The 121,283-nt window shown below is 41.2% G+C and overlaps 2 protein-coding genes across 55 annotated transcripts; both read right to left on the reverse strand.

Annotated features, from left to right (window-relative positions):
• Positions 1 to 5,423: 5,423 nt before the first annotated feature.
• On the reverse strand, positions 5,424 to 85,229 carry MADD (MAP kinase activating death domain). 49 transcript variants are annotated; one of them, XM_082223392.1, is made up of 37 exons: positions 85,087 to 85,229; positions 67,495 to 67,667; positions 66,080 to 66,694; positions 64,263 to 64,566; positions 63,808 to 63,939; positions 62,646 to 62,759; positions 61,735 to 61,815; positions 58,669 to 58,725; positions 57,065 to 57,243; positions 55,277 to 55,512; positions 54,482 to 54,638; positions 53,754 to 53,857; positions 51,987 to 52,180; positions 50,513 to 50,793; positions 49,447 to 49,586; positions 43,872 to 43,973; positions 41,606 to 41,665; positions 41,060 to 41,162; positions 39,997 to 40,183; positions 38,228 to 38,378; positions 36,251 to 36,457; positions 34,071 to 34,124; positions 28,723 to 28,823; positions 28,318 to 28,389; positions 27,428 to 27,586; positions 26,840 to 26,948; positions 25,814 to 25,876; positions 25,258 to 25,378; positions 24,515 to 24,620; positions 24,043 to 24,153; positions 22,203 to 22,310; positions 21,952 to 22,116; positions 20,875 to 20,947; positions 19,412 to 19,518; positions 15,463 to 15,532; positions 9,626 to 9,672; positions 5,424 to 6,974 (listed from the first exon to the last, which is right to left on the reverse strand). In XM_082223392.1, the coding sequence occupies exons 2-37, from the start codon at positions 67,554 to 67,556 to the stop codon at positions 6,867 to 6,869; spliced, it is 5,040 nt and encodes a 1,679-aa protein (XP_082079518.1). In that variant the 5' UTR covers positions 67,557 to 67,667; positions 85,087 to 85,229; the 3' UTR covers positions 5,424 to 6,866. The 49 variants fall into 49 exon arrangements, with proteins under 49 accessions (XP_082079518.1, XP_082079496.1, XP_082079529.1 ...); XM_082223370.1 differs by having other exon boundaries at positions 28,306 to 28,389; XM_082223403.1 differs by lacking the exon at positions 41,606 to 41,665 and adding an exon at positions 42,967 to 43,005 and having other exon boundaries at positions 28,306 to 28,389.
• Positions 85,230 to 85,602: 373 nt separating this feature from the next.
• NR1H3 (nuclear receptor subfamily 1 group H member 3) lies at positions 85,603 to 119,684 on the reverse strand. 6 transcript variants are annotated; one of them, XM_082226070.1, is made up of 10 exons: positions 119,371 to 119,684; positions 102,905 to 103,000; positions 97,596 to 97,824; positions 95,584 to 95,850; positions 94,601 to 94,809; positions 93,528 to 93,707; positions 92,567 to 92,666; positions 91,628 to 91,741; positions 90,034 to 90,128; positions 85,603 to 88,114 (listed from the first exon to the last, which is right to left on the reverse strand). In XM_082226070.1, the coding sequence occupies exons 3-10, from the start codon at positions 97,735 to 97,737 to the stop codon at positions 88,064 to 88,066; spliced, it is 1,158 nt and encodes a 385-aa protein (XP_082082196.1). In that variant the 5' UTR covers positions 97,738 to 97,824; positions 102,905 to 103,000; positions 119,371 to 119,684; the 3' UTR covers positions 85,603 to 88,063. The 6 variants fall into 6 exon arrangements, with proteins under 6 accessions (XP_082082196.1, XP_082082192.1, XP_082082195.1 ...); XM_082226066.1 differs by having other exon boundaries at positions 85,603 to 88,210; positions 119,371 to 119,682; XM_082226069.1 differs by lacking the exon at positions 119,371 to 119,684 and adding an exon at positions 109,004 to 109,595 and having other exon boundaries at positions 85,603 to 88,210.
• Positions 119,685 to 121,283: the final 1,599 nt, after the last annotated feature.

The raw sequence follows: 121,283 nt of genomic DNA on the forward strand, positions 1-121,283 counted from the left end.
TAAATAAAAATTTATTATTATTATTATTATTATTAAACATTAAAACAAGAGCTTTTGATGATATAGGTGTGTATCCCGCTATACCTCATTAGTTTCTACCAGAGTAAATCATAACATTGCAACAAAATGTTTAAGGTTGCAATCCAACATTAGTAGAGTGCTGTTCAATGAGAGCAAGAATTTCCACTTGTACGATGGGACTTCCTGTCCTCCTCCTCCTCTGCTCCAGAGGGTTTGGGGAACCCAACCAAAACAGACTGGGGGGAATATATGGAGGAGGAGAACATTCCATTGAGCAAGCAGAAATCTTGTGCTGATAAAACATTCACCTTTGTGCTTATATTATACATTATTTATTCTAATTTAGGTCAATAACCCTTCATGTAAGTTGTATGAATGGTCTTGATTGATTACATTCATATAAAATTTATATTGCATGATGCCGCCTCCCCAGGGTATCTTTTTGGAGATTATGAAGAAAACAGTGTTGCTACATGTTTAACTGTACAAAAAGTTATGGAAAGGAATGCAAATCTATTTAGTACTTTAGCATCTAACCTATGATTCTAACCTATGATTTGATTTGATACTCAGCTCTTCAATGCCAAGGATTCTCAGAGCAACTTAAAATAGAATTTGAAAACATAATAAATACCAATTGAACAGCACAGCCACAGCACAAACAGTAAAAGTTAGCATTAAACCAACAAATCTAAAATGCCTGCAAAAATAAAAAGTTTTCCAGGCAAGACTATCTACTCACTACGAGAAGTGAGGTTACAGGGAACCAGGCAGAAGGCCTTCTAAGTGGCACCCGATCTGTGGAACGCCCTCCCATCAGATGTCAAGGAAATAAACAACTATCTGACTTTTAGAAGACATCGGAAAGCAGTCCTGTTTAGGGAAGTTTTTAATAGACAGGGTATAAATAATAAAATTATTATTATTTATTATTAATATTATTGGGTGGGAATTCCAAAATCTGGGACATCACCACAAAGTAAACCCTATCTAGTCACAACTTGTCCCATTTTTGAGATGGGGACCTGAGTAAGGAAGGACCTCTGAGGCTCCATTGGTGCAACACAGACAGAATCAGCCCTATATTATGGGCATTATATATGCCATTAAATAAATCATGGCACTACGGAATTGGGAGTGTATGTGATACCGACATGGAGACATTGTTACTAGGGAGGTGGGCAAAGCCTATTGCATTAAACAGCCCCTGCAGATGCCTAATGGAAAAGTACAGAAAACTCATCCTTGGCCAGTTCTCTTTTGTACCCACACAGCTGTAGGTGTAAACATGTTGCATAACTTAAAGGACCTGTGAGAAACTCCTCTAGGTTTATTTTTTCTCCTCTCCTCTTTGGCTGGTGTTAGTGATGCCTACAAAATGTTGATATACAGAAAACCGCTCTTGGCAGAACTCAAAAGCTTTTTCTCGGCTCGGCACTTAACATGCCATTTTGCTGTGGCCATAGCACAGTGATAAGGCAATCATTTTGCATCTCAGCCAATTCCTGCACCAGTTTTAGCTCACTTTACATGCACAAGCGAAATAGCCATTGGTTAACAGCTTCCCTACATGGACACTCTTTAAACAACTGTACAGAGAAGCTGCTGTATTACCCTAACCAAATGTTGCACTTCTGTTTCTTAAATACATAATCACTTAAACCAAAAGAATTGTAAAAAAAGTATTAATTACAACTGATAAAGTTTTATATAGCCTTAGGAAATTTTAAACACAGAAGCCTTTCAATTGTAGAATTGGATAGCTATTTATTTACAGTCATTGTCATTTTGATGATAGAAGGGAAACTTTGAAGCATACCAGTTCATTCATATTATGTAGATAGATTGGTTAGATAATCTCCAGGATCCATAAAGTATTTTAAATTCTATATAATAATGTTAATAATTTATGAAATGGCTTAGTCATACTGGCCACATGACCTGGAAGCTGTCTGCAGACAAATGCTGGCTCCCTCTGCCTATAGAGCGAGATGAGCGCGCAACCCCAGAGTCGTCCATGACTGGACCTAATGGTCAGGTGTACCTTTACCTTCACCTTACCCCACCCATCTGGCTGGATTCCCCAGCCACTCATATATATACAAAGGGCTAAGAATTTTATCGGGGGGACATTTAGCTGCTCTACTCAACTGTGAACAGAAAAAATCAGGGCTGTATATATTACATGGAGGATAAGGAACTTCTCCTCCCCAGTCTTCTCCTCCCCAGTCTAAATCTTTTCCCCACTCCAAGCTGTTGTTAGTGCCACTAACATAGTCGTTAGTCACCAAACAAGTGAGATAATTCCTTTTATTACAACCCACATATATTAAAATATAGCTTTTGCAAGCTATTTAGCATGAGTAGGCAAACTAAGGCCCGGGAGCTGGATCCGGCCCAATCGCCTTCTAAATCCGGCCCATGGACGGTCCAGAAATCAGCCTGTTTTTACATGAGTATAATGTGTCCTTTTATTTAAAATGCATCTCTGGGTTATTTGTGGGGCATAGGAATTCGTTCATCCCCCCCCCAAAAAAAATCATAGTCTGGCTCCCCCCACAAGGTCTGAGGGACAGCGGACATGCCCCCTGCAGAAAAGTTTGCTGACCCCTGATACTGAGTAACAGAACCTTCCCAGGGTAGGAGTATGTTCATGAAATGGGGGAAAATAGATACTTCTGAACCTAGATGTGCTCCAGCCTGGCTTACCCTTGGCTGTAGATCATTTTTTCCCACTCCTGAAACTGAAGAAAATACTAACAGACTTCATTATGTTAAGGTCTGGACACTTTTTGAACCACCAAACAGTGCCCTGTACCTATATTTCGATTTAGACTAAAGTAACACTACTTTTCAATAGTTAACTGTGCCCAAAGTGGTCATCAACCAGCAACTTGTCATGAAAATGCGTAACAATTTGTTACAAAACGTATCAATAAACTCAAATAAGACAACAATTCAAAAAACACAGGACAAGGTCAACATTATAGTAAAATAGTCTAGACATGCAATTAGTAGGAGGGCTGTCCACTTGCCTCTAACCCAGGAGTTGGAGCTGCACAGTTCTACCCAGTATTTATCATCTATACAAGAACCAAAGGGTGTTTATTGTGATATCAGTGCTCCTCTGGCATGCAGTGTTTTTTGGACCATCCGTCCCCATCATTCACATGACTTTGTTGGCATAAAAAATGCCAGCCCATATTTTCCCTATTTAATCTGAATTTTCCAGGGAAAATTTGTAATCAATGACCTGTTTGCAGATTAAAGCCCAGCCTGGAAGCACCCTTTATCTCCTCAATCAAGCCTTCAAACTGGTAATGCTCCCACCCACCCACCCTTTTCAAATGTGAGAACAGAACAGAGAAGGAAAATGACAATATTATTTAGAGACAAGGGCTGTTTTGAATGCCACAATTCTGAGGTCTGTAATGTTCCTGGACCAAGAGTGTATTGCTTTTACACGATTTAGCTTTCAAAATACATCACAGATTTTCAAGTCACACAAAGGCTCTGAAACAAAGTATAAAGGAATGTGTGTTCCTTTTATTTATTTCTAAATAGTTCTCACACATTATCCTGAATACACTCCCCCCCCCTTATGGTTTGTATATTTTTTTGAAATCTTCCATTACTGCTTTATCCCTGCAGCCTTGGTGTAAATTGAAACCCTGGTTAGATGGTTTGACTGTAATTGGATTAAGGCTAAAATCCAAATCCTTCTCAGAAAATATCACACTGCCCCCATCTGCTACTTTGTACCAGCATAAGACTTTTTTAAAAGTCTGCAGACAAGAAGGGCCAGGCTAATGCTGTACCTTGCACAGAAGCATCTCTCATTCATCCTTTTTGCTTTTACTTTTCTTGAACACTCAGCCTGAGGAAGAGTTTTGTTGCCCAAACTCTCAAGTCAGTTCTAGCAGGCATCATCTCACTTGTTTTTGCAACACCAACATGGACTCCATATTATGTTTCTTAGAGGAAACTCAGATGCATTTAAGCCCTGCTGATATAGTTGAAGTGCCACTCAAAGCAGAGACATCTATTTTAGGACAGCAAAGCAGTCGAGTAAGTGGATCCCATTTCTGAAGACCATACATTGTGTGACATAAGGACCACATCCTAAAATGACTTGAAGTGGTGAAAGATTGAAAGTGCTAACTATTGCAGCCTCCATCTGTTATCCCTGAGCTTGAATTGGCATGCCCAAGCAAAGAGGCGGACAATAGAGAAAGTCTTAAAATAACCCTTACTTAAGATACTCAGCCAGCAAATAAGCAACAAACCTTACTGAGAATAATGTACTTCAGGAGGGTAGGAAGGGAAATAGAGACAACTAGTGTCCAAGAAAGTAAACTAACCCAGGCTTAATAAAAGACAGAAAATGTAACAGTCCAAAGAAAAAGAGCAAGCCAGAAATCAGCTTTCCTTTCCTATGATCAAAGACAACCAGAGATTCACAACAATACAATTCAGAACATGGCCATAAGTTTTAAGTCCTTTGTGGATACCCTGTTTTGAAGAGAATGGGATAGAATCCAGACAAAATATGGAGGATTTGCAGCCTAGTTGCTGCTAGAACATTCCAAAACCCCAGAAGACCTAGAATGACATATTCTGTATAAATTTCAGATAAAAGAGCAACATTTCAGGGAAAATAGTATTTTTTTAGGAGAAGGTCAAACTAACAAACTGCTAGTACTGTACTATTTAATTCACAATAGACCAAAACTAGAATCTGAAACAAAATTCTGCTTCATAGCTATTTCAAGTTTTATTTTAAGAAAAATCAAGCTTGCAACCTTCACAGTTATAGATAAAAAAATGTTTGAAAGTATGTAGACAGAGTTAACTCCAAAGCAGGAGCAATATCTCAACTTTCTACATAGACTCTCTTTATGTATGCTATGGCTTTTATTCCCTGAATCCATCTTGACAATCCATGGGTGAAGCCAGCGGGGGAGGCATCTGTAAAACTCAATAAAAATCAATACAAATCTGAAGTTCTCTCTCTCTCTCTCTCTCTCTCTCTCTCTCTGAAGCTCCCAAACTGCCAATGGAATACATAATACAAACTGTTACAGAAAATTAAAAATTATACAAAATTATGCTGAGAGTATCATATGGAATGTATGCAGGTATAAAATATTTGCCAGCTTTGCTTATATTGTTAGCTATTGAATTAACAACGAAATCATTTCATATGGCTGATTTCTCTCAAGCCTGCTTATTCCTCCCACTTGTGCAAGGAGAGTGCTCTTTTGGCTAGATAATGAGAACTATTAGTATATAAATATATAGGGCCTCCTCTGTCACATGTTTTGGCTTTATTTGAAACTTAAATCACTAAATTTTAAACAGTAAGCAAAACTAATGCAGTTCAAACCACAAGAGTCAAGGTCGTTTAATGGTAGTTTATTTTCACATTCACACAACTGTACACTTTTCTATAAATAGATGTGGGGCTGAAATATGTACATCTTCCCTCCCTCCCTGGCAACTCATTCATAATACACAGTCCATTCAACAGCCACACAGACCAAGCTGAATGGAACAATCCCAATGATTTCTGGAGGCAGATTGCCAATAAACCCTGTGAACTCATATGGTACTCCAATATGAGTCAGAGAAGTTAGTCAGATGTTCTACAGTTTGTTATATACTGCAGATCCTCTCCTTCAAGTACCCTGGTGCATGTTTGCATTAGAGTCCAGTACAGTCCATGAAAAAATAAAAGGCATATTAAATATTCATTTTCCAGCTTACTTAGAAATAAAAAAATCAAATGATACTTTACCTGGGAGGGAGGCTTCATTGCACAGTAGCACGGTGTTTGCAAAATTATTTAATATACATGTACAATTTGACAGAAGCAATGGCTAAAAGGAGACTTGGAATGAGGATATACAGTGCTATGGACAAACATTTGCATCCTCACAACCGTTTTATGATTTGATGTGTTTCCAACAATATACAACAGAATTAGAGGGTGCTCTAAATACTGAAGCTTTATGTGAGTATGTAATGATTTAACCAATAGCACTGTGTTGATTTTGGTGGTGATGGTGGAGATTTGCCTTTCTTCACTTAATTCTAGACGTTTACCATGAAGAAGTCTATCACTATGAGCATGTACCACAGAACTGAACTGGAATGTCAGCAAAATGTTAGTCTCCTGTTTAAAAGAATATGTACAGTACATGCATACTGGACTGCATCATCCTTCCTGTGCCTTGATTTCCACCCATTCCTCTGAAGACACAATGACCAGACATGTGTGTAGTTTTGCTTCCACTCTCAAACAACCATGCCTTTCTGTGGAATGGGTTGGAGCAGCTTGCAGACAAAAAAGGGCCGCGTGAAAGGAATTCCATGCTGACAAAGTTAAGTCTGGAGAGCAAGGAACAAAATAATGTACAGTAAAGCACATTAGCAGCAGCAGCAACAACAACGGGTGAGCCAGGCAACACTGAGTTGCTTTCATTGCATACATAACAGAAAATATGAAAACAGAGGCTTGATTCTATAAATAAATAAAAAGTCAAACAATGGTATCACTGTAAAATAAAGAGAGCCGAACCTCATGTGAGCAAATCGTCTGGGACAGCTAATTCCAAGAGCGTGGCCAGAGCAGACCACACTCAGTTCTAGAAAGGATGCCAAGAAGTGCTGGAGAAGAACAGCTTCAGCACACAAATGAATAGTTAAGTCTGACTTTTGTAAAGGGGACTTGCAGGGCCATAGATAAACAAACAAGTTTTCATAAGAGATGGTTATGTGAGCTCCAATAACAGCCATAGAAAAGGGAGTATTACAGGCCAATGAATTTCCAGTGGTGGTGTTGATCAGCTGGAGACTGGGCGAGGTGGCTTGCTTTTGCTTTCTGCTTCTTTCCCACGAACTGCAGCCACATAAGAGAAGAGACACAATACCGAGTAGCAGATCTCATGAGCCTAGAAGACATTAGGAAAGACAACAGTGAAGGTTTGAGTAATTAAAGGTCTCCGGACTGTATTTATTGTATACCTTAGAGTTCCTTTACTTCGAGAACAATCATAGAAAGCTCCAATAGATGCCTTGAAATTGGTGATTCATCTATCTCATCCACACATATAAGGCTAAAGAATCCCCACTGTTTCAGCCTGAAATAAATTAAGGCAATAACAGGTGTAATTTTTTTCCACCTGTGGAACCTATCTGCAGTGCCCTTACTTGCATTTAAAATGGAGCACTCAAGTGAGTGGCCCAAGGGCCATATGTGGCCCTCAATGCATCTTTTAGCACGCCCACCCAGCCCTGGTGCTGTGTTCCCAGAGCCGGGTGAGGCTGGGCTTTGGGAAGGAGGCGTGAGGGCTCTGATAGAGTCCTAGAGTCCTCCTTCCTCATTCCCAAATCCTAGTTTGGGCTTTCCCAGTTTTGGGGAGGCAGTGTGAGGGCTGTGCCGGGGGGGAGGGCATGATATTATAGCCTTGCTCCCTTCGCCCCATCCAATGAGGAAGTGTGCAGCCTGAGAGTTCTGTGTCAAAGTATTCTTGTGGCCCAGCAGATATGAAAAGTTGGACTGCCCTGATTTAAAACATACCTTTGCTCTTCAAGGTTGAATTCTATAAAGACTGGCTCTGCGTAAACGGTTTATGCATGGAGCTTATTAAATTCTATGATAGGAAGGACGTCTAATTTGGAAGCCCTTTACGAGCGTTCCTGAGGGATCCTGCCTTATGCTACTGAGATAAGGTTCGTCTGGAAATAACAGAAGCTCCGCCTCCTAGTTGACAGAATTGGATGTCAGACCTTGTCTGCTGCCAAAAGGAGGTGCATTCTCAGAAGTCAGACTGCCCTACTGTTACTATGGAGGCAAAGCAAAATCAAGAGATGAATCAGTGCTTAAATGAACAACCATGCAGTACTTTACAAAAGATAAAGGCAGGGAGGGAGCAGCTTGCTTGAAGCATTATGGAGGGGCAAGGTTGGCATTCCATTCACTGATATGCGCATATATCATTTCAGCTGCAAAACTAGTGCATAATTATTGTTGGTTGTTTGTGGTAAAAATTGCTTTTGTTTTTCCATCTTTCATGTACACATCTTTAAGATCACAGTTGAGTAGGTATGATGCCCTCCTGAATTTCTCATGCCTTTTGTGGTCACTTGTCTCAAAAATACCTATTAACTGTAAACTCAGTAAAAATATTGGAAGGGGCACTGCAAAACTAGGAGGAAGCTGGGTTTGCACTGCAATTGAGGTGACTGACAAACATCATGTTTCAATATTAAATCTGTCTTCATCCTGAGTAGAGGACTTCACAAAGTGAAAGTAGAAGTTACACAAGTGTGCAACCATTTTATGTGCCATCCAAACTCTGGCTGGCTGCAAAAGACTTTTATGCAATAATTAAAAAAACTCGTTTGAGTTTGCAGCAAAGCATCAGGAGATCTATGGAGGTAATGTTTAAAGGAAATGATACCAAAATTCCACCTACAGGTTCAATATTATACACAGAGTGAAAATGGTATGTGGAAGGTCTATTTCTTATTCTAGGTCATAGCCCAAACATATTGTTAACCACTAGACTTTGTCATCTACACAAACATACTTATACAGTGTCTAAATATTTTTTTAATCCTCTGTTAACTGGAAGCATCAAATGTACCCCAAAAGGGGGGGGGGACTTTTCTGCCAGTCTTCTGTAACTGTCTATTAGATCCCACACACCATTCTTGTGGGTTTATATCCTATACAATGTATGATGTTATTGATCCCAATGATTTATTTGCAACTATATTGTTTTACTAAAAAAAAAGGTGACGTTTTCAATGAAGGTGTAATTTTGTAGATATGCACTTGCTCTCATGCTTAATACAATTTCAGAGTTTTTTGTTTTAGTTTTCTCAGGGAAAAGTTGACCTCATTTGGATATAATAATTTTTTGTTGTTGTTGGAGGGTCAAATCAAACAGTTTTAAAACTCTTAAGATATCTGCTTCAATATACACCTGACAATTATTAAAAATTTGTTTTCAGATTAATTCAAAAGATCTCAAGTGGTAATCATTAATATAGTTATGTTCTCAGTGATCGTAAGCCAGTATGTGTAGCATCTTAAATACAAGACTTTTAAGTTAATTATAGAATTAAAGATTCCCATGTTTTATTAGCTCAAACCACAAGTCCTCCTAGTTTCTGGAAAATGGGATGGAAAAGTAAACATTAATTAGTAGTTGTCCCATTTTCTAGATGCTGACCAAGGTCTTTAAAAAATCAATTATTTTATACTTTATATTTGAAGTAATCAGATAAAATGCAAACCATCAAATTTTGCTAGTCTAGTTTGCTTTCTGAAGTTCAACACAAAAATAAGCTGAAACCCATCATCAGAATACACACAAAAGCCTGCAGGCTTATACATTCCTTCAGTCCTTATTTTTATTCTCTTCATTTTGAAACTGATCATAACCATACTTCTCCAGAAGCTTCCATTGAAGTGACGTTGTCTAACTTGGGAAAATTAGCAAGATGGAGAGCAGTCTGAATGCTGAAATACCACAAGGTGGACATGATAAGAAAACCTTTGAGAAATAACCACAAGACATAGCAGATGACTCACCATTGGCGTCTTGTACTTGTGGCTCACCACTTCTTTAGTTTCAGGAACTAAAACCGGACGGGCAAGAGACAAAACAAAGAGTTCAAAAAACGACAAGAAAAATTGAGGGGTATAGTACAATGTTCCCAAAGGCAAGAGGAAAGGAAATGTGCAATGAGCTGCAGGGGGGAAAAGCACTCAGAATCACAGAATTGTAGAGCTGGAAGGGACCCAAGGGTCATCTAGTCCAACCCCCTGCAATGTAGGAATCTCAACTAAACAATCCTTTTTTACTAATGCTAAACTTTACTCATTCTTTTTTCTTTCTACCGTTAAACATTGACCTATACCTGTGCTGGTGCCATTAGTTCTTGCTTTAGATAACGTTCCAAAGGAAGATTTGGCAGGCGCCATCTTAAGAGCCTAAATACTTCTGTTAAATCATTTGTCAACGTGACAGGCTTAGTTTCAGATTTCACCTGTACATCAGCAACAGCAGATACATATTCCACTCTTATATAAACTAGCAGAAATTTACTTATGGATATTAAAAATTAAATGCCAGGAAGTCCAACTTCTATTCCCTCTGCAATAAGGAAGCAGAAGTAACAACGAAGGAAATACTGCTCTTCTTTTATCGCATTCAAATTGACCACATCAAAAGCTTGTGCATTAGTACAATTTCTGATCTGAATAACGTAATCAAACAACTACAGGCGTCCCTCCAACTTACGCACGATTGACCACATATGCGAGCAGCACTGGGAAAGAAATAGACTCAAACCAGGAAATGGCAGGATTGCGCTAGAAAGTCCTCGTAACTCACGAGGAGACACTTCCCAGAGTCTGAAGAGGACTTCAGTGAGGGCAGAGGAAGCCCCAAAGAGACCAGAGGCACAGCAGGGCTTTGCTTTGGCTGCTCAGCCTCCCCGCCTAGCAACTGACATACATGGGAGCAAGTCACCACCGATTTTCTGTGCATCCTCTAGCCTCCAAGTGGCCCCAGAGCTTCAACTCTAGTTTCAGAGAGAGCTATATGCAGAGAGAGCTGGAGAGCATGTAAAAATGGGCATTCAGAGGCTTTTTAGAGAGTATTCCCCACTTATGTGATTTTTGCTTATGCGAACGGGGGCCCCAAAATGTAACCCAAACATAAGTGGGGGGGAGGACGCCTGTATATTCTAAAGTCAAATGATTATGGAATGATTTTGAATCTTTTCTTTGCAAAACATCTCAGATTTTCTAGGTTAACATAAAACAACTGAAGAAAAGAACCACTCTCCCCACTCCCCAAAAGGAATCCATGCATTTATCATGGGGAAAGATAGAGTAAGTATCTTATCATATAAACCCTGATATCACCTACTAAGACAGAATAAATGAATAGTCAATCTATGAACAAATGAATTCAGTGGTGAAACAATATAACTCAAACAAACCCTTTCATACACGAGAACAAATGCTATCCAGGAGGTCAATACAAAACGATAAAAAACTAACCAATATTACAATGAGTCATAACTCTAATACAAAACTATGTGCCAGCAGCTAGAACACAGGGCATTGCGGCATCAACATTTCTGGAAAGTTCTTAGGAAAATCCCACATATTTAACATATGTACATGCCCAAAAGACACTATTCCATGCCACCAGGAACTAGATGAAGAGCAAGGTCTCACTCTAAACTACTTTAGTATCAAATAATTCTGGTACCAACTCTGTATCCCCATAAAAATGATTTAAACAACTAAAACCTGCTATATCATCACAAAAGGAATAAAAAATGATTAACACATTTCTGAGCTTGGAGTTAGTATGATCATTTGAAAGGCAAGTATATTGGACAGAAGAAACTGAAGTCAAGAAGTCTGGACCAAACAGAAGAGGAGTTGCAAAGTTCCTGACCCTTGAGAACTGGTTTTAGGAAGGGGACCATCACGCTCACTAAATCCCCCTGTTCCCCAACTCCAAAAATGAAAATAGGTTTTTAGAAAGGAAACTGGAAGAGAACCGGGGGGGGGGGGTGTTACAAAGACCCAAGAAAGTTTGGTGGGGGAAGGGGGATAAAACATTACTACTGCATAGTATTAACAAACAAACCAAAAACGAGCTAAAAGGGGAGCATCTGATTTCTGAAGCTTTTACAGTTAGAAGGATGAAAGAAATAAGTACACAAGTGCCATCCTGCTTCCTCTTGCCCTGTGAATAAGAATACAGGTACAAAGTACTAACAAAGGATTGGGACGAGGGGCAACACTTTACCTGCTGGAGAATGAAGGTTTTCATAGCAGCAACAGTGAAGGGGTCACCAAAAAGTTAAGCACAAATACATAGCAGTAACTCAAATCTCAGAGCCAAGGCCTGGTGCTTCCTACTTTCTCTAAGCAATTCTTTCCAGGAACACTTCCTTCCAGCTATACGCCCTAAGATCTCATCTCCAACTTCCACATTGTCCTTTGTAAAGTGGTCTTGGATAACATGAGAAACATAAAAACAACCAAGCTGACAAAATGAAAATCAAGCAATGTGAAGTATAATCAGTAAGACCTACAGAACAACCTTATTACTCATTGATTAGCTAGTTATTTTGGATGGCGATTAAAAACTACAATTCTTCCTATTAGGAAAAAGCAGGAAAATCTGCTTTAGCAATTGTGGATTCCATGCACTACCACTTTCATACTTTCATATGCAGCTGATAATGTCTTCTTTTGAAATTATCAAAACATGAGATAATTATATATTATATACAAGGCTTGGGCCTATTGTCTATAGTCATTGAAATTTCGGTTTCAAGGTCTGTCAGACACAAACTGACTGAAACAAAGATGGAGACAAAGTGGCTCTTTGCTGGACCATAACTCTTAATAGTCTCTCACCCTTGGCCGCACTTATCAGGTTCTTCCTCGCAGGCTAAATTTGACAGGTGGGCAAAGCTGCCCGTCTGCTGATCACCTGATGTCACAAATGATATCAGGTGATTGGGTGCTTTGAAATCAGCCAAGTCCCACCCCTCCTTGCCCTGCAATTGACATCAGGTGTAGGCCGGGTGGGCATGGTGTGCACAAAGCAGTTTGCAGGCCAAATAGGGAAGCCTGATGGGATGCATCTGGCCCATGGACCAGAGGCTTCCCACCCTGTTCTAACTTAGTAAACTTAGTAAACAATCACATAGCACAGGGGTGCCTGATCCAGATCAGGGCCATATCAAAAGGAAGAAGGGATGAACCTTTCTTTGGACAGGCCAAGACTGCAACAACTTATTTCTTTCCAGGGGAGTTTCTAGATGGGAAGTTTATTGTGGAACTGGTGCTGATCACTAACACAAGTTTTTTAGAGTGTCCTCATGGCATTGTCATCAAACCGTCAGCCCATTTTTTTATATTTAATACAGATTTCCCCTTAACCTAGAAAATATACATAAAATTAACCTCCAAATACATCTTCAGCCACTTCTGGTCTGAAAGCTCATTAGCTTTTGGTGGGTGGTTTATTATGTGATGGCATTTTAGTAGATAGTCTCTGTCACATCTCTAGACATTTCACTTGCAGTGGTCCCCGGTACCACTGGAATATTGATCATTTCATGCTGAAGGCTTGCCTGTTTTGGAGAATCTAGTCTCTCAGTACCTTCACACCATGTAGGGAGATTGCCTTTGAGACTAATTGGAGTACATACACCAGGGTTTTAAAAAATGTTTAATATGGAGGTCTTACAGAAGACCTCTTATCATTCTTGCCCAAGCCTTATGGTAAATCTCACTCTTGCACAAGACCTCAGTGCTAAAAATTAAAAATCAAGTGAACAAATGAAAATGAATATGGCCCTCACTATAGCAAAAAAGCACACTCCTCCATTTTACTCATTGTGAAACCAGATAAATGGCTGGATAAGACTGGTAATGTGTTCTCCTGGGATTTTTTGATTTTTTTAAAGATACACACATCGGTTCAGAAATACCTGTATACATGTATATTCAGACTAGAAAAAGGAGATTGGGGAGGGTGGGAGGAGTGGCATAAAACTCAGCTCAGATACATTCTGTCAAGCTCTGCCCATGGTGGATGGCAAGCGGCAATCATCCCTTGATTGAACATTGATGACTGCAAATGGAAATGTGTGGCTAATGTGTCAAATGGACAACCAACCAAATCAGATCTGAAGGACCTATTCTGTGGTATAAGGCCACTCTCTGGAAGCACCCAAACAGTACTTTCACAGTACTTTCACAGCAGAAAGGGTCTCCCAAAGCGAAGTGAACTGGAATATTGACTAGCAATTGCTCTGATCAGTCAGTCTGAGTATCAGTTGAGCATTTATGTGAACCCCATGCAATGCCCTATGGTGCAGTGCAGATGGCATGGACTGCTTACAAACTGCTATAGAGCTTTGGCGTAACTGACCTGCTGATTTGTACCAGTGTACATACTCTCAAAAGATGTCTTGGAGAACCATCTACAGAAGATGGAATTCACTTTTACATTACATACCCCCACATTTCAATGAATTTGGAACATCCATAAATATGGAAGTTTAAATTGCCCTGAGTTAAATTCTACACTCACTTCATTTAGCAGAAGTTCTTTACCTAGCTATCCCTTTCCCAGCTCTTCTTTTCCCATCAGAATAAGTTCCTTGTCAAAACAAAACAAATCACTATGCTGAATTTACTCCATTCAACGAAGTTTTCTTAAGCAGCAAAAAAGAAGTTAAGTTGTTAGCCTCATTTCACCTCAGATCAAATACAAATCAAAGAAGTGTAGACATTGTAGTCTGTTGCAGAACATACAACAAGAATCCTCTAACACATTGAAGTAGCAAATTATTGTGGCCTAAAATTCATGATCCAGAGCCCATTTCATCGAAACCAATGCAATGCATCAATACTATATCTAGTAACAGCCTAACTACTATAGAAAGATAGCCTAGTTAAAAAAACAAACAAACACAAAGTACACTAATTGCTGGTCGCCATCCCCATCTGCACTGGACAACCTCAGAAAAGTCAGCTATGTCCTGCTGGTCTCTCTCTCTCTCTCTCTGACACCCACCCACATGTTTCTTCCTGATAGCAACAGGGAGCATTCCTCAGTAACAGGAAAAATATACAAGGCAGTCACACCTCACTCATTCCACATACACTCACCACACACATACAAACCGCAGATGCACATGCAACACTCACTCTCTCTCTCGCTCGCTCACTCATACACAACACACTTCATACCTGCATTTCTCCCTGTCTCTCTGTCCAAGTCACAGACATGGGTGTCCACAGGAATTTTTCCATTGGGGGAGGCAAAATAAAGCACTGAAAGGATGAAGCAGCCAATGTCTCCCCCAAAATGGGAAGAATATGCCTATAAGTTTTGCCTTATATCTCAGGTTCTAAAATTGTTAGAAATGTACTTTAAAAAAGAAAGGAATCTGGGGATTATAGTTCATCCTGGGGACACTAAAAAGGCTTTCGCATATGCCATGGTGATGTATTATACTCAGACTCTTGGGCAAGTAACTTGTTCTTTTTGACCAGGCAGATCCCCATAGTAGCTGCTTTGTGGTGGTGCCCATAAGAGTTGCTCAAATTCCTAAATATGCCCACAGACCCAAAAGGTTGGTGACTCCAGCTCTAAAATCTTGTTATCTAAGCTTAACAATGCCTCAAGTTCACTCATGTCTTCTCCAGTTCTAATAACCTGTTTAGACACAATTTATGCTGCTTCCTTTGACCTTTCCCTGCCACCCCCCAAAAAAGAAAAATCTATCAAGACGATACAGTTCTGCCTCATGGAGAGGATCAGAAATTTGAGTTACTGCCATGTGAGTACAAACCTAATATCAAAATAATGTAATTACCAAATTCTTCCAGGACAAAGACTCCTCGCACTGTATTGCACTTTTTAATGTGATTCAGCTCTATGAAAACCTGAAAGAAAAGAGGAGGAAGACACATGATTAGAATAAAGAATGCAATGTCAAAATAAAACAAGAACAAAAAGCACACCACAGCAGTTATAACTTGGGATGTTGTAGCATATACTACCAGTTCAACTATAGTTTACTACTTAAATCAAAAGAAAGAGAAATTGGAAAATAAAAATCAAAAAATTGCCACAATGCTAGAAATCAAGAAACAACTTAAAAGGCTAAGAAGCTAAGACAGCAGAAGATGGAGTACCTTCCGCTCCTTGCAGGAGGAGAAAGCATGGAAGAGAAACGAAAGAGTTAGTAACTCTTGACATATCCAACATTGCTACCCCCTTCAGGCACTCAACTGATTTACAGCAAAAATAAAAACCAACACACTTTGAAATGAAACAAAAGGAGGGACACAGACTGCTTCCAGATTTGGTCTGTCATTTGTGGTCTTGCCCCATCCCATTAAATGTCTGCCTCTCCATGCATCCTCCTCCGGCACAGAGGGCAGGCAAGAGGTGCCATGCTTCCCACCCAAACCAAGGGTTTTTCTTCTATATTTCCACACGTGATGATGCTCAAGATTTGCAGACTGCAGATTACACTAAGTGCTAAAACAAAGGGAGGTTGAGGAAAAAATGAAGCAGCAGGTTTTCACTTCTCTGACTCAGAAACAGAAAGTGTGCGAAAATAAATAAGCTATCTTATTGTAGTAGTCCATTCAACACCCAAAGTAGCTTCTCAAACATCCATGCGCATCTTGGAAAGTGCAATCACACTGTTTCATTCAGGACGAGGGGTAATATATGGCCTATGTGGAAAAGTACAGGAGGGAAATCAGAATATCTCTATACTAAGATCTCTCCAAACAATGGCAAAATCCCAGGTGTTTTTCTATTAGCAATATACTTACACTAGCATACATAAAATGTCAATATTATGATATGCCATCCCCAAAGAATGGGAGGATAGTCTGTTTACAGGGATATGATGGGAGAGATAAGTAGGAGACTGCTTTATTAAAGGAAGATAGCCTGGTTTGTTTCTTTAAAAATGCACTTAAAAATCTAGCAATTTCTCATTTAAAAAAGTATAGTACTAAGTCCTAGGAAAAGTTGCAACATCCCTGAAAAAGAAATGCTTCTGGAGGGAAAGATGTTCCCCAACTAACTGAATAACAACATGTTTATTATGTTGTATATTGCGTAACTGACAAAGTCCTTAGAATCAATCATTTATAAAAATAAATAAAAAGCTTACAAGGGATGATTACACCTATCTCTATCCTTTTCTGTTTTACCAGAATCTACAATCTCAGTGTTTACCCAGTGCATGGCTGCAAAAAATAGGTTGTCAGTCTTTGAGCAATAAGTTTCCAAATCCGGACAATGCCACAACAAAGGGCTTGTTATTTGGGCAAAATACAGCAATACCTATCATGCTAGAGTCTATTTGGGTTTACAGTTTCGGGGTGCTTTGGGAATCTACTGCTGCATCTGGGACTACAGATTGCAACAGTGGACAAAATTATAGCCCCAGAGCATGGTTTAAGGATACTGTACATGATTCTGCTACTTCGTTGGCAAACCATTGGGAACCCTGTGTAAGTTATCTTGTTTCCATGATGGAATAAAGGCATGAAAGGTATGTACAATTCAGTTGACACAGTCCCCCAAACAGCTTAAATACACAGAGAAGTGTGAATTAGAATAAATGGTGAATTAGAATACACTTGGAAATTTATAAAGAATTGACTTGCTTTATTCCAAGGTTCAAATGGCAAGTTATGAGGCAACTATAGGATTCCAAACTCTGTTGTTATAACATGGGTGTAGCCAAGGGGAAGGCAGGGGGGCAGCTGCCCACCTAAATCAACACCAACCAATACAAATTTGAGGTTCTGCCCCATAGCAAAAGCCTGCCCCTCCTAACAAAAACCCTGGCTACGCTCATGCATTATTGTGCTTGAACAGGGTGCTAGGGAGATTTGCAAGGGAGAACCAACATGTAAGATTGAGATGTTAAATCCTTCCACTGCCCCTGTATTATCTCCTGAAAATTCCTGCCTTACTGTTGTTAACCAATTTTCCCCATATTGATTCCAAGACCAGAAGCCAGACCAACTGGGGGGAACAGCTAGTGGAGGGAGGCATTTGCAGGGGGAATCAATAGGTGCCAGAAGGTTCACACACGCCACTTCTGCCCACTGATTCTCCTCAAGAAAAGTCCCAATTCATGCAGTCATGTTACCCTGGCAAACACAGGTTTGGGTAGACACATTTGATGAGATAGCCCAAATGGTTAGAAATTCAAGGAAATCAGGTTTATACACAATGACTTCTGATCACCGCTTTCTGTGCTTCATTAGCTACACTCCCCCCGCCCATGTATTCAAAGTAGCAAATGCTCAATCATTGTTGAAAAGTGAGTATGTAATCCCACAGAGCCATTTCTGCTGAAAAGCATCTTGCTTCTTGAGCAGTGCAAGTGGCTATACTGGAAAGTTAAAACGAAAACAAAAAACCTCCACCTGTATGTATATTTCTCCCCAGCATATGTGAACAGCTTCGCTGAATCTCAGCCTAGGGCTCCTAGGGACACCAGTAGAACTTAGAAAAAAACTTAGAAAAACAACAACAGAACACTGCACAAAAGACTGACTGACAAATTTAACTCTCTCCCCATCTCTCTCTCTCTCTCTCTCTCTCTCACACACACACACACACACACACACAAACCCAACCCTAAAATTGATTCCACAGCATATGCAAAACAAACATGAACACCAAGCAAAAGAAAAACAATGATCAAGAGAAGCAAAAAAGAAAACACATCCAGAGAAAAGAACAGAGTGGCACACAAATCCATTTGTGTTTCCTCTATACCTAGAGATAATGACAGATTCAAAAGGGAATAAATAATTACGTCTGTATCTTTATGAGAAAAATTGTTTCTGTCTGATTTATTGAACAGCCTCCGCTTTCAACCACAGATGAACAAGAGCACTGCCCTGCCCTGCCCCACCCATTTAGGGGGCGCAGCCATGTGACGCGTTTTGTGACACCAGGGGCAGGACTCATGGAGGGTGGCAATCTTTGCGCTTGCTCGTCACAGCCCCCACCCGGCTCCTGGGCAAAGGCTGGCCAGTGGCAGCCCCCTCAATATTGGGGGGGCACAGCACCTTTCCCCTGAATATTAGGGGGCAGGAGCCCCTTGTGCCCCATATACCTGGCGCCCCTGCAGATGAATTACACATGATGCAGGAGCGGCTACCTATCTTTTAAAAAAAAGTTTGCTAATGCCAATTTTAGTTATTTTAGTTTATTTTTCCATACAACAATAGTTGTCATGAATTCACCAAAGTTAAATGGTGAGCAAATTGTTCCATAAGGCTGGAAAGTTATTTTTTTTAATAATAAAAAACCAGTGTTTTTTGCTACGTCCATACAATATACCTAAGTGTTCCAAGACTAAATGTTGTTGGAAATTGTTTTGGAAATCCAATGTAAGCAAACCTTACCATCACCTGAATTGCATTTTTTTCTTCAACTTGAAAGAACAAAATACATCTATAGCATCATTAAGAAGATTGAATGAACAACCCCATATGCTGGTTGCAGAAAAACTAAAGCTCATTTAAAGAATTATTTGGATTAGGGCCATTATTTTTGTTGGTAGTATGTGAATTCTGCGTACTAGTATATAGAGCTAATATTTCATTCTAAGACAGATACTACATAATTTAAATACTAACACTGAGATTCTCTTAAGTGTGGAGGAAAAGAATTGTCTTTCTCCTTCACCTCCCCAAGGGAAGAGGAAACACGTTTATTGGTGCACTTTAAGAAGCTCCATGCTCAAATACTCTTGTTCAAGGGTTCTTTCCTACCTGACTGTGCATGAATTTCAGGTTAATCCCTTCCAGGGTGACTTGGAGAAGCCCCCCTTCACCAGTTTTCATATCCTGCACTGGGAATTCCCCACCCAGTTCAGGGCCTGCAATGTAAAAAGAAAACAGAAAAAAGGAGGAAAATGCTTCCCAATACAAAGTGATTTACGTACACAGAAAAACATAGGACACTGCATTTAAAGGAGGATCCCAGAAGCAAACCCTTTCCTCAAAATGGTGCCATAGCACATCTTATTTCTATAGGCTGGATAACAATAAGCAATATAGAGATGCTAACTAGATATCTGCAAAGACTGGGACTTTAGAGATCATGGTATGTTTTGTCATTTATGCCTGTTAAATTCTTATGAAGGATAACCAAAGAGCTCTAGCCCTAAGCAGTAGCCTAGCATTTCATTATGTTACTATAATGCATGGGTAGGCAAACCAAGGCCCGGGGGCCGTATCCGGCCCAATCGCCTTCTAAATCTGGCCCGTGGACGGGCGGGAATCAGTGTGTTTTTACATTAGTAGAATGTGCCCTTTTATTTAAAATGCATCTTTGGGTTATTTGCGGGGCCTGCCTGGAGTTTTTACATGAGTAGAATGTGTGCTTTTATATAAAAGTGGGGCATAGGAATTCGTTCATATTTTTTTTCAAAATATAGTCTGGCCCCCCAAAAGGTCTGAGGGACAGTGGACCAGCCCCCTGCTGAAAAAGTTTGCTGACCCCTGCTATAATGCCTCACTGACTCACAAACCTCACAACACAAGGGCCAATCTGTTGGTGTTCCTGCAACTTTGTACTGTTTTGATCTGGCCTGATGGGCGACAATCTTGCTGTCTCTTAACTGTTATTTTCAGCGTGGACAAATGATGTGCTAATGTCACACATTAAATTGGGAGTGGTTTTAGCCTGCAGAATCATTTTGGCAATCTTTCTGAGCAAAAGAAAGGCTCTGTGAGGAGGAAATAAGTGACATTTCCTCCATTTCCTTATAGGCTATCTGCACACCTACGAGTTGTTGAACATATATGGATTTTTTTAAAAAAATCTGCAAATGTCTACATGTGTAGCTGTGTACAATTTTGCTAATGGCGCTTAAGACTTCTGCAAAGGATCAGGTGTGTATCTTGGAGGTGCTGGGAGATTTTGGGTCTTTAGGACATTTGTGGGGCTTGGTGGAAGAAAAGATTTAAGAGCAACCATGTCCTTGTCATCTGGCTGCTAAGCTCAGTATCCCATTATTATTGCAGTATCAGGGGAAATAAATAATGTTTATTTCTCCCCCGGCAATTCCTTGGAGGAAAGTCAAATTCCTTTCTGGCATCAGCATTTCCAGAGTGAAAAGGAGGGGCAGTATTTTCAGCCCCTTAAATATAAAGGACAACACACTCCCAAAAACTCTTTTAGAAAGTTGTGGCACTTGCCAAAGTTCATCTATGCCCGTTAAGGCTCTTACCAGGTTTTGTGCTTTGTTGTCTTGCCGCTGCTCTCTCCATACTGTCTTTTACACAATAATATAATTCCCGGCACTACAACGGATTAAAATAAAATAAATAAATAAATAGGTTTTCTGCAGATACATAATGGAGATTCATAAAACACAGAGCTAATACAGTGGCGAGAACTTAATAGCGCAAAGAATAATAAAGCATACAAACATTTCTGAGTACTTATTAATTATCTGCCACATTTCCTCCAAGCAGCTCAACTTCTTGAAGGAAAGTTGGGATACAATGCACAGGAAATAACAGTAGTATTTTAGACCATACTTTTTAAATATTTGCTAAAAATAATAAAATACGGTTATCTCAAAATACGCCATTATTTTGAAATACGTTTGGGATGAAAGGATGGGGAACTTTAAAGGCAGGACATTTTTATGATTATTCTGTTTTAATGGCATTTTATGCTTCTTGCATTTGTAAATTTTCTTGAACTGATATCTTATATGAGGGACAATCTATATGTATTTTTTTAAACAAACAAACAGTGGTGTTTGGTCCACATATATAGCTCTATTTTTTCTTTATTTTATTAAATTTATATCGCATCTTTCTTTAGTCATAGAATCTCATGTCATAACTGTTTCCCTTACAAACAATTTGCATCAGCTGAGTCTGAAATTCTCTATATGTGTGTAATTGAATGCTATCCAAATGTGTTATTTTATTAAAACAATGCACTATAATTTCCTCATGTTACAGGCAAAAATGTTACATAGGTCTCCAGATCCAAGATGCATCTATCCCATCATAAACCCAAGATTAGGATGTGAGCATTTCAATAGCAATGTTCTACCCACATCTCTCCATTGGAAACTATGCTTAAAATTGCTGTTATGGGTGGAGAGTGATGCAACTCAAACCATGGAAACAATATCTGGTGACACCACTTAAGAAAAGCTTCTCGCATTGTATGTCAGCTGCTGATCATCTCAGCATCAAAACTCTGAAGCAGATTCAAAGACAGATAAAATATAAATGGTCCAGTAAAATACTAAGTCATTGTAAACAGAACATTGTAGAAAATGTACCTTTTTGGTGTAGAACTTATTCAGTTGTGTCTCCTGGCCATTCCTCCTCCAGAGACAAAGCACTTTTGTTTTGGGACAGTATGTCATGTTGATGAGCTTCTCATACCACCAGCGTTCGTACACCGTGCCAATGTTACTCCTCAGCACAATACAATCATCGCATACCTGGAGACGTATATATTATTAGAGAGGAATCGCCATACAACCCAATTAACAGCAATCATTTTGTTAACTTTTAACCTGGTCTCTACCTCCATGAAGAAGATATCCCCGGTTGTGTCTGTGCCAGCATGTACAACAAATGTTTGCTTCTTGATATGTCTGCTGCCACTGGGTCGGATTTGGAGCTCTCTGCCATTCTAAATAGAAGGAAAAATCCTATTAAAAACCTTCCACTTTAATCTTTACTTCAGCTTCAGCAAGTCAGATCTCACCCATCTCCTGTACAAAAGTAAAATTGGATTAAAACACTGAAAAGCACCAAGTATTTTTTCAGTACTAGGGAGCAGTTTTCAGCCCCGTAAGGGGGAGGAATGGGGCAGGTTTATGAGTTTGTACATGCTCCACCAATGTGCACAATGACCCAGAACAAGACCCCTGTGCAAATGGGGAGTTGTCTATAACTCTGCACCCAAAGTTTTCAGAGTCAGAGGAGAATCTGGCTAGCTTGCACCCAATTATGTTTTTATAGCATACACTTAACACAATGTATCTACACACCGATAAAAAAAATGTAGCATGCACATGCAGCAACTATGCTTTCTAAAAACATGTGTATGGTGGGGGAGGCACAGCAAGCAAAAAGAACATGGGAAACCCATCAACTAATTTCTCTTTTAGTAGCACTATCAGAGAAGTAAAGATGGAATTCAGTGCTGTGCTCTTACAATTGTTCTGTCTGCACAAGCATTGCAGCTTGTCAGGTGGAATGATTCCCCCCTCTCCCCCACAGCTGTTCTGAGGGTTCTCACTGAATCTCAGGATATAGCATCTTCAAAAAGCCCCAAAGACACCCACCCTGGAGAAGCAGCCAGCAGCTACAGCAATAAAAAGAGCTGGTTTTCCCCAGAAGCAGCTGGTTCAGTTCCTTACCCAGGATTGTAACAAAACGACAAGAGATTATGTTGGATAAAAGCAGCAATGCAAAAGCCAGCTCCAGATGGCTGGAATGCAAAACAGGATGTTGTGGTTTGCAACTGTACTGTTGGCAAAAAGGAGGAGTCTATTCTCTGTACTGAGCACCGGATGTTAGCTCAGAGTGTCATGTGACCTGTGCTGGAAGTGCAGGGGCGGAGTTGTGACTCTTCTGATGGAGTCTGAAGGGTGCAGTCACGTTTTCTATGTACTGCTGAATGACAGGAATAAAACATGTAAATAGGTCTCCTGTCTGTCTCATTTCCCCTCCCTGGGGGAAAGCTGGGAGAGTGAAGCAGAGGGTGTGTTCTCTTCACATCTAAGGGAGGAGAATCGACCTAGCCCGCCAGGAGTAGCAGACGGAAGGTAAACAAGTATCTAGCTCAATTGCCCGGGGGAGGCCAGTTTACCTCTGACTGTGAGCTGAGATACTGACAGATTAAGCCTAGAGAAGCTGCTTACCCATTCAGCTACTAAGGAGGAATTTAGGAAGCAGCAGTTAGTGCCTCTAGTCCAGCAGGAAACTGGCAGACCCCAGCCCGGGCAACAGAGTGAGAAGGCAGCTTGTAGCAAGAATTTCATTCTACAGCTCTTGAGAGCAACACTATAAAAAGTTCAGAAAGATCTGACCTCTGTGTCTACTGTCTTGAATAAAACAGGTGAGGAGTCTGATTCTCTGTCAAGCAAGGTATTGCTGAGTAAATCTATACCATCCAAAGATCTGGGTCCCACTAGCCCTTGCCATTAAAAAGTACATGAAGAAGGCAAGATATCAGAATGTTTCTATCTGCAGTATTTTAATCTTGTACACAATTTGTGAAATACATTATAAAAGAGGAACATAACTCTTTTCAGATTTGTAGCAATCAACACTGCCATCTGAACTGCAGTGAAAGATAATCCTCCTCTCCTATCGAAGGAACAGAGATATAGATACAGAGGTGGTCAAAGACTTACTATATTGGCAAGTTTGTCGAGTATTTCATTTATTTCTTGACTATGCACTAGGCCAATGTGAGATTTCCCCATCAAACGGCGCACTTTCTTCCTAATATCATTCTTGGACACCTACACAGCAAAATACAGCATTTGGTTACTGACATCTCCCTAGGCACTTGCATATATATTTATATTTCAGTACATAGACAAGAACTCATTTGCTGTGTTCCAAAGAGTTTAAACTACCATAGAAACAGGTCAACCAAGAGAAGAAACTGTGTAATAACAAGTAACTGCAGAAATCAAGTAACTGGGAAGAAAGAAGTGATCAAATACATCCCATTGACCTAAAAACAAAGCAAAAACAAAGTATGACATGGCATTATTTCTGCAATTAATATGGGTTTGCTCTTGCATATTTCTCCCATACCCTACCACAAATCTCACAAAAAATGTGCAAAAATTAAATTAAAATAAGAAAAAATGGCACCTTCAACATAAGCATGTAGGCTATCATATTGTGAAGAAGCGTAGCCAATAAGCGGTCTTCATCATCTTCTAAACGCTTCCGGTCATGTTCTCCTAGAGACAAATACCTACAAAAGGAACACACATGTACTTGAGTCTCCGATGGACTTTTAGCCACTAACTGCAAAGAAAGATGCAAAATGTTCTGCATCCTCTTCCTTCTTTTATCTTTTTTAACGGAATTAAATCTCTCCACCGACCCAGTACCAGATGACCAGAAATTAAACTTAGCCTTAAGTTACATTTCCTTTTATAGGCCCAACATTAAAAGACAAGCAAAGGTTCAGGGAGGTCCAAGGTGGTGGGAGGGTTTTTTATTAGTTTTTAGTTTTTGTTCTTGCTTTTATCATGTATTTTGCACTTTTATATTGCATTTTATGTTGATATTCATCCAGAGATGTACGGATGAAGGGTGGCATACAAATTTAACTAACCAACTAAATATTTCAAAAGACAGACTTTGTGTATAAAGAAAATTAAATTTGGAACAAAGTCTGAAATGTTTTATTTATAAAAAAAAGTTAGAAAAAATTGTAATCTGCTTAATAAAAAAACTCTAAGCAGTATACAGTACATAAATTAATATAAAGTAATTATTTATTTCAACAAATTTACTCAGAATAAAATCACATCCTGAATTCCCAGAAAGTTGCTAAACTAAATAATGCAGAGGGAGAGAAAAATTGCAGAGAATTTGTAATTTACCTGTCAATCATCTCTTGAGGCCCCTGATCCATCCCCATTCCTTCTCTTTCCAACATCACAGCATCTAGGTAAGCATCTTCCCAGAACTGCATATGGTCCCACAGGGTTGATCGCTCTTTGCCTAGATAGCAGAGAATAAATTAATCCAGAAGACCAATAATTTTGCAAGGAAAAAACAGGAAAAAACCTTTTTCACCACAAGATGTGCCGAGTAATCAACACCATCATCATCATCATCATCATCATCATCATCATCATCATAGTACCGCCACAGCAAAATCAGTTCTGTTAAAAACACAACTGAGATCACAACAAGCCAGGAGATGCAAGGTTCCCTGTCTTAACTCGCTGTATATATTGCAAACATTAATGGTCCCATCTTGCTACCTTGCCTAAAGCAGTGCACCAACTTTATTGCGTTCTGTGTTATTGTTTTCCTCTATCAGTATTCACCAAATGAAGAATGCAGGAACAAGAAAATAACAGTGGAGTGTATAGGAATACATGTGAGAAATCTTTTTAATACACACAGAAAAGCAAAAAGAAGAATTATTACTCATAGAGAAGGTTTCCATGGCAGCATCCTCTAATTGGTCCCAGACAGATCCTTTATCCCTCCCTTTATAGTTCCAAGCAAGCAGCAACATGGCAGCAAAGAGGAGAAATGAGACATATAACAAGACTGAGCAACCTTTCTGGAATAATGAGACTCAGGAGAAAAAGTGCAGTGAAAAATATGCTACATATTGCAATTGTGGTCGAAGGCCATGCCTCTTCTTATCCACCAATATAATCTGATCTTTAGCATACTGTGTTACGAAACAACTTCCCTGCTCAGGATACCATTTTAAATATATACTTGATTTGACAGCATGTACCTAATATGATAAATCTGTAGCCCACTGATTGAATGTGGCCCACACGGCCTTCCCATGCAGGCTTCTGGCCTGAACCCCATCCCCATCCTTGACCACATTTTCTTTGCTGCTGAGCTATAATCTCTTAGCAGCTAAGCAGGTGGCAGGAGGGAGAAATTCCTGCCACGCAGCATAGAAGCATAGTGAGCTCCTTCTTCCCTGCTCCCGGGCTGTAACCTTTTATCAACTGGGCAACGAGGGGTCGGGACAGAACCACCATGGACTACATGTACCTCATGCTGGAAACTTTGAGGGTGATCGCACCCCCCACAAATCAACAACTTTCCACCGCCGCCACCGAATGTCTGGATTTTCATTTCTATTTTAGAGTTTTGTTTTCTTAATTTGGGGTTCAAAAAAATAGGGGTCGTCTTATACACGGGGGCGTCTTATACACAGAAAAATGTGGTATACTAATGACAAGCACTTCTTATGAAATGTTTTGAAGAAAACCATGAGTTTTTAGCTGATGATTTGTCTATGGTATGTTAGAGAATTCAAAACTCATCTATGGAGGTTTCACTTTAGTAGATCAGATTGTTGTTCTTTAATTTCTTTTTGTTTAGAAAATACTACGAAGAAGATTAGCATGTTAAGTGCTATTTCACTAAAATGCCTATGCTTTGAACAAATTTGCTTCAAACAAAATAAATGCCAACACGTACCCAGAAGACCCTCATAGAGATAAACTCGTAGGCTTGCATCTTCTGGTGCTCTCCCAGGACTGCTGCATTTATTGTCTTTCATGGTCTGCTTCAAGCTATGAGATTTACCCTTTAAAAAAAAAATTTAAATTCCAGTTTAATCAGGCATGCTCTATTGCTCTGTATTATGTATTCGACTACCAAGATTATTCTGCAAGCAATATATATTCCTTGTAAACAGAAAGATAATTCAGAAGGTAAAAAGTGGACAGCAGAAAAAGCTTAAGCCTCCTCTCAAATTCAACTCAGTTCAAAGATACTTCATTCTCATGATATAACATTTGAGGCCTTTAAGATTTCCAAAGGTCTTTAAGAGGTCTATCACTCTAAGCCAATTTACACTTACAAGGTCAGTGTGCTTGCCACATATATAATTGAGTTTACAGTGCATGCACACCCTGGAATATATATGCTGGCTCAGAATTGCTGGTACTTCTTCACTAAGGATGGACCGTTTCTAATGTGATTGCTTTCCATAAAGTAATAGGTCTTTTACACTACCCACCATCACTACAATAATTCCTAAGCAAAACCAAAGCATGTTCTTACAAAGATAGTGCTAGTTGCTGAATTTGTCTCAATCTCACTGTCTGACACGGTGCCTCGTGATCCTGTCAGATTTCCACCGCTTTCTCCACCAAGGCCATCACCAGCATTGCTGCTCAAATCACTATCTGCTCCTAATGTCTCCCCAGAGCTGTTGCTCACCTGAAGAGGAAAACAAACTGTTTAAATGGTCAGTCCTTTATTCAATATGAGTAGTTAATGTGGAGACAAAGATTTATTAAGAGTGCCACTCCAGAGAAAGCTAAATCTCAATAATTCCTGCATCCCAACCAAACGTAAAGGGGCAGGTTTCTGCTAACTCACGTTACATTGGGACCCAGCACAGTATACTTTAGAATGCAAAGTGACTATTTGCAGGGCACTGTGTTTAATGTTTTAATGCTTTTTTTTTCTTTTTTAGAGCTTCAGTCATTAAAAATAAAAGGCTGGGCCTCAACTTTTAAATTAACATTAGGAAGAAGTCAGATTCACTTTTTTTAAAGAAAAAGAACACTAATAAATGTCTATTCTTTGGCCCAACAGGACAATTTAAGATAACTGTAGACATTGCCACAATCATTAATTTACAACAACTATTTTCCGAAAACAAATGTCACAATTTAACAATATAAACACAAAATATGTAAGATTACAAAACAGGAGCAGTGGATAGGATCCCCATACCTACCAGAGCATTTTATGTACAATTGGGGGACATGATTAAATGTAAAACTGGAGAAGGATGGAGAGTGTATGCCCTAGAGATGCACTCAGCGCTTCCAATTTACACAGGTGTAGAGTAAGAAAGTGCATGCAAATGATCAAGCCTGAAAAACACCACTAAAACAAAGCACAAACATTCCACTTCAGCCATGCCCTACCACTGTGCTAACTTCAGAGTCTTGGCTGGTGCTTCGGATCATAACAGCAGGTCCCACACTTGCCACAGAATCCAAATCACTCTTCTGAAATCATGAACAAAGAAGAAGAAAAATAATGCACATTAGTCATTACTATTTCTGCTTGGAGACTTGGACCACACATTTTATTTGGGCCCAGACTACTAAGGAACTGCAAATCTCATGCCTCATGTTTCTAGCTTCCCAGAATCAACAACACTGGAACATGTGTTGCTTTCACATAATTATCAATGCTTCCCCAAAGTGAGTACATGCCCCCCCCCCATGAAAACCAGAATCTATGGACAAAGACACAAGGAATTCTCACTACCTTCTACCCCCATGTCAATCTCCTTGAGGCATTTCTCAAATAATAAATAAAATGTTCAAGACACTCACATGAGAGCTGGAAGTTAAGCTCAACCCGCTATCTGCACTGATCTGGGATTTCTTCTCATCTGTCTCCCCGAGATCATGAGAGTGTTTTTTACCTTCTGACCCTAAAGAGAGGGAAAGTGATATTTCATTACTGTGAACAAGAAAATGAAAGAACCAGAAGGCAAATGATCGCTTTGGTGCATGAGAAGTACCAAGAGGGGGAACCAGAGGATCTTCTCCTGTACTCTTGAAATAGCATCAACCAGAAATATAGCCTGGCCTGGCTGGTTGCAGCCACCATTCTGTCCAATACATAAATGCACCTGAGAAGCAGACCAACTGCCTTAAACAGTCACCCACTGGAGAAAGGAAAAGGGGGAAAGAGACAAAGCAGGCACCAGACAGATTCCAGTTAATACAAGGCATGCCAAACGGTCGACACATGACTCTGGAAAGCCACTTCCTTATGTCACAGATACAAGATTGCTTTTGTTGCTGTTTGTTTTTTGGAGAGGGGTAGATCTTATTGTTGGACACTTGGTACTTAATCTAATATGCTACCATCTACAGCCGAAGTTATTATTTTTCTCATGTTCACCAAGTGACTCATGGTGTGACCATCCAAACAGTCAGCAATAATAATCTGCATACCAGAAATGAGAGCTTCAAATGGGACATTTTGGGGCAAAATAGCAATATTATACAGTCACTGTAGGGATGTATTACATGGCTCTCCAGAGTTTGTAACAACAAAGGTGAAGCAGTGAGTTTCAGCTGCTACGAAGACATGCATTCATCATCCCACCCTATCCATCTAGAAAACAAATGGTGAAGGGGTTTATGCCATGATCATGCAGCTTAATGTTTTTTTACCCTCCCGTGATGAGATGAAAGACAGAAAGAAAATGGATGAGAGGAGAGACAGAATTGAGAAGGGTTTGGAAGCTGTGTGCAATGGAAGTAAGGAGGCAGGAGAAGAATACACTGCAGACTACACAGTTCACCATTAAGAGCTCGAAGGGAGAAGAGACTGAATACAACCCTTCTGCCATAGCCATATCTGCCAACCGTTCCTTAACAGGGACACATGACCAGCAGCTGGAGGATTTTATTTTATTTTATTGCAGATCTAGGATGTGTACAAATAATGGTGTGTGGCAACTCTATGTACACAATACAGCAGTACCTTACATACCACTAAATATGATGAACTAAGAGTTAGGAGTGCAAGTGGGATGTATGATGTCTATCACTAGATACTGCCAACATCAGAAAAAGTGAAACAATGTGCAAGAAAGAAAGAAAAATTATATATATGGTGTGCGTGAAAAAAAGACTATTGGTGTGCATTTTTGAGATGACCATATTATTCATGAAGGTAGAATTGTCAAAAAGATGGGCAGCTTATCCCAAAGGTTGTATGTACTAGCCATGGAGTATATTTAAAGAGAGAGTATCATATATAGAACATTCAAAAAAATCAACTGGCATTGGTTTATAAACCTGTCTTTAACATACATTTCTAGACTATGTTGGTACTTAGATGCCTCTAACTATGATGCTAGAAGTAAACAGAAAGTGGAATCATAAAATTCATTGGACTTGTTTTCAGATTCTGTTCACAACTTAGGTACATTAACAACAGATTCTTTTTTTAATAAATACCTTTAATCAGTCAAAAGCATGATTTAAAAAGGTGTTATGAAAACACTGGGTAAAACCTCAGCGCCTAGAGCTTGCCCATCGCATGGTCGGCGGTTCGAATCCCCGCGGCGGGGTGAGCTCCAGTCTTTCAGTCCCAGCTCCTGCCCACCTAGCAGTTCGAAAGCACCCCTAAGTGCAAGTAGATAAATAGGTACCGCTTTATAGCGGGAAGGTAAACGGCGTTTCCGTGTGCTGTGCTGGTGCCAGCTCGCCAGAGCAGCTTCGTCACGCTGGCCACGTGACCCGGAAGTGTCTCCGGACAGCGCTGGCCCCCGGCCTCTTAAGTGAGATGGGCGCACAACCCTAGAGTCGGACACGACTGGCCCGTATGGGCAGGGGTACCTTTACCTTTATGAAAACACTAACTGGTTAATTTACGTATTATTCCAATCAATTTAATAAGCACAGAATTTAACTGTGGATTTTTAATCATACTAAAGATTATGACTGACTGTTATTCACAGTTAAGGACTGTGAATGAATATTCACGGTTCAGGGCACTACTGGAAACAAAGTTATACATACAGAGAAGGCAATTCCTTCAAGATGACTTATCTGTAGGGATTGGCCAAAAATATACCTTTGTCAATCATACTCAGAAGTTCCTTTGTATTTCAGTTAATTGATCACACAACAGAGAGAGTTAGTTAAGTGAGGAGGGGGGGAAACAAACCTTTAATACTTGGTCAGTCTAAGTCAAAAGTCCATAAAGATGGAAAATAGCTATTTCTTTAAATAAAAAACCCTACACAAAGTTATATTTGACTTGAATGACTGCATTTCAAAGATTAAGTGACTAAAAGGACATAAGGACCATATTCTGGAGAACAGGGAACACTTAAATTTCACAGAAATCAAGGGGAGTTAAAGTTCAATTCTATACACATTTGTCTGGAAGTAACTCCTGTGAGACTAATGCCCGAGTTGATATGCATTGGATTACACCGCACAGCAGTCAAATAACACGATTAAATTATTTGACTTCTCAGCAATCACTGGCCCAATTAATACGTTATTTTTGCTGAGCAAGGGTCACTTTTACAGAGTCTAGTTTTAAAACATTCTGCTGTCAGAATGAGGCAAAGGCTTCTCCAAGTCTCTTCTACTTCTTCAGTTAAGTATGCAAGTAACTTTTCCACCTAAATACGGAAGATCTCGAAAAACATGGGCACAGACTTCAGAGATCCCCAGTCTATTAGAATAATTGTCTATTACTTATAAGATGGGATACAGCCTAATAAAAGCATCCTTGAAAGTTTCCCTACTAGCCTGTCTTTTAAAAGGAATACTAAAGAACCAATGACTAAATCTGGCCAGCTTACTTTATGAAGCAAACAGGCGTCTTGGTTACATACTTCTATAATGTGAATTAATATCTTCTCTATACAATCCAACGAACTTTATATTCACAGTATTTAAGTAGTGATACTCTTTTTTGCGTATTCTCAGTGTGTTCTCTAAAGCATTGTAGAATAAGATTTCTATAGATGCTATAAAATAAGCTACTATAGTGGACATTGGGGTTGCGAACATGATCCGTGTGGGAGGCACGTTCACAACCTGCAACACCGCGTCTGCGCACGCGCGGATCGTGATTTGGTGCTTCTGCACATGCGCCGAAATCCAGAAGTAACCCGTTCCGGTACTTCCGGGTTTGGTGCGGTGCGCAACCCGAAAACGAGCAACCTGAAGCGTCTGTAACCCAAGGTATGACTGTGTACATAAGTTCTTAACCCGAGGTACCACTGTATAGAAACAGATAGAAATACTATACAATGTTGCTTCTGTAGTTAAGTCAGCAATATTTTTTTCAAATATTCAATAAGCGGCATACTATAGGATAAACTAATGGGACGCGGGTGGCGCTGTGGGTTAAAGCCTCAGCGCCTAGGGCTTGCCGATCGAAAGGTCGGCAGTTCGAATCCCCGCGGCGGGGTGCGCTCCCGTCGTTCGGTCCCAGCGCCTGCCAACCTAGCAGTTCGAAAGCACCCCCGGGTGCAAGTAGATAAATAGGTACCGCTTACCAGCGGGAAGGTAAACGGCGTTCCGTGTGCTGCGCTGGCTCGCCAGATGCAGCTTTGTCACGCTGGCCACGTGACCCGGAAGTGTCTCCGGACAGGGCTGGCCCCCGGCCAATAGATGTGAGATGGGCGCACAAACCCCAGAGTCTGTCAAGACTGGCCCGTTCGGGCAGGGGTACCTTTACCTTTACCTTTATAGGATAAACTATATGTTACACTGCAGAAATTCAACTGCCTCTCCTTCTTTACAAAGAGCCTGTAGGCACTTTAAATTGGAGAAGGAACATGGGAAGGCTGGTGGTAGAGTTTCAACCCTTCCCCAACAGCCTATTTTCACCCAAAACTGCAGGGAGCAATCTACTATCACTTTCTACTTTATTCAGGTGCTACTGAAAAGGAATCGGACATATATAGCAATATATTTTTTTAAAATCACACACTGTATATTGAAGATACAGTCTGTAAATTTAAGAAGTTGCAATTTAAGAATGTAAGAAAATTTGAGAAGGATATTGACAAGCTGAAATGTGTGCAGAGGAGAGGGGCCAAGATGATCAAGGGTCTGGAAATCAAAGCTTATGAGGAACTGTTGAGGGAGTTGGGTATGTTTAGCCTTGAAAAGAGAAGACTGAGGGGATACAATAGCCATCTTCAAATATTTAAAGGACTGTCACACAGAAGCTGGAGCAAGCTTGTTTATGCCTGCTCTGGGGAGTAGAACCTGAACCAATGGGTTCAAGTTAGAAGAAAGAAGATGCCAACTAAACATCAGGAAGAACTTTCCAGCAGTAAGAGATGTTCAACAATGGAACGGTCTCTCTTGTTGGAGGTTTTTAACCAGTGGCTGGATGGCCATCTCTCATGCATGCTTTAGCTGAGATTCCTTCACTGCAGGGGTGGAAACAGATGATCCTTGGGGTCACTTCCAAGTCTACAATTCTATGACTCTGTTATTCTAACTATGTGCATTATTAAGCACTATCAGTTTTATGCACTTGACGAGAACAACAACAAAAGCAGAATGTTGAAGTGGGGCTTAGCTGGACATTCCACTCTTTCGTCCCAAGGGTGGGAATCAAAGAACAACAACCTAGAAAACAATACATCATCCCTGTGGATGGAGAACTTCACATTCCATTTCCCGTCAACCACCATTCTTCATATTATTCCTCAAGGTTACTCCCAACCTCATACAAAATAATTAATCATCAAACAATAATTGTGGACCTTTCACATTGGACTTGAACTTTACACTTTATATCTGCTATTGGTTAAGAATTCAGGACGAACATTTCTTTACACAGAACACTCCATGATGCATATATTGCAGAAAACGTTGGTTTACCACCAAAGAGGGATTACAATTTCATGGGGGAAAGACTGTCCAAAATTTAATTTATAATTCAGTGGTAAGGAAGGATTTGAAACTTGGCTGGAAGAGACTGTATTTTCCCCCTCTCCTCTCCTGATACAAAAAGGGCTATTCAGTGAACCCCAACACTAGATTTCTTTAAGAAATAGTGACCTCCTTTGTCTGCCCTATGGCTCATGTGGCATGGGTGTTCAATCAAAGGCTTAGAGAGTTGGCAGTTATGGGGAGGCTTGGAGGAGTGTCAAGTTTCTGTCCTTTTATCATATTCTTACTCAGTTTTTCCAAAGCTTTTTGCTTTGACACTTCGTTGTGCTTGTTCCACAATTCTACTCAAGATGCAATGTAAGCAGGAGAGAAAGACAGAAAAAATGTCAGATGCTGATCAGAGGCGGAAATGGAAAATAAAAATAAAAAATAAGCCACCCAATCCTGCACTATCAAAGCAGAAATTAATGATAACTGGCATGTGAATAAATTAATCACATCTTCAGTCAGATCAGGGTAGAGACTTCCATCGCTTTCATTCACAAAATTTCAAAAATAATACCTACATATAATTAACTGGCTGAGTAGAACAGCTAAGTGAGACTCACCTACCTGATCTCATTTGCCTTCACAGAAATGACAGATTAAAAAGAGACAGTGTCAGGTTCTTTATGTCCAACATTTAAAGTTTCTTATCAGTGGGTTACACAAAGAATACAGTATGTATTTTATGTATCAATGCGTCCCAAACCACCAAATATATTTCAATTCAAAGTGTAATAAGCGATAAGAAAAACTATTTCTATAAACACTAAAAAAGAACCTATGTAAAAAAACAATTAGTTTGGGTCTGAATATGCCTGTAATAACCACTAGGCTTCTTCTAGCTTTACGTATGTTAACTATATCAGACTCCAAATCATTTTCATCAGGGCAAAAAGAATAGCAAAAAATGGGGAGGGGATCTAAAAAAGAAATACACACCATTCTATTCAAATGATACCCTAAATTTTCATCCCTGTGGCAGAAAACTTCAGATAATTCCAGATGCTGGCCCAATGGGCCAGTGGCAGAATCATAATAGGCTTAATGGAAATTCAAGTTGGAAATGCATTACTGTATTTTAATATTTTGTTGAAAGCCACCCAGAGTGGCTGGGGAAGCCCAGCCGGATGGGCGGGGTATAAATAAATAAATTATTATTATCATCATCATCATCATCATCAAGTACTAGTAGTGCACTTCATTTCCCCTCCCCAAAAAGGAAGGAAGAAGCTGGGAATGCTACAATGTAAGAAGCAAACTCAGCTCTTACAAGAGCAGAGAAAGATAAGTGCAGAAAGTTTCTTCTGCTATGGAAACAGGGCATGGGAAAGCACAGATAGAAATGGGAGAGGAAACAGGCTCAGAACACTTGAGAGCAATTCAGGATTTGTCTGCAGTAGGAGAAAGACAGCTAATTATAATTTATCCAGAAAACCTAATCAATTTCCCCATGCTTTATTTGATGGAACAACACCAAATAAACAAACAGCGATAAGCACATTCAAACTGAAAATGAGATTTCTGGAGGCTCCCTCGATTCCCTGGTGCTATTATTTATTAAAGGTATACACACCATGGCTGCCCTTCTTTCCCCATCCATCACAATTCTGCTTGCTCCCTATGCACATTGGTACAGAAGGTTACTGTATCCATTAAAGGGAATTCATCTCAAACTATGGGAGGGGAGTCATGCTTCAGAAACCCATCTGACAAATATGTTTGCAATTATATAGTTGTCTTTGCACAATCTCTTGAGACTGGGTAGGCTCTTTTTTTCTACATATGCATGGCATTGTCTGCTAGAAACCCTCAAAACTATATTTCCTTCTGTCCTTTGGATGGTGAGTGAACGTAGCAAAAAGTATTATATTTGTTCTTGTAGGTTTTGCTTTGGTGGAAAATATAAGATTATATATTATACAGAAACACCCACAGCACAAGGGCTAGAATTGAAGATGAATGAACATGAAGTCCAAAGCTGCAATCCTGCACACTTGTACTTGGGAGCAGATCCCCAGAAATCAATGGCATAGTACTGGGCCATTTTCCTCTCAATAGTAATTTGTTTTTGTGGCAACTAGTCCCTGGTGCACACACTCCCAAGAAACTGTTTCCATTACAGACCAGACTATTCTGCCTGTAAGACTATGTGAACAATGATTAAAGTTCCCTATGCCAGCATCATACGGCTATCTCCACTAGCCTAGCCATAAAATTCCAAAAAGCATAGAAACACCAGAAATGCTTAGCCAATATTTCTCCAAGCTGTGAGAAGAGCATATATGAATAGTCTTTGCAGTCCGAGTGAGAGTGAAGCACATTACTGCAGCAATGATAAGGCAAATGTTTGAATGGGAAAGATGCAATCAGATTCTAATGCAGTGCACACTTTCCTGCATTCCATATACACATAAATACACACCAATAGAAGCTACAAAATTTTCCTCCTTTAGACTCCTTGTGTCAAACTCCCTCGGCCCTTTCCCTGCAGGGCTTGGGGCCCTTGGCATGAGCTGGGGTACTGGCAGTTGCACCTTGGGTTTCGGTTCAACCCTCGTGGCTAACATAGGGTCCTTGCCAACCGGAGTGCTTGCTCCATCTGTTGGGCTTCGTTTTCTTTTTTCTGGCTCTTTAAAAGAAAGGAGGAGAGAGAAATCAGCAGCCAAAAAAGAAAAAGAAAAAAGGAAAACACATACCAGCAATGGTAAAAATAGAAGGATTAAGAAAAAAATGGGAGAAGAGTACAGAAGAAAAAGATTGTTCAGATGGCGTTTACAGATAATGAAAAAACAGCTCTCACATTTAGATCTCAAAATCAATATTCAAAAGCAGTACTCAAAACACAGAGTCTAAAGTCTTCGTACCCAGTATCTCAAAGTACATTTCTCACATGAGATTGACTGGCTAAAATTTGCTTCAGAAGACTTTCTGCAGGAAAGTCTAAGATCCAGTAAGTAGTACTATGTTATGGATTTAAACAAATTTAATACTGGGCAATATCAAACTACATCTCATAAGGGAATCCCTTTGCTCTGTCCCAGCTTCTGCCAACGTAGCAGTTTGAAAGCATACCAGTGCAAGTAGATAAATAGGTACCGCTGCTGTGGGAAGGTAAATGGCGTTTCCATGCGCTCTGGTTTCCGTCATGGTGTTCTGTTGTGCCAGAAGCGGTTTAGTCATGCTGGCCACATGGCCCGGAAAGCTGTCTGTGGACAAATACCAACTCCCACGGCCTGAAGCGCAATGAGCACCACACCCCATAGTTGCCTTTGACTGGACTTAACTGTCCAGGGGTCCTTTATCTTTAGCTTACTAATAATTATTAATAATTCCAGCTCCCCATCTTTCTAGTTCTCATGGCAAGTTTCAAAATGTAAAGAAAAACCAATTGTGCTGGGGTACAACATGGATACTAGATTTAGATAATTTAGATTTAGATAATACTGCTCTTTGCAACCCTCTCACCTCCCACACTCCACCAACAGGATGTACTCTTTTAAATTTCTCAGCCTCTAGTAAAATTTGAATGGGTGCCAGAAGCTCCCTGTATATAATGTTTCCTCTCCCCCCCCCCCCATCATAAGCTTGGTAAGGCAAGATGCTGGGTAACAGGAGCGGGGAATGGCTGGCCCTCCATATGTTGCTGAATTACAACTCCCAGCAAGCCTGATCAGTGATGATGGGAGCTGTAGTTCTCATCAAGCACAAGCTCTGTATGCAAAATGAAAGTATATTATACACTAGATATCTCAATGCAAAGCATAATATAACACAAAATAATACAGACTCAAAGAATATATGTACAGTCTCGAATCAATCTTGGAGATATATATGCAGTCTTACAAATTACTATTCAATGTCTCTGAGTTCAAGAGTTCAACTGTAATGTACTGAAGGGAGGTGTAGTTCAGCAATATCTGGAGGGCCAATGGTTCCCCACACCTGCTATTTATATACACACCATTGCCCTTATATACAACTGTATCATCCCCACTGTGCTTAATAAATAAGTGCTATTGGGGCATGGGCCTTTTCCTTAAGCAGCTAAATATTTGCACTTTTTCTCATGGCTGAACTGCTGAAATGACAGACATTTGGATGTGCCAATGAAAACAAAGTAACGGCATTCTGTACTGGAGTTGACTGAAAATACATTGATCATTTTCGCCATGAAACTATTTGTACTTATAGAATTATAGATGCAATTCAAAATACTTATTCCAATAAATTTCTTTTACATGGTTCAGTAATTACTCAAAATCTAAAGCTGTGATAAAATAAATGTGATTATTGGTTATGCCAGAAAGTCAGACTAGCTCAGCTCTACAACAAGTAGGGCATTTCACAGATTTACGTTCATTTATTTTATATATTTCATTAGTTTATCTTATTCTCTTACCTTTGTTATAGTAGTGAGTATGAGCTATTTCCAGTAGACCAAAGACGCTTGCCATTCCCCCAAGTCCAGCATTTGCATATGACTGCTCAAGGCTTGACACAGTACATTTCAGCAAATCCAACATCCCTTTATAAACCTTGCGGCTGATCTCCTACAATGGAAACATTCATAAGGGTAAGGATGCGTCATTTATTAGGAACCTGGTTCAGCTCATTAACTTCCACTAAAGTAAGCCATAATTCCCTTGCATTCTAATTAACTTTCTGTAGCTTAACTACGCCTCCTTCAGCTTAGGACCATAGGAAGCTGCTTTGTAGCAAGTCAGGCCAATAGTTCCTCTAGCTTAGTATTCTCTATGCAACTCACCAATGTTTCAGACACCACACCTCAAGATACCAGAGACTGAACCTGGGACCTTTTGCATACAAACATGTGCTCTACTACAGATCTATTTCTGTACCTAAAAGAGAATTTATCTTTATAGAATTACCTCTGTTAACTAACTGTGCAAATGCTCTTTCTAGTAGGTGGAGGTTCTGACAGCACTTAAGCAAACTGTTGTGAAGCCTCCCTAGAAAAACCATTACTCAAACTCACTCAATCCCACTGATCTCAGTAGCTTTCATCAGTTTTTAATTGGCTTTTTTCAGTAAGTTACTTCAGTGTAATCAGTTCTAGGTCTTCATGGTTTCCCTCAACCCTCCACAGCAGATCTAGGGGTCACACAGGTGCATGGGGAGAAGAGAGAAAAGGAAGTTCCATTACACAGCCAAAAGTGCTTGTGCTACTAGAACTGTTTGGTTGGATACCCTTCTGATTGTTAGGATCCTTTCTAATCTGGTTTCTGACCTGGTATTTGGAACAAAAATGGCCTTAGTCACTTTGGTAGATGATCTGTACCAAAAGATGGGCATGAGGCATCTGACCCAGTTGATTCTCCTAGAGATCTCAGCAGCTTTTAGTATTGTCAGCCATGGCACCCATCTGGGCCACTGAGAAAGGATGGAGTTGGGAGGCACAGCTCTGTAGTGGTTCTGGTCTCCCTCACCAGCACCAGCACCCCACCTCTCAAGGGTCTCAGAAGGTCTACTACTCAGCCCCATGACCTCTGGCTTATGGAGTGCTTCAATGGCCCATCTTGTCCTCCATGCTACTTAACATGTCTGGTTGAAGTCACCCTGAGCTTTTGGCTTGGGTATCATCAGTATCCAGATGACACTAAGCTCTACCTCTTGTCTGCATTTCCTGATCACAATGAGGCAGTATAATCACTCCCATTAAGGGAGACGAGAATGATATCACCCTGGTCTTTCATCAACTGCCCTGATTATCAATTGGTTTCCTGGCTCAATTCTCTGCCTTGCTCTAAAGCCCTATATGGCAAGGTAACAAGACTGTTTCAGAATTACTTCTTCCCATTTTACCCAGGAACTCTGCTGCACTTCAAAGGCCCTCTCCACGTTCCCTTCCCATCCTTTGTATGGGCATGAGAGAAATAGGTTTCTCTATTGTGACACCTAGATTTAGAAACAGCTTGCCTAGGGGGATGCACCTTTCCCATTGTAGCATGCTTGCCTTTTGGGAGGTGATGAAGGTATGTTTATTCTAGACACCATTCGTCTAACTCGGCCTCTGATATTCTAAGTACTGGGTTTTTAACTTATTGTTGTTTTGTAATCTATGATTTATTAGTTATGGTTTTACTGTGAGCACTGCAGCAGAAAGACGAAATAAAACCATTTAAAAGAAAAGAGGAACAGAGAACTGACCACATCCTGGACAACATCCTGCCGTGCATCTTCCTCCGATTGGATGGTGCGATTAAGCTTGCTTAATACAAAGACACGGAGCTGCTCACTCTCCAGGAGACGGCGGACTCTCTTCATGTGAAACCAACCAACTCCTTGTCCATCTAGGACATTGTGCACCACCTCTTTCAAGAACTGCTGGTTCTCACTATATTATATGGATACACAAGCGATAGGGGGCATAACCCTCCAGGACACTTCCATAGGTATATTAGACTTTACAATAGGAGGATACTGACACAACATAAATCTACCTGTATTTAGCCATGCTGACTTCAACTCTAACCATAATATGCTAGGTATCCTTGATGCAACCTGCATCGGATCCTGCTATATATCTCTATCACTGACTCAAGTGGAGCAGGTGGAATAACTAGGCTGGGGTAAGAATTGTGGCTATCACACTTCCCCAGCCCTTTCTGCCATGTGGAGCGCCATTGCAGAAAGGAAGAGATGGGGCTGTGCCTAGATCTGTGGCTCAGCAAAGCAGAAACAGCCTGTAACTATCATTTTGGGTCAAAGTGTCCTGCTGCCCATCTAAACTAGACTCTTGTAACCTAGCATCACACTGTTGATTTGTTATGAATTACAATCTCTATACTTTTCTCAGTAATATGTCTAACCATTAATACCTCCTTTTATTTCTGCATTTGGCTGTTTCTTATTTGTGCAAACAGAAGACGTTTTGTGAAAGTGGGTTTCCTAGTCTCTCCTCACCATATTGTCCCTCCTACCCTCCCTAAAAAGCAGCTTTCAAGAGTCACAAGATATACTGGAATAGGGTTGGATGTGGTGTAAGATCTACAGGGACAGAAACAGCCAAAACTAAGTGGAGACAACTTGCATGAGCTGATCAATTGTGTAATCCATTACAGTGATTCAAAGATAAAGTATAGGTCACCTTCTTTAATTTTTCCTTTTAGAAGTATCACCAGATCTTCTTATACTCAGAGCAGACGTGCCCAGGGCATGCCACATAAAGCTCATTTTGCAATGTACAGCAACTCTAAGCAAATGCTTTTACCTGGAATTACTGCTTCGTCCCTGTGGTGAAGGAGACTCTCTTTTCACTGTCGGGCTGTGCTTTATAACAGAAGACTTTTGATCCACAAGTGCTCGTCTATTTCCTGAATAAGAGAGGAAGCAGAACAAGAAAACAGTTACTGAAAAGGATGCCCAAGTCCAAGAACAGTACCAATGAGACACACAAAAGTCAGCTAACACTTAATTAAATGGACATACAAAGAAACTTGGAAAAGCAGCAGCATATTTTGTATTATTGCATCATACATCGGCAGAAAACAGTAATGGGAATGAGACAGAGACAAAAGAGAAGATGGTAACAAGAGCAGAAGGTGAAAGGCAGGAGTTTGGCTGCTCTGCATGCATTTCTGCCACAAGAACCATCTTCTGATTAGGCAACATATGGAAAAGCAATGTGTTACGGGAGTGTGACTAGTAGAAATCACATGATACTGGCTTCCAGTGGAAAAATTGCCCAAAAGACAGGCACAAGAATGCTTGCTGGGAGTTGGTATGTCATGCACAGTTCATAATGCAAGGAACCCACCTTCATTGCTTACTGGCCCAGCTTCAGTAATAATCTCCATTATAGTATTTAGCCCAAATACTGGGACACAAAATAAACAATTAGTAGTGCACTGCAAAATCACCACCATTTTTATATTTGATTAGTTAATTGATTAATCCCCTCTCTTTCAGAAACAGCCCTAGATTAATGTTGGGGAACATCTACATTGGGGTGGTCCAGATAACAGCTTCCCCCATGGCTAAATAGGAATAAACTAAACATGGAAGGAAAACTTACGGAAGAGGTATTAACTAGCCAGTGTAGCAGGGGAGGTTTCCTACATTCCCTGTTCTATCGGCCCACCTGTAATGGTGCTTGTTCTTGATTTGGTCCTGGGATTAGCACTGCCCTTGTATGCCTTGTGAGCATTAGCTGTGCTCATTCAGTATGGTAGAGAGACTCAAAACAATCATCTCTGTAGAAGCACATTTTGAAACAAATTTCCCAACCCTAATGGCTTCGAAACACAAAATCACAAGCTCTCATTTCTACTGTAAGGTCACTTGAAGGCTCAAAAGTTACTCTGAACCCCATTCAATTCAGGAATAATGCTTCTATTTTAGGAATTATTGTCATCTTTTATTTCACAGGAACTGCAAAAAATAAAGCTTATCTCCCTTCAGAACATGAAGGTAAATAAAACTAAACATTAATGAATAGTTGAAAAGGGTAATGAAACAATGGCAATGAATGACATGAAAAAATATCTAGCCATCTTGTATCTCAAAGAATTCAAACATTAAGAAAATTGTTATTTACCTGGCATACACAAATCATTAAATTGTAGAGTTGGAATGGTCCCCCAAGGGTCATCTCGCCTAAATATCTACTATCATGCCATCCCCACCACTCAACCAGTATGATACCTGTCAGGTCAGTCAGGTTATAATTTTTTCTTTATATATGAAACTGACTAAATTACTGACAATTTTATCCTATAGAAAATTGGAGATGCCACATGGAACAAGAGTCATCAAGAAATGGCAATAAACTGCAGAAGATGAGACACAAAGCATGGAAAGACACGGAAAAACCCATCACTGTTTTCTTCCAATGTGTGTTATCAATAATAGGTTTAGCTAACAGAAGATCTCTGCACAAACAAATATAGGAATATGACTAAATGGAAATATCCCCAGAGACCATGCAGAGTCTTCACCAAACTACTCACAGTCCTTCTGCGTTGGTTTCTGGTTTTTCTACACACACACACACACACACACACACACACACACCCCTAAGAAAATGTTAACTCTTATCCAAAGTCCAATGCAGCAACACAAAACTAACTTTTGGCCTTTATTACTAAAAGGTCAAAGGTCAGCAAACATCATACCAACCTTCATCCACATCCCTTCCCACTTCCAGATTAAAGTAATCTTTACCGATGAAAATGGAGAGGGGGAAGAAATAAATAAAATCAACTTATTAAAAACAACTTATTAAAAATAAAGCATTCTTCCAGCTGAGCAACCAAAAAAATTCAAAGCAATGGTAAATTAGATTATCTTTCCTTTAACAACAGCAATGACAAAAACCAACTGTAGTACAGATAACATGGAGTAATTTCTACAGATTCTACTCCATATTTTTCAAGATTTAAGAAGTCTACCTTAGGCTAAGTCCTATTGCTCCAAATGAATGGCTTTCAATAATTTTCCTCTTAAGGTAAGTTTTAGCCCTTTAGATAAGGGACAATTAAAATGTGATAGCCTTTCCCATGAAAGTGTTTCACGTAACTGGTGAAAAGTTGAAAAGGTTGGTCTCCCTCTATCTGGGCTGACAGTGTCCATGTGCCAGGAGAGCCAACAGCAGTGATATGCAGCTGTATACATCTGAGGCAACACACATACACTAAGGATATGCTTGCCACATAGACTGTTGCCAGGGAAAGGGCTTTTAAGCTGCCTCCATGTGGGGTCTGTGAAATTAAATCAGTCCAGAGGATTAAGACTTTGCATTCACTTTATGCAAAATCTCTTTCCACCAAATTGCATCTCATACAGCCGGTGCATTAAAATAAAGACAGACCAAAAATAATACTCCCTTCCATACAAAAAAGTGTAATTAATAGTCACTTAAAGAATTCTGCTTAAGAAATCTGAAGCATCACCCAAAATGAATTCCTAATTCTAGAATGCCTGGTTTCCCAAAATGATTTTTTTTAAGGGTTGGGTGTAATTCTGTGACTGCTTGGCAATCAAAGGGATTCTGAGAGCAGTAAAAGGCAAGGAAAAGTGATTACCTTTCAGGCTAGGAAATGGAGTGTTTTTGTCTCTCCCAGCTTTGGTTGGAAGGGCTAAATTGGACAGACTAAAGCTTGTGCTGTGGTTCTTGTATAGGCTACCTATAACAAAAATAAAATAAATCAAGTGATCTAATCATCCCCTTATCTCATTCAGAAATTTACTGTGCAGTTTACATCTGAACAGCTTTCTGCACTCTGGGATAAACTAGACATGACCTTAAATGCAGCATAAAGGTTTTTAAACATGAAGGTAGCATCAGCTGGTGGGCACTAACGGGAAATTCCCCCACCCCAAGAACTTCCAGTTTCAGAAGTGGGATTTCATCAGGACCACAGCAGAAAAGATAGGCCTGACGGGCTGCCCTTCATGGCCCCTTCAGCACTTATTGGGCCCTTCCCAGTGCCTGTCATCACTTGGGTCTTCCAATGGCATTGCTACTGCAATGGCATTGTCATCCTCCTTACGCTTTTCCATGGGCATATTCTTAGTGGAAGCAGCCCTGTAACAGGCCACAGGTTGGGCAGCTACTTGGCGTCCAGGTCACTATGTACTTTTGGCTATAAAGTAAGCTTTCACGTGAAGGGCAGAGGAAGTTGCTAGTAGCCTCCTCCTTCCTCTTATGTATGGCACCACAAACACCCAAAGGAAAGGGATGGAACAGCCTGCCAGCCTCCCCTTCCCTTGTGAAAATAACAACAACAACAACAACAACAACAACATTTATACCCCACCCATCTAGCTGGGCTTCCCCAGCCACTCTGGGCAGCTCCCAACAGAATATTAAAAACACGATAAAACATCAAACATTAAAAACATCCCTAAACAGGGATGCCTTTAGATGTCTTCAAAAAGTCAGATAGTTGTTTATTTCCTTGACATCTGATGGAAGGGCATTCCTCAGGGCGGGCGCCACCACTTTGCAAGAGCTCCAGGGGAAGGCTGTGGCCATAGAAGCACCACTACCAGGTAGGCAAAGGATGGCAGGTACAGGGGTGGAACCAGGGCATGAGTCCCAGTGAGCTTTGCTGGGGCATGTGGGTCCCAGCAAATGACAGGTCTGAGGAGGAGGAAGGAGGTTTGATCCCCAAAATTAGCAGCCCCCCATCAACTGGTACCATTTCAATTTCAAAAATCTGCATGTTACCACATTTAGCATCATGTGTAGTTTTGCCCTCAACAGCAGGCTCTCTCTCCCTCTATGAGAAATGGAATAGTTCCTTACTTCTGCTACAACTCATGAAGATATTTTTGAAATGAGACAAGGGGAGGAGGAGGCAGAATAAACACTTTACTTGTTTATCCTGTCCCTCTACTTCTCCATTTAATTTATTCAATGAAATGAATGTATTTAATTCAAAATCTTGACATTCCATCATTTACATTCCACTATCTCATTCTTAAAATGTGCAAGGCAGTTAACATTCAAATCATTTAAAACATCAAATCGACACAGCAGATAAAATTCAGCTTTAAAAAAGACTGGGAACTAACACAATGGTTAGGTAAGGATCAAGAGCATGTGAGACCACAGACCTGCTGGAACAAAAATTATTTTGCTGATGTCTAAATGTCACTAGAGAGGCAGCCACCCAGATCACCCCAGCCTGGGTGCTATTGTGGGAAAAATGACAACTGGTAACCAGAGTAGCACATTCAAGTTTATTGGCCCAAGGCTTTAGGTAACCAGCTCTTTAAACTGGGCTCTGAAACAGACCAGAAGCCAGTTAAACTGATAGAGTAAGAGCTCATCCAGACTTCCTTTGTGCCATATTTCTAGGCAGAGCTTTGCACTTCAAGGCACTGTGTCCAAGCACTCTCTTTTTTTTTATCCCAGCCTTTTCCCACTCTTTATCGTTGAATTGGAGCAAATGGCAAATCGGAATTGCCGTTTGTTCAAATTCAGTATTAAAGAGTGGGTTTTCCTGGGGAAAGCTCTGGGGGGGGGGGGAAGTGTTCAGACATGGAGCTTTAAAGCACACACCTGTGATTAGAAAGTGTGGAGCCAAAGGCAAGTGTGGATGAGCTCTCACTCTCCTCCAAAATCTGAGTCATGCCTAAATTTTGTTTGCTGGTTTTTGCACTAGTTGTAGCTTCTGTACATTTTCCCCAGGCAATCCACTTAAGGCACATTATGATAGTTCAAACTTGATGTAACCAGTGCATACACAACTTCGGCTATTATCTGCCTTCTCCAGGAACAGGTACAATTGGTGCACTACCTGATTGTTCAAAGGGAGCGGGACCCCACACAAAACACAGGTGAACCACTATTTTTGAGACAGCAGTACTATTGAACAGGAGAATTAGTAGCCCTATGACAATGTTGCTCACCTGACGTGATTGGAAACAAATGAAGGAAGACCTGAGCTAGCTCTCTCCCTTCCACTGCATTCTCATCTCCTGCCCCTCCATTGTTGGTGTTTTGGAGGGCAAATATCTGCAAGCAGGGAACTTTAAGTGCATGGAGATCTAGGACAAATACAGTAGGCTGCACACTGCAGTTGTTTGCCATACAAGGAAAACAGTGGGGCTGTGAAAAGTTAACTAGCACATCCCAGCTACAGTGATTCCTCCATTGCATGAGGACACCACCTGAATAGGGTTTGTGCCCTATCTGAACTAATTTCAAAAAGGAGCTAGCAACACCAACCTTGTAGAAAAGAGCACTACATAACTAGGGCCCATCACCAAACATGTCTTGTTGCTAGTTTCTGTCAACCTCACTCACCCTAGTTGGAGAAAGGTCATGGAACAGGTCCCACCAGAAGATCTCAACGCCCAAAGCTGATTCCAAAGCTATGAAGGGCTTAACTTTTCAGGATGTCATGAAATGAGTGTGGGGCTTCTGCTCAATTCCATGGCACTATGTCCTGTGGAATCCAGAAAAGTTCCATCTCCACCCACCCCCTTGCTGTTTAATGTCTATATGAAACCACTGGAACAACTCGTCCTGGAATTTAGGGCTCAGTGCCATCAATGTGCTTAAGACACTCAGCTCTCTCAATCTCTATTCCATCTGAATCAGGAGAGGCTGTGCAGGACTGGTGCCTAGGGGCAGTGACGGACTCAGTGAGAGCCATTAATCTGAAGGTGATTAATGTAAAATGTATGATGGAAGTGCTATAGGTGGGTGGTCCAAGTCCAGGAATTAGGGAGACTCCCTATGAAGGAACAAGCACATAGCATGGGTGTTCTTGATTCAAACCTGCCATTGGAGACACAGGTGGCCTCAGGGATCAACTATGACTGGTTAACCATCTAAAGACGCTGTTTGACCAGGATAGCCTGAAATCAATAATTCATGTACAAATAACCTCACAAATGTAGGGGAGGGATAAGGGAGCAATTTGATTCAATTCACATTTAAAGCTGAAAATATCAAATCTGCACTTTTCAAAACAATATGGGAAACGGTCTTCCCTCAAAATTTGCGCTTATCTGAATTTTGTGATGCAGTTCTCCAACCAACATTTACAAAAATGCATACCGTATTTTTCGCTCTATAACACGCACCAGACCATAACACACACGTAGTTTTTAGAGGAAAACAAGAAAAAAAATTCTAAACGAAACAGTGGATGTATGATTTTTGTGGTTCATGCTGTGGCCACAGACATGTGATCTGACAGTGAGTTTGGAGTAGCCCAATGCAAAAATCCTTGAGGATCCATGTGGATCCATGCTTTGTAACCACGTTTTTGCACCACTGCAACCCCAGGCAACAGTGGGTGCGTGATTTTTTTGGTGCAAGATGTAGCCATGGACATGCTATGTGATCTGATGGTGAATTTGGGTTGACCCAGTGCAAAAATTCTGAGGATCCATGTGGATCCGTGCTTTGTAACCACGTTTTAAGTGGGGAGGGAAGGAAAAGCACCCAAGGGACAAGGAGCACGCATGGGGTGTGTGGAGAAGGATGCTGCTAATAATGCTATTTAGCGAGCTGAGTGGGGAGGAGAGAGGGACAGAGAGCCTGCTTGCTTTAAAGGAGCCAACCGGACAGTGGATGTATGATTTTTGTGGTTCATGCTGTGGCCACTCTCCCACTTTGCTCCTTTAAAGCAAGCAGGCTCTTTGTCCCTCTCTCCTCCCCACTCAGCGGCTCTTCTCCCACTTTGCTGTTTCAAAGCGAGCCACGGAGGAGGGAAGGAAGGGGAACCATGGATCCTCTGCTCACGACTGCAGCAGATCCCTCCCGCCACCCGTAGGCATTTGCTCCATAACACGCACAGACATTTCCCCTTACTTTCTAGGAGGAAAAAAGTGAGTGCTATGGTGCAAAAAATACGGTATATGAAATTGCATAGAAATGACTATATTGGTGAAAATAACATACAAAATGCATCATATTAGGAGAATTTGCTTGCAGAAATGTGGGCATCAATCAAAAGTATATACAAATATGTGTTTATGAGGAGAAATTCAGGCTAAAATCGTGAAGCATTTTCACAAGGCTTTTTTCTTAATTTATTGCAAATTGCTTCAGAAATGTGGGGAAGTGAAGAGAAGATTGGTAAAATGAACAACTGAGAGAACCAAAACTGATAGATTCTTCCATACCTAACCTGGGGTTACCCTTGAAGACAGCCCAGAAGCAGCAGCAACTGAAGAATGTAACAGCAAGGCTGTTAAATAGGGGAAGTAGATGGGATCATTTTACAGCAATCATCAGAGCTCTGCACTGACTGCCTGTGAGCTACTAGGGCAAATTCCAGGTGTTTGTACTGATGTAATTAAGCCCCAAATAGCTTGAGGCCAAAGCAAATTGAAAAGCCCCTCCCTCATAGAGCCATCTCGGTGGCAGATCCACAACTGACAAACTCCCTCCCCATGGAATTTGTGTTGTTTCCCACATAGCTACTATTCAGACAATAATAAAACATATTTTGCCACTTTGTCATTTTGGCCATAAATTGGTCCTGAGATTGAACAGTACAATGTTATCATGCTGCTTTGTTATACTATTTTTAATTATCAACTGTATTTTTTATGTTGTGCACCACCCTGAGCTCCTTTAGAAGGAAGGGCAAGATGTAAATAAAAATCATCATCATCATCTTCACACCAGTTCCTGCTATAGCCTTTGCATATGGTTTATTATACCTGCAAACCTCAGCAATTGTGAAAGAGGAAGCAAAATGTAAATATTAAGGGTCACAGAGGACATAGCATACTATTAGTACTGAGTAAGTGACTATTAGTACTGATTAGTACTCTTCCTTCATTCAATTTGGCACCAAGCACACCAACGTTGCTCTCTGAGCTACCCAGACTAATTTCCAGCTCCCAATTCCAAGGTCTGCTCCCTAGTGCTAAAATTTAACCAAACCCAGTTCCGATTCTTCTCTGCTAAGCCAAGACTCCTGTTGCTTCCCTTTCCTTCTGCTTTTGCAAAAGATGCAAGCAGTAGATGAATGTCATGTATTAAGCAATAGCCAATGACTTTCACAGGGCTGGTGCCTTTGGGTCAAATACTTTATTTCCATTAAGTATTCTTCTTTCTGTGGGTCTCTTCCCCACTTTCTTCCCACCTGCTGTTCAAATCTGCAAATAAGAAACAATTATACATACTGGCAAAGGACATAATGCCCCCAAAACCTTCACTGCTGTTGTTGGATATTGTAGAATTTGGGGAACTGGCATGGGAATCCGATTCAGCATCAGACTCGTTGCCTAGCTTTAAGCTGTTGGGGCGCAGAGGCTGCAGAGGCCTATAAAAGAAAAGACAACGGTTACATTGTTGGCATCGTTATGTATCCTGCAACTCAAAGTTTGTTGGGACCCATCTCATATCAGTAACACAAACAGCTGATGTAGCTGTGGTGTCAGTTTGGCAGTTGCCATGTCAACTGATGCCTATTTTAGAATAGAGCAAGTATGAAAACAAAGGCAACAGAGAAGTAATCTTCTGCAGATTCCAAGTACCAGCCATCTACCAAAACAGAAAACATATTGGAATACTTCCAGGAGAATAATTACAGGCCTCTTCCCCAAGTAATTATATGTCCCACTCAATACAGGGACTCATCAAAGTGCTGTGGTCCCAAGCTGCTACATATGTGGTTGTGAATACTGTAACTATAATAATAATAATAATAATAAATTTTATTTATATCCCACCCTCCCCAGCCGAAGCTGGGCTCAGGGCGGCTAACAACAATCAAAATAGTTCAACATTCTAAAACATTCATTATAAAATTAATTAAATCAAATTAAAATCAAATTAATGGCAACCATCAAGCAAAATTTTGTGCAGATTGCCAGAGGAAGGGGTCAGGCTGCGCCCTGACAAAAGGCCTGGTGGAACAGCTCTGTCTTGCAGGCCTTTTCCCTCCAGCTGGCTGTCACATGGGGAAAACCCACACAGATCCTTCCTTCATGTGTTCCCCCAAGTGGTGCAGGACTGCACCAGAGAAAAGATGCTTCCTTGATACTGTGGGTCCTGAAATGCTGATGTGTTTAATATATATCCCTCTAGGTCTGAGGGAATACGATAAAGACCTAAGAAAATCATTAGAAGATATCTGAACTGCAGGGGGATTTTCGGAGGATAACGCATGGTACTAAGCACAAAGTAACAAGATTAGTAAAATTCCAGTGTGGCCTTCATGGAGTCCTGAATTTAGTAATATCTCACCGATTGCCATTGAGGTTCTGATTGAACTTCGGTGTATAGCTTTCTTCCTGTTCATCCTCTTCTTCCTCTGCTGGGAACCCATACTGTGGTTCAAAGTATGGGTTATCATACTCTCTTTTCTTCACCATTCCATCCACGGAACTCAAACTGTTTGCTGGATTCTCACTATCACGTCGTTCAAGACTCATTTTGGGAAAACTTGGTTGTAAAGGCAAACTGGGGAGGTGATTTGAAAATCCAGCTACCATCTTCTCCTCCATCTCTGCTGAATCAGCAGACTCCTTTGTAAAACAAACAAAAATCCAATTTGTCTACAAATACATATCCACCTAACACCTGGTGTCAGGCCCAAGAGGGCCCTAAGATTCTGAAGGCCAATTGTTATCTTTATTTCTAACATTGCCTATACTAAATGAGCTTACATCATCTCCCTGCAATTTTGTCTCCCATGTCTAACATTTCACAATTTATTTGCCGCATTAGACCAACTGTTTTCTATATAATAAATTGTATTAATATTAAATGTTCATCCATTTTCTAACACTTCTTAAATTGTCTCAAATATTGTCTCATGATTTCATCACTGTACTAGCTCATCACTACCTCTAAAGAAACATGGCTGCTCACTTGAAAAAATCCATCCAAGGTACAGTGTTGTTCACAGGGCTTCCATACAGATCTATGTATAATACTTATTTCACAAAAAATCCAATAATTATATATCATAACCAGTTTACTTCCCCACTCTCAGATTTTAATTGTTTTAAGCATTCCTATTGGCTTGGAGAATATGAATATGTGAGCACCTGTCTTTTATTGGTGAGGAATGAACCATATGACTGCAGTTCACCATAGTTTTATATCAAATACGTAATTGTGACATATCTCAAATACATAATAGTGACATAAATTCACTGTCATCTACTTTTCTCTAGTCACATTGGCCATGTTTTCACATCACGGTAAGTCATAAACTATGGCTTCCCATACATGAGCCAATCATGCCCAGTTTGCTTCTCCCCACAAGAGCTAAGAAGGGGGGAAAGCACAACCCTTGGCTTAGTGTTATGGATCATAGTTTGTTTCCTCCATGTACTACCAGGGAGAACAAAAGAGCCCAGAGAGGTCCATTCATTGTAAACTAATAACCATGGTTTACTGTGATGTGCATATCAGACCAATATTAAGAACACAAAATGACAAGAGTTTTTTAAATTATTCATTCTCCATCTATCTTCCAAAAAGAAGTCCAAAGCAGCTAAGAAATCCTTTCCATCTCAAAGCTTCAAGGAGCTTTATGCCTCAGTCTTTGCCTCAGGCTGATAAGAAGTGGTTCATGAGGGAACAAATGCCCCAAACAAATCCAGCCTTTGATGAAGACCAAAGTAGTAAAACTCCAATCATCTTCAGGGTCCTTCCTATCATTCCTGTATCTCTTGCCTCCCTTACTTATACAATAAGCCCCATTACACACATGATTCACTCCATGGATGACAGTGCTGGGGCTGCTGCTGGCTGTAGTGCTTGAACTTGACCGAGGCTGATTGTTGTCTTGGGAGTTTTCACTATCAGGGGCTTGTTCATCCATATCACCCGAGTACTCCTGGAAGTCATCAAATTCCACTTCACTTGCATCACCCAGAGCTGCATGGGTTAGAGGATCCACATCTGTAAATAGATATTATACACATAAGTTCATAGGGTCAACAAAGATCACAAAGGCCCAGTCTGCATGTAACACTAAGGCAAACCATGGCTTAGCATGTCCTCCTCCCTGATCCTGCTGCCGCCATGCTGCCTAGGCTAAGTGATGGTACGGCTTAACATTACATCTGAATCTCGGCTTATGGTTCGTCTCCTTCAGACAAACCATGAGCAGTAGACCAATACCAAACTTTAGTTACAGGTTGTGGTTTGTCTGGAGCAAGAAAAGCCATGGTCCCAGATAAGGCGTAACTCTATGCCAAACCATGACTTAGCCTACAAAGCAAGGTGGCAGTAGGACCAGTGGTGGGGAGCAGCTGGGAACTTTCATATTTGCGAATTTGCCATTTGAAAACTGGATCAAAATCTAACTCTAAACAGCAAAACATGCAAGCTATTCAAAATGTAGCTTTATAATTCTTTACTATAGGGGTAGCTAACAATTTTTTTTGCCTGTAGGCAGCATTCACCCTTGTCCAACTCTCTAGGGGCCATATGCCAATGGTGAAAGCGGCCAGATGTGGATGTGGCCACCTACACTCTCATACACAGGCCCTCCTTGCTTATCATATGATTGATCTGATGAGTGCGAAGGGAGCTATTTGCATCCACATTAAGGCAGTGGCCACAGGGCATCCCAGCACTATGTTCTACTTTTTTTGCCACCCTTGCAAAAAACTAGTGGGGTCTGAGTTGGGGGACAGGAAAAAATGCTCGGGGACCACATCATCATGTGCCTGGGTCATGAGTCAACCACTCCAGCTTTAAAATGTAAAAAATAAAGGGAAGTAGTGTCCACGTCCATTTACTTGATGAGAAAATATGAAATTTACAATGTAAGTACTGACCAGAAACCTCAATAAAACAAAAGCCAGATTTTCTCCAGTATGGCTTTTTAAAAATATTTCTATACTGCCCTTCACACTGCCTGTCACAAAGCTGTTTACAATATAAAAATACAAAAATGCATAACATAGTAAAAAACAATACCACCAGCACCCCACTGTTTAAAAGGCCATAGATTGTACAATTAGCCAAAAGCCTGGGAGAAGAGGAATGTTTTTGCCTGGTGCCTAAAGATATGCAATGAAGATGCCAGAGGAGCCTACGTGAAGAGATCATACCAAAAGCAGAGAGCCACCACTGAAAAAGCCCATTCTAGCTGCAGATGACATTCTAGTCACAACGCTGCTGGTCTATGACTGTAATAAACTGATTGAAATTCTAGTCACAACTGAAGATCCCTGACCAGGCAAGAATATGTATCTTTAACCAAAAAAGCAGCCAATCAGCTTTTACCTATACTGTACTGAATACTCTCTTCTACAGTCTTCAAGAGTGATATGATTATAGTAAACAGTAAAACTTTTGGCTGGGTGGCACAAGATGTGAAAAGTAAATATACCTGTTTACCTAAACACAACATATCTTCCCAAGTCATTCACAATTATCTTAGGTTCTTTCTCTCCCAAAGCAATTAAATCAGACCTAAGCATGCACGTGGAGCTAATTAAATTATTAACTCAAAGTTACTCACTTGGAGTGTCACCGTTGATGTCACACTTCATCATTTCACTAACAAAATCACCAAGGGATGAATATGAAGAGCTGGAGTCATCATAATCCACACTGTCACTGCCACTATTTTAAGGGGGAAAGGGTGAGAAAGAATTAGAAGCGGCAAAAAAGGAAAGAAAAATATAAAGCAATAGAGAATGAGAACAGACCAGCAATAGAAAGAGAAGCAACTAAATGGAATACTGCAAGGCTATGGTGGCATAGGTTTTGTTAAATGAACAGCTTCTCTTAAGTAGTAGGTCATCATATATACTGTATAACTCTGTGTTTGGAAATATAATTTTTAAAAAGAAAGGGGACAACTGATTTTTACTCTACCAGAAGCATTTTTAAAGGGTGCAGAAGATGGAAGGTTAATAAGGAGGTGTTACGAGTAGCATACTGCAGCAACAGAGACTGGCGCCTACATGTTATATTTTCAACACTAGCCAAAACCCTTTTTCTTCTGCCAGTCTTTTAAAAATGCTTTTCAGAACCTTTACATTTGGATTATATGATACCCTGAACCTCTGATTTGACTGTATTTTTTTTATCTTGCATTGTTAATGTTTTGTCAGATTATCTGTTAAACTGCTTTGGAAATGAGTGCTGGAAGCAGCATTGAAATTTTTCAGGGGGAAATGGAAAAAAACCAGAAAGACAAAGGCCACTTAGAACCAGCTACATAAAGTTGCTCTACCCACTAACCTATCATCAGTCGGTTCAGAATCTGTTTCTCTCTCTATTGGGGCACTCAGTGCTTCAGCTAGTTGAGAATTGCTGTCATAGACACGGTAATGAATTGGCTGCAACTGATGAGCATACCACTTTGGCTTATCACCAATCAGAGCAGGGTCAAACATGTCTGTAGAAATAGTAAGAAAAATGAAGTTATTTCCATGATGTCATCCCCCAAAGTCTCAATCAAGTGGGGCTGCAGCTGCCCTACAGAAATTATATTGTAAATGGTAGGCAAAACATCAGTCCATAGAAAGATATTTGCTTAATGGGGTTTGAAATTAAACTGAATGTAGAACTGTCCCTCCATAGAACAGATACATGCATAATTTTATTTGTATGCCAACTTTCCACAGTTCAAACCATGCTCAAGGTGGCTTACAGCATGAAAAAATACATAACTACAACACAACAAAAGCAGTCATGAGCAATAAATAAAACAATAAAAAATACACAACCAAATATAAACCACAACAATTCTACACATCTGAATTAAGATACAAAAAACAGCAACAGTCCCCAACCCAAACACACCAGCCCAAGAATCAGTTCAGCAGCCTCAGCTTTTTGTAGCTGGAGTCAGTTAGGGCCCTACCCTTCTAGGTCAGGTGAAAAAAGGCCTGCAAGGCAAGGGGTAAGTCTTCCAGGTCTCACAGCCAAGATGGTCAGATAGGATGCAGGAGACACTATTTCCTGACACTACTTTTGTATTAGAAGATTCAGCATTAATCAAGAGGTAGCAGTAAACACAAGGCCAAAACTTACTGTTGTGGATTCTTTGGAAAGCATAATTAGTTGGGTTGAGTGACCATTCCCCAAAGTATTCCACTGCCTGTGTCTTCGACAATTTATCTGCAAAAGGTGTCTGTTTTGGTCTTGAGGCTAAGAACGAATTGGCCTGAAATGCAACCACAGGCCGGGGGAAGAGGCGAAGTGTGCGGGTATGCATCTGGAATCCTTGTAAAACATTTGGTGAATTGAAGAATCTCACCATGGCAACCCTAAAAAAATCCAAAAGGTTGGTAATATATTCATATATTCATATATATATTCATTCATATATTCATGACAAGTCTGAAGGACACAGTACATTCACATATCATGAAAATTCTACATTTGCCTCTAGTAAGGGAAGGACAGCGGAATAAGTTCACCCATTCATAGCTAATATCAACTGCGGCCTCAAGACAAAATATGCCCTATGGAAATAAAAGAAACACCAGTGCCCCTATTGCGCTGTGACCAAAGAAAAATATATTTGGCTTCTATTCTCACTTTCTTTCCAGCAAGCCTAGGATACAAAGATGATATTGAGTTCCATTATCAACTCTGAAGGCAAATAATCTCTTTTACAGTAGTTGGGCCAAACAGCCTAAGCCAATAGAAGGCACTCCACACCACCGAAGTCTCAAGTGGCAGAAGTAATGGAACCAGGAGAAGTCCCAAACTATGATCCCACTCTTTCAGAGGTAGTGCGACCCCTTCTAGAGAAGGCTGGACATTGAAGCTGGATAGAAGAACCATCCACTAACCGTATCTCAGTCTTGTTGGATTATGTTTCAACTTCACACAGTTGAAATCTGGCTGGTTGAAATCCCGCAAATTGATTGCTCACAAGGCAGAGAGCTTCGAAGTTCCTTTTGCTTTGGGTTTTCCCAACATGAAAAGAACTTTTAAGCTCTCAGACCTGCTAACTGTGCTCTGGAACACTCTTGAGAGATCTTGTGGAAACTTGGATAGTCCCGCAATATGTCACGGGAGCATCCCAGAGCCCAGTAAGCAAGTCTGAGAGCTTAAAAGCTCTCTGCCTTCCTTGAAAAGAAAGACAACCACACAGGTGTGATTCCAAGGGTATATGCATTTTTCCATGTACATGTCATTTCTGGAACGTAACCCCCCACAAAAGATTCAATCATACAATACTACAATCTAACAGTGACTCGGTACATTCACTGTCTTGCCTGCAGAAGAAGAAAAGGAGAAATGAAGCTGCTTGTCATCAGCATAAAGAGGACAATGAGCTATAAAACTCTGTATGAACCTACTCAATGGTTACCTCTACATTTTTTTTTCTATTTTAAATTTTTAATTAGAAAACATAGTCAGATTTAACAGAATATATATCTCAAAACAAAAGACTAGGAATGGCCAACAGGATGCTCTCCAAATGGCGTAAACCACAACTTTCATAATCCATGACCCACTGATCGTGCTGGGCTTGGGCCAATGTTAGTCGTTGTCCAAAATATATCTGGAGGGCATCACACTGGCTGACCGCTGTAATGGACTGTGTGGAATCCGTATATACACAAGAGAATCTCATCCTCTAGTCTTATGCAGCCTAAGCAGTAGAAAATATTGTTAAAAACTGATGGTAGCTCACATAGAGTGTGTTCTAGTTTATAACAATAAATGTTCATGAAAAAGTCAATGAAAAAGCATTTGCTTTTTTACTGGAAAGCCACAGCATTTCAGCTAACATTTTCTGCAGGACAGAGCAGAGACCTTCCACTGTATTTGGAAATTTAACAAAAATACATTGCTCAGACTCACCGAGTGGCCACATCCACAGAGTCTACATCATTGCCATAGATCAGGGGGTTGAACTCTGTAGAAGGTGTGGACTGCATGTCATTCTGAGATTTCCCCGTAAGCAGTGGGATCTCCTGGCTTTCATGAAACTTCTCTAGGTTAAGAATAGGCTGGGTATTCAAGCTCATGCTAGCCAAAGCCTGAAGGGCAATAGGTCACAAGGGTAATAAATAAGAACGGCATTGTCAAAACTGCTTAAACTCATGGACAAACACAACCCAAGTGCAATGTTCTAGTTCCCCAGAATCAAAATACACCTCTTTCAGCAGATCAGTAAACTTTTAAGCACTCTTTGACTAACCTTTGGCTGCTCCAAGCAGAGAAAAAGAGAGGACATTACAACCATTTTACATAACAAATTTAGAATGCTGAATGGTAAATCTAATGACTTATTGGTTGACTAATTTAGTCACTTTATCTTGCCCAAAGCAACCCAAAGCAACTTAAAATCCCCCAGGCTAACTAGTATTAGGAGGAGGGCAGGTGAGTAAAACAAGATTTATAAATATATCCCCCCCCCAAATATACTGGAAACTAACACGAGGAAGGTGAAATCCACCCTTTCAGTAGCTCAACTGTATAAAACCAGAGGATGGGTGTGTTAAAAATTAATAAACTGAGGCACTCCACAGAGTACCCCAAACACCAGAGATAAGGCAGATAGTGGCACAAAAAAAGGACTTTTTCCACCTGTAGTATTCCAGTTGTAAAACACCTTTCCTGAAAGAAGGCACCTGGAGTTCACTTTGTTATCCTGTAGGCACAGGGTTATGCCCCAAGGTATATTTCACATTTGTTAAGTACTGGTTGTTTTACAAATATCCACTGCTGTTTTTTAATGATTAATGCCTTCGTGCATATTTTATTCCTTTTTTTATTTTTAATTGCATTGTAAACCACCCTGTGATAATTTTATTTATTTAAGATATTTGTATGCCACCCTTCATAACAATCCACTCAGTATTATTCTCTGCACTGAGATCCCAACTCCATCAATTTAAAAACTATCTTTTCAATCCAAATAAAGGTGTAGGGTCACTGTCCCCTTTCTCATAACTGCTAGTCAGGGAAGCTCAGATTTCTAGGACAGCGCACTGTTTTAAACCCTACAGTCTTCTGCAGCTCACATGGCAAAGCTAGTATTTTCACAGAACTAACATCTCATGGTCTGACAACATCACCCAGAACATGAAGCATATAAGAGTTAAAGTTTTCACTTCCGCACGTAGTACACAATCTCATCAATCTAATTTTGCCTCGTCCTCCACTTCTTAACAGTTGTGGCCATCCTACAAACCTTGTGCCTTTCCCCTCGGCCCGAAAAGTGAGATGAGTGCCACATCCCATAGTTGCCTTTGACTGGACTTAACTATCCAGGGGTCCTTTACCTTACCTCTTTTTTTTAACCTAATCATCCCCGTTTTTCTCAATGTCTGCCTCTCTCTCTCAACCTCCTTGTCCTTCCGTAAAGTTCATTTCCCCACCCCCCCAAAGCAAATAAATCAAAACAGGTTAAAAAATAATCCAATGGAAACTTGAGGCAGAAAAGAGTAAAATAAAGACACCTTTTTGTCAGGCGTGAGCAGCTGTTTCTGAGTGATTGCAGTCATGCTAACCAGACACTGGAGGCAAGATGGAAGATCACATGACAACACCAGCGGACAATCAGAGGCAAGACGAACACATGATCACAGAGAGACAGATGGAGAAAAAACTATTACTACTAATACCACAGATGAGAAAGGAAATAAAAAGGGATCATAAACAGTCACAGTTCCTTAGCAAGGCCAGACTGCTTTCACCCCACACATCTGCTTGCATACACTTTTTTTAAACGGACTACTAGCCAGCTGTTTTCAATATAAATATTTATAATGACACTGATCTGAAAGGGCAATAATAAGCCCGTATATATTTGTTAAGTATTTATGCATGCATAATACTGTTGCGCCAATATTTCCCACTACCATAACTATGTTTTGTCACAAGGCAGCCACCTTCACAATGTCACCCACATTTCCTTTGTTTTACCCTGTGGATAGTAAGGTTTTGTGTCTTGCATCATAGAATGAAAGGAATGGTTATTATTCTTTTGTTAATTCACTTCACACTGCTCAAATGTGTGGGAGTTTTGCTGAATAGCCCCTAAACTGTGGAGAGAGAAAAGCAAACAGATTCTGAACGAGCGGCTGGGGATTCTACTGTAAGGGTCAATGGCTGTTCACTGCAACAGGTTACACAGGAAATCACAAACGGTTAAATGTGTAGTTCTGCTCTTCTATGAGAGCCAGAAACAGCAGCTTTTGTACTGCTAGTCTTAACACTTTACCTTTAAATACTGCATGCAGCATGCAAGGAGGTGTGGGGGAAAGAACAGAAATAAAATCATAAAACCTATTTTGACAGACTCATTCAATCTGACTAAAACCAATAAATAGCTTCACAGGATTAGAGAAAGAGAAGAAATATGGGCCTCATAGGCAGCAATATGAAAATGGAGAAAATGATCATTAAGGAAGGGGAAGGCAAGACAACTGAAAGCCCAGAGATTCTAAAGGGTGTATCATGCGGGAAAGCAGATTTGTTTGTAGATATTAAGTACTGGTTTAGATGACCATTTTAAATGTAATGATGAATCATTTTATGTAGTGCACAATATGCCATGAAGCTCTGATGTGTATGATTATCTTACAATACCACAGGTTTTAAATGGGGGTTGATTAAGGATGAGATAAACCACAGCCTACCACAGCTTCAAATACACGAAAATGAGTTAACAATACACAGTAATAACACCTGCTGATTTCAATGTTTCATGACCACACCAAAATGCTCATATGAAAACACACTGGTGGTTTTTTGTCCGGGGGGGGGGTGTCTCCCAATCCCTCAGAGCCAACTGGGGGAAGCCCTGTTGTGCAAGCAGAGGTCCTTGCACAGGGCTTCTGCTGACAGAAGCGATTAGTTGACTCTCACCCAGGATCCCAAAACATAACAAAGTGACCTGGTTTGGATGTAACACTAAATCATAGTTCGGTGTTAGACTCACATGTTCCCCCTTTTCCTTCTGTCAGGGCTTCAAGGAGTTCAGAAGCTTTCCCTTCCATGTTAGATTAACTGGGGCTTACTGTGCCATTCAAACCTGGAGAATGTGTGGCTCATGTTAACTATGATCAGCTGAAACAAGCCAAATTCATACCGGTTTAGGAAGCTGGCTTGTTTCAATTAATTGTAGTTACAATGAACCATAGTTTAGGGATTGGACAACCCACTCAACTCTGGTGGATCTACAACAGAAGCAGAACCTTCAGTTTTCCGCCTAAAAGTCACACCAGAGGAGAGGCCACAAGCCTGAGGCTTGCTTTCATAATTCTAAACTACATACTTGCCTAGGAGTAAATCCTACTATTAAATATAGCAGGACTTACTTCTGCATAAACATGTGTAGCATAGGATTGTAAAGAATCTGAACAGGTAGAAAGGCAAATCTAACAGAATTTTGGAACAAATTCAAAAATGTTACTAGATCAGAACTTTTTTTTTTTTTAACAAGCTTGACTGTTCACAGTGTGGCACAACGGCATCCTGAAAGATGGGACTCAACAGTATTTCAGCTTAATATACAGTTGTTCCTTGTGCCAAGTGTTAAGGCCAGTGCTTTTTTCAGGGGGTATGCAGGGGTACGGATACCCCTAAACATTTTGTGAATCTAAGTTTGGCCTCATTGAGGGGCAGAATTTCAATATAAGTAGGAAAATGAGAGCACCCCTAAACATTTTTTTAGAAAAAAGCACTGGTTAAGGCTTTTAGCTATTTACAAATCTGATCCAAAGCCTTTCTTACTTTTTTATCTCTAGAGGCTCCTAGGCATTTTTATGTGAGCTTCTCTAAAGTAGAAACAGAAACAGAGGACAGAAAAGTAAGAAAGGCTTTGGATCAAATTGTAAATAGCATGCCACGAGAAGATTATTGTTCAAGGAAAACAGCTGAAAAATGTAAATGGAAGGTCCTGCAGTTTCACAAGCCATGTCAAATTAAAAAATAAGTGAATCTTAAATTAATATAGAAAGGCAATTTTTTGTTATTAGGGGAAATTTACAATGTGCTTTGAAAACAAGACTACAACTTCTACTTTGTGCCACTTAAAAGAGAATGAACTGGGGGGGGGATCAAAGTGTCTCCTCAAGGGAAAGGATACTTATTGGACCTTTGTTCAATAGTATAATTGGACAGAATCTGCATCTAAACACACACCGGCTTTCCCTAGTCATCCTCTAACCAAGACTGAATGTGTTCCAAAGGAGCCATTGCAAAGATATTTTTTTATTCATGGCACAGAGCTACAGAAGTCCCATTGGACAGCAGAATTTCCTGCATTGAATGAAGTATCACTAATGTACCCACTATCAGCTACCTGATATAACTCTCTTTAACCACATTTCTCATAATTTAGAAATGTTTCTTCATAGAAGTTGAAATAGTCATATTTATATTAGAGAGTCCACTTTGAGTCTGAACTTTAGTAATAAGTTGCCCCATTATGATGCTGCAAACTGTGACAGCATCCTTAGTTATCTAATATACTAGTAGTGGAAATTCTCCCAGCCACATTCACTAGAATCCTTACATACCTGCTTTAAGTGCTTTTTCAATTCTAAAGATTCTGGTTCCGGCAAAACAGGTAATGACTCAGCATTTGTAGGAACAATCACCTGGAATAAAAAATTTATGGAGAAAATTGCATTTACAAAAACTCTTGGAGTGGACAATCTTTTATGACTTCTTGGAAACAAGACAGAAATAGGGGCAGGAACCTTGAAGTGGATCTAATTTTTCCTATTGCTTATGCATTATTGGCTGTGCTCTGAGATGAATTCAGAACTGTCAAGCAGATGATTTGGTTTTCTAATCTGTCAACAAATTAAAATGTGACCTAATTATGTCACTTTGCTCCTTGGTAACAGTTGTTTTAGAAAACTTTTCTTTGCCCTTTCAATGGAATATTTTTTTAAGTGTCAAAAACAATCACCATTTAATTATAATTTTAAATTGTTCTTTTAAATATTGTTTTAACATAAAAGCCCTATAAATATATTAAACCAATAAACATATTTCAATTTGTCTTGCACATCAAGAAACATTTAACAAAGGCTCTATGGGTGTGGCTATCCGAAATGTGTATTTGCTAAATTATAAATGTGTTTTTAAGCTGTCTTTTAGGGTCTTGCATGCCCAATGCGGCCTACATAACACAATATAAAATATATTAAAAATCAGTAATCAAACAGTTACAAAGGACAGTGACTTAAAAGCCTAACCAGAACCATTTCAGTAGGTTATTACAAAACAACTTCAAGCAAATCTGCAATTTAAAAAACGAGCAGCTGTTAAAACCCTTTAATACATAAACAAACAAGGCAACATCTCTTTTGTGTTAATTAAGAGAAGGAGGTGGGATTAGGAAATAAAATCAAAACACCCACACAGTCCCCATCAAGATGAATTATATATAAATGCTGTTTTATGAATAGGAGTTACCTACCTTATTAGTATCCAGATCAACTAGCCATACATCATCTGGCATTTTAAAGTCTAGTTTGTAAAGAAAGAAGCTGGCTGGGACTCCAATGAGATAGGGTGTTGGGGCCAGAAGCAGCTGTAGCAGGCAGAAAATATTAATAAGGAAAAAATCTGAATCCTTACAGCTTTTCTGCTAACAATCCACCCGCAATCACTAAAAGCAAACTACTGGAGAGATGACGACACTTAAAAGCATAAGCAAATGTTGCTACAAGAATTCATTAAACTTTAGGCTCAGTAAATTACTGTGAAAACAATAGATGCTATAGCATTACTGAGGTAAAACAGGTGCACATCTGAATAGTAATCTGGATAGGAGACCACTGTGAACGTAAGAGCAATATATTCACATAAATAAGTATTTTTAAAAAGAATTTATCAAACACTGAGGACAGCAGAAGCTGAGAAAACATCTAAATTTGGGAAGGCCTCCTTGCACAGGTAGAAAATGAGCTTTTCATCAAAGGACCAGATTATAAATGGAAGAAAACTGGTGCTTGAAAAGGCAGCCTGTGGTAAAAATGGCAATCAAAATGATATTGTGTTTGGAACAGCACAAAAAAACTGCAGAGGAAATAAGTTTTGTGGAGACCAGCAAAAGAAAACATTTGACAAAATAGGCCTTGCTAAGAAATATGTCCTTTGCAAACATTCTACGTTCTTGTAAAAGGTAAAAGAATAAGCCTAAAGCTTTAACAGCAGCAAGTAATGTTGCTGGAAATTGTTTTCCCTGTTTTACAATTATTGGCTCTTACAGGAACTACACTTCTAGAATCACAGGTTTCCTGCAGGAGTAACATGACCCTTCAATCTTCTAAAGTAACTGTGGACCAAATTGCCTATATGGCATCAACAGCTTTGGAAAAAAATATACCATATAACCACAGATATAATATGGAACATCTCAAAGTAAAGTTTACTCTTTTCTACACTGTCTGCCATTTCTATTCCTATCATTAAGCTTCACTGTAATTTGTAGGAACATCTCAGTAGTTGCCAGGCACATTAAAAAATATGCATTTTAATTTAGACAGGACAAAACCCAGGAAGAATTCGACTATTCTCCTGATAAAAGATTTCAGCAGTGTCACAGCGGTACATCCTTCACTGAAACGATGGCATACCTGCTCTGCAGAAGCCATACAGGTAGGAAGGAGAGGAATCACTGGGAACATGTACTCCAGTGGGTAGATCATAGCCACAAATGCCATGACAGACATAGAGAGCGCATTATAGTCCCGGGACTGCAACACCACCTGCAACCAAGGAAACTCTTGTCAATACATCCACACAATTATTTTCTCATGATAATAAGCTCTTACTTAGGCTTCTTCCCATGGGCCTTCATGTGATAAGTATTCTAATACTGCAAAAAGTTTTCCCTAATCAAATACTATTTCATGCAGAAGCCTCAGAATCTTTATTGCTTCTGTTAATAGGAAATTGAACATTGTGATAAAAACATACATTCGTCCTTTAACATGGTCTGTGTTAAGTTTCTGTTGAAATGTTGAGGAACAGACAATGCAGCCTCTCCGTCTGAAATGTCTACAAGTATATTGATACATGTCCCTCTCACCTTATGTTCCAGAAGAATGCAGGATAGCACCTGCAAACATGCATCCACACCTAAGAGCTCCAAGGGCAGGTGCAGGGGGAAATCCACCAGAGAGAAGCGGGATGGGTCAGGAAGGGCAAACGTCAAGGCTGGCTGCAATTCATGGGGTAAGACTTCCACATCCACGCGCTTCTGGCCAGCAACAGGCACAGGTGAGCGAAGCAGCCGGTAAATCCACGCCTCAATTTCACGCAAATCATGTAGCAATGCACTGGATTTCTCCTCCACTAGAAGTGAACCTGTGAAAATCCGCCATATTGTGTCCCTGTGTAAAAGCAACAAGATTAACCCCAAACACATATACTTGGTAGTTCTACTGAGAAACCTGCCAAAATACTCAGGCTATGTGAATTCTTCCGTAAGAAGTCAGACTAGGGGGTATACGCATGTCCTATTATTTTATTTTGTTAACAAAATGCATATACCATTTGACTGTAGTATAACCTTTGAGCTATTGTACAACGCAGACCTAGGTGAAGAGAAGTATGGCAAAGCTTTAATTGCATCTTGTTGGAAGTATAAAATTCCTTGCAATGTATGGATTTATCTTTGCACTTATGTCACTACTAGAGACTCTAGCCCTGCTCAGTTTGCTCGACAATCCCATCTACCCATGCTTGCCAAAGTCGCCCACTCTCTCCCTTACAGAGCTTTGGGCTGCCACACCCTGCAGTGGATGTCTCTCCACAGATTTCCGGACCTGCCAACCCACTGCTTCTTGTCACACTATAAAACCACCTGTTGCCCACCAAGTAAACTGCAGAATGATGACATTCTTACATTTATATTGTATTGTATTGTATTGTATTGTATTGTATTGTATTGTATTGTATTGTATTGTATTGTAAGATAAGAAAGCAATCAAACTCCAAATAAATCAGATGCTTCTTTGACTCCGAAAAGGTACCCCAGGAATTGTTATTCTGTTGTGCAAAACAGAAGAGTCAGGTTGATAGTCCCCAAAGATATTTAAAGCGTTTTATATAGCATATAATTCCTCCACTGTATCACACATATAGTCAATCTATAATGTATATTTTTAGAAGGCTCTAGCAGTTTTAACAGCATAAAACGAGGGGTGTAGAGTTACCGAGAACAGAAATTGTTTTTTTAAAAAGGAATCACAAATTCGCTTTCCTGTGTAGTTTCATATTAGAATGCTACAACTACATGTACCTAGTTCTCTTTTTATGATGTATTTGTACACAGAACATGAGACAAAGCAACAATGCTCCCGGCAGAGCCTACCAAACTAACTAAAGCTGATCCAACCATGCAGATATAAGAGCCGGGGAAGTAGTCACTTTCAAAACCACAAAGTAACTAGAACATAGGGAACAACTACAAAACTGAGCTGATTACAGACATTATTGGTTCAACTTAAGGCACAAATGCAAACTGGGAACTTGGCCCACTAAGAGGTATATGACATCCTAGGCTGGCTAAAATATGTAAGCACATAGTACATATCTTCTGCAACGGGTGTCAAGTTCTGGCACACTATCAGAAGTAAGGAAAGCAGTACCACTAGGTAGGGTGTGTGTGTAAAAGGACAGTATGGTATGATACATTTATGCCTGCAGTGACTATTCCTTTGCACTAACTCTGTGGCCTGTGTACAGCCTGCAAGTCCTCTCATGTGCCTTATGAAAAAACAGTGATTCTGTGTCTACTCCCTTTTTCTTGGAAAATAAGCACGCTTCATCAAACCACAGCAGAAAATGAACTGCATCATCTAGATATGGTATTAAGAGGGACGTTTGCATCCCTTCATGTACCTCTGCACGCCTCGAGGGATCCCAAGCTTCTTGCCCAAGAGTCTCTCGCTGCAGCAGTCCACCAATTTCTTCAGGGTATACAGACATTCACGAAAAGTAGAGAAAAAGGGATAGTGACTAATGATGCAAAGTGAGGTCAGGGTGCTGTTACGAGAACGGTGGGTGCCTTTTGCAGAACGTTTACTACGAGGTGATCGAGTAACATCTGGCGCAGACTCTGTGCTCGGTGGTTGCAGAGAACCACCGCTCTCTGAACTCTCATTACCCCTCTCTTCTTGGGTAGTGGGTGTATCCCCAGACTTGGGTGCTTTCTGCCCATCTTGGGAACGATGTCTGCCACCGCCTTCTCCCTTCTCCTTGGGCACACGCTTTTGGAAAGAACGGTAGAAGTTGACGCATATCCCATAGCGAGTGAGACCAGAATCTTTATCAGTGAGTGTAAAGACAAAAGAATTATCATCTCGCAGGCTCATCCGTTTCTGTCGCACACTTAAACATCCCTCTGGCTGGCAGAAGAACACTACATCAGGAGGAAGTGGAAAATCAGTGTGATCTTCTAATGGGTAGCAGCGCAGTAGTTCAGGTGTCTGTGCCACACTATCACTGCTTGGTTGCCTACAAGCAAAGCAAATGCAAAATTACTTGATACTGAAACGCCACACTGGTTACACATTTGAACAGTGGAAATACGAGAGGGCCTATTTCTGTAAGTGGGAGCTGCAAGCACCACGACTCTGGGTTGCAATGTAATTAGGGCAATGAATAGTAAGATCTGCATCAAGAACAAATGAAAGCAAATTTGTGCTTGGCGAGGCTCTGACAGGGTGGCCAAGGTACTCAACCCAATCAAAAAGCAATGTGTGAAGGTAGGGCAGTAGCTGCGTGCACAGCTTGCTGGGTGGGAAAACTGACACCAAGAAGAAAGGACGTTGAGACTAGTGACAAAAGGAGGCCCCTGCCTTCACAAAGAGAGAAGTGGCAATTGTCAGAGGAGCTTGATAACATCTTCTAAAGTGGCAGGTATTGTCTGTGTGGTCTGTACACACAGGTGGACATGTTTTCAAACATAGCACAACAGTGTTCTGTTTCCCTCTCCTCAATTAGCATTTCTATCTCTCTCTCTCTCTCTACACACACACACGCAACCACAAACATACACCTGGCACTTGTGGCCATCCACTACCAAGTGCTGCATGAATGCACCACTGCCTCAGATGCCTCCAATGGATGTTCACTGGTAAAGCTGCAGGATGCCCTCCCCCATAGCTACTCCACCTCACTAGGCATCACTGGCCAAAACACAACTCCATGTATGAGGTGGCTAACCTGTGGGCTGCGTCTGGCCACCTAAGGTTTTTTTGTTTATGAATATATATGTGACAAGGGTGTAAATTCCATCTAGGTTGCTACTGTACCTGGCCCCAATAATCACAAGGTAATCAAGTAAACGAGGACAGCTCCTCTTCTTCTGCACCATTGTCTTTCCTCCTTCACTATGTCATCTCAGTAAATTCTTCCCTCATTGGACCAGCTGGTTTCTGATAGCTGCCTCAGAAAACAGAATGCTCATGGAAATTGCGACATCAACCTACAACAAAAGATATTCAATTCAAGGTCAGACTCACATTCATCAATAACAATGCTCTGATCAGCACTTTCAGTATAAGCAGCATATTTGTCACAGGACAGGCTGTTCAAGCAAAATATCCACACTTCCATGTCTTAGTATGAAATATACTTGTGCCGATAATTTTTTATTAATATTACATATATATGCATATAAACATATACAAAATCCATTACATAACTTGCCCATTTTATATCCACTCCACAAATCATAGGTATAATACAAAGTTTTTACAAATCATACGTATAATATAAAGTTATTTTAGGCTCAGCCGAGCCTTGAACTTCCTTCCACTCCTTTGGTAAGTATCAAATAAGTTTTACAGTCACGTATTTTATCTCTTTTACCTAATAATCACTTAGTATGAAATATACTTGTGAAGGGTAAACAACAGGGAAGACTTGTTCACATAAGACAGCCTCCGTGAAATCACTTCAAAAGATTTGGGGTCACTTGCTAGAACCACAGCTGGGCAAGGCTTGCACAGGAAATGGGGTTTTGTGAACTAACACCAATACATGAATGATGTAGATACAGCTGTCCCAATTTCCATTGCATTGTGACTGGCACCATGTGCTACTAACATAATAGCAGTTGCCTTCACACAACTTAGAATTAACTTGCAGAGTCCACTATCTCTGGATGGGACTCTGATTGGTAGTTTAAATGGATCTGGGTTTGGCGGGAGAGTTTATCATAAATTAATGAGGATGGTTATATCTGAAACTCTGCTTTTCTCTTACACAAATTAGATCCAATTATTCACTATGTTCAAATTAGGACCTTAAAAACAGGAATTGGTCTAAAGCACAAATTACTTTAACTATACTTCTGCCCTTGAGTACAGGGTTTCCCTCAAATTGCCACTGTGAGGGGACTTAACCTGGGTTGGGATCTTAGTAGGGGGGGGGGCTTTAAGACTTTGCCTCCTGCTATTATCCTGGTCCATATTAGGCCCCATGAGACCATTTTTTGCGATGCAAATTTCAAGTGTGGGCTATCCCAGCTATCTGCCTACATTGCTAGGATAACAACCTTGATGACAGTTTTTTAAACTGTATTAACCATAATCAACCAAGACAAAGATTGTAAAATTATTGTTGAATAAGATAAAAAGAACATATAAAATTGATAACGCAACACAATTCTTAAAATGCACAATTCATAACAATTCACAAAGCCGTTTACTAATAGCAGTAGCAGCAATAATCCTTTTATCTGATCGGGTCTCTCCTTTCCTAAAGGCTGCCAAAAACAGTGTATCTTAACCATTCGCCTAAAGCTATAAAGAGATGAAGCCAGATGCACCTCAGTACAGAGGGAGTTCAACATGCAAAGAGCTACCAATGAAAAGATTGATCTTTGGGCTCCAACACCACATTCAACAGGGCATCATATGCTGATCTCAAAGCATGGACAGATTGATATGGAAGAAGGTGTTCTTGCAGATATTTGGGTGCCAGGAAGTTTAGAGCTTTTAATATCAGAGTGAGCATCTTGAATTTGGCCCTGAAACAATTTGCAACTGCTGCAGCTGTTTCAAGAAATGAATAATATGCTTGCTCCTTCCAGAATTCTTGCTATAGCATTTTGCGCTACCTGTGATTTTCAGGCCACCTTCACGGGCATATTATAATAGTCAAGCTTAGAGGTTACCAATGCATTATTCAGCATCTGGAGGGGGGGAAATGTTTTTTACAAGTGTGATAGGATATATTTTGACAAAATTTGACATCTTTTTGTTGCTATTGTACGTTATAAGTGCTTGTGCAGCCTCCATTTTAATTCCACTTCTTGCTAATACAGTAGTGAAAAAGAAATGCCTCAGCTGAAAAACAAAACAGGCTGAGATGTGGAAGCAAACTTATCTTGGGCACCTGAAATATTATAACTTTTCTACAAAAATAGAAAAGTAAATCTCTATTGTGATACCATCTACAAAACAACACTTTAGCAAGTGTGTGATTTTCAAATAATCACAGTCCACACAGCAATCATAATCATAGCTTATTAGTGCATAATCATACTGCACTTTATTAGTTGGAAGGAGGGAAGATTGTCTGCGTCTCAAGACCAAATGGAATCAGAAGAACCTTGGATCAGCTAGGTACTTTATATACTCTTTCCAAGCCCAAACGAGATGAAACATGGTTAAATTCTATTTTCATAAATCTTAGCTAAAACCACTTACCCTATAAAGCCTAGATAACACTTATAGTAGTACACAAATATGGGCTGATTAATCTGATTATCCATTTATATAAGCAAATCCTTTTTGGCTCAAGAAGGCTCTCATTTACTGCCAGTCCACTGCAGCAAGTTCCTGAGTCCCAGTTCTATCCACAGATACAGTGGTACCTCAGGTTACAGACGCTTCAGGTTACAGACTCTGCTAACCCAGAAATAGTACCTAGGGTTAAGAACTTTGCTTCAGGATGAGAACAGAAATTGTGCTCCGGCAGCGCAGCGGCAGCGGGAGGCGCCATTAGCTAAAGTGGTACCTCAGGTTAAGAACAGTTTCAGGTTAAGAACAGACCTCCAGAATGAATTAAGTTCTTAGCCCGAGGTACCACTGTATACTGCAGCACTGAGCACTGCAGATGTCAGAAACACGTTTTTCAGAAGGGAAAAAAATCATTTTTATTATTAAGTAACAAACACATAAAAGTGACCATTAAAAAACACAGAACAGAGAAAAGTACAAGTCATTACCCAGAACAGCATTTGGCATTCTACATTTATTTCTGGAGAGTGTTACTTCACTCAGGGAGAATATTTATCTTTTCACTTTCATCTCACACATTCTCATTTCAGTAGCTTCCACTGATACATAAAAAAGCAACTGCTTACTCTTCTGATTTTATATTATGTGCATTCAGTTACTTTCATAAACAACAGAAAACAATATATTCATTCATATGTCACATGTCATAATTCCATAGCCTCCATAATTTCAGACAAATAAATTAGGAATACTCTTGCATGCTTTATAACAACTTTTCTACACTAAAGAACATGATCTGATGGACAAACTAGATGTGAAATTAACAATGTCATTGCAGTTAACATATCTAGCCATTTAAATTTAAATAGACACTGGGGGACACCAATCAGGTTCACAACCCCAGTTCATGGGAGGAGACTAATCTTTCTCCATGCACCATAGTCACAATTCCAACAGTACTCCCCCTTGCAGTTCCTATTTAAAACTACATATGTTTATTGAAATCATGCAATTAATCTAATGTCTAGTTTTTCTTGAGTATCACTGCCTTCTGAAGCAGGAATATTAGTTTTTCCTTGCAAAAAAACAAGCAAAAATGTTTAATGGAACATTTAATTTCACAATGGATCTAGCTGTACTTACTATACAATGGCTTCAACTTGCACATTCCAAAACTTTCCTGATATGCACGTAAGTGAGGGTTGAAGAGAAAGCATTTTTTCTTAGACAAGCAAAAAAGAATATACTTGGCTCTGCTCAAATGACATAAAAGCAAAAAGGATGCTGTTTCATATGGCTCCTGTATGGTGCTCCTGACAGTTATTTATCTATCACATTTTGCACCAGTTGCAACTTCTACATCATCTTCAGGGGCAGCCCCACATACATCATTTTCCAGTAATCTAACAGAGAGGTTACCAGAGCACATACTACTATGGCCAAATTATCCCTGTCCAAGAAGGGCTATTGTTGGCAGTAAAAATACTTTTATTCACTTAGCAAGTAGTTTTATTTGAGTTAAGCCACAGATTCAGCTTGTTGAAATATGCTGCATATTATTCTTTAAGGACAAGAGTACTGGTATCAACATTTAAGCATTTTAATACGTATCACAATAGGTTGGCTAGAATATAATCTATAGGCACAATATCTAACAAGAAACCTGAGCATCTTTTAAGCTACCCAAGTGTCTGGCAAAAGCCTTAAGACTGCAAATGGTTAAAAACACCAAGCATTAAGATCTGCATTTTAAGTGCTGGATTCTTTTTGAAATAAGGGGAAAAGTTTTATTCTAGTTATGTAAATGATAACTAGTTCTCTTCCCACTCAGAATGGGAAAGGGGAACAGGGCTCATCAAAAATAAATAAAGCCTTCGGAAATTTCATGAGAGTGCAAGACAGTTAAGAAGGCCAGATATGAAAGGGCACAGATGCTACTACTTCATTTCTAGTGATGTTAAAAATATATTGCCTTTGCAAAAGCAGTGACATGATGACAGAAACACTCTCCCTCCAGCATGTACCGTATTCAATTCTATAATCCATATCATTGCCTCTTCCACAAGAGATGCTCAGCAGCAGTGCTCCCCCCCCAGGGGGTACTCAAGGGTACGCAGTACAGGCAGCTCTTATTGTTGTTGTTAAAAAGTGTGACACTTACTGTAACAACTTTAAGGTGAGTACTGGCACCTATTTTTATAGGGGGGAAATCACTGCTCAGTAGTGTGCAGGGCAAAATAGGCAGTTGTGTTCCTCAACAACACTCTCACGTAGACAGAGTCAATAAGCAATAATTGAATGATAATTCATTTTCTATACTGCTTAATATATTTAAAATATCTCTAAGAAGTGTACAAAAAACTGAAGCAACAACAGACAACTTTTTTAAAAATTATAAAAACAGAAAGTTACATATAAAATGTTACATTAATACAGTTATTAATATATACAAATCATATCAATTCATTTTCCTTCTGACACAACCTCCCTCTCAGCCTCTGTTTGGACGCAGTGTCCAAACAAACTCCCACCTCATACACAAAAGTCTCACAATGAAGAGAGTTCCTGGAAACAGTAGGTATCACCCTTGTCTCTCACTTTTTATGGGCAGGCCCAAGGTGGATGGTACTTCCTCAAGATGCCCACAGCAGTGTCCCATTCAGCTGGGAAGCAAATACCTAAATCAATTATAAGTGTCACACACTGAGGAAAGCTAGCATTCTTGCTTCACTGCTGTACATAGTATGGTTATAATCGATGTAGTAATTGTTTAGTCTAATATTACCACACATAGTACAAGGTTTCAGCTTTCTGATAAAGTTTTTTTGCCTTTCAGAGCAAAGTACGATGACTGTGTTTTCATCAGCAAGTGCCCTGGCCATACAACCTTCAATTCCATGCATACAGAGACTCGATAACAGGAGCCTCAGGTAATCTGATTCAGATCAGTCTCCATAGCAACTCAGTCTCTTGTCCCTAGATCACAGCCCATTGGAACTATTTATAGAGCAATTGCAATCTCCCCGCCCCCCACACACCATGCACACACAAATCTCTCAGCACCACCCACATTACAAACAAGATTCACTTGGGCACAATAGCTGCCTTCAGCTAGCAATTAAACATCACGTTCACAGTATCAGGAGGTGCATATGACAGTGTGACATTTTCACCATGCACTTCAACCTGCAACTCACAAGAGCTTCCCCCCTCTCCCTGTGGAGGATAGAAATCAGATTAATTATCTCTTATTGTGAACTAGGCTACTTTTACTGAGCTCAACTGGGGGGGGGGATCTCTATGCATCACAGAACTAGTAGAATAGAATGAAGAGAAAAAAATTGCCAAGAAAATCTGGCTCATGAATGAAGTAAGCCTGAATGCCTGTCCTGAGTAAATACATATTTTTCCTCAAAAAACCTAGAAGCAGGAGGAAGAATGTGAGAGGCAGGGGAAGATTGGAGGTCTGGAGACTGTAGGCCAGTGAGCAAAGGGGTCAGACAATTGCCACATCTATAGTCCAGAACAAGGGTAGCCAAGATACAGTAATGCCCTTGGCTCCTTTAGCCCAAGTCATTGGGCTACAATTCTCATTAACCCAGTCAGCATGGTCAATGGTCAGAGATGATGGAAGTTTTAAATCAACATCTGGAAGACACCACATTGGGTTATCCTTGTTCTAGAGTCCTAGCAGAGTGGCTATTCTTTTAACAATTGCATAAAGATGAAGCTGTGTCAATTTTGGCTTCTACTGTTACTGCAGCATTGTGACCTGATAGGCCTTAAAGGACCAACAAGGGCTAAGAAGCAGAAGAGGATGGATGCTGACTGAACGAGCCAGCTACTTCCTTGGCCGCAGGCTTCTAATATAGAATACATAGAGCAAAACAATCTTGCCAAATACTGAAAGACAGTCAGTAAAGAATCTGACCTTCAAATTCTTTGAGCTGACTGCACCAAAAACAACAGCCATGCAGCCAAAGGAGAACAACTGAAATTTTCCGTAATCAAAAATGGCTTTTCTTTATGCATCAGTGCCAAGAAGCACAGTTCACATCTTCTTAAACGAACAGCTATATAATCCAAAATTCAATCATGGGGTAATCTCATGTTCAAATATTATGTTAACTTGACACTTACTACTTGGATGAGAATTTTGTTCATTCCTCATTTTAAAGTGAACTGACTCAATTCCCACTTCCTGGACATACACAGACCAGAACACAATTATCCTTTGGATTTCACACTTCTCCAAAATTTATGATCCAGTTCTTAACTCAAAGAAATGCACTAAGTGTTTTGGAAGATGGTCTTTGGGACCATATCAGACATCACATCACAACTAGTCACTTTGGACTCCACTCTGGACCTTTTATTGATCCCTCTGAAACAAAGGAGGCAGGTAGTACATAAAGACTTAGTAATACTGCTACTCATGATGGCCATATGTATTGTCAAAAAGGTCCATTGAATCTCATTATGTGGTTGACATTCAAGACAGACTCGAGTATTGCTTCATTTGGTTGTAACTAGTTAGTGTTGCAACTAGCTAGTGTTAAAACTAGCTGATATTTAAGCATCCAAGAAATGCTCTTTTTCACCATTTTATGTTACCTGAAATACAAGATAAAACTCACAAGCCAATATTATTCTCTAGGATTGACTGTAGGAGCATAAAGTATATTTAAATTTCCTTCCCCCAATGTGCTCTGATAGTTACAATAAAGGTATCAACTTTTCTGGTTTCTCACAGCTATGAATGACCAGATTAAAAAGTCATTCTGCCTCCTGTGCAGCCACATGAGTTTGTGTGTAAACAGCAGGCAGCTTAGCTGTCAGCCGAGATCTAAATTCAGGTAGGTAGCCTTGTTGGTCTGACGCAGTTGAAATAAATAAAAAAAATTGTCCAGTAGCACCTTAGAGACCAATTAAGTTTGTTCTGGGTATAAGCTTTCATGTGCCTGCCAAGATTCAGCCAAGATCTAAGTTTTATCTGATAACAGTGCAGGCAGATTAGAACTGATCCAGAATTGAAAGCTTAAGCACTTGCCAGCAGAATTATTCCCTGTTAAAGCATTACAAATTTTGCCACACAACCAATAAATAAAAAGCAGTCAACAGCATAGTAGAATGCCAATTTAGTGGCTGTTTGACTCTTGTTTATTCTTTCTTCCAGGATGGAAATCCTCATGGATAAAGCTGCAAAAATCATTTATGCTGTATGGGAAGCTAGTAAGTTTTCCTAAATTAATTCCACACTTAATAAAATAACCTTGTAAGAAACAGAATTAACAGGATCTCCAACAAATGTCAAACTATATAAAATTACTCAACTGGGCAGTAAAATATTCATTTGCTTCTTTTACCCACTTTTGCCTCATTTTCTCCAGTAGTATTTCCTTTAAATATTATCTAAGAGTAAAGAATACTCCACAAATACTTGTTCTCCAACAGTTAAAGCTCTAATGATAAATAAGCAAAAAGAATGTTAGGATGCATATACAGCACCACATAAACCAGATTAGCTACCCTCAATTAATTTAACATGATGCTCATAGCATCATTGCAATTAGACAGAAGATGAATGATGGAATGATGGCTCAGCAAGAGGTTTTTTTAATATAATGGTTATGGAACCCTGAGAAGCTGCATGGTGCTCCAGCCTCACATTCCTAAAGGGAGGTGCAGACCCCCAACATATGCAGTCAGGGTTCATCTAGACAGGCCAACTTATTAGCTGTGATTCCTGCATTGCGCGGGGGTTGGACTCGATGAGCCCTCTATGATTCTGGCTGTCTGGTTAAGCACAGAAAATAGTAGAAGGGCAGGGGAAAACAACACAGTTGGGGAGTGGGGTTGTTGTTCAAGCTCCCCACCCCCCAGTCACAGCAAGGTCAAATAAATAATATTTATTGCGTTGGTCCACAGACCATAGCAGAATAAAACAAGACACCAAGACTTCCATAAAAGTACAGGAGTCATCATTGTAATGGTGATGGTCTCTACTTCATCGGAGGTTTTTAAACAGAGAGTTTGGATGGTCATCTGTCAAGGATTCTTTAGCTGTGATTCCTGAATTGCAGGAATCTCTGGGCTAGATTACCCTTGTGGGTCCTTTCCAAATCTACAGTTCTATGATTCTATGATTGTTCCATGTCAACCACACATGCTATGATTCTATTATTGCTCCATGCAGTGAACTGCAATAATTTGTTTGGGCTTTGCCGCAGGAATCTTAAGTGAAACGCTGGCCATTATCACAGACAGAATACTAAGTGAAAGATCAGGATACTAATATTGCACATTTCACTGAGTCATCCTACTAAATACACATGGCTAATTTCATGGCTATGTTCTACCTTCACTATCAAAGGCTCTGAGTACCAACTGCTGGGAATCACAAATGTGAAGGTTTTGTTTTTTAAGTGGGAAGAGTATTGTTGTAATTTAAGTCTTCCTTGAGGGCTTCCCATAGGTACCTGTATGACCCCATGATAACAGGATGATGCACTAGTATGCACACTTAAACAAAATATAAGCGTATATAGGCTCCAAAATTTCTATGCAATATGACAATGGAAAATTTGTTTGAAATCATATCAAATTTGTTACCTATTTTTGCTCACTTGTCCACTCCTTATTTTTCCTTATTCTATTGAACATTTTAGATTGTCCTCATAAACTCATACAGTACAGATTAAAGTTCCTGCATTTCAAGTACATTCAGGTTCTCTCCATTTGTTACATTTCTATTCAAAACCATCTGAATATTTCATTAGCATGCGATTTGCTGCCAACATTAAAGAATTATGAAAGATGTTAAGGAGTATGAAGGCAACATATTTTCCTCTAATTTCCTTGCTATCTATTACTTTGTTTCCATAAATGCTGAAAAATATGCAATTAAGATTCTTTAGGAACATGTTCAAGGTTAAGTTGTCATAACACATTGCCAGTATTTCTTCTCACAGAGTGGATATGTCTGCACAGAATTTTATGCAAGAGAACGAAAATGATTCATCTACTGTGTGCTATAGAAATTGTTAGTTATATAACTGCATGCAGCATGTGCACATAATATATAGTCTGATATTTTATTATGTGTTTATCGTGTATCTAATAATGAAGAGGTAACAGCTCTAGATACCCTAAAATGACTGTGTCTAAAAAATTTGGTAATGGACCCAATCAGAAAGGAGGTGAATCTTGACATAAACTTAAGTGGTGCCCAGGATCTGATGCTAGATGTTAAGTTAAATCAATTTGGAACAGTTTCCATACACCTATCAAATTCAACATACCATATTTTTCGCTCTATAGGACGCACTTTTCCCCCTCCAAAAATGAAGGGGAAATGTGTGTGCATCCTATGGAGCGAATGCAGGCTTTTGCTGAAGCCTGGAGAGCGAGAGGGGTTGGTGCGCACTGACCCCTCTCGCTCTCCAGGCTTCAGGAAGCTATCCGCCAGCCTTAAGAGCGCGGCGGGAGTGCCCAAGGCTTGCGGATAGCAGCCTCCAAACCCGACCTGGTTTGGAGGCTGGCGGTGGGGGAAAGCAGCGCTTCCCCCCACTGCCAGCCCCACAAGCTCGGGGGACAGCGGGGAGGCAGAGCGCGCCTTCCCACTGTTCCCCGACTTGGTTTGGAGGCTGGCGGTGGGGGAAAGCAGCGCTTCTCCCCATTGCCAGCCCCACAAGCTGGGGGGACAGCAGGGAGGCGGAGCACGCCTTCCCATTGCTCCCTGACCTGCTCTTTGGGCTGGCGGTGGGGGAAAGCAGCTCTCGCTCCCCCCCCCCGCCAGCCCCAAAGCACAGGTCGAAAGGAACCCAAAGCCTCTGGAGCCCAGCGGGAACTCCCGCTGGGCTCCGGAGGCTTCAGGTGAACGCACCTTGAACGCACCTTGTTTTAGAGGGGGAGAACAAGCAAAAAAAAAATTTCCCTGTTCTCCCCCTCCTATGGTCCGGTGCGTCCTATGGTCCGGTGCATCCAATAGAGCGAAAAATACGGTATGTGAAAGTAAACATCTGCCAAGAAAGTTCAGCAGTCACATTTGACTTCAAAAGAGGAAATTTCTACTTAAATGATGAGATTGGTAGAACCAAATAATCATAGAATTGTAGAGTTGGAAGAGACCCTTAGGAACATCTGGTCCACCCCCCCCCTGCAATGCAGGAATATGCCGCTGTCCTATGCAGGAAACAAACCTGCAACCCTGGTATTATCAGCACCACACTCTAACCAACTGAGCTAAGGCCTATATAGTTATATGTCTAATACAGGTATAACAAGGGGGGAAAGGAATTGTTTATGCATAAAGTTTTATCCTGCTTTTTCATGTCTCTCTAAATATCCAAAGCATATTGCATAAAATATATAAGCACACTCAAAATAATAATTTATTATATTATTATTATTATTATTATCATCATCATCATCATCATCATCATATTTCTTTATAGCCTACCTTTTCCCCCAACAAGGACTTAAGCTAAAATAGAATAAATAGCAATCACTAAAAACAAAAACAAAAACATTTAGAGTGTGTATGTGTGTGTGTGAGAGAGAGTGTGAGTGAGATATATATATATATATATTAAAACATACAGATCATTACAAAGGTATTACAGTACCAGACCTTTCCTTAAAAACAATCAGTTCCCAAAAGCCTGTTGGAAGAAGAAATTATTCACCTGCCAGAAAAAGGCCAACAAAGAGGAACCAGTCTAATTTCTCTAGGAAGGGACTTTCAAAGTCTGGAAGCAGACGCTGAGAAGGCCCATCCAAAAGAAAAATCACACTATAAATTGTTTCAAAATCTCATTTGTCATGAGGATGCAAGCTATTTCATAAAACCCTGAAAAAATAGAAGGGTCTTAATATTTTCCCCTAAATGTTAAGCTGAAAGGAGAGTTCAAAAATAAGATACCATGACTGAAAGGGGCCAGCTCTATTCCCTTACAGATTCCATCCAATGATTCAGTGAAAACTAAAGTAGGATGTGGCCTGTCCATAGATGGCAGAATAAAAAAGACTAGTATCTTCAACATGGCCTATTAGAATAACAGTGACCAGCACAATTAGTTAATACTGGTACTATGTGCTCTCTCTACTACTGTTTCCCTTATCCTTGAAAGGAATTGAGCTGCTGCATTCTACACAAGCTGAAGCTCTGGAGACTTTTCAACAGCAGCTTTATACACAATTCACCGCAAAAATAAATTACAAATGCATTAATCATGTGAGCCCTAGGCTGCTTCCATGTTGAGCAGCTACCATGAAACAGCTATACTTTGCTCACTCACTTTATGTACGACACCTACATTACACAGTAAACAAAATATCCTCCTCCCATGCTTTCCCTGTTCAGCTTCTGCTACCCACCCCTCAGAAATGTATTATGTTTTAAAAGTTGCACAATTTTCTGAGGTGTAGCTGACCCATGACACAGCAATTCCAGCATCATTGGCTGATAATGGCCTGCATATAATGTGTTCTAGCCGTTTTCTTCTTTATAGTGTGTCTCCTCTGTAGGAATTCTCACTATCTCGTCAACCCTTCTCTTCCAAATAGCATTACCTTTACAGTTGTACCTTGGTTTTCGAACAGAATGTGTTCCGGAAGTCCATTCGACTTTTGGAACGTTCGGAAACCAAGGCGTGGAAGCCGTGCCGGACGTTCGGCTACCAAGGCAAAGTTCGCAAACCGGAACACCTACTTCTGGGTTTGCAGCTTTCGAGTTCCAAGTTGTTTGTGAACTAAGCTGTTCGAAAACCAAGGGACGACTGTATTGCAGTGAGGTGGGTAGAATTGATCTGGAGAGCAGGGAAGGAGTATTTAACCCTTTCCCACAGATACTATCACATCACTGAAAATTATCCCCCCCCCCCACACACACACACATTTGGAACTAGAGACAAGGGAACTGATCACTTGGCTATGTAATTTGTATCCCAGAAGTATGAATGCAGCTTAAGGCAAAACAACAAAAACTGGGTGTAGAGATATCATTTGTGTTTGAAACATAGCAGCCAGTGTTGTGAGATGGCACTGTGGAGCTGCCCTGACTCCAGAATCACTGTACTTTACCTGGAAGGGGCTGGGCAGCAATGAGTTCAGGGCTATGCAGATGCCCCTGTAAGAGTGCCAAATTGGCTTCACCAGTACAGATTTTGTAATGCAGACTTTGTAGTTATCTGCCAATTTGTTGGCCTGCATTTATGTAAGCACTGAAGTTGCATAGAAATAATTTATAAACTACATCTGATCTTAGTCAAAAGGCCAAGAAGCAATCTTCATTTTTTTCATTTGGCAAGTATGTATGTGAATTCTTTAGTTTAAGCATATGCCTACTTGCACAGAAAATACTGTACAGTGGAATCTCGGGTTTCGTACCGTCCTCCTTACAAACGCTTTGGGTAACGAGCTCCTCTAACCCGGAAGTAGATGCTCCTGGTAGCAAACTTTGCCCCGGGATGCGAACGGAAGTCGTGCATCAGTAGCAGGAGGCCCCATTAGCAAAAGCGCACCTCAGGTTAAGAACGACTGCGGGTTAAGAACGGACCTCCGGACTGAATTAAGTTCATAAACGGAGGTACCACTGTAATTGTTTTTTGCCTTCTCCTGCTGGGTCTGATGTTACATATGATTTAGTGTTTTGCTTTTTTCATTATTTTCATTATTTTAATTTTTTTTTTGTCGTAAGTTATAATAATAATATATTATTTATACCCCGCCCAAATTTTAATAAAAACTCAGCAAACAAGAAGAAATTTTATAAAAGCAGCTGAATACCAAAAATATTTAATAAAAGTATGATGGGGAGGGGGGGACTGTTTTCTTTATGTACAAATATACATAACATAGCATTTTTCTTCAAAGTACTGGGAATCAAACTTGTAACCAAAGGGGAAATGGGAAATACTATGTAAAACAGATAAAACATCACTTTTTAATTACATCTCTGAGAAGACAAATCAATCATAATACATTAGTTATTTTCTCAGTTTTGCCTTGCTATTCTGACATTTCCCCACTGAAGAAGAAAAAAATGCCTATAGTAGGAACTTAACATATGTGAGAAAGTTTATTTAATTAGAAACCCACAAAGACACAACCAGGAACTGTTGACATGAGTCAAAACCATACCATTTTGAATATATGCAAATGTTCCAAATAAATATTACTAAAGTACAAAACAGTTTGGAAATGTCCAAGCACACCCCATACTTGGGATTCATGGCAGCCATGTGTACGCCAAGCTTGTTTATCCTTGTACTGTTTATGCTTGCCTGTCTCTCCATCCCATGGCTCTACAGAAATCACATTTTAGATACTGTGACAGACATTTTCTACCTGATTTGCAAGGTAGGTTTGTGCATTCCTCTATGTGATTTATCTAAGCTTTGTGCAATTCCTCATGACATTAATATAACATATGTACATAGACTATAACCTATAAAACATACATATGATGAAAACAACTGTCAGCTGGACTAGGGAAATAAACTAATGCCAACAAAACTGGAGTGGGCGGGGAGATGGGTTTCCTGATACAGAATGGTAGTTGCTGTACCAATGCAGATCTGTTATTATTAGGCTGCAGAGAAACTAACATGTGGATGGCCAGATACTAAAGTGGGCCAAGTGCTCTGATGCAACAACACAGTGCATATTTGTACAATAGTATAGACAATCCATGAAAAGCCACTCCTAAGCTACTTATTACCTTATCTTAATAAATTCTACCAATGAATTCCTTTATTAGAATGAAGTCACATGCACACACCATTAACAAATTATTATACATTAAATGCCTGTTAGTAGTTCCAGGTAGTAACGGAAGCATTGGTACAACTTCTCTACTAACGAAGGTAACAAAGGTGATTTAGAATATGCCAACCACTCTACAAAGTATTAAGAACATAAGTATTAACACCTGACTACGCTGGAAAATCATCATATCATATCTGACTCTGGTTTATATATTTTATCATAAATAAATATCACTTGATGTTTTTCAATGATTGGTATTATTTTATAATGAATTTTAAGTGGCATAACGTTGGCTCTATCAAAATAAATTATTCATTTTGAATTATCATAATATGTATTACACTGCTTATTGTAATGAGGTATTGATAGGTAGTTTTACGGTTGCATTGCAAGCCACATTTTTGGGATTCATTTATGTGGGAAACTGGCATACAAACTGAACTAATAAGAATGGTGTTAGTGCTGGGCTCCAGTGCTAGTCATTAATTCTTGCAGGTAGAATTCAGGTTTTTATTTTGTCCTTCTATTTTGTCAGGTTCTATTTTGTCCTACCTTAAATTACTCTCAGTCCAGTGCTCTAGCAAGGGCATCTATAGGAACTTTCTCAGCAACTCTCCTACAGACATAGAACTTCTCTTCAAGACTCACAAAAGCCTAAGGATCCTAGATTATTTTCACATAGCACACTAAAAGGTGTACTTGAGGTTTTCAAGTATTATTTCTTCCACAGGAGACAAAGAACAACCATTTAAGCTTCTTGTATGAAAGTCAAATACAAATCACTTTAGGCAGTAATCCATGTTGGTTTTTAATGTTTGTTTGTAATTGGTTTGAAAGGATAAAATGAGAATTCCCCAGATGCCTAGATGGGGTAAATACTCTCTTGGTGAAAGAGCTCCAGCAGATATTGAAAATGACAAAACATGCAGCAAAGCAAAGCAGTAAACTCCACTGAATTCAATAAAGCTTGCTTCCCAGTAGACATGTTGAGGATTGTGCTGTTAGAATGTTTTTGACACATGAACGAAGTCTCAGAATATTTTTACATACTACAAGGCCTCTTGGTGAACTATTTTACATACACAATAAACACTTAATACAAATTTTAGAAATTGAACATTTTAACCAGTGTTGTATTTTGCATGTGTTACAATTACAAAAACTACCAAGGCTCACATGTGAAAATGTCCTTAAGCCAGTAGGGGGTAGAGTTTTGTCTGCTCTGGCCTGTCTTTCACAAATGCTGTCTGTCATTCACTTTATGTCAAGTAGACAGATGGAACAGAAATCTAAATAAATATGCTTTAAAGATCTCAGCAACATTAGCAAGCAAATCCTTGGCAGAATTTCCTATCAACATTCCCATCATGTTTAATATACAGCCTAAAAGTATTTGTTTTCAAGAACACACAAACATTTTATCATACAAAAGGAGACACTTGATGGGGGTGCATTATTCTGGTCAGAATTATTGAGAGGCTCCATCAGATATGGATAACTAAAGACAATAACTATTCACTGTACATCAGAAACACATAAATAACATGCTGTGTAAGGGGGAAAATGCCAACTAGATGGTTCTGATGAGTTCCTTGCTTCTGCAAAGAAACCATGAAGAATGGACAGTTTCTGCCACCTCCAAGGCATCACCTAGTGATGATCAGATCCTAACAGATAAATGGTATTCTTAAATTAATTTTGATCCTATTTTATATTATTTTGATTGATCTACAGTATGTTACTTTTATTGTGTATTTCTTTTGTAATATGTGTTAATGTTGTTCACCACTTTGGGGTGCTTTGGGCCCAAAAGCATTGCAGAAATGATCACCAGGAAAATGAAATCTATCTGAGGAGCTCATGTGTACAGAATAGATGCTACTCTTTTAGTTGAACTTACAATGTGTCACCACACAACCCTTCATTCTTTAAAGCACACATTCTCCTCTTTCAGATTGTTTCAACACTGGGTGGCCAGCTTCTTCAAAAACCACAGTCCCTTAGTAGATGCTGTAATTTTCCAGCTGGCCAAACTCGACCCCCAAAAATGCAAGTCAGAAGCAAGCAAGATCGATCTCCCAACACATTATTTTGCAAGGCACAGACAGCAAAGACAGACTCTTCATTTCCGTGTGGAATGTAAGCCGACCCCCGGGGCCTTGGGGACGACATACGACCCCTCCGCGGGTGTTGTTGGGCCGAAGAATAGTTGGTCACAGCAACGAGAGCCGCAAACTGCATTCTATCTCTTCCCTCGATCTCTCTCTCTCTCGTGACCTTGGACAAGCATCCACCCGGAGCGAGTCCAGGAGAGCAGCTGCAACGGTATCGCATCCCCGAAGGACAGGAGAGATGAATCCACAGAGCAAGGACGGGGCATCTTTGCGTTGCAAGCTCAGCCCAGAGGAGGGATGAGAGGGGGGCGTAAGCCACACAAATCACACCAACATCAGGCACTCACCCTCCTAAACCCATCTATAGGCACATAACACACACATACTGTGTTTTCGTGTGTGGCGGGTTTTTGTGTGTATGTGTATACACCCCCACACACTGTACACACATACAGTGGTACCTTGGGTTAAGTACTTAATTCGTTTTGGAGGTCTGTTCTTAACCTGAAACTGTTCTTAGCCTGAAGCACCACTTTAGCTAATGGGGCCTCCTGCTGCCGCCGGAGCACGATTTCTGTTCTCATCCTGAAGCAAAGTTCTTAACCCGAGGTAATATTTCTGGGTTAGCGGAGTCTGTAACCAGAAGCGTTTGTAACCTGAAGCGTATGTAACCCGAGGTACACAGACATACACTGCTCCAGTACCTGCCCTCCTAAACCCATTTATACGCACATAAACATACACACGCACAGTACCTGCTGCATCCCGCTAATGCCCTAAGCTTTATCCCTTTATCCCTCCCTGCCCCCCCCGGCAGCTCCCCTCCCCCCTCCCCATGCGGCTGCGCCTCACCCAGCGCCTGCTAATACTTTCCCCCCACACACACACACATACACCACCTTCTCTGCGTCAGCCGTCGGCACCCCCCGCCCGAACGCTTTTCAGTTCCGAGCCCCCCCCCCAGTCGTGCCTGCTGCCCTCCAACACCCGCGCACTCCTCCGTCCTCCCCTCCCGGCCCACGCGAGCTCCGCGCGCCCACCTGCTCTCCACCGAGCAGCCCCTCAGCCCAGGCGCCACTGGCTGCGTATCCCGCCGCCTCAGCCGGCAGGTCCGGTTCTCTTCGCCGCCACCCCGACGCAAGCGAGCGCGCCTCCTCTGCCTTCCCCACAAACCCTCGCCGCCTCTCAGCCCCGCATATGTCACAGACAGGAGGCCGGGCGGCGCCCCATTATCCGCTTCCCAGCCGTTAGCGCGAGGCCTGCTCGCCTTTACCTGTCAGACGAGGCCGCCGCCGCCGCCTCCTCCTCGCGCACCGCTCAGCTCAGCCCCAGCCTTAAAGCCGCCTGGCTCCAGTTCCGCATCAACAGCCCGGGGAGGAGCGAACCAACAAGCCGGAGGAAGGCGGGGAGCGGGAGGTGGGAGAGCCAAACCATTCAGCCGCTCGCAGGGGGAGGGCGGGGCGGAACGCAACCAGGGAAAGCGGCGCGAGAACCGAAAGCGGCGGGAAGAGGCGCTGCGGAGTCGCTCGCTGCTGAGGGCCTTGAGAGCGCCGTGGCCCCCGGCCGGGCCCTGCAGGAGGGGGTCGAAAAGCGGGCCGGAGCCGCGTTAAGCGACAAACTCCCCCCCCCCACGCCACTATGTGGGACAAGGGCTGTTGAAAGAGGCGTTATAATGAGCACAAGCAGGGCAACCAAAGAACCATTTCAATCCAAAGGAGATGCCACATGTTCTCCTCCCCACAAAAAGCAAAAACTCGCTACCCAAAGATGCGCACATTTAACAACGGTCGTTTACTAACAGTGAACATTATGTATTAGTTTTAATTTTTTGCATAAACATTAGCATTTTGCAAACAGCCAAAAATACAGAATTAAACTTAAAGGATATTGCAACAGCAAAGTTATATATAAAAAAACAGATTTTACAAATTGTTACAAGTGCTTTATAGAGTGAGTGAAGGCCAATGGAAAGAGACCAACCTCAAGTGCAAAACAGACACAAGGCCGACACCATAGGTATGGCACTTGCTACAGTCAACAATCACATTGGTTCATGGGCCCAGGCTCTTAGGATGGTTGCAGGGCAAGCAATTTAAATCCCAACAAAGGAAGCACATACTACTGCAGTGCCAGGGAATCACAGATTTAATTCCCGGCATCAATTTGTTTCTTCTAGCGAACAGAAGGATGGGTGTTTTTCTTCAAGTAAGTTAATCCTCTATGCAAACTTAGGTATGCTTAAGCATATTGATTGGGTGTGCCTAACTCTGCATAGGACCAGGCTGAAAATATTCAACTATTTATAAAGGGTATCAACCTTAAAGGAAAGTCCTTAGATAAAAACTTGACACGTTTAAAGACGAGAAGGAAGGATTATAAACATACACCTCAAAATAGATTCAGGCCCCTTTCTTTTCTCAGCGTAAACTTGGATCACACATGCAAACTTATTTTTCTTCCTGAAGATAGGGCAGCAGAGGAAAAGATTGTTTTGTAAGACAAATTTGGAGTGAAGAATCAGGTTGGAGGGGAGAAAGTTCTTAACTCTTTAAATACCTGCCATTTTTTGCTGCAACAGTTCTCTTGTTGCTTTTCTTTCCACATGGGGTCCAGAGACATAATTTACCCTTATAAACATTATGTCTGGAACTTTATAGAGGAAATGGCTGGTAGGGAGGGGAGTTGCAGCTGAAAATCAGTGGGAAGGATAAGGGTTAAGCACCACCAATTCTGTTCCAAATTGCCTGTTTCAAAGTGTCTCTTCTCTTACTAAAATAGACATCAGTACCCACATTACACAGATACCCAAGTAATGTTTGATACTATTACAACATACATACACACCCACTGTAAGCTCATACAGATAGCTCAAAATACAAGGAAATGGAACATCCTTGATCCCTGGAGTCCAGGCATAGAGACACCTTCCCATGCAGATCTTTCCTGTCCACATGACTGAAGGAGTAGTACAAGACATGACAGAACATACAGCTGGCATCCCGAGCTAACCACACAAATCTCTTGGATTTGTGTCCTTGGAATGTTCCTCTGATCCACCTGGCACAATATGCATTCCCCACAAGCCAAAAAATAATGAACTAGACATGTTCATATAGACACAACCTTCTACGAAATCATTTGTCATGTTTTCATGTTTATGAAACCCAAAAGGAATACAGGTGCAACAAATGGTATCTACACAGAAACAGTATGGCAAGGAACAGCACTGATCTCCACTATGCCAAGACCATGTCTGACTGTGGGCAAGAGGGTTGATAGCTAAAAAGCAAGCATGCTGCTCAGTGCAGATTCTACAGGTAAGATGTGTCCCATGTTGAAGCTATGCTAATCTGCAAGTTCACAAACTTTATAAGGGCCCCTTCACAGATTGCTCATTGAGACTGCAGTCCTATGTGTAATCAACTGAATGCAAGCCACACTGAACTAAGCAGGACTTACGGTACTTTTTAGTACATATCTGTATACAGGATGGGGTTGCACAAATGCATGTTGTGTGTACATGTGATGTACACCTTCACATTAGAAGCAGCTGCATAGCAGGGATTGGTTATTGGGCATGGCTCCCTGTGCATTTTTGATATACACATGAATGGCCCTAAAATACCAGTGGTGGTATTGGGGGGGCACATAGGAGTTGGGAAAAGAAATATCACTGAGTTTTCTATGATACAGCTACCCTTCCAACCTTCAGAGCCCCTTTGAAAAAGTCAACAAAATTGCATTATGGTTACAGGATTCGGGGGGGGGGGGGAATCTGTCAAGAACCAAAAACTACTCGAGACTGCCAGAAACCTCTATGAATGAGAAAATGTATTTAGAATATTCAGTCCAGACAACTCCCAGTAAACTAAACAAACTGGATACATAATGGGGGCAATGCCTCTGAAACCCTGAGGGGTGTGGGTGTGTATATGACAGGTCCTTGAAATTAAACACAGGATAAGTGCCTGAAGAAGGAGAGCCACTGGAGAAATTATTAGGGTGGGTTCGTCATCTCTACTACATTGAGGTGTTTCAGTTATTCCATTTCTGGAAGGCATTAAAATCAAAGACTCAAGCATTAACTGGTCCATCTCAATTGCCTTCTGCATTGTTTCAGAACAAAGAAACCACAAGACCATAGCCCTCTGCACTGAGCTCCAGTGTTTTGGAGAGGGGAGGACAGCTTCTGGTTAGCAACAGTCAAGGATGGGGTTGCTTCAGCTAGCTGGTGCACGGGGATAGTGTGGTCATTCATTGACATCCCAAATCTCTGAAAGAAGGGGTGGCAGCTTCTTGTCCTGCAGCCGAAGAGCAAACACCTGTTCAGAATGGACGCTACTTAGAGTCCGAAGACTGACCAGTTTCATTAACATCCGTGGGAACATTAGATGATCCTGCAAGGTCATATGCAAAAGGACAATGATATCAGTCAGAGCCAAAATCTGCTTCAGTCTCAGCTTCTCATCAGCAAAGCAGGACTACTAATGACTTGCTCCCATGGTAATAATATTTCAAGGCATTTTAGATATCAGCGTAATTAATAATGTTAAATCTAAGCCTATGCCAATCAGTTCAATCGTAAAATGACTCGGCAACCTCATAGATTGCAATGCACTGTGCCAAAGAACCCCAAGCTCCTTGCTCAGAACAAATTATGCAAATCATGGACATTTGCATGAACTTCTTTGCACTCTTTGCATAATGAATTTAAATCTTAGTATTTGGGTTTGGTTTTTTTTGGGGGGGAGGGGGAAATGGTACCATCAAGAACTGGGGAGTTAAATGACAAAGCAAAAATCAAAGGACTACAGGGCAGAAAGCTGAGAATATAAAACTAGGAGCAATTATATTGTGTACTAGGAGGCTTGGACAAGAAACAGTATTATGTTCTGTGCGCTAAAAATCCGGTTCAAGACTTGTGTTAGCTTCCAGACCTTCAAGCAGCACATTTCAATCAATTCTCTCTCCCCATCCCCCAGCAACTACAGTTCAGAATCAGAACTGTATTATCTCCCAAAACAAGAATGTCTAACTTGTGAGCCTTCCAGATGTTGTTGAATATCCATGAGCCCATGTCAGCATGGTCAATAGCCAGGAATAAAGGGAGTTGTAGTCCAGCAACATCTGGAAGGCCACTCCACCCCTGGCCTAAAAGACAGTTAGACAGCTCCACATAGGGAAGGTTCCCCAAGATCTTGAGGAGCTGTTGAAAGTGCTAGCAAACGTAACTTACTATAGGTAGTTCCATATAAACAGGAGGCAGATAGAGGTTGTACAAGGCTGCATAATGTATATAGGATTGCCCATTTCTAAGGGAGTCTAAGCTGTCACAGAATGTGCAGTAGCTGCATCTCCTAATCTACAGTTCCTTTAGGCCACCTTCATTTTCTGCACATATAAGGATTAACTTGTTATAGAAAGCAGAAGCATATGGTGGCTGAAAAGGCAGAGGGCCTTCTCGGCAGTGGAGCCTGCCCTGTGGAGCGCCCTCCCATCAGATGTCAAAGAAATAAATAACTATCTGACTTTTAGAAGACATCTGAAGGCAGCCCTGTTTAGGGAAGTTTTCAATGTTTGATGTTTTATTGTGTTTTTAGTGTTCTGTTGAGAGTCGCCCAGAGTGGCTGGGGAAACCCAACCAGATGGGCGGGATATAAATATTATTGATGATGATGATTACTGTGACAATGGAGCTGAAAGCATCTCCACTAAATATTTGCTTTCTCTCCTCAAGCTCTTAAAGAAAGGAGCACTCTTTGAGTAAGCCCCTATTAGATCTGTAATGTTTGCCCCTTCTCTGTTTTTTTTTTAAAAAATAAATATTAGATAGCAGGAAATGAACCAAAGTTCAACAGCAGCACTACGTACAGAAAGCCACAGGTGCAACACTTGGCATCTCCAGATAAAAGGATTTCAGCTAAAAGGGCTGGGAAAGATGTTTGCCTGTGAGCTTGCAGAGCAGCTGCCAGTCTGAGTAGGTTTATTATTATTATTATTATTATTATTATTATTATTATTATTATTATTACTGAATTAGACAAGCCAATGGTCTGATTCAGGATAATATAGATTCCTACGCAAACAGAATCATTTGGACATGCAGTCCAAAAGACCAATCAATACAACTTAAAAAACCCCGATAACTTTAATCTCAGTAGTATTCTGCACACATATTTTTGGCAATACAAAATGATTCAGAGCTCAGCCAGACACTTACGTTTGGTCTGTGGATGCAAATGTAAGAATGAAGGGCTTCTACATAGGTATGCTGCAACCTTTCCACCAGGGTCTGGTCTTGAACATTTGGCCGGTCTGCCAATAAGCAAGACAAAAGGTTCATAGGTAGCTGAATGCAGACTAGTCAGAGTGAGGCTAAAATCCAAATACTCAAATCCACCAAGCCCCTTCCCAAAGTCTGGCTCCACAACTGTCCATGCGCCCTACAGCTTAGACATGAACAGATTCCTGTCACGTGAACCATTCTCTCACACCTGCTGGGTTTTATTCATGTTCATTAAGAACAAGTATTTAACTCCCACCAGTGTCAATGGAAGAAGCAAATGTTGTGAGCTAGGTTGCCTCTACCTTATAAGGTTATTGTTGTTGTAGCAGCAAGTTTTATTTCATCGCAACAAAACTAAAATATCAATAGAAAATAAAACCCAAGAGCTGAAAAGATTGAGATAATATATATGAAGGACTTTGAACATTCTGAAGTTCAGTGAAACATGGAGAGGGGGGCTCTGACCCTCCAGATGTTTTTGGATCATAACTCTCATCAGTTTTGACTATTGGCCATGGGGCTATGGGGTTGAAGGGAAATGTAGTTTGGCACCATCTGCAGGACCAAAGGTTGCCTAACCCTGCTTTAAATTCTATTTATCAATGAGGAGAACTGCTGAGCTTTGGCTAGATTTTTTTAAATTATTATTATTACTTTCAGCAATACTTTTCTCTGTATCAAAGCATCCAGAAAACAACATTAATAATAATTTTTTTTATAAAAAAAAGCATCCAGAAAACAAAACAGGAGAAATATTTTCACTGTGACATCCTCACCCAACTCATATATTTCCATACACTTTCACACAACTGGGGCTTAGGTGTTTATGTCTTCGGGGGGGGGGCACAGAATCAATGGGCCAAATTCTGCTGTAACTCCAAAAAGTGAACCAAAGCTAAGCCACTTCATATATCCATGTCAAGACGACTTACTTCCCTGCCCCCACCACGATATAGGACAAGAGTCACCAGCATAGTTCCCTCCAAATGCTGTTGGACCACAACTCCCATCAGCCCCAGCCGGAGATCAGCAGCTATGGGAGTTATAATTCAACAACATCTGGAGGCTACTGCACTGGATACTGAAGAAATAGGAATACCTCCAAGCCATAAAGTGATTACTATGTCTTCCACATTCCCTATTTTTCATCAGAGGCTTTATGAGCATCTTTTACTTCTCAACCCTCTTTTAGGAACAGATTTATAGTCCCCATGAGAACAATTATATTAAGTGGGTTGTTTTTCTATCATATTGTCACAGTGGACTCTTTCGTGAGTTACTTCTGCTCTCGGAGACTCAGGAGGTTGACAAGTTATATATGTTAAGACCTCCACCTGGTTCTCGGTATGTTTCAAAGACCGATGATCCAGAACATTAATTCACAGCACAAATTATCCTTCAGCATCATCATTAGAATCTTATTCTATGCTTTATCTATGTGTGTTTCTTCATAAGAAAATGGTATTAAGCTCCCACATACAAACTCTTATTTTTTTGATTCAGCAACATGAGCTCCCAGGCTTTTTACCTGCAGAAAAAATGCTGATAGCAATTAAAAGTGCATATTCAGCATCATTGAGTTGCAGTTCATTCATTCCCTTTGAAAATCCAAAGATGGGGTTGATGAACTCAAACTGAAGGCCTGGGAGGAAAAGACAGCAAGCAGGAAGTTAAAAGTCAACATTGCTTTAATGTAATGCAAAAATTTTAAAAAAATAATAATGAAGGCATTTTGAATCTTAATGGTGCTCTATTCTTTCCCATGTTTTTGTTCAGTAGTTGCTACCTTATATTCATGGCACTGTGACACTAGTTCCAATTAGAGTAACTGTAAAAGCTAGCCAGCCCTGCTTAATTTTAACGAGTTTTAGTAGAGTCATGGAATCGTAGAGTTGGAAGGGACCCAAGAGTCATGTAGTCTGACCCGCAAGTGGTTCTCCATCCCATTTGAAACCATACCAGACCCTGCTTCGCTTTGCAAATGTGCTAACGGTTTTATTGCTGTACCACTTGGAGTCCTAACTTTTGTATTTTAATGTTTGTATGTTTTAAAGTACAGTTGTAATTTTTTTATTGATTTTCTTGTTTTATCTTCTTGTAAATTGCTTTGAGGTTTTTAACAATCAAGTGGTACGTAAATGTTATTAAATAAATAAATAAATAAAATAGCGAAACAGAGCCCTTTAAGCCTAAAAAAAAAATAATACATATTTTCAAGTACAAGAGAAATCAAACCCCACTGGAATCACTTGGGAATTCCAAAAGCAGGATAGAATGAACCATGGTGGAAATTTCCATATTAAAAGGGGCAGCTGAGAGTAAAAATGCCAAGTTAGAGCACTTAGGGACTAACTTCTTTTGGAGCAGAGTCTGGGCTTTGTTTTTTTTCAGCATTAAAAAAAAAGCTGCCCACAGTGAAGAAGAAGAAAAAAGATCTCCTTGATACTCTAAACTGTGTTTAGCTCACCAGCTTTGGCAAAGTCATCCCGATTATAACTCAAGTCCTTCAAAAAAGTGATGCATTCTGTTTCTGGATTGTAACGCCGAGATGTCTCCAACAGCATCACCTTAAATGTAGAAAACAGAAGTCATTAAACGTCCGGCAATAAACTAGCAGGACACATCCCTGCACCAATAGCCCTCAGTAAGATAGTAGACAGTGGCATGGATCCTATTAAGTGCTCACAGAAGGGAATTTTCAGACCTGCTTCTTTTCTTACTATGTCAAGGTTTGTGGCCTGCAAGGGAAAAGGCAGGCAAAAGTCAGGTCCAGTTAAGTAGGTCAAATTACAACAAGGCAGGTCAGGTTACAGTAAATTGGGTCCGGTTAAGTAGGTCAGGTCAAAGTCAGCCAGCTCAAGACAAATCAATTTACTACTAATTTGGTCATGGTAGGTTCCAGTAAACAGCAACGAGGACCCTGGACAGCTCCAAATGAGCTGATGTAGAAGAGCATTGTCTCAGCAAAGAACCAGGTGTCACACGAAGACTTTAAAATGCTCCTGAGCATTTTAAAAATCTTTATTATCTAAATTACAATTTGGTGAGCAATTCCTACATTTGATTAATCAAATTTACTCACTATTTAATGCCATTGTTACAGGAAATGGGTATGACACCAAACCCATCCGCCTCAATAGGAACACCTGCCAAAGTGGTCCCCTGTAGCTGCCTCTTCTTGCAGTGGCAATCGAGGTGCCTGCCATTCAATTGGGGGCAGATACCAGTAGGCTAGGCATGGGTGGGGTGGGGGCCGTAGGGCACAACAAGGGTTTGTTGGGCGGTACGGGAGCCTGTTGGGCGGCACGTTGGCTGGGCACATTCTGCCCTGTCCTGACAAGCTTTCACCAGCCAGGTGTCACCGTTGTTTATGACTGCAGTGACAGCTGCCATTCCTTCTGATGAGAGCAGTAGGGTGTAGGTCTTACCTCTATTGTAGAAGTCTTCAGAAGAGCAATCTGATCTTCCCTGGTGAGCTCCAGGAAACCTGGCAACTGCTTTGCAAAGTCCACAATCTCCTGTACAGAAATGATTGCCAGCTCCGTAAAATGAGCAAAACGCTGCTGTCGTGCTTCGCGGTGAAGAGGATCTGAAATCTGAGGCCACGGCTGAAGTTTTCATGGGAAAGCCATGGGGAGAAAAGGAAGAAAGAGTCTGATAAAGGTTGGAAGGGAAAAGCAGAAAGTCTCCTGAAATGAATGAGAAATATCCTATTTCTTCTACATCATCTCATATCTCTTATATAGACCCAATCCAAACAGCCCCACTATTCTTTCCTGTTCAGCAGTCTGTGGCTAGTTATTCTAGAACCCCAAAAGCCACATGATCCATGGTCAGCACCTTAAGTCCACAATTCCATTGGGCATCAGCATTCTGACCCCATTTGCTCTAAGGTAAAAACAAACTCCTCCCAGGGTCTACAAGCTTGGGACATGCAGGACCCTTTGAGATCCATGAGAATCAAAGAATCGTAGAGTTGGAAGGGATCCAAGGGTCCCTTGGAAGAGATCCAAGGGTCCCTTGGAAGGGATCCAAGGATCTAGTCCAACCCTCTGCAATTCAGGAATCAATGAGAAGTACAGTCGTACCTCAGAGGTCAAACAGAATCCATTCTGGAAGTCCGTTCGACTTCCAAAATGGTTGACTTCCAAAGCGCGGCTTCTGATTGGCTGCAGGAAGTTCCTGCAGCCAATTGGAAGCCACGGAAGCCCTGTCAGACGTTCGGCTTCCAAAAGAACATTCGAAAACTGGAACACTCACTTCTGGTTTTTGATCATTTGGGAGCCAGAACGTTCAACTCCCAAGGTGTTTGGGAGCCGAGGTACGACTATATCAGAAAATGACACCATCCCTGTTGAGTATGGGATATCCCCCCACCCCACCCCTACATACAATTTGATGAACGTGCCAACTTAAGTTATTCAAAGGGGAGCTTTACTGAAGGTAGGCAAGGTCTGTTTTCTCCCTCCAGTTCAGAGCCCCACCTAAACTGTGCTTTTACCGTCACTTTGAGTCTGTCTGTGAAGGAGCGCCGATTACACTGCTGTTGAGCTGCCACAAGCTTTTCTATCATGTCAAGCTGCTCCGGTGTCATTTTAGGAGGGGTATTTGGGGGGGATAATGAGCTCTGGCGCACAACTACCATCCGAGATTGATCGTCCTCCTGCTTCTTCAACTTCTTCAGCTGGATTTGTTCTTCAGAGAGAACACCTAAAAGTGCAGCACAGAAAGGGAGAAGTGAGGGGACAGCTGGTTACACAAAGTACACAATCACTAAATTAGTGAAAGCTTTGCTACAGGATGGAAGCAAAGTGTCTCAACATTTATTATTTCCTAGGTGGCAACTCCACATTTGGGGTTGGCATCCACCTCATCAGCTTGCCCTATACTGACAAACTGACAAACGCACCTTTTATTTATATGGCTCCTATACAAGCAGCCTATTCACATTTCATGCACCAACAAAAGATTACACAGGGCAAAATCAGGTCTCCTGAGATTTTCTGCTCTCTCCTCCCCCCCTTTAAATACAGCTTTCTAGATCTCATGGCTGTGAAAGATTCCCACCCCCCATTGTGTATGTACAGCTGCCTAAAGGCATTTAAAGGCTACACTTAATGTGCCCTTCATATATCTATCCCTCTTCATATTTCCTTGCAATTACCTGCTCATCCCCTCACCCTGCTTGAGATTGCCCATCTTTTAACTTGCCCAATGGACCTAATTTAGTCCCATTTGTTTTAATTGGTCTCTGAATAAAACTTGGATGAATACCACCCTCTGAACTCAATGAAAATTGGAATATTACATTTTCAACTTAAGCAAATATTATTATACAATTTCACACTTTTTCTGAGCATACGCCAGATTCTATTAACATATAGTCACTGATTTTTTTTATGCGTAAGATGGACTATTGCAATAAGGAGCACCTTATTGCTCCTACCCATTCTCTGGCCTCACATCCCTGCTCTTGTCACCTACATTGCTCTCGCATGCCTGCCTCGTGGCATTTGCGCAACCGGCACTCCTGACACTTTCGCCGCATGTACATGTCCATCTCACACCTGCCGCCATTCTTGCAAACATACTGGGCACCCTTGATGACACTGCGTCGGAAAAAGCCCTTGCAGCCCTCGCAGCTGAGGACATTGTAGTGGAAGCCTGAGGCCTTGTCACCACACACTCTGCACACCTCGTTGCCGAGCATCTTGGGGGCTGGCCCCTTCTTCCGTTTCAGAGGGGGTGTTTCTGTAAACACAGATAAGGATGGAAGGGGTAGGGAAAGAGAGGCTGTAAGATTTCATCCAGAAAACAAAGGAAGACCATGCCTCACAAGGCAAATTATAGCAGTCCTTCCTCGCATAAGGCTGAGCACAGAGAAATCTCAAACTCCACATCTCAGTCCAATAAAAGCACATAAGGACCTAGGCCGAAAGCAGGTGCAGATTCTTCCTCCTCTAGTTTAGCAAAGTCTTTCTCACACAGTTCTAGAGCGATGGGGTTACACTAATATTTCTCAGAGTCAATTCAAACAAGAAAACATAACAATTAAAAAATATGTGTAATACCTCCACGAACGTCCGCCTCGTCTAGCGTCCATTCCGGCGAACGTCTGCGGCAAACCCAGAAGTACCAGGACGGGTTACTTCCGGGTTTGCCGCTCGCGCATGCACAGATCCCATTCGCAAAACAAGGTACGACTGTATAAGCATGCAAACAAACCCTGTGACAAGTGTCTTGAACTTCCTCTTTCAGGAATAAGGACTTGCCAGAACCTGACAGCTAATGCCATACGGTCTTAAGGTTCTGAGGTCCCTGAGCTAAGTATGGAGTGTGAGGAAGGGCAAAATAGGTAGGAATTTTACACTAACTACACTTTACACTAAAAGGTTTGCTCTCCTAACATGGTTCAGAGTTTTTTCTGTGAGCCAGTCACCAGAGGGCAGCATTGTTCCTTCCTCCTTAGCTGAAGTCAGCTATAGCTTTTATGAATGGCTGAGAAATACAGTGGGTGGGATTCACCTAAGGAATCCTGTCAGCAGAAGCCTTGAGCAAGGACTTCTGCTTGCACAAAATATCCCCTGCCCTTCCTGTCCTGTCTGCCCCAAAACTGGCTGGGAATGGGGTAGGGAGAACCCCCAGACGAGTGTGTGAGGGAAGGAAGAAGAGGAGTTTGGATTTGATATCCCACTTTATCACTACCCTAAGGAGTCTCAAAGCGGCTAACATTCTCCTTTCCCTTCCTCCCCCACAACAAACACTCTGTGAGGTGCGTAAGGCTAAGAGACTTCAGAGAAGTGTGACTAGCCCAAGGTACAGATGCAGGTGGAGGAGCGGAGACACGAACCTGGTTCACCAGATTACAAGTCCACCGCTCTTAACCACTACAGCACACTGGCTCCAGACAAGGAGACAAGGGCTTGTTCCATCTAGGAAGCTGAAATGTTTGTGCAGAAGAAACGCTCGTAATAGAGTAGCATTGAATTCTACCCATTGCTTCCTATGCTGCACACATTTTGTTGCTGTTGTTCCTCTGGGCAAACAGTTAATGCAGGCTTTTGAAACAACAAAAAAGAAGTAAATGGGGAACGAGCATATCTCCAGCTTCTCTCTCTTTCTGCCTCCCACAGTTCCCCCATCACTTTCTCAAATCTAGACGCAAAGAGTGTATTTACTCAAGTGTAGGCCCTATTCACGGCTAAACTTTTTTCTCCATCCTTTTTTTAAAATTATTATTATCCATCATTTACTTCCTGCAGGGAGTTGTGCACTTAAAACAAAAATTGCGAGGAAGCATTTAAAGAAATGACACACACACACACACACACACACACACACACACACACACACACTTTCAATCTGAGGTGGTACAGTGCAGATTAATTCCACTACTTCTGTCTGTCACCCTGTTTGGTGTAATATATAAATTTCAAAGCCTAAACTCTGCTCAAAGCATTTGCACTGAGTGGCTGAAACAAGGGTCTGGGTCTCACCTATGTGCTCAGGTGGGATCTCTGAGCCATGGAAAAGTGCAAACCCTTTTTCCTCCATGCCAAAAGCACATGCCTTCTTCCCATGATTCTGTGCCACGAGCTGTGTAGGACCCATGATGGTTGCCCTTGTGGGGCTCCTCATGTCCTTCTTGTCTCTAAAGCATGATTAAGGCGAAGCTTAAGACATTTGAATCCAGTGTTACAATATCCTCACAAAATGGAGAAGGCCCTGGAGGAAAGTGGAAGCAGAAGAAAAGAAAAACACAATTACCAGAGATACCAGCCAGACGTTTTTACACTGTTCCTGTGCAACAGTACCAGCCAAGGCTGCCACCCACTCTAATAGCTGTTCCTTCACAACTGCCATCTCCCCGCTTTCAAATAGGAGGCATCTAATTTAAAAAGTGATTTGCCTCCTTTGACATCTGATTTCTCAAACTACTTTTTTGTTCTGTTCAGTTTGATTATTTTACATATTATTGAGTGGCATAATTTATATTCCACTTTCCCCTGGAAATATAGCACTCAAGGCAGCTAACAATAAATTCTCTTTAAAAAAACAACAACAATACTAGAACGATAATAAACTGGTCAGAATGAAAAAAGACACTTAAACAGGTGATTAAAACAGTGTAAATCAATGCTGCTAACAAAAAGACCATCCAAGGAGGGCAAATTTAACCAGACGGTATAAAGTGAAAAAGCAAAGGGGACAGGCAAGCTTCCAGTGTATGACAGTTTCATTTTCATGGAGGCTTCTGAAACAGCAAGTAAGGTGAATAACTGAAGAACGGAGTTTGTTAGACAAAGATTGCAAGATATCTTATCTCCCTGAAAATAATTAAAATAAGCCTTGATCGGCACAGGATGTTAAATAAAATCATTGTTTCGAGTCCAGTTCTGTCCAGTGAAGCAAACTGGCCTTCTGGTCATTAACTGAGTCTCAAGAGGCACTGACCCCTGTGTGCTTGCTGCAGAGCTCCAATGTGAAAAGTTTTTTGTGGATCATTTAACCAAAATGTCCCTATTTTAAAGAAAAGCCTCCCAGATTGTAAAAAAATATATTATTATTATTATTACAGTCAAACCTTGAAACTCAAGCGGCTCTGTTGCCGAATGTTTCAGTTCCCGAACTCCGAAAACCTGGAAGTGGGTGTTCCAGTTTTCGAACGTTCCTTGGAACTCGAACGTCCGACACGGCTTCCACTTGAGTGTAAGCTCTTGCAACCAATTGGAAGCCGTGCCTCGGAACTCAAATATTTTGGAACTTGAATGGTCTTCCAGAATGGATTACTTTCAAGTTCCGAGGTTTGACTGTATTATATTCAGTGCTATTTTTCTAGAAAAAGAGATGCCGGGACCCACCATGAATTTCCCCCTTGTTCTCTTAGAATTCCAGCTGAAAAAAAGCCCTCATTATATTTATTTGTATTCCTACACAAATTAAAACATAGGGGGGAAATCCAAAAAGCTAAAAACATATAAAAGATAATGGTTTAACAGTCATTAAACTCTAATAGAATTAAAACAATGTTAATAAAACAAATCTATTAAAATACAGATAATAAAACCAGGATGGCACTATTAAAGCCCTTCCCTTTTAAAACAGTCAGTTCCCAAAGTCCTGTTGGAATAAAATATAGATACTAGATATATTAAAATAGGGAAAGATTTTAATTTCTGCACCTAAAAATCTGAACCACATAATTTGGTCTTCTGCTGGCATCAGCACAGAAATTAAGCAACTTTGGGGCAAACTAGTATGTTCCAGTAAACACGGAGGAGGGCCAGACATCTGGAGCCAAAGAGAAGGGCAAAGACGCTTGCCTAGGGAGATTTCAAAACTGACATGTCATCAATCAACCAAGAAGGCCAAGTCAAACAGTCAAAGAGAAATTCACTGCTAAATTGTCATTTTAACCCACAAGGGCAGTTTTTGGCACCATGAGGGCTTCAAGTCCTTGACTGACTTGGGAAAGATGTAAAAAGTCTCTGAGGCTGTAGATAGTCCACTGCATTTTCACAGCCCCGAACACAGGTTGAAAGAGGGATTCTTGCCCAAATGATGTGGTTAGCCTGGCTTATGGCAGCAGACCTGACATTTCTGACCTCCATTTTAAAAGTGTCCAAATTCCATTTTGAGTGCTAATAAATCTCATTTGGTTTATTTCCCTGTCTGTAAGCCAGTCCAGGGGACACGGGTGGCGCTGTGGGTAAAACCTCAGCGCCCAGGGCTTGCCGATCGCAAGTGAGATGTGTGCACAACCCTAGAATCGGACACGACTGGCCCGTATGGGCAGGGGTACCTTTACTTTAAGCCATTCCAGTCTGATTCACTTTCCTGCCTAGTTCATAGCTGCTCAATCAACCTCAAATGCCTGTCAATACTGTACTTTGGAGAGCAATGGCCAAATGACTTCCTCTGTGAGAGGTAAATTAAAATTCTTCCCTTTGGGGTCCCTTCTGCTGATGTAAACACCTGAGAGGACTTGGACTTGGAAGGTTTTAATAATGTATTTGGATGGCATGCATATCTATGGTATGATAAGGTTAAAGCGCACAAAGCTTTCAAAAATCATACCGTTAGGAAAGCATTATACAATGTCTGGATCAGATATAAAGATTTGTTGGAAAATAAAACCCCAAGGTGGTTGTCGCCAATGGAGGCTAAAGCTGTGGAAAAACTCAACATGGAGGCTAAATGGCCAAGATATTGGGAAATTTTGGAACAAGAGGGTGATAAATTGAAATTACAGAGTTATGAGAAATTGAAGGCTAAAGTACGAGACTGGCTCCACTATTATCAAATAATGGAGGTTTATAAACAAGACAGGAAAATTGGCTTCCAGGTGGAGAAATCAAAATTAGAAACAGAACTGTTAGAACCCAATGCTAAGAATTTGTTAAGAATGTATAACTTGTTGCTGAAATGGAATACACAAGATGAAACAGTTAAATCAGCTATGATTAAGTGGGCACAGGACATTGGTCATAACATCATGTTTGCTGACTGGGAACAGTTGTGGACCACCGGTTTGAAATTTACGGCATGTAATGCCTTAAAGGAAAATATTATGAAAATGATCTATAGGTGGTACATGACCCCAGTCAAGCTAGCAAAAATCTACCATTTGCCTGACAATAAGTGTTGGAAATGTAAAGAAATTGAAGGTACTGTACTTTCTATCACCTTTGGTGGACGTGCCCGAAGATTAAGGTTTTCTGGGAAATGATATATAATGAAATGAAAAAGGTACTTAAATGTACTTTCCCTAAGAAACCAGAGGCCTTTCTCTTGGGCATTGTCGGCCAATTGGTGTCAAAGAAAGACAGAACTTTTTTTATGTACGCTACCACAGCAGCAAGAGTACTCATCGCAAAGCATTGGAAGACTCAAGATCTACCCACTCTGGAAGAATGGCAGATGAAGGTGATAGACTATATGGGACTGGTTGAAATGACCGGCAGAATCCGTGACCAGGGGAAAGAGACGGCGGATGAAGATTGGAAAAAATTCAAAATTTATCTTAAGAAGTATTGTAAAATTAATGAATGCTGAAATGTTGAGGTTTTAGAAAAAAAGGGGATTACAGCCGTAAAAGATTAAGTAAAAGAAAAGAATAAGGGGAAAATTTGATAAAACCAAGGGCTAGGATTTGCTGAAACAAATTTGGAAATTGGGATGTAGAAAGGGGAGGTATGGGGAAGTCGGTGAAGTAAGGTTTAAGAAAAAAGGGTATGAAATTATACATGTTTGTTTGTGTGCTTGTTTGTTTGTATTGTGTATTGTTTGTGTTTATAAAAACTGTGAAAAACCAATAAAAATTTTATAAAAAATAAACACCTGAGATTATCTGCACAATTCTTTATGTCTGAAGAGGTGACTAAGAAGCAGCTGCAGCCTTCTTAAAGGATACACTGGGTCTGCGATTGGACTAACCTAGAATGCCTTTTTGCTGCCGCAGAGAAAACTGTGTACAATTCCAAGGAACAGTGCTTTTTTAAAGGAGGCACTCAAGTGTATGCAGTACCGGCACCTCTTTTTTCGTTGTTAAAAAGTGTGACACTTACTGTAACAACTTCTTTTTTTAAAAAAAAAAAGATATTTATTGAAAGTTTTTAAAATATAGCAAAAAATGAAAACTAAATATACAAAATAAAAAACAATTAAAAACACACATTAGTTTTCAATAACATAACTTCCGTACACTTATTTCCTCAGACCTCCTCACACCTCCCCTCCCTGTATTCCAATTCAGTTTGTTAGTTCAGCAAATTCTTACCATTAAACTTTTACCTATTTGTAAATCTTTTTTTTCATGTCTCCTAAAGCATTACAGCTGGAAACCACTTAGTTTCTCTCCAACATCCTTCTAACATTCATTAATTTTACAATATTGCTTTAAATAGTCTTTAAATTTCTTCCAGTCTTCTTTCACTGACTCTTCTCCCTGGTCTCGGATTCTGCCAGTCATTTCAGCCAATTCCATGTAGTCGATCACCTTCATCTGCCATTCTTCCAGAGTGGGTAGATCTTGTGTCTTCCAATACTTAGCGATGAGTATTCTTGCTGCTGTAGTAGCATACATAAAGAAAGTTCTGTCCCTCTTTGGCACCAATTGGCCGACAATGCCCAGGAGAAAGGCCTCTGGTTTCTTCAGGAAGGTATACTTAAATACCTTTTTCAGTTCATTATATATCATTTCCCAGAAAGCCTTAATCTTTGGGCATGTCCACCAAAGGTGAAAGAATGTACCTTCAATTTCTTTACATTTCCAACATTTATTATCGGGCAAATGATAGATTTTTGCAAGCTTGACTGGGGTCATGTACCACCTGTATATCATTTTCATAATATTCTCTCTTAGGGCATTACATGCCGTAAACTTCATACCTGTGGTCCATAACTGTTCCCAGTCAGCAAACATAATATTATGTCCAACATCCTGTGCCCATTTAATCATGACAGATTTTACCGTTTCATCCTGAGTATTCCATTTCAACAGCAAGTTATACATTCTTGACAAGTTCTTAGTTTTAGGTTCTAACAGTTCTGTTTCTAATTTTGACTTTTCCACCTGGAAGCCAATTTTCTTATCTAAGTTATATGTCTCCATTATCTGATAATAATGAAGCCAATCTCTCACTTTGTTTTTTAATTTTTCAAAACTCTGCAATTTCAGTTTGTCTCCTTCTTGTTCCAAAATTCCACACTTACTGTAACAACTTCATGGTGAGTACTGGCACCTAGAAAAAAGCACTGGGTACAGCACTGAAATATTTTGCAAAATGCTGCATTCTCACTTTACCTTTGTGGATCCACAAGCAGTTGCAGTTTGTTCGTGCGTATCTAGGGTTGCCAGCCCCAAATTTCCAAAATCTGGAGTGTTCTGCAGCTGTCGTATCTGAAACAAGAGGTATTTGTTATTTCAATTGGAAGGCACTGTTGTAAAATAAGGGGGGAAAATCAAGTTTTATTTAGCACCCCACTTCCCCTGTGTTCCATGCACTTGTAGCATGACACTTCTTCAGCGCAGAGATGTGTGGCATGATGCTGGCAGATCTAATGTGCAGATTGACAGTGAGGCTGTGATGGGCAATTGACAAATGCAAAACCTGCACAATGTTCTTGCTGGTTCAGAAACAGAGTACACAGAAAATCCAGCTCACAGAGATGAGAAGACAATGCAAAAATAATAATAAATTGCTATATTGCTGGAGCAGCTTTGCTTAGCCTGGTGGCCTTCAGATGTTTTGGACTATAACTCCCATCAGTCCTGGTCAGCACAGTCATGGAGGTTGGGGCTGATGGGAATTGTAGTCCAAAATGCCTGGAGGGTACCAGCTTGTGTAAGGTTGTTCTTGAATTATAGGATCCATATTACAGACCCTTTTCATATTTTTATCTGTAAAACAATGACCAGAGTTAGACTAGACTAACATACACTGAAAATGAAAATATACATTTAATTTTAAAATTTAAAGCATTCAGAACAGAGACCAATGCCTAACTAAAATGTTTTACTGTTTACTTTGCCTGAAATCTGCAATTCTCAGAGTCAAATCAAATGAACAGTAAGGATTTGTTTTGCATTTTTAGGCTGGCCACTAAAGGGTTTAAAATCAGCACATCTGGATATAGAACAGCCCTTAAGTATGATTCTTTTATTCTAAATTATCAATAACTTTGTCAACAACAACAGCATACACCCTATTGTAGGGGTCAAAAAGCTTGCAGAAGATTCAAACCATTTTCATCTCATCAATATCAATCTGCCTAACAAGGGCAAATCAGGATCTCTCAAGTCTCTCACTTGGGCGCAGATCTCAGATGGCAGCAGAGTTGGCTCATCCTACAGGAGAATTGCCAGGTCCTACCAAGAGAGGCAACCTGTCACACTGAGAACAATAGAATAAGAACACTAATGCTCCCCACCCTGCTGTTGAGAATTCCACCAGCTTTTTGCTAAAAAATATTATTGGAATCCAGTTAAAAGATGTAAAGCTCAGTGTACATTTGCAGCAATCAGATTTAATTTAATTACATTTACTGCAGTTCAGTAATGTTGCATTAAGAGTACCTGTAAACTGGAAAGTTGGTGACCACTGTCTTGCCAAGTTGTTGACAGTGCCAGCCCCAGAGGCAAAATGTACAGAATGTTATGAAGCCTTCCTCTCCAAAGTGCAACTAGAATGAACAGCAAAGCCCCATGGGGAAGTAAATGTAGGTGAAAGGCTGAGGGAAGCATATATCCCTTAGTCTGTGGTCACATTCGTGTCTCAGATCAGGCGCCAAGTACTTCCAAGTTATGTTGGCACCAGCCCCAACCCCGCCTAGAAACAGCGGAACAACTCAGAGAGCAAAAGTCCTAAGTACAGCAAATTTTGTCGCTTCAGGAACATGGTGCTACCAAACAACCCAAGATGTTTCATCCTGTGGCCACCATCCACACCCCAGCCACAAAATGACTCCCCTTCCCTTCAGAGTAAAGGTTATGTTCGCGAGTAGCTAACCTGTGGCTCCTCAAATGTTGCTGGACTACAGATCCCATCATGCTTGACCACGGTCCCTGCTAGCTGGGGGTGAACAGAGTTGGCTCTATTCCTTCATTATTCCATTTCAGTACGGGCTTGGGATTTGTTCTCATAGCCAATTCTCTCAAAGGCCAAATGACAAATAACGAGCAGCTGTATATAATCTCCCCTCTGATGTTTTGTGTTAACTGAAAGAGTATAGGAGACTACAGTCTTGAGCAGAGCATCAGCTTTGTTTGTTGTGTTGTGTTTATTGTTTATGACTACTGTTTGCAGTTATGTAATTTTTTATATCTTGTTAAGCCGCCTTGAGCATGGTTTTAACTTTGGAAAGGTGGCATACAAATAAAATGATTGATGATTGATTGGTTGATAAGCTGTTCATTCCCTTTGGGCTGTTCCCCATGCCATAAATTTGCCTCCCAGCTGCTTTTCATCACACAGGTGGAAAAGAACAGGCCCCCATTTGTTCCCCACCCCCATAAGGAGAAAAACAGCTTATATCCTGACTGGGGAAAAAATAGCACAAAGGAGAAAAGTTAATAGCTCCCATGTCTCTTTTTTCTGTGCAGGACAGTCTCCCACCCGTCCTTCGTTTTTAAAAGCTGCTTTTCAACTTTAGATAAAACTCTCAGGGAGAAAAGTAAAATGCAATGGAGTTTGTGCAATTTGGCCCTGGTTTTTGGCCCTAGATCCCCATAGAAAAGCTCCCCACAGGCTAGTCTTGTCTCCGCCAGCATTCCTTTGCCTGCCCTTCATTCCTCTGCTCCCGCTGGTCTAAGAATCTCTTGCACTGATGGAAGCAATCCTAACAGGACTGTAAGACAGGCCTGGCCAAAGGCATTTTGAGGCCTAATGCAAAGAACAAGATGGCTTCCCCCTCCTCTCTGTGTACCAAAGCCAACTGAATTTACTGCTTATTTCAACACTGCCAATGAGACAATGGTCCTCCACTGCAACTGAGGGCATGATATGGCCTTCAAACCGGTTTTGGATGATATACAGTGGTACCTTGGGTTAAGTACTTAATTCATTCCGGAGGTCCGTTCTTATCCTGAAACTGTTCTTAACCTGAAGCACCACTTTAGCTAATGGGGCCTCCTACTGCTGCCGCGCCGCCGGAGCACGATTTCTGTTCTCATCCTGAAGCAAAGTTCTTAACCCGAGGTAATATTTCTGGGTTAGCGGAGTCTGTAACTGAAGAGTATGTAACCTGAAGCGTATGTAACCCAAGGTACCACTGTATTGATATATTGGCCAGCCACAGTAATTACTGAAGTGCTACTAGCAGAGGTGAATGCTAATGGAGGGAAATATGAGGTTAAGGATGCATAACAGAAGACATAGTCACGAACATTTTCTGGTACGTAACAGGCTGGTGCCACCATGACATTTTGCTCTGGACAATTTCTCTTATTTTTATGCCACCCAGCAAAATTTTTCACAAGCTTCCTAAAAGACTTCCTCACTTCGTTTTGAGGATCTACCATAAGGAAACTAAATGTTCTCACACGGCTCTCTCTCAATTTGTTCCTCTTGATCTCTTCCCCCAGTACCCTTTTTTTCTCAAAGCTTTTTTGGAACTGTTCTAATCCACCACCCTCGAACTATTCAGAAGCAGCAATGTACTACTTTTAAATATTTGTGACCCAAACTTGGGGTGGTAGAATACTGGGGAGAGAAGTTAACTCTGGAGACACTATGATTCTATGAATCTCCCAAACATCCTCTATATAGCATGCAAAGCTGGAACGGAGGCTGTCTCTGAATCCCTAGCTTGAAAGAGTTCCCCATCCCAGACTCAGGACAAATTTTAAAAAGTCTTTAACAAGTATTCTGTAGAAAAAGATTCTGGCCCCATTAAAACCATAGTGCATTCCATGCAGGAACTCTTTTTCACGTGTTGCACTATTAATTGCCTCAATTGTTCATCTCTCAAAACTTACAGTTTTGCTTCATTTCTAATTCAAAATTCAGCAACATATTACTATTATTATCACGCACACAAACATTATATGTGCGCGCGCGCGCGCACACACACACATATATATAATATAACTTTTACCAAATTTTCTGTTTTACAATTTAAAATACTCTTTTAAACATCCTTAAAATATCAATTACTTCCCTTCTTCTCTTTCCATGGTTCATTTTGCATATCTTAAATCCCTGCATATTTTACATAAACCAAACCATTCAGTATTCCATTACATCCATCAAAACTTATTTACACTGTTGAATTTATCTTAGTGCTAAATGCTACCAACGTTTCCAAGGGTACACAATTCCCCCCCCCCATATATTCAATAGATATTTTTCAATCTTCTCTAAACATATGTTCTTCTTGTTCTCTTATTCTGTATGTTAGATCTGGAAGCTGCGCATATTCCGTCAGCTTAAGTTGCCATTCTTCTTTAGTTGAGACCTCGCTCGTTTTCCATTTTGGGGCCTACAAAATACGGGCCGCGGTAGTGGCATACATCAATAACCTCTTTTTTTTGACACCTGGGAATTTCAGTGTGAATTATCCCCAACAGAAACGATTCTGGGTTTTTGGGGAAAGTACTTTAAAAAGTATTATTACACTTTTTAAAAGGCTGCTCCCACGCCACACGTTAGCCTTATTCACATTTTTAATTAAAAAAAATTTCCCCAAATATAGTCCTGCCCACCACATGGTCTGAGGGACGGTGGACCAGCCCACAGCTGAAAAAGGTTGCTGACCCCTGACCTAGACTAAGAGATGCAAAGCAAAATGGAACCATTTTAGTAGCTAACCCCTTGATAAAAGGGTTTCTACTTGAAACACACCAAGGTTTTAATAGAAACCAAATAATTTGCTGCAGAGCTGTCACTGGATAATTAAAGAAAGGAAGCTTCAAGGTTACAGATAATTTCAAGGGGGAAGTGGGAGTAAAGTTAGGAAGAACTGTACATGATTAACAACATTTTTGTTCATTTCCTAACAGATACAGTCAAACACTATGCATATTTACTCAGAAGGAAATTCCACTTAATTCAGTTGCGCTTACCCACAATTGAGAGTGCACAGGGTTGCAGCCTTAACAGTAATCTTTCTTTAAAAAGCTAGGAAGTCTTCTCTAGGAATAAATGAAAAACATACTTCCTAACACAGAGATGAGAACTAACAGCCAGATAACTACCAAATTCTATTCATTATATCCTGCTGCAGAAGGTTCTATTTGTGGCTTATTGCACAGCTAATTTTTCACTTACACATTGTACATGCAACTGAAATATTTGCATGTATTTTTTTTTTATTGCTAGTTTTAATAAAATGGGATTGTTTAGTTGAGATGTTTTTAAATGTTTCCCATTGAGTTTTATTGTTGTATTTTATGCAAGCAGCCTTGGGGCGATTTTTATTCTTGAAGAGAAGGAAGGAAGGAAGGAAGGAAGGAAGGAAGGAAGGAAGGAAGGAAGGAAGTTCTCCATTTACTCCTGCTTCCCCTTCCTATGTTGCTTCCTATGTTGAATTTTAAATTTTAAGTTCTGTGGGGCAAGGATCTTTCAGCTTGTACTTTGCAAACAGCTATGCAGATCTGAGGCCTATAAAAATAACAGCAGCAGCCAAGTTGCTAGCTAATTTTCATCAGGAAAAAAAGACTGAAGCAAATGTCAGTGCCATTCTTTCAGTTGTTTCACAGAACACAAAAGTCAACTTTCTCCTGGCTGAACATGACAGGAGATTCACAGGAGCTGAAAGACACCTTTTGTCTGAAAACACTTGTCCCCCAAGAGTAAAAGCAATCCTCATCCCACACCTTCCAGTAAAAGGAGATAAGCCCATTTTACAGCAGTAATCCAGAACCATCATTTTGTTCTTTTCACCTCAGCCTTAAACAAAAACCTGCTGCTTGTGACTCTTTGAATCAATGGGTCACCTCCTCTTCTGCCCCTCACTGAATAGGTGTTCCGGGCAGAAACTCAAAGGAGCTAAAAGAGAGGTGAAAATTGGTAATTTTATAGTAGATAGATGCTACATATATACTACTACACCTTCAAAGCACATTCATATCACATTTCCCCCCTCAAAGAATTCTGGGAACAGGAGTTTACCTCTCACAGAGCTCCATGTCCCAGCAACCCTTAACAAACTACAGTACCCAGAATTTTCTGAGGAGGGAAATGTGTTTCGCAGGTGCTTTAAAGGTACTGTGTGTACACAGTCACAAGCAGATCCTAGAACGGACAGTATTTCCTCCCCTCTCTGCCTGCAGGATTTACTTAGTCCTCCAATGGACAGAAAGAGAGGGAAAAGAAGGGACTGTTCTTACATAATCTTTCTGGCTGTTTCTCAGACAAGAGTTCCCTGAATCACAGCCAGTGCTGCTGGTGGATGGCTTACTTGCCTGCAGAGGCAAGGTGAGGCAACTGCCTCAGGCGGCAGGATCCATGGGAGCGACAGATCCCGATGCAGATATTTCTTCGCTGCTTGTTCCTGATATAGATCTTCATTCACTGCTTCTTCCTTGGCAGGGAGGTGGGAGCTATTTTGTGATCCACCTCAGGAGCCAAAATGTGGCACAACCACAACTGCCGGCACGTGAGCTTGACTGCCTCTTATTTTGTTGCACAGGCTCCAACTGTAAGCTCGTCTGAGGGCAAGATACTGGCTTCATCACCCAACTTCAGTCAACATTGTTATTCCTGACCTAAAGGGGGTTCTAAGTGCTTTTAATGAATGTAAGACAGGGTCACATGCAGCAGCAGAAGTGTCTTCCTGCGGTGTCACAAGGGTCAGGAACAGCTGCACCTGTCAACAAAACTCTTCCTGCTCCACAACTACCAGAGATCCCTGGGAGGCCAGACATCCACAATATTTAGCTGGCCAGACCCTTTAGACCTTCTTCCTGACACTGCAGGACCCCTATGTCCCCTCTCCAAATTGCTTTCCCTCCATCTCTATGTGTCCTCCAAGCCTTCTGCTTCCACTGCCCTTAATACAGTGGTGCCTCGCAAGACGAAAATAATCCGTTCCACGAGTCTCTTCGTCTAGCGGTTTTTTCGTCTTGCGAAGCAACCCTATTAGCGGATTAGCGCTATTAGCGGTTTAGCGGCTACTAAAGGCTTAGCGGGTAAAAGGCTATTAGCGGCTTAGCGGCTTAGAAAAAGGGGGGAGCGAAAAAAATCGCAAGACTCGCAAGACGTTTTCGTCTTGCGAAGCAAGCCCATAGGGAAATTCGTCTTGCGAAGCGTATCGAAAAACGGAAAACCCTTTCGTCTAGTGGGTTTTTCGTCTTGCGAGGCATTCGTCTTGCGGGGCACCACTGTACTCCAAAACCCCATACACCAGGGGCTGGGAACCTTCTTCAACCCCAGAACCACACTCCCTTGTGGGAAACCTTCCTGGGGCCACATGGCAGTATTGGGTGGGGCCACAGGCAAAAGAGGGTGGAGCAACTGGGGTAAATCTTACCTCTGTACAGAAAGCTAGTTTCTGAGAACACTAAGACGCACATCTCTCTATCCTCCATCCAGGCAAGGAAGTGATATTATCAGGCTTCAAGGACACATTCCCACCAGGCAAAAACATTTAAGGAGAGCTAAAAGCAGGGCCAGTAACCGGCATGTTCTAGGAGAGGAGAGTTGCAGGAGAGCAAGGACCAGACAGGGAGACTTGGAGGGTCACATGTGCCCTCTGGGGTTGAGGTTCCCCACCCTTGCTAAATACCACTTCCACTCAACTCTTGGGCCCTTTTATGTTATTTTCTTGCTGGGTTTAGGGGAATACACTCTAGAAAACTGCCATAGCCTGGGCAGATTGCTTCTGGCTGGCTGGTCTCCAAGACTTGGATGCACCCATGACAGAAGAATGAATTTTAGGATGGACATTTTGTAACTTACATTCCCCCCCCCCCCCAGTGTTTGTTTTCATTTCTACACATTTTATCTTGTTAAATCATTTTTGAGACCTTTGCTTTTATAAAGTGACCAATGGGTATAATAAATTATAACAACAATAATAACATTTCTGCATGCATGCATGTCACAGCTCCAGCGACAACTTGCAGAAAAGGGTTGTGGCACAGTGGTGCATGGATCAGCCCCAGTCACAGGCTTGGAGGCCTCTTCCTGCGTCTCCTGGCACAGTCTGGCAGGGGCTACTGGCAGGAGAAGGTGTTGTAGCTCAGCCACTTCAATCAACTATAATACAAAGCACAAGGACTTTTAGAGCTTGAAGCACAGGACAGGAAAGTAGTACAATGTACGGCTCTCTGTTTCTAGAAGATATACCTGTGAGCAGCTATTAATCATAGCTAACTCCAGCTTCCATATTCAAGGACAGCATACCTCTGAATATTAGACACGGGGATAAAAGATCTAAATAGGAATGCTGTCTTAATGTCTTGCTTGTGAGTTTTCCAGAGGCAGTTAACTGGTCTCTGTCAAAAAGAAAATGCTGGACCATATGGGTCTCTGGTTTAACCCAGCAAGACTCTTTTAACAGCTTCCAAAAGGAAGGAGGAGAAAAGGCTTGCCATAAAGACACCGTTTAAAAGCAGGGAAGTATAAGCTTAAATCAGGGGAAATCAGCTGCTTCAGAAAAAGTACTTCAATAAATTAACAAATGAGGATGTTGCTATTTTTATAAAAGCTCACCAGTTTAGTGTTTGTTTCAGTTTCAGAAATATCTTAAAATTAAGAGCCTTATGAAACATAACCACAACTGCAACTCTGGAAATTTAAGAATATCTTATTGTCAAATTAGTTGTGTAACTTAAGTGTCTTCTGCAGACTGTTTCCATTTCCCTTTCTCTGCTCCACCCTTTACTCCCACAATTAGAATACAAGGGACGCCTCTCCCACTCCAAAACCATGAAAGACAAAGTCACAAAAGCTCACACAGATGCATGTTTCCCTTCATCTGGTTGACAAAGCTCATTCGCTGCTTAGATAGCTAAGGGGGCCCAGAGAGAGAAGAGAAGGGTCTTCACTTTTGAAAGTGAACTGTAGTAACCTTAGGTTCTTGGCTCAGCTCAGAGCCAGGTCTGACTCCACTATCAGCGCTGACCTTTGGACGGACAGCAGGAAATGCAATCATGACTTTGACAACTTTGTCAAGGGATTCAAACAGGAAAAATCACATTAGTGCTCTTCCCTTGAGAGAAAAGCAGGGGTGTGGGGTGGGACACCCAAGAATGGTCCCTACCTCCTCCCATCCTCCACAAAGCAGCTTGAGGCACGTTGACAAGGACAGCCAATAGTCGGGGAAATAATAAGTCAGAGAAAACGCCGGGCTGTGGAAAAACCTAGAAGCAAGCCTCAACGCTGATACATGTGAACTCAGCTGTTCTGCCATCAGTGCACTCTTGTACCATTTGCCCTGGGACAACCTGTAAATGTTAAAAACCTTCTGGATCAGAGCAAAGGCCTCAAAAGTCCTGCAGTCTGTTCTTGCAATGGCTAACCAGTTGGGGAAAAGCCCACAAGCAGGTGCAAAAGCTCTGATCCCGAGAGGTATATATTCAATCTGGTCCTGGAGCCAGTTTAAACCTCTCCACCAAGCCCAGCACAGGGGAAATCCAGCAAGTGCTGCGATGGAGAATTCACCCACCGCAGCCCTGGGCTGGCAAGAGAGGCTTAAACTCCTCCCTCAAGCCCAGCACAGTAACAGGGATGAGTGTGGGGTGAGTGTATCTGTGTGTGAGAGAAAGACTGCATGTGAGTGAGTGAGTGAGTTCTTCCTGTGTGGTGAGCTTATGTTCTGTATACATGGGGACATGCAAGAGCTTAAACAGGGTGGAGGGCAGTCTGGGTGGGTACAGGGCTGCTGCCCACAATATGCATATATAGGACTGGTGTGTGGGAGACCGGGTGTTTGCTACAATATGGTTCTGCTTGTATTTATTGGATCAGGGCCTACTTGCAATGAATTGAGTAGAGTGGATGATTAATGATGTTGTGCAGGTGTGGGGGACCTCCAGCTCACAGATTTGGACTGCCAGCATTCCCTTTTTGGCCTGTGAGGCCATTCCGGGCAAGCCATGGCTCTGAGCCAGTCGTATGTGACAACAGGTGTGGGGCAGGTAGCAGTGGGGTCTGGCCCAAAGGGGCTTTGCAGGCATTGTCAATTATGAGTGTCTCCAATCAGGTGGTTGTCGGGCACTTGGAAAGAACTGTGCAAAGGACTTTGCAAGCCCTAAGCTTGGCACTTGGGAAGTGCCGAGCATAGAGCTTACAAAGCACATTGCACACCATGTCCCACCCAGTTGATTGTTGGGTGTTTGGGAAGCACCACGCAAACCAGCCTTGCCCTAGATGCTTCCAGGTAGATTACTACAATACACTCTACATGGGGCTGCCCATTTGGTCTACTGACTGAACACTGAAGAGAGGGACATGGGAAGAAAACTAGCCAGGCTGCTGAATTCCATAAGAGAAGTTAGTGGAAGAGGCGGGGGCGAAGGAACAAAAATATGAGAATTTTAAAAGTTCCATATTAGGTATAAGGAGAATGATGGCTAGAAAGTGGGAGAAGCCCATCTGTGAGCCAGGGAATGTGCATAGTCCTTATTGCCAGTGGCACAAGGCCAAATGTGAAGACGAACTTTCTGCAGACTTTGCCCGGCCAAGTTGCGTTCCCTTCTCACAACATCTGACATCACAACAAACTGCCGGCTAGAAAACAGTCCCGCAAGTCAAGCTGAAGTGTCCTTGGCTCCAAGCCAGCCAGTGACAGGGCTGCACTCAAGGCACACCCACCAGACGAGAAACAAGAGCCTTGAATTTCTCCAGGGTGGCTTCAATTACTTGGAGCGTTGCTCTGCTTCTCCCAATGCCCTGCCCTTCCTGATGTCTCGTGTCTTATAAGGCTTTACCTACTTCATCCAGCAACTTGCCAAGGCAGCTTAAAACAACTTCTTTTATTTCCAAAGCTTCCGTAGGTGATCACCAGCTCTTGCTGTAAAACACTGTCTGTTGCATTGCAGCAGCCATAGAGATGGGGGACAAGTAGCCCTCCATATGTTGTTGGACTCTCATCAGTCCAACCAGCAGGCCCAATGGTCAGGTATAATGGGAGCTGTTGCCTCAAAACATCTGGAAAGCCACAGGTTGCTCATCTCTAGTATAATAAAATGGAAACATGGAAACTAAAATCAAATAACCACATTATTGTGTTGCTTTCACAAAAGATAGAAATATCATGTGCTAAGTTTTTCCTTTATGTCCTGCACGCCTCATAACACTGAAAGCCGCATGTGGATGAAGGAAACATGAGAATAATAAACAATGGAAGGATATACCATCCCCTTCCACTTAAACTGGATAATTAAGACTTAAGAAGTGTCAAGTGCATCTTACTAAGATGGGACTCCCCTTTGAAATCTAGACCTGTTTGTGTGATCTGTCTGCTATGTGGGCTCTAGCAGAATATATCCCCCCCCCGCTGTTACCCTCCCCTCCCCTCAAATGTCGTCCCCCTACACACACACACACACACACACACACACACATTTTGGAGGTAGGCTTAAGCCCTTGCCTCTGGACAAAGCCCTGAGTCATATGATTTATTTTTAAATACTACGTTTTTAAAATTGCAGAAACAAAGCTCACGGTGTTCTACATACTTTAATAAAATATAGACAGGATGTACAAATGGGGAACCTGCTAATTTGACAGTATCCAGGGATATGAAAGCCTGCATGTGTGGGGAGAAGTATTCTTCATTCTGAAGTGATCAGAAGCGTCTACCATGCGAGGAACAGCACACTTGAGTTGGCCGCTCATTCAAACATAAAAGAGAGATCCAGTGCTGGGAGGATCCAGCAGGGGAGGTTTCAAGGCCTAGCAAGAGTATCTCCTCTCTTCCACAAGGCATTACTTTAAATTTGGGAATGGGCCTTCCATATTAGTTATCTTGCTACAACTAGCAGCTTTTCCTATGGAGGATGGACACTGGGGTCCTCAGCTGACTGCTCCATGCCGTCTGGACCAAGGAATAGAAACACACACACACACACACACACACACACACACACACACAATTACTGGTCTGCCTAATTAGAATGGCTGCAATAGTCACACCAGTCTAAAGACAGGATTAAACATCATCATCATCATCATCATCATCATCATCATTTTATTATTTATACCCCTGTTCCACAGGGAGGGCCCCACTACCCAGAAGGCCCTGGAGGGCCTTCTTCCTCCATGAGAGCCTGGAGGTAGCAAAAAGGGATCCAAGAAAAGTGGAGGTGAGGGAGAAGGATGTGAACAAACTGGGGGCTGTACGTGTGGAGGATGAGTGTCACAGAACTGCTAGGCAATCAGAAAAGAAAATACCTGAATGAACCTTAAGATAGAAAGAAGAGTGGATTGAAATGGCATCCTGCTGTTGTTTAAGAATTACAAGACACATCTGCCCATTTCCAGCTGGAAAGGAGCAGTAATAACACCCAGGAGCTACAGGAAAGTTGGTGGAGAGGAAGGAAGACAACTCAAAATCACAGGAGGACCCAAAGACAAAAACAGAGTAGTCCTGTTTCCAGGCATTCCTAACCCTGTGGCTGCCTCTGTGCAGTAGGGATGGGAACCTGTGGCCTCCAGACTTTGTTGAACTACAATTCCCACCATCCCAGGGAATGCTGGCTGGGGCTGACAGGTGTTGAAGTTCAGCAGTAATTGCAGGATCACAGGTTCCCCATCCCTGCTGTATAGCAACATACTTTGCTAGGTAATAAAAAGATTCACAGGCCCCAACACATATTAATATATGTTGAATTGTATGTACAGATGCAAGTTAAGATGGTGGAGGCTGGAATGGCACTGTGCTTTGTAAGCCAAGGTATTAAAACAGTTTGAGAAGAAGGGCAGGAGATCTGGGGCCCAGTACAAAACACCCAGATTCGGGACCCTCAGGCCACCTCCTAAAGACATCTCTGATACAGAGTCAGCCACAGGGTTAGGAAAACCTGGAAGCAGGTTTTCAAGTCTAACTGCTGTGGGGTAGGACAACAATTTTCAATGAGGGCTTAGGGGAAGTACACAGGGGAAGGGTTAATTCTCCTGCCTCCAGCTGCAACCCTCACAAACCAAAAAATTCCCGCTGAGCAGCAATTGGGCTTAAAAAATAGCTTCCATTGGCACTAATGGAAACCCTTTTTAAAGTCTAATTACTGCACAGGTCAGATAGGGAAGCTCCCGTAGGCCATATCTGGCTTGCAGGCCAGCAGTTCTTACCCCTGTTGCATAAAGTACAGATTTGCCCAACACACGGATCTACTAAATGGAAGGGAGAACTAACTTAGGAAGGGCTGGATCAGACCAAAGGTCCATCAGGTCCAGGGTTCTAGCAGTGGTCAGCCTGATGCTTTTGAGAAGCAGACAAGTGTGGTATGAAAGCAAAATCCCTTTCCCGCTGTTTGTCACCAAACGAGGGTATTAAAAAAAATAGCCAGCTGAAACACAATCAAAATACAGGTTAAAGAAAGAGCTGGAGATAAAACAAAATGTCTGTTTAAATGAAAAGGGGGTTGCCTGCTGGTGGAAGGCCACTAACAAGATAAATAGATAAGTGACACTTCCTTGGTAAGGAGTTCCAAAGTCTGGTTACAGCCCCTGCGGAGGCTTTTCTCAAATTCCCATCAAATGCACGTCAGATAACCTAGTTTATGGGAGCAAACTAATTGCATACTGGAAAATTAGGTTTGCGCAACTAAAGTTGATTTAAAGTGCTCTGGTGTAACAAATCTACTTTAAGAACAACAACAACAGACTTTTGCAGTCAGTAAAATGAGGGGGAAATGCACTAAAAAAGTGTAGGATTAATGGGAAGACATTTAATCACTCTGCAAGCAACTCAAAATGAATGCCGGATGAATATTCATTGTCATAAAATCTTCTCACAAACAAATCAGAATGAATGCTCAATGAAGACCAGACATCGCCTAACATCAGTTTAAGTCTGGTGCAAGAAAATCAGGATGGATTGTGGGCACCACAATTTAAGAAGGCTACTAACAAGCTGAAACGTGTGCAGAGGGTGACCAAGATGATCAGATGTTTGGAAATCTAGCCTTATGAAGAACAGTTGAGGGAGCTGCGTATTTTTGGCCTGGAAAACCGGAGAGTGAGAGGAGATATGAGAGCCATCTACAAATATCTAAAGTGCAGTCACATGGAGCAAGCCTGTTTTCTCCTGCTCCAGATGATAGGACCCAAACCAGTGGCTTCAAGTTACAAGGAAGGAGGTGGTGGACTCTCCTTCAATGGAGGATTTAAAGCAGAGGTTGGATGGCCATCTGTCATGTATGATCTAGTTGAGATTCCTGCATTGTAGGGGGTTGGACTAGATTACCCTTGGGATCCCTTCCAACTATGTTAATCTTCCAATTCTATGTTACTCTGGGTGCTGAATAAACAGGTGGTTTTATGGAGCTCCAAGTGTCTGGGTTCATTCAGAGCACTGCTGCTTGTTCCACAGCTTGGTCAACTAGAGTCAGCTACCATAATGTACATGGAATTGATTTTGGTACACAGCACATGCCAAACAAAGGTTGGTCACCACTTAATGTAAGAAGAGAACCCTGCTGGATCAGACCAAAGGTCCAGAATACCCCACATCCCACAGTGGTCTACAAAATGTCTCTGGGTAACCCTGAAACAAGTTATTGTTATTTGCTTTTTTCCAGAAAAGTGAAACTCAAAGTGACTTACAAAAATGAGTAATAAAACATGGATTGAAAATAACCTAGAGTGGTGTGTGTGTGTGTGTGTGATCCAGGTGAATAACAATGTTTTTACCAGGCCCGTAAAAAGAGATAGTGATGGGGCTAGGCATACCTCCCTGAGGAAAGCATTCCATAAATGAGGAGCCACCACTGAAAAGTCCCATCCTCATGTTGCCACCTTTTTTACCTCCCACAGAAAAGAGCATGCAGGATCCAAATCGCTTCATGTGGGGAGAGGCAGTGCTTGAGGTATTGGGGTCCTGAGGCTATATAGGTCAAAACCAGCACTTTCACTTGATCACAGAAACTGATTGGTAGCCAATACAGTTTTGACAAGATTTTGCTCAGATTGTCTTCCCCTGGTGAGCAACTTGACCACTGAATTCTGCACCAGCTGCCATTTCTGAACTGTCTTCAAAGGCAGCCCCACATATAACTCATTGCAATAATCTAACCCAGAGGTTACCAGGGCACAGACAACAAACGTTAGGCTATGCCTGTCCAGTAGCCTTCCCCTACTGTTGCCCCCCACTGATATTCTAAGAAATACTGCCTCTGAAGATGAAAGTTCCTTTTAGCCATTATGGCTACTAGCCATTGTCCCCTATTTAAGCCTCTCAAATACAAAGACCAGGCCTCCAGCTAGCATCCACACATTGATAGCTGGTTAATATCTGCATCTTACAATCTTCCATATTTAACCTTGCGTCTCCGCTTAAATATTAATTTCTTCTCTGACATTTCTTGGTGAGTAAAGTGCAACACAATTCCAACTCCAGGGAGATAGACAGATAAGGCCACCTGCTGAGATCACGACTGAGCAAAGAGTTCACGGCTGGTTTCCCAGGCTGAAGCAGAAGCCGTGTGGTTCTATTTCCAGCCTTGCAAATGGTGGTGCAGGTTTTGGTGGGTCCTGGGCAAAACACCATCATCAATCATTTGTGTCCTCTTTTCCTGATGGGGCTTTTCACACCAACCTCCTAAAAACTCATATAGACAAGAAGCTGACCGCACAAAGGCATATCTCTTCAGGTCTTGTGAGCTCCCTAGTGAAAGGAGTGTCAAAGTTTTTAAATTGCAAATAGTGATGACTACTATATACTGTATAGGAAAATAGAAATCTGCCTGATGCTGAGACTGAACTACTGATCCATCTCAGTACTGTCAATATGCTGACTAGCAGCAACTCTCCAGGGTTTCAGAAAGCGAGTCTCTCCCAGCCCTATGCCAGGGCCTTCTGGATGCAAAGCAGCTGTTCTACCTGTGCACTATGGCCCTTCTACAATAAGACAAATGCACCTGCACACTGTATGCCAAGCCCCTTTCATTGACCGAAAGCCACAAGGGAACAGACATCTTCTTGCACATGTCATGTGATAAGATGTTGCTGAAGAAGTGTTTTCTCTCCAACACCCAGTGTTCACCCTTCTTTCTTTCCCACCTGGGCCTGAATGAGTGAAAATTTACTCAGAAGCCCCACTGTGTTAAAAAAAGGTTTACTCCCAAGTGAATGTCTTTCCAACTGCAGTGTAAATCGTATAGCAACTCAAAGGCATGTGTTTTGTACAGTCACTAGTGCCAGCGTTCCATCCATAAATGTCTTGGAAAGCGGAGAAATTACGCTCCTTTTAGCCAATCTCCCTCCCTTTTTTTAAATATACATCCAAAAATGGGGGATCCGAATGTGCGCATTCATTTCATTTATCTCTTTTAAGCCATTTTTTGAAAATGTTTCTTTCCGCAAATCGGACAAGTAAAGCAGTTCTTTACTTGTGCTTCCGTAACACTGCAATCAAACAGCAATCCGGGGAAAGAAAAGCACCAAGCGCCCTCTTTATCGCCACGCATCTAGACGCATGTGTGTACGCTGCCCGAGCGCCAACAGGTGGTTTGACGCCGGTAGCTCGAGTTTGGCGCCGCCACGAAGGGGAGCGCAGAGCGGCGGCGGCGGCCGAAGCCCCTCGGTGGGTGAAACTGCGCTCTCTCGAGCGGGCGCCACCAAACTCCCCGGTTGCCCAGGGCGATCGCGTAAAGAAAGAAGTTACCCGCGTCAGCAACAGCAGCTCCAGGCGCGCCGGCAGCCCCGGAAGGGGAGGCGACAGGGCAACCAGAAGCCCCCCTCTCGGGAGAAAGAGGGGCAGGTCGGGAGCAGGCAGCGAGCTCCGGCCCCCCAAGGAAGGCCCACGGCAACTGGGTGAGGGAGCGGTCAGACAGCGCCGAGCGCGCGAAGCTCAGCGGCGCGCTGCTGACTTCGGGCTGGCGAGAGCCGCTCCGCGCGAGTTGCAGTGATGTAACGTCAGCAAGAGCAGCGGCGGCAGCCTCCGAGTCACATGCCTGAACTTTCCCCAACTCCACCCCCTGGTGTTCCTTTCGCCCCCTCCGATTTCTACATCCTGGCGGCGTGGTGTGCATGAGAACCCAAAACACAAGGGAAGAAGCCCCTCCTTCCTTTGCACGCCGAATGCTTTGCTTGCGAGGATCATTTGTGCGTTCCACGTTTTTATACCGCCCTTCGTCAGAAACATACCGGGGCGGTGTACAGAAGATGTAACATAGGCATGATTATTTATGGACTTTTTTTTTAAGGGATCCTGCGCAACCCAAAGCCTTGCTACATTCCCCACAGGGTTTGCCTGTTAAAAAAAAGTATCACAATCTGAAATCGTTTGGAGCCTGTTTGAGACCGACACAGCACCCCTTGGCCCAAGCTTCGCTGGGAGGTCAGCGGACTATTCCACACCAATCCACTAGCCAACTAAGCCGGCGTGTTTACTGATAAAGGCAGCTGGCAGCCTTTGCTGTCAGTGACTGGAGGGCCCAGCAGACGAAATGCCACCCTGTACTTAAAGGAGTGGGGATATGGCTGCTCTCCAGATGCTGTTACCTGCAGCTCCTCTTCTCCACCATTGACCAAGCCGGCTGGGGCTGGTGGGAGATACAGTCCAACAACCTCTGGAAGGCTGCAGGTTTGCTGCTCAGTGCTCTTCCTCGACTGGCAATGTATAACAGGTTGCAAATAGCAGCGCACACAAAGCAAGCATAGGAACATAGAGAGCTGCCTTATTCTGAGTCGGAACATTGGGAGCCCTTAGCCAGGGCCAGCCCACCCATGAGGCAAGGTAAGGCAACCGCCTCAGGTCTACAGGGATGACAGATCCTGCCTCCTAGGAATTCATGTGGCCCTTCAGATACTGTTGTCCTCCAACTCCCATCAGCCCCAGCCAGCATGTCCAATGGTCAGGATGATGGGAGTTGTAGTCTAGCAACACATGGAGGGCCACAGATTCCCTATCCCTGCATTAAACCACACTGTCGCTTATTTTAAATCACTTGATCTAAAACACCAAGGGGTGAGTGTGAGTGTGAAGAAATTCCCCCATGCTCTCCCTAAATGGCAACTCCCTGGAGAAGTATAGGAACGCAGGCAGAAAGATGTCCAAAGATGCTTCTGACCAGCCATTTGCCCCAAAGCAGGATTCTCTAAATGTCACCTTCCACCTCTGCAGACTTTTGAAAAGAGACACTCAGCTCTTGGGCCTGTTGGTGTTTGCTCTGGCTACATGATGATCCAGACAGCCCTCATCAGAGCGTGGCTATGCTGAATAATACAATTAGACTTTTCAGAATTGTTGCCTTCCCCTTCTGCTTCACTCATACCAAGGATAAATGAGGAAAAGGCAATATGAGTGTGGCTGCAAAATTAAAACTATTTTGAAACATTACTGTTGACAAAATACAGTATTAGGTGAGGAGAACCAACGCTGCTTCAGGCTGGAATGCCATCCCTGTATACCTGGACATATGTCCTACTGAACTCAGCTGGGCTCACTTCTGAGTAGGCCTGCGTCAGATTGCACTATTATTAACAACACTGCTGTGTGGTCCTCCTCTCACACCATGCTGCTTTAATCTTCATGGGATGTTCTCTCTGGGGAAAGATTTTGTCATGGGGCAATTC

The sequence above is a fragment of the Podarcis vaucheri genome (genome assembly GCF_965113315.1).
Source record: "Podarcis vaucheri genome assembly, chromosome: 1".
Classification (NCBI taxonomy): domain Eukaryota; kingdom Metazoa; phylum Chordata; class Lepidosauria; order Squamata; family Lacertidae; genus Podarcis; species Podarcis vaucheri.

Excerpts from the sequence above, each read along its gene's own strand:
- NR1H3 (XM_082226066.1), bottom strand. The coding sequence starts at position 97,737 with ATGAGGAGCCCCACAAGGGCAACCATCATGGGTCCTACACAGCTCGTG. Across the intron at positions 95,851-97,595 it reads GATCCCACCTGAGCACATAG|AAACACCCCCTCTGAAACGG; the intron begins GTGAGACCCAGA and ends CTGTGTTTACAG. Across the intron at positions 88,211-90,033 it reads TTTGCATCCACAGACCAAAC|GATCATCTAATGTTCCCACG; the intron begins GTAAGTGTCTGG and ends ATGACCTTGCAG.
- MADD (XM_082223370.1), bottom strand. The coding sequence starts at position 67,556 with ATGGTGCAGAAGAAGAGGAGCTGTCCTCGTTTACTTGATTACCTTGTG. Across the intron at positions 22,311-24,042 it reads TCGACAAACTTGCCAATATA|AATGGCAGAGAGCTCCAAAT; the intron begins GTAAGTCTTTGA and ends CCTTCTATTTAG. Across the intron at positions 19,519-20,874 it reads ACAACAAAGCACAAAACCTG|GCCCTGAACTGGGTGGGGAA; the intron begins GTAAGAGCCTTA and ends TTTACATTGCAG.